Consider the following 132,092-nt stretch of genomic DNA (forward strand, 5'->3'; position numbering starts at 1 on the left):
TACAAACAAGAGCAGGCACCAGCAACAACGAGAACATATCTAATGCTTTCTTTAGTGATATATGTATAGGCATGGTATTTTAGCTTTTATAATATTCCTACCCATCATGCTGCTGAAACACACATGACACATTAATCCCTTATCCTTGTCACAGATGTTGTTTTTGACAATGTTTAATGATTCTAAACATTGTTGAAGATAATTGGGGATCCCATTTATTTTTAAATATTATTTTGACAGTCCAATATATCAATTAACCGGACGTCGTTTTACAAAAATTAATATGAATTATAAAAGAATTTACAAGGTATAGATACAATGTGCCATACCGTTATAAAGGACCGATATCCGGACTTTTGTTATATTTTTAATTTGTGCACACACCAGCACCTGTGCGGAAGTGGGATGATCAAGGATCGTTCAGAAAAAAAAATTGTATAAAACTAGAATAAAACGCAATTCATCAAACAACAAAGACAATGCAGTTATTCTTTAGGCAATGATAAGGTGTTCCACAGCTGAAATATGTATGGAAAACGGGATTGTTTAAATTAATAAATTTTCTATGACCGGGTTAATTTTTTTTATCTTTATCACATGAATGACATTGACATCCAACACGATTTATAATGCATTTTTGAAACGTTATACGAACTTACTAGATTTTTTAATCAAATAACGAACGTTTCCTAACATTGCAAGTGATGCAATATAATCGTATCATTGCCTGTGATAAATAACATTCAGTTATAAATATTTTTATAAAATAATCTTTGATATGGTATACATGAGTTTTTGTTGAGGCTATAAATAAGTATTTCATTTATCTACGATAAAGCATAAACAACTTGCCTACTCTTCAATATAAGAACATCTTCACTAATCAAGAGCAAAAATTTATATAGATTGGGGGTATATCCATGAATTTCCTAAGCAGGCATATCCACAACTCTTGTAGTAGTTGTTGTTAGTTGTTGGGAGGTGGAGTTTATCTACGATAAAGCATAAACAACTTGCCTACTCTTCAATATAAGAACATCTTCACTAATCAAGAGCAAAAATTTATATAGATTGGGGGTATATCCATGAATTTCCTAAGCAGGCATATCCACAACTCTTGTAGTAGTTGTTGTTAGTTGTTGGGAGGTGGAGTTTATCTACGATAAAGCATAAACAACTTGCCTACTCTTCAATATAAGAACATCTTCACTAATCAAGAGTTGTTGGGAGGTGGAGTTAGGAAAGACACTTCCGCCGCTCATGAATTAAAGAGAGAGAGAGAGAGAGAGAGAGAGAGAGAGAGAGAGAGAAAGAGAGAGAGATATTCCGCAGGCAGTGCCTCAAAAACTGTCTGCCGTTGGTCGTTCATTAAAATGTGACTAGGGTTTGACGGTGAACCCTAAAAAAAGTGCGATTTCGAGACTCGTAGGTTCATAACGAAGAATTGTGGCAGTGACTATGGTTTTAAGATCGAAAAAAAAAATTTATCTAGCATAAATTATATTTAAAATCTAACTTTAAGTGTACAAGTAGCGTAGTGGACAATGCATCTTGGTTTAATTTCATATCTTTGATAATTTTGAAAGTGCGACAACTTTAAACTAGAGGGATGAATTTTTGTCATTAATTTAAAAGTAGGGACTTTATTTTAATCATCAGCTAAAGCAAATTGGCATTCATAAGAAATAATACTTTATCATTTTTTCTTTATTACAAATGAGATATCGGCAAACGACAACAATGGGTAGCTCATTCAAAACAAAATCTAAATTGATCTTATATCTACAGCATTTATTAGATAGAGAGTTGATATTTTTGTATATATACAGTTTATATTGATAAGTTCAGAAGCCATGGCTTAAAGTATGAAACAAAAATTGATATACATTTGCAACACAATGTGTTCAATATTTATTCGAAACGGTATGCGGAGAGCGTCGTATAGTCGCCAAATATCCCCTGCTAACTTTTTATCCGGAACAACGGAGTTGTTCCTCGCGTAAAATGTCTTTGTACATTTTGTAGGTTAGGTTATCCATATGACTTACGTTTTTAAAAGTGTATCATATTTGAAAAATGTGCAAAATGAGGACGTGTGAAGTGTCAATTTTTTACATGATAATTTCAAACAGTCAAACGCCAAGGACGTGCATGATGGTATGTGTATATAACACCTGCTTTAATCCATTGTTTAATTACTGACACCAATCAGTTTCATTTCCTATTATGTAAGATCGACCGGCTAAATTAAAGTTGAAATAAAAAAAAACAGTTTTAAACTGTAATAATTTGTGTAATTTATTTGTGTTAATCAAGCTACATGTATATGCATTTTCATTTGTACTCTGTGCTGGATATTTACGATCTCACTTCGGGTATGTACTTCTTTTTCTGACAATTTTACGGGACTGATATTATAAGACACCAGTCAGCAGAGAATGCTCACTCCTCCATCGTATCTGAGATCTTACCTCTCATTTTTGTTGAGGCCCGTGTTTGCTCTGTTCCTTTTTGTATTTTTTCTTTTGACTTGTGATTTTGTACACCGTTCGTTATCACCACATTTCATTAACTTATCCTAACGTCATACGTTAAAAATGATGTACAAAAATATTTGAATCGTGAAATGTTTCATATTTACTTATGAATTTATCTGCGAGTCATTTTTTAACAAATAATTTTGGATATAATATACTTGATTATGCATGTTGCATTAAAGAATTCAAACAATCGAAATTTGCATTTTTTTTTTATCAATTGTATGATTATTGTGAAATTAGTAGCGTTTTCTAATTAACATAATATAAATGGTGTGATAAAGCGTCTAAAGGTTAATGCAATTGTCATCCCACGGCTAACACAACGTCCTCGCAATCCTAACAAATTGTCCTCTCAGGTTAATACAATGCAACGTCCTTTAATGGCTAACACACCGTCCTCTATAGGCTAACAAGACATCCTATTAAGAATACCACACCGTCCTTTTAAGGATAACACACCGTCCTCTCAAGGATTACACACCGTCCTCTCAAGTTAACACAACGTCCTCTGAAGTATAGCGAAAGTACTTATAATATAATATCGCAAAAATAGAGCCCCATTCGTGTTACTGGGGGTAAATCTTATTATTGTTTAAAACGTTGCATAAAAATCTCTACTAAAAAATATGGTCCTCGGAGGAAAGTGGGGTGTCATACTAGTAATCCTAGAATGGTGTGTGTGTGTGTGCGTGCGCCCATCGGACGGAAAAGTAAGCTATATCTGTACGTGCCAGAAGTGTTTGCAAGAAAAACTGAAGGCAAATTTTCTGCATGCCAAATAACTGGGTTTTTAATGCATTTCTTGACAAAACTTTTTCTGGCCATTTTTACACATATATAGAAGCCCAAAAATCAATAAGGTGTAAACAGTGAGAGTAAGAGAATGGCATATTGTGTCATATTGTTAATTTTGAAAGCACTAGATGTATATATGCATTTTTCGATTGAAAATTAACAATATTACTGCTGGCTGTCATATATCTAATAACATAGGGAAGTCGAATAGTTATACATTTCCAGTGAAATTAGCATGTACATGTAAACTGTATAAATATAAACTTAAGATATATTATTAGCTAACACCACTTCGAACATATATTAGTGTGTGGAAAGTCTATGTAATGCAGTAATCTCCAATTATGCATTCTTAATTCATCTTTTGATTAGAAAAAAGGTTTGCTGTCGGTCTTTTGAAGCTTGCGTTATTCTGTTTCTTGTACAAAAATGATTCCGTTTAAAAACAAAATTGCATCATATATGTAACACTTTGACCTGATCTCTGAGCACCATTTGATATAAATCATGTCATTATTGCTATTTAAAGCATACATTCGTACCTATCTTTTAGGTTATCACATAAATGATCTCGACATTAAAGTCGGAGAAAACACTAACAATATGATTCTATGTGGTCATTTTACTTGACCTTCTTCAACCGGCCAAAGAAATAAAACCACTTGATAATGATCCTGAATATACGTTTCGAAAGATGTAATGAAAGAAATAGGAAATTCAATGAAGTTTTGTGTGAAAAAAATATGATGTCCATATATATTTCAGTGCTTATGAGTCTCAAACTACTTGGTATCTGATATTTATTCTCATACAGAAATGTACGGTATTTAAAAGGGATGTAAATTTTACTCGGTTGGATTAGTCAATTAATCGGAATCTTTAGTCGAGCGATAGTCATGTACTCGTTCACTCAGTTAAAGCTGTGTGTTTTTTTCAAATCCAATAATGTTACTGTCGCATACATCTTATCTTAAACTGAAATACATTTAAAAAAAAGAAACAAAAACTTAAGATAATTTGTACTAAGTGGCGGTTCATATTTCACAGTTCGGTTCTCTATGTTTGCCAAAAGGTATATCTACAGCTGTGGCAATGACAAATGACAAGACAGATTTTACATCATTTACAAATAATGGTATATATGTATTATTCCTTTCTATAAAACTGACTAAACGTACTTAACAGTAATGACAGTAATGCTGGTCTTTAAAATTAATGCTTCCGTTAGTGCAAGTGTTTGCACTTGTTTGTGAATTTCATGCGATTGTTAATATCACAACACATGTTGTTTTCACAAATGTGGAATATTCATTACCAGTAACTGTAAGTTCAAAAAATCCTCAAAGCGAATACCCAGGATCGAACGCTGTCAACGGTCTCCTATCCGACTTCTTTCATACTTAATCTGAGAAAAAACCCTGACTGAGGATATAAAAGTCTTGAATGCGATTTACTTCTTGAACGCCACGTACTACTTGGTTGCAATGAACTACTTGAGTGCGATGTACTACTTGAGTGCGATGTACTACTTGAGTGCGATGTACTACTTGAGTGCGATGTACTACTTGAGTGCGATGAACTACTTGAGTGCGATGTACTACTTGAGTGCGATGTACTACTTGAGTGCGATGTACTACTTGAGTGCGATGTACTTTGTCCATGAAATAGAAGTGTTCGCAAGATCTGATTGTTGTGTTAAGCTATACATGTATACTCTAATCTAAATAAAATGCTAATCAAGCTTAAGAAAGATGTGAGTCAAGCATGCAGCCAGTTATATCTTTAAAAACTTGCACAATTCGATGTTTCCGATGCTACTGTATACATACAAATATGTAATGGATATATGCCGAAAACAGTTCTATGTGAAAAAATATTAGCAGTTTCGAGGCACGTTAGGACCGAGAACTGACTGATATTTTTAGGTCACCTGAGTGGCTCAGGTGACCTATTGCAATTGTTTTCCTCCGTCGTCGTGCAGTGTGCGTTTTTTTTAAACTTCTTGAAAACTATAAGGCCAATTGCTACAATTTTTGGTTTGAAGCATATCCATCGTATGGAATTGTAAAATGTTTGGCTCTACAACCCCGGGGGAGAGACAGGCAGAGTCAAATATGACAAAATAGCCACATTTTCAAAAATATTATTCTCTACTCACACTCATGTGAGGGAAAAACTGAATGCATGTTTATGATGTCTATGAAGCTCCTTACCAATTTTGTGAAATTCATAGCCCCTTGGTCAGGGGTTCAGATTCTGGGGTAGAGACACTTTGGCCATATAGTGAAAATGTATTACTTCTTGGGTAATCTTCTTCTTTACTCCCAGACATGTCTAAAAACTGAATGCATGGTTATGATGTCCAGAAACTCCTCTACCTATATATAGTTTAGTGTTAATGTATATAATGTTTAAAACGTTTCTTCTGATAGCATATAAAAAAGGAAAATAAAGTCACCTGTCAAAATGTCAAATTTCATATCCCCCATTTTAGGGATTTGAATTTAGGGAGAAGCCAAAACACTCAGTTAGTGTATAGAGAAGGGGTTCTTAATGCTTGGTGTAGTCAAAGTTGCATTCCTTTTTACATAGCCTGAAACAGCCCGTGACTACAATATCAGCCCAAGGGTCGAAGTCCTGTTTGATGATATTGTTCGGCGGCTGATACAGGCTGTGATATGAAAAAAAGTTATCTATTTTTATATTTATTACATACTAAGTAATAAAATTTGAAAAAGAAACATCAACTTAAACAAATTGATTTTAAATAATATGTGAAATTAGTCTGTATATATATGAAATAAAAAATTGAGATTTAATTGTTTTAATTGTTTTGACTAACTTTTGTGTAAGTTTTACTAGTGTATGAGTTTAAATACGAGGAAAGTACTTAAATATTTACCAAGCAATTGAAATCTCACTGAGACAATTAATTAAACGTTGACGTCAAGACGGCGCAGCGAATATACATAAAATTCGTGTGATACTCGGAAAGAGACATTTTTGGGCCACGAAATTGCCTAAATAAAATACGTTGGAAAAGGGTCAAAAGCTTCAGGTAGTCAGTTTTTTAACTCATGGTTTTACTAGAATTAACACAAAGGGACAAAATATCAAGTACATGTACATGTACTTTTTCACACAAACTGATTTTAACAGTTCTAATAATATATATACTGAATGAATGTAAGAGAAGTTTCACAGTAAGTTGACTTTTCCACAAAAAAATCAAGATAGAAAGGAAAACATATTTATCTGTTGCGATTTAAAAAAAAAAGAAAAGATGAAAAATGAAGAAAAGCTTATGTTTTCCTTTCGTTTCTAAGGTGTTTATTACATAGGACCAAGGAAAAACGTGAAAGTGGCGTTGCGATGAGTTTGTGTTTGCGCCGGGTCATTGAATGCAAACTTATCTTGTTAGTTTACCCAGGATAAACAATGATGTCAACAACTTCAAACTTTTTACGATATTAAAAGAGATCCTGGTTTATTTCCTGGTGAAATTTCAATAATTTATCTTTTTACACAATAAACTAAAGTTACAGTAAATGTCTCAATGATTTCCAAACAACCCTCGTGTATTGTCCTAAAAACACTACCATTGAAGTTCAATCTTGATTTACCCGAGAGAGACCGATATTAGACGATATCAGTACTGCAATCACTGGCAACGGTCGGATATTAAAAAGCTCACTAATATTGGACTGTCACAGTTAAAATTGTAGACTGCTTGAACTAAGGAATTACATCACAGCAGTTTTTAAATTCAACAAAACTTTTATACTAGTAGCTTATTTGAATTATACAAAAAGATATTTATAAGAAACTAAATTGAAATAAAAGATTTTATTTGAATATAATGTGCCGTCTTTTCACAGTGTAGAATTTGAGTTTAATTTGTTCTTAGTTCATTTTCCAAATATTTTCCTGATCAGACAGTTTCTGTTTATATGCATATACCCTGCTGTTCGTGATGTTTTATAGCTGTTTTTTTTTTAATTGTAGCTAAAAGTCCTCAATCGTACATGTGTATCAGTTCCCTCAACATCGCATACACCGTTACTTGATATTCAGCACTGACAGACCATTACGATGACGATTTGCTTGGAGTTACAAGACATGTTTTTACGTCACCGTATACATTTATAAACTAGACTTATTTTGTATGTACTTTCAACATGTATTAAGTCGATAGAGTTTGTTTCCATTTTGATAGAAAACTTCAGTTTAACAACATTCACTCAAAGTTAATATGTTCTAAATTTAATTTCCATTCTATTCAAAATGATAAAAGGTAAAACCCATGAACATTTGTTCGATAGGCTTCATAACCAGACAATATTTATGTGATGTACTTTGCACATTTAGTCGAGGAAAACTGTCTCCATTTCGATTAAACTGCAATTTAATAGTTAACACTAAAAGTTCACGTATCTCGGCATTTTTTTTATATACGTAGTAAGTGATAAATTTCCAAAATATCAACAACAGAAAGCACATTCGAGTGATTAATGCTCAATAAACCATCTATCAAATCAGTTTAAATGTACATTGCAGCAAAACAATAATAAAAACACTTGTTTACAACATTAACCTAGGCAATACGATCAAATACCTACATCAAAACAAATGTTATAAAAGACTAGCAAAACTCTTGTTCATTTCATTCAAACAAATAATCGCCATGCATCCCTTGGTGTTAGTATCTGTATTCATTTGTTGTTTTCACGTGAATGTTATTTCAAGCCAGGCTGTGTTAACAAATGTGGCATACTCAAAACCAGTCACCTTAAGTACTGAATATAGAGATGGTATTTACCCAGAATCAAATGCTGTCAACGGTCTTTTATCAGACTATACCCACACTTCGCAAGAGAAATTTCCTTGGCTTAGGATAGATCTGGAAGGAATGTTTCAAATACATTTGATAGAAGTGTTTGCAAGGGCTGACGATTTTGGTAGGTATTAACATTTAAACTTTATTCTACTTTTAATGATAAAAAGGTAAGGCATATGGGCCAAACTTCTTACCAAAACAAAATTTCTTATCTGTAGTTCAATTGCCGAATTTGTAATTTAATTCTTAATGTGTTTCTCTCAGGTTATCTGTTACACGATGTTGATATAACAGTTGGAAAGAACATTTATTATATGAAGTTCTGTGGACATTTTACTGGGAATGCATTCAAAGGTCAGCGAATTGCAATGTTTTGTCCTCATGAAACCGTGGGACGTTATGTACAATTACAGATCGTCAACGGAGATTCCAACTACTTGACTCCTGCAGAAGTTCTTGTCTGGGGTGTTCGTGAAATACTTTAGAGTTACTTTGTGAAGTGACATTTGCTTTTAATCGCAATAAAAACAACATTTAATGCTTTTCGTTTTTTTTTTTTCATGAAAATTGCCTGATATTGAACCCGAATGTCCGCTTCGGAAAAAAATATCTAAGTCAATACAGTTCTCTGTGGAAAAAATGACGTATATTTCGGTGCTTACGGGTCTAAAGGTACTCGGTATCTGATATTTATTCTCATACAGAAAGGTACGGTATTTATCCCATCCAATGATAAAAAAAATTAATCTCTCCATCGAGTTTTTCGGTATATACTGTGTTAAATGCAAGCAAGCGTACTTGCTATTCTGTTCATTTTAACTACAGGTTACTCTCGATATCTCGAAGTCCATGGGACCGGGGAAGACCTTCGAGGAATCAAGAGTTCGAGTTTTCAAAGGTACGGAATTTTCCGTGCTGATCGACGGGTTTTAAAATTAGTCTTACCGGATGTTATGGTTAAGCCATTTACTTAGTGCGAACCTGACATACATGCCTAAACAATGTTTTCTTTTCAGTTGAATATACAGACATGGATGTTTTAAAAATTTAACAGAACAAACATTGAATAAATTCATAATATACTGTAATTATTTATTTATGCATCATATTATGATCAGATTGCTAAGTACTACTGGACTGCGAGACGACATGTCGTAAATTATATAACTGAGTATCACCCATTGTTCCTACATTACGTGTCCCTTACTAGCTGTAAGAACGTGTTCAGCTCTAATCATTATAATGACACTGATGCTCAATTAATTTCTCCCCAAATTATCATAAAACGGGTGGTTATAATTATAGATTCGGTATCGGTTTGTCAACAATCACACTAGTGTTACCTTGCATGACAAGTTTTGCCTGAATTAACAACTCGTGACACGGGTCCCGCGATCGCCTGGAGCCAATAAATGCGAAAGTAGGTGTTAATTAGGTAACGATTGGATATACACAGCCACTTCGAGTCATCGATAGTAAAAAAAACAATAGATTATGAATAACGGGACTGCAGTATGACTTCGAGGGATCAAGTGTTTCTAGAGATTAAAAGTACGAGAAATCAAGAGTAAATTTGCTTTGTTATTTATAAAGAGGGAAAATTGGGACTCTAGTCTCACTTTGAGCGATCAAAAACTTCGAGGGGTCGTTTGAGTTATCGAGAGTTACCTGCATTTCTAAAGCCATATTTAATAAATTTCTTTATGTGTAGCACATTTTTATTGGTTTAATGTACAACAATTTTTTTTATCTTAAAAAGAAAACTTCTTCACCTCTACTAAATCTAAATCCAAAAAATATCAAGTTGTTGACTTTCACTTTGTTTTCTCAAACGTGAAGCTGATCAGTACATGTAGTTATTGTTCATTCATTCATAAAATTTCTTTTTACATCTGTGTTATTTTAACGATATATTAAAAAGTACTCAACTAATTGACTTGAAAATTTCCAGAGTTTGTCCTTATACTATGCCAAGTAAGTGTATGAAGTTTCCTAAATATCTGTGCAAGGTTTTTTGCTTCAAAGCTGAACACACACACGCACACACACAAACACACACACACACACACACACACACACACACACACACACACACACACACACACACACACACACACACACACACACACACACACACACACACACATGCACAGCAGCGATGCTATATCCCCTTCGCAACAAGTTGCACGAGGGGATTATAACAAACATTCAAACACACATTAAGCTATTAACTCTATTAACTCACCGTAACGTTGTTCTGTCACGCTACTTTTGCTCTGGGAGATTGATACTCAGAAATATCGATTGATAACTGATATACAAAGTTGATTATGACATTGATTTAATGAAATAATGTTTTGTAATAGTATTAATGGTTTGGAAAGGCACATGCATTTTTTATTTGTTATTTAAAGAAGTGTGCAATCTATGATAAATATTTTTAGTTTTAAACGAATTTTGTCATAATGTATGCCCCCCTCCTTTACAATGGTGTAATTTTATCTAAGTTTTTGCATAAAAATTTGACCAATTAATATTACATTGCATTTGTTTTAATCTTTTACAATGAGGCATATTTGTGCAAAGGTTGAGAAAATTCTATTGGAAGGTTTTTTTTAAAATTTACTAGAAAATTGAAAAGGAGTGCACACACACACACATATACATACATACACACATACGAACACACACACACACACACACACACACACACACGATAGCGATGCTATATCCCCTTCGCAACAAGTTGCGCAACGGGATAAACAAATTATACGACAAATAATGCACTGGTTAGGAATATTCAATGGACGACGAAACAAGGCAAACTGAAATCCTGGCACACATATTTCGAAATCCTTGATAATTGTAGAACGCTTTCAAGTTCAAGTTTCAACATCGCACTTGCGCAAACCAAACACCGTGGCCGATCCAGCAATGTCATTTAAGAAACGGAGTTTTTTCTGAAAAATCGAAGGATACAGTGTTTTGGTGTTACTTTCTTGGATTTATCATCATATATCTACTGTGTTGGATGTAGTTTTTTGTTTTGAAATTGTTGACATGGTTGAAAGTTTGTAATTATCACTTTTTTTCATGTAGTAAGGTCTTCAAAAACAAGCAGACCTTGTGCGCTCTGTATGAACGACACATGTGTTCGATGTGCATGCGAAATAAGGCAGCACTGTATGTGCAAAAAAAATCGGATAACTTAAAAATTCTTTCAAAGAACAAATATATTTTGTGTTTTATTGATTTTAGTTTCTTTTATTCTTTTTTTTTACAAACACAAATGTATTACCATGTGTTGTTCATGCATTTTAAAGTTCGTGCAACCCGCGCAACCTCTCTCGATCGGAAAAACAACCGACTGTAACTTTCTCGATCGGTATTTATACCCCAATGGTAGTAGAAGAGCGATTAAAACTAATATGGCGACCAAATGCTTTATTAATTTATGTCAGCTTAATTAATACATGTAGAATACTAGACACGTTATTCTTCTGCGTTTGCCTTGAGAGTAGGACATTTATACAGTTAAATAAATATTTACCGTCTTCCTTGGAAGACGGTTTAAAGAGTTGAAATAATTTACAGTGTCCGGGTTGTGCACTTCCTCTCCTTTGTGATTGGTCGAATATACATGATGTGAAAATTTACATTTATTTCATTGGTTGAAATACTGTTCAACACAAGGGAAACAATTTTCTGTTGATCTGTTTCACGAACGACTTAATAAATTTCATAGATTTCAAATCTTAAAAAGTGAGAAAACGAAAAATCAATACAAATTTGCTATGAATGAAATTCAGCCAACTAGTTGAAAGCAATATTCTTTAATTTATTATTGTTTATTCAAATAAAAAAATGAAGAAAAAAATGATGCAGTGTGGCTAATATCGATAAAGTTGTTTGCACCTTTGATAGGTAAAAACAATATTAGTTAAACAAGATGCTGAATGCATCGGTATAACTTTGATTTTATTAAAATACGAGTCTACGACCCTTCCTAAGATCTCTTTTACCCTACTATAAGCGCTCTCAACTTACAAGCACGGGTACACATTTCTCTTAAAAAGCTAAACTTGTGATTCAAATCATGTTTTCTTAATGCGTAAGTATTTTAATCGGAAGTACCATTCGTTCACTAAAAGTAAAGTTTATTCATGCGCATGCCTTGCTATTTTGGAAATTAACTTAAAGGTGCGATATATCTTATTTAACATGATTATTGTACGTACCGTAGTGCTTTTGCATTACATCAACAGAGTTGACCAATGATATTGCATGCCGATCATTCCTGCAATATAAATACCTGTTTTCTTTTAATTTAGGACGGAGATTATGATGCGTTACAAACAGTTACAGAAATTATACATAATAAACTATAAACATAAAGGTAATGCTTACGAGAATTTTATTGATAGGTTTCATAATAGGACAACATTTTTCGGATGTACTTTGCAAATTAAGTCGAGGAAGACTGTCTCCATTTCGATTATAATTGCAAATAAATAGCAACTAAACACTAAAAGTTCACATATCTCAACAATTTATTTCATATACATAATAAGTGTTCACTTTCCAAAACTCAATAGCAATAAACACATTCGAATGATTAATGCCCAATAAACCATCTAGCACATTAGTTTAAATATACATTGCAGCAATATTTATATAAAACGCATGTTAACAACTGCGATCAAGATAAAGTAATACTATAAGAACCAAAGTTGATAAAACACTGGCTAAACTCCTGTTAACTTCATTCAAACGAGTAATGGCCATGCACTCCTTGTTGGTATTTGCATTTATTTGTGTTTTTTATGTGAATATTATCTCAAGCCACGATGTCTTTACAAATGTGGCATACTCAAAACCAGTCACCTTAAAGCTGACATGAATTCATAAAAGCATTTGGTCGCCATATTAGTTTCGATCGCTCCTCTACTGCCACTGGGGTATATATATCTGTTGAGAAAGTTACGGTCGGTTGCTTTCCGATCGAGGCATTCAGGTTGCACGGACTTCTAAATGCATGAACTACACATTGTATTAAAATGTTTGTAGTAAAGAATAAAGAAAACAACAATCAATGAAATACACAATATGTTTATTCTGTGAAAGGATTTTCCAGATATCTTTAATATTTTGCACATACAGTGCTGCCTCACTACGCATTCACATCGAACACGTGTGTCGTTCATACAGAGAGGGTGGGGCCAGGATGGCGGGTTGAATTTTTACATAAGAATATATAGAAAACATCTTTAAAAATATTCTGGGAAAGTTTTCAGTCCAAAACCCAGTACTTTGTGTGAAAGCTCACGTTATACAGATTTAAGTTTGATGAAACAATGATTCTCTAGAGAAAAGTGAGGCCACAAAATGGGGGGGGGGGGGGGGGTATATCGGATCAGAGAAATATCTTCTTAGAGGTATAACAACAAAAGGGGCTTTGTATTTACTAAAAACAGATGTGGATAAAAACTGGCAGATTTCATTTTTTTAGCAAAATCTACTGTACTTGGTTGTAAAGATATTTTGATTTTGATACTGTAATGCTAATTTGATCAGAGTTAAGGCAATTGTTGCTCAGGTGAGCGATGTAGCCCCTGGGCCTCTTGTTGTAAGTAGCTTGCCTCGTTTTAGAAATTTATAGTGGCACATTTCTGCCATTCACATACCTTTTTGTCTATATATTTCACTCGTCAAGTCACGATAGCTATCTCAAACAAGAGGCCCATGGGACACATATCGCTCACCTGAACAATAGTTCCTTTATCATTTTATTTTATGATGAAGTGAAAAAAATATTGTAAAAGTCTCATATATTTCAAGATTTTGCCATATATTAAACAATGCATAAAAAGGAGAAAAAACATCTTTGGTATGCTTGTATTCATAATTGTTTTACACATCAAATGAGACTTTATTTTAAGCTCTAAAATACCATATTTACGCCCCAAGGGGCCTCAGCCCTTGACCCAGGGACCATGAATTACACAATTTAAATAGAATCGTGTTTGAGTAAAGAAGAAAATTTTCTAAGATTTAATACGTTTCACTACATGACTATATTAGCCCTGCCCTAGGTCCTAAACCCAGGGTGTTGAATTTCACAAGTTATGTAGATGACTTCATGGACATTATAACCTTGCATTTAGTTTTTACAAATATATATAGGAGAAGAGAAAAAGATTTCCGAAGATTAAATACATTTTTACTTTATTGCTTAATAGCCCCACCTTAAAGCATGAACCCCCGACCAAGGTACATGAATTTCACAATTTTGGTGAAGGGCTATGTTGGCATTATAACTATGCATTTAGTTTGTTCCTGACATGTGTACGGGTAAAGAAGATTTCTGTTTTTTGAAGTTTTCAAGAAGTTGAAAATGTAAAATTGTTAACGCACGACACACGGCGATCGACAAAAAGAACTCAGGTGACCTAATAAAAGAATTAAAAAAAGAAATCATGTTTACGTAAAAGAAGTCATTATAATATTTAACAGTTTCGCTCATTTGAACAATAGACAAATGAAAGTTTTTTTTCTATATTAAAATGAGGATCTATGAAACATCAATTTCTAGAGAGTTAGCTCTCCTATCTGTTTGATGTCATTATGGATATCTTCATCTTCTACGACGGTCCTTGGTTCAGTCTTGAAAACAAAGTCTTTAATTTTCTAGAAGAAAGAAAAAGATTACTAAAAAAACGCAGAAAGACAAATGTCTTTGAGTTTTAATTGTAGTTTAGAAATGTTATTCAAAATGAACACATATACAAAAATACACAAGGAAAACTTCTACTCTACTCGTACAAAAGTTTCAAATCTGCAACATTGTAGCTCTAACTTATAAATAGACTTTTGGTGTTGAAATGAAAAGTAAACACACTTACATTGATTATTTGATGACTCTTTGCAACAGAGCCTGATTTCAACCTAAAAAAAATAACACATAAATAAAAAATTATGATAATACAGCTAGATAACTTTTCTCCTCACAATAACCTTTTTATCCAGAAAAAGTGGAATAAATGCCAAGCTAATTTCAACTTACATGATATTTTGGGGAAAAAACATCAGCTAAGATTTTAACATTTATACTCAGTGAAAATGTTTCGGTTATCAATATTATGCTGAAAATACGAAATTATAAATGCAAAGGGGAAAGGGGGAAGAAAATAAGTGTTTGGTTCATTCGAAAATAAGAACACCAAAAACTTCCATATCTCGAACACTGATATCTCGAATACAATGTATATGTTGAATTAAATTGTAAGTCCACACCACTAATTTTTTAAGCCATTTTACCCTTGATATCTCGAATACTCTGATATTACAAAGTTTTAAAACAGTCCCATCTAATTTGAGAGAACGTATATATATATATATATATATATATATATATATATATATATATATATATATATATATATATATATATATACACACACTCGCGCAAGCAAGAACCATATTTTACTCTCACATCGATCAAATTTAAAGCTATTAAGTTTGCGTACACGTAAAGTAAATATAAGAAGGGAGGAAATAAAAAAGATCATTTTAGCGTAATAAAATAGAATTAAGAGAAAATATAAACAGTTCAAAAGCATATGGAAATATTGCATAATGTGAAACCATTAAAACAAATAAAGTGAAAATGTACACCTACAAACAGGACTCGGGGACACGGATACATCGTATGTAGTAAGAATGCGCAAATAAACAAATATTCTATGTTATTTGTAAGATTTTTTTTTTAACTTAAAAATATTATGTTATTCTCTATATCTCTCTTTCAAAAAATATTCGATGTTAGTTGATAACTGTCAAAATATCACTACGTTGACAATGATACACGGTATATGTTATTCTTGCTGTGCTCGCATCCACGGTAGCTACTGGCGTAAACATATTAATAAAAGAAATGAAAATATTTAAAGATCAACATTTCGAATTGAACTCACCTTCTTCCTTACATTAGCAAATGTATATAGAAAGGGGTTTAGAGCTGAGTTTATCGGAAGAATGAATACAGCAACCCATGCATACACTTCTCCCGATATGACTTGGCCACTCAGAGCAAGCAGTCCTGTGCAGAGAAACAAAACAAAAACAGGAATATGCACCTGATACAGCAACAGTGCTTCTACTACATGTAACAGAAAGTTGGTTTTGAATCAAAAAGTGTCCTACTATTACCCATTATTCCAATAGGAAACCAACATAGGAAGTCTGACAGGACCACAAGGAATAGGCCTCGTGCAATGACCATGTCCCGATTTCTTCTGGTGGATTTGACCCTTGATGACGATTGTGATATTTCCCTGTATATCAAACACTGACCCAAAGCGATAATCATAAACAGCAAAAAATTCAGAATAATGAATACCGACGTAGAATATTCCCATCCAGCGGGCCGATCTCTTGTGAGGGGCAAGGCAAGACACACCACGGAGCGGGAGTAGAATTCTCCTTGAAAATAATTTCCTGGGATGAAAGGAATGACAGCTAACCAAATGGTGATACTCCAAACCATTGCGACACATATCAGAGCCTTGCGTCTTGTGAACTTAAATTGGCCGAGAGGGAACTTGACTGCAATCAGGCGATCTAGTGTTATAAGACACAGCAAGAAGACGGAAGTCTCACTGGAAGCCGTTGCTAGCACCCCAGCTATTCGACAAGTAGTACTGCGCCTCCAGAAAAGATCGTTCCAAACATAGCGCCCTCGATAGGACATATCAGCTGAAGCTATGATAATCATATAAACGCCCATCAGAAAATCAGATATACTCAGGTTGGTGATAAAGATGCCGTGTCCCTTCTTCAGAGTCTCTGTGTCGAAAAATATCTTAAAGACAAAGACGCCAAGATTTCCCAACAAGGAGCTTATTCCAATGATCCACAGGAACGCTGACAACACGTAGTTTTTCATCAAGTCGTCACATGAAGAAAATTCGTTGGGATGCGGCAAACATTCTTTGACTGACGGAGGCTTTAAACAACAAAATGCATACGAGTCCGTATAAAGTTTTGTGAGCTTTGATAGCCCGAAAAATATTTTGGATGAAAATTGTTCAATTTTGTTTTTTCGCAAATCCAGAACAGTTAACTTGGTCAGATTTTGAAATGCAAAATCCGAAACGAAACGAATATCATTTTTGGAAAGATTTAAATGACTGACCCTAACGAGTCCTTTCAATGTATCTTTGTTTATATTTTGTAAACGGGAATTCGTGACGACAATACTTGGTATCTTGTGTAATCCTAGAAAAGCCAGGTCTGATATTTTTGTTAGAAAATTATTTCCTTCCAGGTTCAAAGTTTTTAAAGAATCTAATCCGATAAAAGCATATGGATTTATATTTGTTATTCTGTTATTCCTTAGATCCAGTTCTAGGAGATTCTTTTGATTGACAAAGGAATAGGATTTTAATGATTTCATCATGCAGTTAGAAAGATTCAATATAACTAAATTGATCAAATGTTCGAAACTTGGTAAATAATGACTAAAGTCATTTTCACTCAAAGTTAGAGTCCGTAGTTCTTTTGGAAGCTTGACAAGACTTGTGCTATTAATGTTTCTGCAAACGCCAGAAAGACCGTGACTCTGACATTCTTTTGGGTACTCAATGTCACACAACAGTTCGTCGTCGTGGTACGGACAGTGGGGAATGTAGTCGCACAATTTATTTGGATCAAGGCAAATGCTGCTGTTCCTGCATCTATACAGACCTGGACAGGATTCTGTAAGAAGATACACAATTGGCAAAAGTGCAATAGAAGGAATTCAGTGTTGTTATAATGTTGTATTAAACCATGTTTAAATCAGAAATTTGTATCTCCTACTTCTTTAGCCAAGTTGGAATATTTCAAGAGAAAAAAAAAGATGACAAGAACACAGATAAATTTTTACGTTTAATAAAAATAATAAATACTTAAAGCGCACGAAATTTTGAGATTAGATTTCGAAATTAGTATGAGGGATTACACGAAATACTTTTAATTATAAGTTTAATTCTCGAAAAACTTCATTACCACACAGTAATTCATCTACACCATGTTCGCATTGCTCATGGCCATCACATACTAATCTTGGAGGTATACAAAAGCTATTGGGACATTTCAAGAATCCCATCGGACATTGGCTGAATTCTGGAAAAAAGTAAAGACAGTAAATTTAAAATCTAAATCATAGTATATCAAGCTGAATTTGAAAAGAATGCACCATTTATACCGCAATCTTCCAAGTGGGACAGGTCTCTACATCCGGTGACATCACCATACACGTCATAATCCAGGATACACCGCTGTGACATTGGTACAATCTTTCCAGATCGGCAAATAAAGTCATCGCTAACAGCGTACGTTTCTACAAAAGTGTTCCGTTTACATATTTACTTTTAAATTTTAGAACATACACAACATTTTTAACTGAATAAATTAAAACAAATTCCTCGTAGCATTCTTAGCTGAATAAATGTCTACCGTCAGAACAGATCAATGGCCCAGCATCTAATTTGACGAACTCTTCAACGCCAGGAGGGTCGATATAAATGCTTCTGATTGGCAGAACGGAGTGATCAGTTATGACACCGAAATCTTCTCGCACCTCTGTGAACTCTGCGCGGTACCATCCATCATATGTTGAATTACAGTTACACCTAGAATATAACTTCTGATTGGGTAACCGATCAATCAAAATTATCTTAATAAACTGATTTAATTTATAGGTGCCACAGCAGTGGTGTTTCTATTGAAATGAGCATTATGTACATGTTGTAGACAATTAAATTTTCACATTTTATGTATAACTTGATGCTAATTCTTGTATTAAATAATTGTTTTGTTACCTGTATAGTGTAACGGTTTAATATGTTATTTCTATTAATATGATTCTTTATTAATTAATTGTTCACACATTATCTACACTTAGGCTATAAATCTTATCTGTGTCTTAATCGTCCATCTTATCTCACCCCTGCTGACTTCACATTGATGACCATTAATTGTATTCAATGTATTGACTCCTGATTGTAAGGATCTTTAAATGAGAAATGACAATAACAACCATCTCAAAAATCCATAAAACAAAATACAAATTCAAAGCAGAGCAAAACGGACCTCTAAAGAGATAGAGGTAGGATCAGGTGCCTAGGAGGAGTGTGCATCCTCTGTTGAACGGTCACACCCGCCGTGTGTTCTTTGTTGTAATCGAAAAAAAATCCGGGAAAGTCCGTATTCAATTAAGTGATTACTGTGGTGTCATCAATATTCGTTGAATACCAATTTTCATGGATTTCGTTAAGTTGATCCACGAAATTAAGTGTTCATTGAAGTGCAATTTCTATTGACATCTTGTATTCATAGGGTAATAAGCTACGAAATTACGTATCCTTGAAACTGTGATTTTCACTTTATCCACGAAAATTGATAACCCTTGAATATTAATGAAATCACAGTATTTGTGGTCAGACTCTAACAATTAGTATAAAAGACGTCAGTCAGCATGCAACCCAGTGTAAGATTGTATTTGCTAAGAAAGTCGTTGTATCGACCATAATACTTACGAAGAGATGACTTCAAACAAAATTTTTTTTGACAGTCCAGTTTTTCCCGAAAACGACAAAAATCACATGGCGGGTGTAACCGCTCTGCATAGATGCTCACTCCTTCATGGTACCTGATTCTATCTCAATTTTTTTTAGGTCCGTGTATGCTTTGCTCCTGTTTTTAAGGTCTTCCGTTTTCCAACGGAAGACCTTATTGTTTTCGTTCGGTTTCTTTTTCCCTATTATTATTATTTTTTTTTTCTTACAAAATTTGTGCAGGCGATTTCTCGGAAATGGCTCAACCGATTCTCGTGAAACTTTCAGATCTAATAGATATTAATCCGAACTTAATATACATTTTTTTATTTTAATGACGTCATTTCCGTTCTTGAGAAAATGACGTTTTAGCGATTTTCAGAGGGTCGGCTTGTCCAGGGATCTTCTCCTAAACGGTAAAAGATATTGAGTTCAAACTTTCAGGGATTGTAGACAAGAGATTGTAGATGTGCAATTTGGCATTCATATTTGTCATGCTCAAAAGGCGTTAAAGCTCGCCTGGTCCCGAAAATTGAGACCAAAAAAAGTCGTAATTTTTCATGGTTTTCTTCGTTTATCTCTTTTCTGAAAAATATTTTGTCAACACATGTAATGCATAAAAGGTTTATATTTACAAGACCTTGCATTTGATATCAAGAAAAAGGGGCTGGCCCCTAAAATTAGGGAACCAAAGGGCTCTAAAGTCTTTCATCTGTAGCCCTTTACTGAAAGATATTTTGTGAAATATTATAGAAGCAAATATGTTTATCTCACAGTTATGTATCCAAGCAATGTAATGATTTTGTCATGTATTACGTAATTAAGGGTTTTTAGGGGCCAAAAGTCCAAAATTTCGATCACCCATATCTCAAAAAGGAAAAATATTTTGTTATGCAACACAGAAGAAAAGTTGTTCAAATTAATGTTATTAACCATATACAATCTTCAAAATTTTGTTAAACGGCCCCTATAAGGAGATAAGGGATCGGCCCCTAAAACCTTCTTTCTCATATATCTCCTAAATGGTAACAAATTTCTAAACACTTGTTGAACAAAATTTGTTTATAATTAAATGATCTTTCATTTGATATCAAGAAAAAGGGGCTGGCCCCTAAAATTAGGGAACCAAAGGGCTCTAAAATCTTTCATCTGTAGCCCTTTACTGAAAGATATTTTGTGAAAGGTTATTAATGCTAGATTAGGTATAATACGTTTCTATATCCTAACAATATAATGCTTTTCTCTTGCGTTACCAAATTAGGGTTTTTGGGACAAGATGTAAACAAAATTAATCTTTTTAATCTTAATTTGAGGAAATGCAAGCATTTAAAAAAAGCGATGCAATGAAGTATTAGTACTTCACTCCTTTTTCCCATATCATGTTTTGTTGTCGAAAATCAAAGTCGATCATGTCATATTTTCTTCTAAAAATCGGACGGAAGACCTCCTCGTTGCTCGCAACGAGATCGTGTCTAGTTTATTTTTATTTTGGTCTTTGGATATCGAAAACTGATCGTTATCAACACATGTCATAGCTGAGAACTAAATTGTGGTAATGTAAATTTGGGGAAATATAGACCAACGAGGTCAAGTATCCCCCCTCCTATGGAACACATTTTTGATGCAATAGTTTGCCTCAAAATGCCAAAAGTGATTTTGTATAGTTTCTGGAGCTATCGACGTCTATGAAAGTTCTCTCTGTGACTGTAATACCAAAGGATTTAACCGATTGCCATCTATCATGGTTGGTACATAAAATATAAAACGTATACATCTGAAAGAGTAATCTTACTTGGCCTTGCCTTCTTCGCATTTGTTGACAAAGGGACAAGAACAGCCTTCCGTTGATTCACCTAAAGTCGAATGAAACTCTTTTCCATTATCTCCTATCCAGATATCATCATGCGAATAGTTCGTGTAATGACAACGTATTCTGATTGATTGACTACACGTGCTCTCATTTTTGAGGTACGAGATTTGTTTCTCGGTAGCCGCGTATTTTAGAGTTGTGTTGATAGTTTCCATGATAGCTACAATGGTTTCTTCCAGGTTGTGATGGATAAGTGTTTGTACAGTCACGACCTGCTCAGATCTGTTAAACCTACACTCCACCTTTGTTTTTTCTTTTCCTAATGTAAAACAAAATTTCAATTGAGAGCTGAAAAAACTAAAGGCACTGTGAGCAAGCTCACAAATGATACCCCGCTAAGTAATCAAAACTCTATTCCTCTATTTGAAAATAACGGATGCTTCTTTTTCTTATGAGGACACTGAATGTGCACTGATGATTAAAGCTCATGTCAGGACACATTTAGAGCGGTGCGTCTTTTTACCCCAATGAACCCCAATGATACCCCAATGAACCCCAATGATACCCCAATGAACCCCAATAATACCCCAATGAACCCCAATGTTACCCCAATGATACCCTAATACACCTATTGATACCCCTATGATACCAAATGATATCCCAATGATATCCTAATGAACTTTGAAATATTAATACCCCAATGAAACTAAATGTGTGCATAGTTAAAAGATCTTCCGCGCAAGCGTGTGAATAAACACCGTACATGTATATAATTAATATCAAGTGTTTTTTTCCTTATTGTTTTTGTTCATTTTTGACCGAAAGTTTTCTTAATTCTTTTTTTAAAAACTATTCTTTAAAATTAAAATAAAAAATTCAAACCATGGCTGAATATTTAGAGGAACTGGCAGGGTTTTAAGAAATCCACACTGAAATGGATGATATATTCAATTTGTTCCAATGTCAAATTTCTCTATAATTTTTATTACTGTCCCAAATAAGAATTTAAAGCAATTGGGGAGCAAAATTAAAAAGCAATTGGGGAGAGAGGGGGTTATCTCATTCAACCTTCATTTTTCTGCATTCATCATTTATTTGTAAAGACGTGGCAGTAAAAACTGAAGTCTTTCTCCACAGGAGCCAAGCCCGTTTTAACATTAATTTCAATGTAACCATAAATAAAGAAAGGGGTCGAACTCTGACCAAAATAAAAAACTACCAGTTCGCTTCAAAAGCCTAATAAATCAATAAATTTTTAAAACACTCGCAATATGCATGTATTTTTCGGAAAAGTAATGTCTGAGATACACTCATGCCGAATTTCAAGTTGATGGGTCTTAAAATAGCGGAGATAAACGTCATTATTTTCTCGAAGTCGTCAGTTTATTTTTACTCGGACATTTACCGGTCCAGGGCTCACGATGGGATTTTGTCTCTGACAACAGCAGTATTGCAACAAGTCAAGAAACCCTTGCACTAATCTTTAAAAATATCACATCAAGCGCATGCTACTTACATCCTTAAATTCCAATAGAATTCCTTAAATACCCTCCAAACTGAACTTTTATTCTGCAGCCACATCAACTTCTGACCAGACCGGCTATTGTGATAGCTAATGTTTAACTCAATTTCATTGGTTAATATTCCTGATGGTCCAATCAGAATCAGTCTTTCTCGAAGACGTCAAAATGGCTGGCCCTATCAGAAGTCAATGTGATTGCAGAATAAAAGTTCAATATTGAGAGTATTTAAGGAATTTTATCGGAGTTTTTGTATGTAAGTAGCGTGCATTTGATGTAAGATTTTCAAAGATTAGTGCAAGGGTTTCTTGACTTGTTGCAATACTGCTGTTGTCAGAGGCAAAATCCCATCGTGAGCCCTGGACCGGTAAATGTCCGAGTAAAAATAAACTGACGACTTCGAGAAAATAATGACGTATAACTCCGCTATTTTAAGACCCATCAACTTGAAATTCGGCATGAGTGTATCTCAGACATTACTTTTCCGAAAAATACATGCATATTGCGAGTGTTTTAAAAATTAACTGATTTATTAGGCTTTTGAAGCGAGCTGGTGGTTTTTTATTTGGGTCAGAGTTCGACCCCTTTCTTTATTTATGGATACATTGAAACTAATGATTAAAACGGGCTTGGCCCCTGTGTCTTTCTCTAATGGAAAAGAATCGATATGTCTCTTTTTCTTAAAGTTATGTTGAACTAGCACAAATGAGTAAAGCTTCCATCAGGACATAATTACAGGTCACAGACAATCTTTGAGTCAAATTATAGCTTAAAAAATTCTAATAATTTCCCATCACAAGATATGGCCCAATCGGTGAAAAAACGGCACGTAGTTGAAATTTCATTTGTGTAACATGTTGTTACATAAAATTCATTAAGTGTATCAATTATGAACATACTTAGTATCATTTGGGTATTTCAAAGTTCATTGGGGTATCAATGGGGTTCATTGGGGTAAAAAGACGCACCCTATTTAGAGGTCAGGCCACATTAAATAAATATTTCAATTCTCATCCTGATTTGAAAACAATACAGGGCGGGTGGTTGGGTTTTATTTTAAAAATATTCATTTCACCGTCCATGTTCTATAACTAATACTTGCGCTTTATTTTTTTTATAGTTGTAAATGCTTATATGTTTTACATTAGTCAATTTGTATTCTATAGATTCAAATTTATTCAAACTTACATTTATTCATGCTATCTGTTAATGCATGAAGACATTTGTATCCTTATGATAAAAAAAACATGACTGGGATCAAACGATAAGGCATTTGAACACAGTATCGTAAAATTCTAACATCTGGCGATATTAATACATGCGAGGTGTTTTTCCCAGCTCTGCCGGAAAGGCCCGAGATGTTGAAATTGCCGAATCAACGTTAACATGTCAAGAGGCCATTAAATGTTTTGCATTTTTTGTACACCTAGTCCGATTAAAAAAAATCAACACAATTTTTTATTCGAAATAAAAATAATTAATCGAGGAGGGCCATTTTCCTAGAAGCGGTCGATGATAAGAATTTAAAGATTTTCTTTATGTGTTTTGAAACAAGCAAGCTCTGTGTCAAATTTTAGCTACTACATGTAATCAAGTTATGAAATAGACAAAAATCAAGATTTTATTTCTTAACATTGACCTTTAACTTGTTTACCTTGCCCAAATGACATTCGGTCAAGGTCAAGACACACCCTAAGGTCAATCTTTGTGTGAAGTAAATACTTTTAATGTCAATCTATAAGAAATATATTGACTGGACACGAATTTTTCACTGATTGACAGACAAACGGGCATGGTGAGTCTATATATCCGTCCTAAACCTCGTCTTGCGAGGAAGGGGATAAAATGTTTATTCCTTATATAGGAATACTTCATTTTCAGTAGCAAGACTTGTTCCTTGTATAAAAGAATTCAATTTCAAGTCATTATATTCAGTATTGGAAAAAATAATAAATGGACAGACTCATACCCAAATAAGACCAATAATCTATTTGCCCGGTGCTAAACAATAACACTTGGGATGTAAATGTTAAAGATAATATGTTAATAATGGTGAATAAAGTTTGAAAAATTCATCAATTTTTGTCAGAAGGAAGATTTCTCTTATAAGGAATATATAGCAAATCAATTTTTGTACAGGACGACAATAACTCAATTTTGCTTCAATTAAGGCTTCATATCAGCTTTTCCCACAAAATACAGCTTACAGAATTTTAAAACCATGATTTTTTGTCATTTTAGAAGAAAAACAGCTTTTCGTAAAAAGAAATTTCAACATGAAAACTGCAGCTCATATTGCTTTAAGAAATTATGAGTTACATGAATGTAGAATATTTGATAACATAATGTCATCTCTTATTCCAAAATAGGTCCCTATATCATTATTTAATAAAAAGAATTCTGTTTGCATGCCATCTTTTCTTTAAAAACGATTAATTGACAAATTATACATATAAAATCTTATCAATCTTTGAAGGCAGGCATTATATCATAATTGAAGTGATTTTTACTCGACAAATTAATTACAAGTCTGTTTGGGTATGTGTTAGTTTGGTTACGAGTTGGTTGTAATTCGAAAAACCGACTAGAACAAGCCTTCATTATTAATTGTAAAATCAATAAATTTATATGAAATAATTCTTTTCAGATTTAAAAATCAAAACGACCATTCTTTCAAGTAAAGGATTTTTAAATATGTAGCCAATTATAGTTACCATTCAGACCGAGGCTGACAAGATATTCTCCACTTTCCCGCCTTCCCAAACTCCACCAGTCTTTACATGACTTCTGAACGTTGTTTTCACAGCTTTCAGATTCATCTTCCGCATAGAATCCATTGCAGTCAATGAAGCCATCACAAGTTTTTGAAGGATGAAGGCAGGTTTGATCGTAGCATTCGAAGCCATGTTTGCAACCCTCTATAATACAAGCCTAGTTTGACAAATTGATAGGCAAACTACATAACAAAATTAAGAGGTTTTCACAAAATAATCATTAGATGAATTCGAAATAGATCTAGTAACACTTCTTTCAAACTTATATATTGACCCATTTGGACAGTTGTCTCGACCCAAGCCCGATGAAAATTACAAAACTTCTGTATTGAAAACGTATGCCGATTGTATAGTGCAACACGAGAAAAGATCGAGCAACAGCAACTCGCATTTAGTCTAGTCCTAATTTCTAAAAAGAGCTCTAGAAAAACGTTTTAACGGCAAATAATTATTATTTGGTCCAGCATGGTTTTTTATCATCATTAAAGTATGCTGAGTCTGAAAAAGTATGCTGGTCTTCATGAAAATGACGTTAAGTAGGTCAAAATGGCGATTCAAAATGGCGGACAGCCAATCTTCAAATTTTTCTCTTAAAGTCTCTTCAATGGGAAAAAATAATTACAAACACTAATGAATTGATCCACAATAGTATTTCATCATATCCAATGTGTGCTGATTCTTAAAAATTATGCTGGCTTTCCACAAATGTGGTTTATTAGGTCAAAGTGGCGATCTAAAATGGCGGATAACAAAATTTTTATAATTCGTCTTATATTTCTGAAATGGACATAAAGCGTGAGACAAACAATGGATATTCAATCCAGCTAAGTTTTTAATCACAACTTAGGTGTGGATAGTTAGGAATAATATGCCATTTTCAAGAAAATGGATTTTATATTTTTTCCCTTTAGTTTCTTAAATGGTGAAAAAGCGAGAAACAAACAATTATAAATTTTTAAATAAATTTTCAAATCATAAATAAGACCTGCTAAGTCTGAGGAATCATGCTGGTTTCCACTAAAGCGATGCTTTTTATGTCAAAATGGCGGAAAGCCAGATTTCATATTTTTTTCTTTTAAGTTTCTAATAACGGAAAAAAGGCACAAGACCAACAAGTTTAATTTGGTCCAGCAAAGTTAATCAGTATAACTTAGGTATGCTGAGTCTTAAGAAATATTTAGCTATGACGGAAATTCCGTTAATTAGGTCAAAATGGCGATTTAAAATGGCCTACAGCCGTATTTCATCACTTTCTATTTAGTTTTTTAACAAGAAACAAAGCATTAAAACAATTATAGTCCGGTCCAACAAAAAGTTTTTATTCATAATTAGGGTATACTGAGTTTGACGATATATGCTTACTATTACAAATTGCCGTTATTTGGGTCAAAATGGCATTTCAATGGCCGACAGCCAGAATTCATAATTCTCTTTTAAGCCGTTTACAGGGAAGAAACGTGTAAGTATTACAGTTTACAAATATACACATGAAAAATTAGATTGGAACACTTTTACGAAGAAAAAGAACAGTTCTTTATTTTACTAAAAATTGTGGATTTTTCCGTTTTGTCTTATTTAGGCGTATAACGGCATCTTATTTAAACATTTTGTATTCATGCTTTTCAATATCCGACCTGTTACTAAATCTTTCTGGGTTTTTTTTTAAATTATACTTTATGTACCGATTTCTTCGACCTGCAAGTTCGTGCAATACAACAAATACTTAAAAAGCAAAGTTTGAGAGAGGAGAAATATTTCTGTACTATAAAACTGGTGTTTTTAGGCTTTAATGACATCGATGTCATAAGCTTATGATGCCAAAAATACAGTCAGGTACTTAATTAGGAACAGTGAACGACATAACGAACTATTCTAGTATATGTCTGTCTCTTCCTTTAATACCTTTCCATCAAACAATCTAACTAATATATCATCATATACACTGGAAAAGCCCGTGATTCAAAATGAGCCGAGATCAACATATCGTCAAGTTTTATATATAGTAATAATAATGCCCAATATGTTTTGGGAATCCAAAGAATTTTACTCTTTTTAATATTACTAGGGACAATTGATATAGTGTATGAGGAATCAAGCTGTCTATGTCTTCGTTAAAGATAAAAGAACCTCTTGCAAAATTGTTAACATGTCTTTGGCCAAATGTGCTGAGGAAAGTATAGAAGTACGTGTCCATATTCAGAGGAAAATTTGAGTCTTTTTATGCTAGACCATGCCAGTGTTAATTTGCAACATATCCTCACAACGAAGTTTGCTGATGGATGTATGAACCTCTTTAAAGCCGATAAACATCCCTGTCAATGTTGTTGAGGAGAGAATGTTCCCCTTTTTTTATTAGCTCTTGGTTCATCTCATTCACTGATATGGTGCGACAAAACTTCTTATTTCTACAGCATATCGAGAAAATCTACATAATAAGGGAACAGAAACAAGTATGAAAAGGGGAATTAACTGACCATAAAATCAAAAAGTTCGAGAAGTTCTTTAGTTATATGGATAACCAAGACACATTGCCCACTGACACGAAATAATTTGCTTTCCTCCTAAAATCAAAGCCCGGGAATGTGTCCCAACTTAGGAATTACCTTACGTTGCTTATAAAACAAACACTCACCAAGGTAATGATAGGGAGACAGGCATATATAAGCATGCCCATATTACATTGCCCAGCCGAGATTGGATAAAAAAATTAAGTGATGGTTTGTTGCTGGAACTAATTACCTTAAGATCTTATACATAAAGCTTTCTTAGATATGATAGATTGCAACCTACAGGTTGCAGAACCTTTATGTGTGAATGTAAACGTGCCTACTTCCGGGGTTAAGACATTTGCAAATATTAAATCACAATTTTATCATTCCAAAAAAAAAGATTGTATATATACTGTAACTTAATAATGGAAAACAGAATTGATTTTCCAAATGAAAAGCTGGTGGAGTTTTTCTATAAATACAAGTGTTCAAATTTGATTGTCAGTTACATCATTAGTATTGAAATTATGATATTCAAACATTTAAGTAGTCTATATAGAGATTAATGAACTTTGGCTACTAGTTTACACCATTTTGAATTGTCATTTTGACAAAATTTTAACAAAATTAACGTCATCTTCACGAAGACCAGCACATTTCATCAAACTTGGCGCAACCTAATTATGACAAATATGTTTGCTAGACCAATTTGTGATTTTGTATTGTTATTTTTTTCCTATTAAAGAGACTGTGAGACGAAAATAAATGAAATCTAACTGTCCACCATTTTTAACTATTTATCGTAATCAACATATTTTGTTGGAATCAGCACACCTTAGTTAAGGTGATAAAATGCTATGCTGAACCAATTTATAATCGTTTATTACCTCAATTTTTAAGACATATATGTAAGAGAATTATAGAATTTGTCTGGCGACTCTTTAGACCGCCATTTTGACCTAATTAGCGCCATTTTGTCAAGCATATTTTTCAGACTAAGCACGCCTTAATTAATATGCAAAAATAACTTTACTGGACTGAATTATTATTGTTTTTTAGGCGTTTTCCCTAGTTTAAATTTTTTTGGAAAAAATTATTAAATCTGGGTATCTGCCATTTTGAATCGCCATGTTGACCTAATTAACGCTTTTTTGGGAAGGCCAGAAAATTTTGTCAAACTTTAGATATGATAACATACTAAGCTAGATCAGTTAATAATGAAAAGACTTTAAGAAAAAAATATAAAATTTGGTTGTCCGCCATTTTGAATCGCCATTTTGAGCTACTTAACGCCATTTTCATGATGGCCAGCATATTTTTTTGAAATCAGTACACTTTAATTATGCTTAAAAACTATGCTGGACCAAATAATAACTATTTGCCGTTAGAAGGTTTTTTTCCGACCAAATCGGACTAGACTAATTCTAGTATAATTAATACTATACCACAAAATTGTTCATCGCTTTCATCCACGCAATCTGGCTTCATGTCACAGTGGTATAAAACGGGAATACACTGACCGCTAGAACATTCCCACTGACTCCCATTACAGGGCTGCCTGACTGCAATGCAGAATAATCTGCTAAAGGCACTCTCTTAATATTACATCGATTAGAATTTATCAGATCGATATCAATCGTATTTATTTAAATGATCTAACACTGAGCTACAATTGCAATCTTACAACAACTGGATTCATCTGAACCATCCACACAGTGAGCAACAAAGTCACAGAGTAGACTGAATGAGATACAGCCGCCATCACCACACCGGAACTGTGTCTCTGAACAACAGACACCTGTTGAAAACATCAAAGTACTTACATGTACCTACTTCAGCAAAAGATTAAGATTAAATTGTTAAAAAAATGTATTTTTTAAAGAAAAAGGTACAGTTTCTTTCAATATTTAACACTGTTCCGGATAATTATGCCAGTGCCAATTGCAAGGTGGCATTTTTGTACCCGCTTAAGCTGCATATATCGAAAAATTCAAATATGCCATATGATAGACCATTGCTTAAAGAGTTAATAACCACCTTTGTTATCATTGTATCTCACCTGTCAGGTGAGATATTTACCTTTCAAAAATAAATTCCTATAGGAAAATAATTATTCCCATAGGTAATTTGAAATTTCCTTTCGGAATACAGGAACTTCCTATAGGAATTTCAATTCCGATAGGATTTGATAAAATCCGATAGGAACACTTAATATCCTACAGTAAAACTACATGTCTGAATCAAATTCCTACAGGAATTACAATTCTCCTATAGGAAATATAATTCCTGTAGGACTTTTAAAAAATCCTATAGGATTGTCAACATTTCCTGTAGGAGAATCAATTCTCCTATGGGAATTATCATTTTCCGATGGGATATTAAGTTTTAAAGGTAAATATCTCACCTGTCAGGTGAAACACACTAAAAACAAAAGTGGTTATATACTCTCTAGACAATGGTCTATCATTTGGTATACATGGATTATTCCGAAACTGCATCTTAAGCGGGTGCAAAAATGCCACCTTGGCACTGGCATAATTATCCGACACAGTGTTATTTGCTTTAAAACTTTAAAAATTGTTTGAATCTCAAGAAAAAATATACATGTATAGTATGTATATACCACCCAGAACACAAGTGTGTATAAAGTACCAATTTATGCACTTTAATTCTGTATTTGAAACAGAATATTGGCGCCAAACCACAGCCGTCGCCAACAAAGAAATAAATATATTTCAATCGACATCACACGCTAAAGTTTGATAAGAACTTCCATTCGTTGTGGGCGACGGCTGCGGACATACTTTTTTTTAAACTTACTACTTAAAAAATTGTTAGTTTTATGAAAAATACGGGAAAATGAACTTTTTATGACGTCACAAAAACATGAACATGTACATTTGTAACAGTTAAATCTGGTAAATATGTACCTTTGTAACAGACATATCAGGTAAATATTTATAGATTTTTTTTTTATTTTAGATATTCTTTTTTTAATATATGTTAACGTTATATTTTGATTTTCTTTTGTAATATTTTTAAAAATCATTTTAAAACAGGGCAAAACTTGACTGGAACTATATCTTTTACTCAAGAATTGATTAACGGACATTGTATACAACATATTCATCAATAAATATGCATATATTTTTGTATGATTTGCAAAAAAAAAAAAATAACCATTTGATTTAATGGTATGTTTTTCTCATCACACTTACTGCAATTAGATTCGTCCGATCCGTCACTACAATCCTTTATTCCGTCACAAACAAACAACGTATTGATGTGCTCGAGATTATCACAAGTGAATATGACGTCACCAAACGACTGGGTAATGGTCGACCCATTGTTCCACCAGTTGAATCGACTTATGCTCTCTTATTAAACGAACACAAAAATTAATATTCAATATCATGCCAAATTATTCAAGTTCTTTTTTTTCTGACCAGGTTATTCTAATTGTTAAACGGTCTTTTGTTAAGAATCACGGTATTTAAAGAAAATGATAACGGATAATTTTTCTTTGCATCAAGCTGAAAAGATTCTGCGGTTAGGCATCGGTATTTGTTTATGTGGATTATTTTTGACGGATGTTGCGCCATTGTATTTATTCCAGAATTATATTAAATATAATTTTGAAAAAAAATGCAAAACTTTTGTCTTCATGCTGATTTTAATTTCTTTTCTGTACCTCCAGGGTATTCAGCACGACTTTCGGACACAACGTCCCATCAACAATTTTCTTCTTGAGTTATTCTTATAGGCAACCATGTAAACTTAATAAGTCACAGTATTCTATGCTATGCTAATGTTGATTGTCATAATGTGTCAGTAATAAAACAGAATTTTGGTTTATATCTGTAATTTTAAGTAAATGTTAGAGTTTCATGCTATTTTAGAGCATATTTTTCAAGGCTTTTTTATGTAGATTTACAAACATTCAGAGATTGATTCCTTTATGTATAACATTAATATGTGAACAGTTTATTTACTGTTGGTATGACATTTCCAGCTTTCAGAGAATGTCCCACAAAAGAACCAATGTCTGTCTCCAGACGTTTTTGATAAATAAATTGATAAAGATACAGACTTTTTGGGATATTTTGTATTACTGACTAAACAATGCATCTTGTAAAAACTTCAAAAAAAAACTTTATGACCCTTTTGTTTGGTTTTTTTTTTGTTGTTCAAATCATCACAATCAACTAAGAATTTTATGAAAATAAAAGTTAATGGTTTCACCTTTTGTATAGCTGATGTCGATTTCACACATGTAGCTTCTTATTTTATTATAGGCGCATGCTGTGTCATGCCAGTCATTCATGGAATAAATACTGAAGATGTTGATGCACGAACACTTCTCATTGTAAAATCCGTTAGGTTGTCGATCAATGAAGACGTCATCACGATACCTTAGCAATAATAGAAGCATCAGATACTTTAAAAGTGGTTATTAACGCTGGTTGTTTAGTATGCGATTTCTATTGTCAAACAATACGCGATGAAGTTTAGTAGGCGAATGCGTGATTTACCAAGTTTTGATTTTTTTACTATACGCATGGAGGTATTTTACGCGGTGTAAAGCCTATCGCGTAATAATGTAAATTCCCCCAACGCCTAAATAACCACTAGCCCTGGAAGTCCTCCACATCCTGTGACATATACAATGCAATTTTTATCACAGTGCGTCACATGACAATCTAATTGCTTCGGAAACGGATTATATATTCAACTCACACAACTTGTAGTTAGACAATGTGTCCGCTATGTCCTAATATTTTCGTTTTTTATATCATATATCTTATTGTATCCTCATTTTGTATGTAGTGCAGATCAGATGTCTGCAACATCTACTACCTTATCTTATGAAAAAAAAGTTTTGACGGTTGAAAAAAGATAGTTTGAGGGTGTATTGCAGTGTGTTTAATGTTGCTGGACACCTGGCAAATCAGTTCATTATATATATATATATATATATATATATATATATATATATTTGCTGTACCAAGGTTTTTTTATCTATATATATATATATATATATATATATATATATATATATATATATATATATATATATAAATATATATATATATATATATATATATATATATATATATATATATATATATATATATATTCAGTCACAACAATCTTACTTATATTATGTTACATGTGATAATGACATAATATGTGAAGAGTCATTTCCAAATTTTACTTAATAAATATGTTAGACTCATATGTTATCTTATGAAAAAAAAAAGTTTTGACGGTTGAAAAAAGATAGTTTGAGGGTGTATTGCAGTGTGTTTAATGTTGCTGGACACCTAACAAATCAGTTCATTATATATATATATATATATATATATATATATATATATATATATATATATATATATATATATATATATATTTGCTGTACCAAGGCTTTATATATATGTACATGTACATAACTTGTGTACATTCACCTGAAGAAGGATGTAAATCCAGAAAGCGCTAGTGAATAGAAACTTTGGAACTGTTCATTTTCTTTTTCTTTTTTGATTATATATATATATATATATATATATATATATATATATATATATATATATATATATTCAGTCACAAAAATCTTACTTATATTATGTTACATGTGATAATGACATAATATGTGAAGAGTCATTTCCAAATTTTACTTAATAAATATGTTAGACTCAGTTATTTATTTCCGTTCCAGTTCCATCTCTCTTCTTTTGGTGCCGGGAATTTATTAGGCAGAAAATTTATGACAGAACTTTGTTTATGCCACCTTAATTTTTACCTGTTTATATTAAGGGAGATCACCCTGCCATTTTTGTTTCCTGTTTTTTATCAAATATTGCCTTGATATTTCCAAATTTGTTCCTGTGTTTTAACCTAATTAGGGAATCCCCGAAGTACCTGTTCAAACATCTTTTTAATAAGTGAAAGTATTGTCTTTGTCCGAAATCTCCCTGTTTGTGATGTAATTTATATTATTTGTAGTAAGGTTTGATTTGTTACATTTGTATTAATAAACTAGAGTTTGACCGGTGCGTGCACGGGTTTTATCGGACATTTACGAAATAGATACATCGACACCCCGTATCATTGACATTTACATAACAAAGCTATAAGCCTACAATAATATTATTAATTTCACTGTACACTTTCCTTAGATTGAATAAACTCTCGTGAAACAGAAAGGTCCTCACCACGGTTAGAATGCCTTCCATATACCCGTAATGTTGCAGAAAATTGCAGAATCGCTCTGGAACGATTTTGGAAAAAATTAATGAAGTTGCCCTGAAAACAGTCTAACTCATCATAATAAACCTTTTTGAGACTTAAAATACCTCTCATTAAAAATTTTATTCCATAAAATGGAAGAATTTAACTCTTTTTCACCAACATACACATATTATGTTCCTACAGAGACAATACAAGGAACGCATTCTATCGTAAAAACTGAGTCTGTAGGACATTTTTCATTTTTACGATAAAACATATTCTATCTCCACTCTCCTAAGAAAAATAATGTAATGTTTTTTGGGCATGTAGTCAAATATTTTTGGTCATCGCGAAGACTAAAGGAAGTACACGTATATTTGTTATTTTATACTATCATTAATAAATATGAACAGAATAAAAAGCAAATTTCCAATGAAAATTTACCCGTATTAGTATTATCTTTTCTGAATTATTCATGCAAATACGATATTGTGGAAACATAAACTAAATTTTTTTGAGAAAATTTCGTTGATTATTAATTAGCGAAGCTTAACTGAGAAAAAATAAAAATAGATTTTAGTAATCTTCAAGTACCAATGACGTTTAGAATATATAAAACAAAAGACAGTATTCTTCCGATTTATCGGTATGAAAGACCAAAAATTCGAGTCTATTATTTTAAAATAATTATAGTATAAATTGTATAGATTACTACTGAGTTGCTATTAAGAAGAAAAAATAACAAGCTTCAGTTCATAAATGGATCTAAAAATGAAAAATATTGATTAGACAATCTGACTTGAATAAAAAAAATATTTTACGAACTTTTCATACTAGAATAATTTTCGCATATTTTTTTTAATAGCTCAGATACAGAGTTCAAATTTGCCTTTAAGACATTAAGAAATTCTTTACATTTAAAAAAACCCATCAGGTTTAGCTGGTTTGAGAAACCTTTTAGTAAAATGCGAATGACCCTTGATCACAGAAAGCTTGCAACTATGGATATTCAGAACTGTTAAGCAGGGTTGGCAAAAAAGCGGGAAATACTCATATTTCCCAGGACGGTGGGTATTACCGGTAATTCCCGAGAAATACTTGGATTTATTAAAACAACATGTGTGATTATTTACTTGTAACACCTACAGTAATTATAATAGTTTATTTTGAGCTTTGGGTTATAAATCTGTAAAACACTAAACCTGGGGTTCAAAAAGCTAGACTAAAATTTGTACTCTAGCAGCTTTAGAGGTCTTGGGGAATAGGTGATTTAAGGTTCATAAACCGACAGTGAAATGTCAAAGTATGCTTAATTGTGTTGTGTTTCATGCTTAATGTTAATATATTTTATATCCTATACAGATGTTTTACATTGGGCAAATTAAAGAAATAAAGATTATAAATTTGTATTTCCCAGTATTTTCCACTTCAGTGAAAATCAGTAGTATTTACCAGGGCGGGAAATACCTGTATTTACCACCTGTAATTCCCAGCACTGGTTTTTCCCAGCCAACCCTGCTGTTAAGGTCTACCTTGTGTCGCGCCGATCAGAAAGAATGGGAAATGTTAATCATTACATCTCGAAAAACAGGTAATCAAAATAACATTATCAAAAACAAAGTAATTCCCAATCGATATGGCTAAGAACATATTAAACTACATTAAAAATCACCTCTACGTGCATTTTTCTTTTTAGAAAAATATGTCTAACAACGTTAAATAAAGACAATTGACTATTGTCCATGTGATGGCATACTGTAATTTTGACGCATTTTATGTAACTGCTTATTCAGGGGACCACACAAAGTGTCATACAAAGTAGCATTTACTATGCTGTTTTATTTAATATCAACTTTATATTACGAAAAAATAATTTGTAATATAACTGCATCGGTTAAGGAACGTTTCAATCCGTTGATATTTTCATAATCAGCGCTCCTTAAAGGGGCATGGTCACGATTTTGGTCAAAAAATTATTTTTTCGATTTTAATATTTACAATGGTTCAGAAATGTATTTTTAATAGGCAACCAAAATTTGAGTCTCATTTGTTGAGTTATAAGCGAGTTACAGAGCTTGAAATTCATCGCTATGTAAACAAACCGTTTGTTTACATTTTGAACGTTGAAGTAAAAATATCAGTTTTAAACCTAAACCGAATGTGTTTAACGTTAGGAATTGTATATCTATGGTTAAAATAAATAAAAAGATAGACAAATAAGCTGTAAGAAGATTTTTTACTAGTATATGGAACCTATGTAAACAAAAACAGGGCACGAGCCTTGTTTACATGACAAGAATTGTGTGCCCTGTATCTTGCTTATAACTCTACGAATGACTCTCAAATTTAATTTGATCATTAGAAATGCATTTCTAAAGCATTGTAAATAATAAAAACATAAAAATAAAATTTCACCAAAATCGTGACCATGCCCTTTAACAGTGCTGCGTATTCAAATTTTGGTTTAAACTTACCAGGCCGTGAATGTGAGTGGGTTTCCATCAGACCATACAAACTGTAATTCATTTTTATCTTCTGAATATACCTTACGAAGACCTGCAGAAAAGAGTGAAGTCGTATTTCTCTTACCCCAACTTTTTCTGTCCATTTTTTACAATCAAATCTAAAACCTAAAGAATAACCAATTTTCGAACAAACCTATGAACATTTTGTTGTCCATTATGTTGTTTATATTTTTTATCACAAGTAAGTGAACGAACTCTAGTTCCTGTTTTGAGGTTATGCTGACGAGGCTGCCATTTTGTTCGGTACATTTCAGATTCGCTTCCGGCCAAGTGATTCCGACGTCATAAGAATAAATGTTATAACAGCTATTGCTATACCAGCTGTATTGCCAACCAACAGGACAATCTAAAAATGATTGTGAATTAATAAACAAATTTACAACTTAATTTCTTATCTAAAATCAAAAGCATAGAAAACTTATAATTGTTTATTCTTAAAACTTTTTATAGTTTAATAAAGTGAGCATAAAAGTTAAACCTTCGTGAGTCAATGAAGACAATGTTTGGGTGACGAATGAATACTCCGCTAGAAACCCCCGGCCCTGCTTCTGGTCAGTGGCTGCTCGGAACTCCACCTTCATATGATGCCAGTTGGACGAGATGACACTGTAAGGTCTATTTTCCTTGCAGTACCTCCCAAGGAGTTTTTCCTTGTCGTTCAAATCTATGTCGTAGACAGCAATATATGAACTTGCGCACGACGGTCCACCATTGATGACGTCAATGCTCAGTATGTTTAATTGCACGTATTGTCCCAACTTGCCGTCAATTTGCCAATTACAACTTTCTCCCGGCTGATACAGTGAGGGATAACGATCCGTCGCAATGAATGCTGAGGGTACTTGACATCTCAATGTACACCCGTCTTTTGAATTTGACATCCCACATCCTGGTTTATCTTAAACACAATTTGAAAATGGATCATCAGCTCTTGTCGTGAGATACTTTAGAGTTGAGCATAGTTTTTAGCTCTATGATATTCACCAACAATGTGCCTTTTTATATGTTACAAATGCAAATAAAATCTAAAAGATGCAATTTTTAACCTAAACACGGACGTCTTCATGTTTAATGTTTAAAAGGGTATATCCCTCTTACTATTTTTAGAATCGGTAGGACAGCAAGTAGTTCCTTTAAGCAAATAGTTCTTATACTTGCAGAGTGTATATACCATCATTGGGACATTTTAAATCAAAATGCTTGACACATATCAGGAAAGAGGATTAGAAATTTTAAAAGCAAGTGTCAAAATTAAATTATCATTTAAAAAAAAGAATTGAAATTGTTTGATATACACCCTTTCCAAAACTGTGAAATTACCTTCTTTTACTTTCATTTTCAGAGTTTTTTCAATACAGACGCATTTTGCCGGAAAACGAATCTGATTTCACCCCACGAAATTTTAGCAGGAAAGAGACAATTTGATGAGCTTTCATTCACGCAGCAATGTTAAGGCGTCCCGATGCTAAAATACGGCTGGAAAACGATATTATTTGAATCATCGCAAAAATACTTTGACCTGGAGTATTTTTTATATACAATCCATGTTATATTTATTGACACCGATGTTAAACATTATATGTGATGCATTTTTGTGACGTCATATGTTCTTTGTAATCACGTGACGGGCGAATCCTAATATTGCAAATGATCTATTTAAATCGCATCGGCGCAGGTGATTAATGACATTAAATCATACATATTTTTAAGAAAAATCATTTGTTAAGTCATATACTTTAAAGTTCTTGCTTGGGAAAGAAAGAAATATTTCGTTTATGGAAGATATTGTCAAAACATTCCACAAAATCATCAAAATAATGCACATTTTTTACTAATCAAAAGGGATTTACAAAAACATTGGGGTAAATCTGTAGGTTTCCCAAGCACGATTCACATTGGTACTTTAATTCTCTACCAATTATACGTAAAATATTCTAAAATTGTGTTGATCTGACATGATGAATGACAATCTTTAAGTTCTCCTTAAAGATAGCTTAAAGGTGTTTAAAGGTACCTTAAATACGATCTTTAAGCCACCTTTAAGCTATATGTGTTGGTTAAAGGTGGCTTAAAGAAAGCGTAAAGATGGCTTAAAGGCAGCTTAAAGACTATCTTTAAGCCACCTTTAAGGACAACTTATAGGTCCTTAATGTTCAAACTTCTTGAAGCCACCTTTAAGCTACCTTAAAGCTACCTTTAAACCACCTTTAAGCCATTAAAAAAAATTAATTCAATATTGTGCTTAATTTACCAACAAAATGTATTAACTTTATGAAAGAAAAGGTATTTAAAACGGCTTTTGTTCTAAAAATAAAATGAAAAAAAAACAAAAACAAAAGACAAAAAAAAATAGCGAGAATTGAACCCGGGACCCTTTGTTTACTAGCATCATCACACTTCCTCTGCGTCACGGTAACCTACATATTTACGTTGTTTTTATATCCTATATATCAGTGGATATTGAATCAATGTATTGAACGTGTTTACTTGAAAAGATTTTGACAAACCATTGATAAACTATTCAGTTTGTAACAAACAATTATATCTAATTTATAAATTACATGCATGCATGTATTTAGAATGAAATACGGAACTTGGTCTTCAGTGAAAAAAAAAAATATCATACCTTCATAGCAACCGTTAGGCTCACTGGTAGGCCTTCTTAGTTAATAAATATAAATCGAGTAGATATACGTTCATCTAATTTATAGCTATAAAAATGTAAGAAAGAAAATGAAATCATTTCTTTTATCAAATGCATTGAAACTATTAGGGCATTTGTTCAATTTCCCGCAGTTTCCCGGTTTTCATGATCGCGGCGCCGTTCCAGTATGTTTAAATATACATGATTTTTAAACTATCAATTCTATAACAAACAATATTACCAATTACCGGTGACGTATGTATTGCATGTGGGAATTGCAAATGATGTATACATATACTTGTACACACAATTGTATGATGTACCAGGCCGGGTTTGTGACATATTTATACCCCAGCTCCGAAGGAGAGGGGGTATACTGTTTTACCCTTGTGTGTCTGTCTGTCTGTCTGTCTGTCCTTCTGTCTGTCTGTCTGTCCGTCCGTAACAAAAATTTCTGTCGCATTTATCTCAGCAACTATTTATTGCAGATGCTTGAAATTTTTACACAGTGTTTGTTAAGGCATGCCATATCGTGGGATATATTTTTGTACCAATCGGGCGTCAAATTCTTGTTAAATGACGACTTTGCTTATTTTTTAACCAAAATTTTCAAACAAATTTTTGTCAAAGAATTCTCAGCAACTATTTATCGCAGATGCTTGAAATTTTTACACAATATTTGTATAGGCATGCCATATCGGGGAATATATTTTGTACCAATCAGACGTCAACTTCCTGTTAAATGACGACTTTGTTTATTTTTAGCAAAAATTTTCAAACAAATTTTTGTCAAAGAATCCTCAGCAACTATTTATCGCAGATGCTGGAAATTTTAACACAGTATTTTTATAGGCATGCCATATTGTGGGATATATTTTTGTACCAATCAGACGTCAACTTCCTGTTAAATAACGACTTTGTTTATTTTTAGCAAAAATTTCAGACAAATTTTGTCAAAGAATTCTCAGCAACTGTTTATCGCAGATGCCTGAAATTTTTACACAGTATTTGTATAGGCATGCTTTATCGTGGGATATATTTTTGTACCAATCAAACGTCAACTTCCTGTTTAATGAGTACTTTGTTTATTTTTAGCCAAAATTTTCAAACAAATTTCCTTCAAAGATTTCTCATCAACTATTTATTGCAGATGCTTGAAATTTTAACACACTATTTGTTTTGGCATGCCATATTGTGGGATATATTTTTGTATCAATCGGACGTCAACTTCCTGATAAATAATGAATTTGTTTATTTTTAGCCAAAATTTTTGAACAAATTTTCGTCAAAAATTTCTCAGCAGTAGTCATCGCAGATGCATGAAATTTTAACACACTATTTGTATAGGCATGCCATATCCTGGGATATATTTCTGTACCAATCGGATGCCAGCTTTCTGTTAAATGACGACTTTGCTTTTTTTGCATATTCACATCAGAGCGGGGGTATCACTAGTGAGCATTGACTCACAGTTATCTTGTTACCCTTATACATATACATTGTATTTAAATAATTAACCCCTATTTATGATCACCGGTACATTAATTAATTTGCCTCAAGATTTTACTCTTGCATACATGTATCGTTAATTTGTAGACGTAACATTTTTGAAACCCAGAGCTAGGAAATAATACTTCGAAAATGAATTACAAATGTAAATAAACTTTTCTTCTCTAGACTTATCGTATACTCGTACATTCTAAGATTTCAACGCCTTTAGAAAACCTGACGTGCACCTGGGCACACGACACACCTGTTGTGTATATATTGTATTTTCTGTGTTAGTTCCAGGGGTTTTCTTAAGTTGAACAAACAATAGACTTTAATTAGATATACACAAACGTGCACCTGGGCACACGACACAACTGTTGTGTATATCTTAAATATTCTGTGTTAGTCCTAGGGGTTTTCGTAAGTTGGACAACAATAGACTCTCAGATATACACAAACGAACAAAACTATGTCTAGACAAACAAAGCAGTAATATCCTGCCAGATATAACAAAGGCAGTTGAGAGTCTTTTATATTTAACATGTATGTAGCAGATGTAGAATTAGACCTAGAAATATTGAAAATTGAAAAAAAAAATACAAACCTTAAATCTATTATCAAATTTAACCATGCATTTTTGGTTCATTATCTTTATTTTGTTTAATAACCGGATGAACTGAGAGAGAGAGAGAGAGAGAGAGAGAGAGAGAGAGAGAGAGAGAGAGAGAGAGATTTCACCGATTAATTTATAATAGGAAACAAACATACTTTAATTAGTTTCATGCACAGATTAAGATACAAAGACTGCGCTCACCCCTACAATAATTTTGAAACCCCCCAAAAATTATAAAGTATTTTATAACAGCAAGCTGTGTCCATCGGAGCGGTGTTCAGGGTTGTCTCTAAGACCCGGGAGGCGGGGAATACCCCCGCCTATAATGCCTTAATTACCCGGCTATTATTGCATTTCAAACACAATGTAGCTATAAGCAAGACCCCCAGACCCCCTACTACTTTTAGTAGTATTAGTAAATTTTAGAGACAACCCTGGGTGTTGATGATAGCGATCTGTGTTTAATGGAGCGACAATTAATAAAACCGCCTGGAACACCCCCCCCTTCTTTGGAAATTATATTATCACTCGGATGACCCCCTCCCATTCCTGTAAAAAGGCTCTTGCATTTAATATATGTTTTTATTGTTCAGCTTGATTAAACTTGACTTAAAGGGAACTTAAAGATGGTTTAAAGACAACTTAAAGGGAGCGTAAATGCCACTTAAAGATGCTTAAAGGTGGCTTAAAGATGACTTAAAGAAGTTTGGACATTAAGGACCTATAAGCTCAGCTTAAACGTGACTTAAAGGTGGCTTAAAGATTGTATATACTTTGAGCCACCTTTACGCCACCTTTAAGCCACCTTTAAGGACTTGCTTAAAGATTGTTTTTCGCCCTGTGTCTTTCACCTGCGCCAGGCTGGTTTTACATGCATTAAAATTTCTTCATTCAGTTGTTTACACGTAGCAGGGAGAGTCTCCAAACCACTAGTTTATGAATAGTCTTTTACTTAAAACGAAGCTTTAAAACTGCCGATTATTTGATATTTGTTTTTAATATGAATGAATTCTGTACGTCTAGCATTAACGGCAGCATCTACGTAAAGGAAACATGCGGTATTATACTGGTTTGATATAATTCACTTTTAACGTTAAGATACATTCCCTGAGAACTATCGACAGGAATGCAGATCGTGACGTCAAAGTCAATTATGACGTCATATCGTATGAAGTACAGACAAGTGACTTTCTACATATCGCTGTAAAATCCATCGAGAAGCCTTAACATGCCCGCGCAAGAGATCCCTCGTTGCTGAACAAAAATTAGGGCCGGAGCTATGCACCCTTATGTTAACATTACCGCCTATGAAAAACCCAAATGTAAGGCATACGGTTTAGAATTCCTAGAAAATTTAATGAACGATATCACGTGAGACGATTTACCCGTTCTAGAAGCTTTTACTTCAAATAAGTTTTCTCCATCCCATTTTTCATATTGAAAGCAAGTTTCCAGTGTAATTGACAGGGTTGGTCCTGTTGAGATGATGATGGAATCCCTGAAATCACTCTGTGTCTCTGCTGTTATGCCGATGGCGTTAGAATTGTCTTTAAAGGTAATGCTGTCTTTACATTTCCCGGAAAACTAAAATACGAAATATTCATGATATTGGATAAATAAATACAGCCATTTATCTCATATGTGTGGTGTATATTACCCGTGTGATAAACCTTTGCTATATCAAACGGGTGATGCTTTATCAAATACTTCCGGTCCGAACTATTTTTGACACAACCCCTCGCTTCAACGCTTCAGTGACCTATTTTCGAAGATTTGCTAGTACTTTCAACATAACTATATCTACTACAAAAATTAATATAAAATTGACTTTTTGATTTTGTCAAAGATTTAAATTACAACCGTAACCACAAGACCCTTTTTTCTTGTTTGTCAAGATTTTTGATAAGTTTAGCCCACTTCCAACTTGCAATTTGCTTTGTAAAGTTTAGAAAACTGCAAATTACGTTAACTATCAAGGAGTTCTTCCTGACGACATGATGAAAACAGCGCTCTGGTTGTGTTTATATACAAGACCTTACCGAAATAATGTTTCATAAGACTTTTATTCCACCACCAGTAAGCATCCTTATTCACTATTTTCAATTTCGAATCATAAGGCTTGCTTAGTGTTTGTTTTATTAAACATCAACAACTGGTCCTCGTTCGAGTCAGTTCAAACTAACGAGCATTCGCAACTTTGTGTATGTCAACAAACTTGATTATTCAAGTCTTAATCGGAATTTCCATTTAATCAAGTGAATACGCTCTAAGATATTTAGAGCTAAAAAATTATTTTAAGGTTTATTTCAGTGAAACTTTACATTAAAACAGTTAGATTTATCTCCGGAATGACGTACTAAATTGTATTGCGCAAGGTCACAATAGCCGCATAACACAACGTTGCGTTAAATCTGTGAAAAAAAAAACAATTCGGGTCACACAAGGGACTGTCTCAAAAGCTTCATAATATAAATCAAATTGTATGAGATAAATAGAACATCTATAATTGTGTGATTTTATATTTTCTTTATCCAACTCGTTGAAATGGTTATATTCGCTCGGCAAGCCTCGCGAATATATACACCATTTCAACTCGTTGGATAAAGCAAATAAAAAATCACACAATATAGATATCCTCTATTTATCAAACGTCAGTTACTAAACTATACCTTTTCAGTCTCAACATCTAATTGTAATTTCTTCTTTCGCGAAGATAAAATATTAAATTATGTTTGAAAATTATTCATCGAGCATTTATCTCAATTCGTTCATTTAATTCAGTCACTGTCATTTTTAAATGAGAGAATTTTGAAGTTTAAATGAAAAAATTTTGAAGAAAAAAATACTATTCAATCAAACAATATTTTACTCATCATTATTTATGTTTTTTAACATAGAAAATATTTAATTTAATCTTGTCAACGTAAAATCTTTCAGATTCGCGTGTTTGTTTTTTGGTCAATTCTTTGCCAGAGTACAGTTTGATATACGATCGAGTAAAAACAGTTGTCTCATTTAAGAAGTTAATTTCTCAAGACTGAGGAATTTTACTGCAAACTGAAATTTATTCATTTATCTGGCTCTGTGATAGTTTTCGTGTACCTCAGATGTTTTCTATATTTTACATCAAAAGACTACATTGCAAACCATTGGCATCTAAGGAATTGTCTTTTGATTTCGCGATAGAAGTTAAAACACGTATGTCGCAATAATAAAAAAAAAACTAAACCCGGCCCCAGGATCATGAAGCAATCTTCATCTTAAGTCAAAAATTGTGTACTGCTTTAATGTCTCTTCATTGAAAACAGTGACAAAATTGAAATGCTATTTAAAGTGTCTTCGTGATCTTGAGGCCTTTTGTTCAACGAAAAATGAAGGTTTTTAACAGCCCTTTAAACCCTTATTAATTTTTTTAATTTTCCCCCAAAAGATTGTGTAATACCCAATGCTCCATTATAAAAATTTTGACAGAACACAATCTATCCTTATTGGAAAACTTAAAGATAAACGTTCTTATTTTACAAAATTAATTTCACAAACTGTAAGATGCTGTAATATGTCTAATTTTTTTTTAATCGGACATGACAAAGATATATGTTTTGATTTGAGTTGTAAAAAAATTACGATGAAGTAGACAAACTTTTTGATTCCTGAAAAAAAAGGAGCGCCTACTATTTTGTAAAAAACATGAATAGTAAATTCTCTAGCTGTACTAAAATTAATTTATGTAGGGTCATTTTACATATTTCTTATTAAGATAATTGAATAAGATCAAAAGCAGCATTCATGATTTTTTTGGGGATAAAAGAGACAGAATTAAAAAAAAAAGAAATATTATAAATGGAAAAATTGATGACAAGGATACTGGTCAGATTGATATGGAACTGAAACTTTAGCCTGTAAGAGCATCATGGGTTAAAAAAATTGTAGATGAATCTTGTATGCTTTATAATGTATTCAATGAGTATATTAAATACACGGAAGTAGATATCAATTATTATTCATTATCAATGTCTGAATGAAAATTGATAATTTTTGATGTGTTTTGAATCTACTTACTGTGTATAAAGATATGCTGTGTTGTTTTAATGAATGTTAAAAGTTAATTAATATATCTGAAATTTCAAACGTAACATTTATACAACAACCATTGTGGAATAATACTCTGTTCAAACATACGGAGTTATCAATTTTTTACTGAATAATGAGTTAAATTCAGTATGACAATGATTTATTTTACAAAAAGGGTGAATTCTGTATGTCAAAGATTTATTTTACAAAAATGGTAAATATAAAACACTTTATGGACTTTCAAATGATCTACAGAAGAAGAAAAATTGGTTGTGTGAATACAATTTTTGTATATCATGAAAAAGGTGGGCGTTTTGATATGAAATGTTGTCTTTATACAAAAAATACAGCCAAAAAAAAGTTTATAACCTTTATCAAGGAACATTTGTTATGTTCGTTAAGAGATATAAATTTTACTATGTAAAGGACTATGTGTGGTATTATGCATTTTTTGCCCCCAAAATTAAAGTTTTATTACAAGCTTTAAAAATAAGATGGAAGATAGTTAAAATCGTAATGAAAATAAGGTGTTAAAGTTTATCACCAAAGTGACGCCATAATGTAGAATTGACGTCATGAAGATTACCTTATTTGATAAATTAATGTTTTGTAGCAAAATGTGGGTGTTTTCCGATGGTTTTTCCACTGGAAAATATCGAGCGCATGCCTCCTCAAGTACCATTTTTTAGTATAACGTGTATAATTATCTGAAGAAAAACATATGTCAAAATTGTACTTGAGCAGACCTGCGCTCTTTATTTCCGAATGCAAAATATAAAGCAAAAATGAGTATATTTTTGTTTGTTTGCACATCTGCGAGAATTAGGTTATTTGGATGACATCATAGATAAACAGCGAATAAGCAATGACAACTAAAATGAAGATTAAAGTGATAGGCGTCCACTGTACAATGATTTTTGAAGTTTTGGTTTTTATACGATACTATTTAAAAAGTGGTTAAAATTGGGGGAAGATCTTCGACCAAACCGCACATAGTCCTTTGCTTCATCAAAAATTCAACCCACCTTAAGCTTGCTACCAATCTGCTTTTAAACAAAATATTTAATAATGGTAAAGAAAAAAAGTTTCGATGAATTTAATTATAAGCTGTTAAATAATAATTTTAATTGTATTCCCTTCAACACAAATGTGAATCAAGGTCTGATGCAAAATGTGAACTCTGTTTGTGTAAAAGGGAAGACAGTAAGCACCTCATATTTGATTGCTTCTCTGTACATGTACAGAGATTGTGGCAAACATTCAATAGTATTTTTGAATATCGAATTATGTTGAAAACACATCATTATGGGCTTCTCTTTAGAAAAAAAATTAAAACTGTATTTCAAAATAATTGATATTATGTATTATTGGTGATTGAAATAATAAATCAAAGTACTGAAGAACTGTTGGGATTTGATTTTGTCGATGTTTATTTAATTTTAAATCAATCATATGTTATTTTGCATGATAAGTACATGTAGTTTCTAATTTGAATTATGCACATTTTTATGATATGAATTTTTGAATTTTGGATTTCAACCAATTTTTAAATAGTATCGTATAAAAATAAATTTTCACAAATCATTGTATAGAGGATGCCGATCCCTTTAATCTTGATTTTAGTCATCTTTGCTCATTCGTTGGTTATCTATGACGTCACCTAAATGACCTAATTCCTGCAAATTTGCTAACAAATGAAAATATTCTCATTTTTGCTCTATATTTTGCATTCGGAAGTATAGAGCGCAGGTCTGCTCAAGTGCGATTTTAACATATGGTTTTCTTCAGATAGTTATACACATTATACTAAAAAATGGTACTTGAGCAAACCTGCGCTCGATGTTTCCCAGTGGAAAAACCATCGGAAAACATCCATATTTTGCTACAAAACATCAATCTATCAAAATAATGCAATCTTAACGACATCATTTCTACATTATGACGTCACTGTGGTGATAACCTTTAACACCTTTATTTCCAATATGATTTTAAATATCTTTCACCTTATTTTTAAAGCTCTTTCAAAAACTTTGATTTTGGGGGCAAAAAGTGCATAAAACCGCACATAGTCCTTTCAATCCAGAAATGTGCCAGTCCTACATTGAAAAGTCTGAGAAAGCGTCATTGTAAGCGTAGCATCAAAACGAAATCTACGCATTCGTTTTGACAACATTCTTACCATTAAAAAGCAAGTTTCATACAATATTAAAATTTGTAACTATCATTTCAGAAGCTTCAACTTCTATTAAATCTGAAATTATATTTCAAAAACGAAATCCTGTATGAGAAAATCAAACACCCAGTCACAAAAAGAATGAAGAGTGTCTTGGATGCCAACCGCTTTGTTAACATAGCGACCCTTCTTTCAGGGAAATCTCTCGCTACAGTACATTACTGCGCAGGGCTAGGGTGCCTCATGTATTGCTATAGGCAGCCAAAACACGAAACAACATTTTTGTGCATCAACTGCTGGGACACTGATGACATTAGGAACTGTAAAAACAACCCTCAATGTAAGGTGTTTTTGGAGCAAGTTCATTCTCCTGGCGAACCAAAGTGCAGATTTTATAAACCCTAACAATGTGTAATTGCGTTCATAGGAGACAATAATGTGCTGTTCAATTTCTTCCCGTGCGAGATCAATCTCTTTGAGGTTTGTCACAAATCAGCAGAGCATACCTTCTAATTTGCTATGGTCATGCGACTTGGCGACCTCAAAGCACCCAAAACCATCCAAACAGCTGATGATGCTATTTTTGCCAAACGAAGTGTTTTACTATCTATGAATTGGCCGTCATGACCAAAATGGTTGAAAAAAATGAGTCAAAGTTCAGCAGTTCCGTGAAACTTGCTACATGTGTAAAACTACTGCTATTGCATTATTGTTTTAATATTCATTTTTGTTCTCAAAAATTCGCGGACGAAAAGCTGCTGGGAAAAAAAGATGAAATCTATAGGTCTTTTTTAATCAATAGTCAAAAAGCCCTAATAATAAAACAGAACAAAAACGATAGGTCTACTTGACTAAGAGTCGAAAACCCCTTATAATGGTCCACTCGAATTTTTACTGGTTTTAATCAAATAATCGATGCCAAGATATTGTCACTTGCCTTTACAAATCTTTAAAACATTCTCATCAGTACAGTTCAGCGAAACAACGTTGAGGGGTTTTTTTTGTGAGCGCAAAGATTTTAATTGGCATCAGTTTTGTTTAAAAACAGAATTTCTATTTTTTTTAAAAATTAAGACTCACAGTTCCTTTTTTAAAATACTATTCAGAAATTAAAAACAATACGTTCTATTCTTAATAAAATAAATATAACCTTTGTCTAAACTGTTATTACCTCTTTCAATTCTGATTTCGTTGTTGATTTCGCCAGTTTTAGGTACACTATTTCTAGTTTAATAAACTTAGAGGTTCCGGTGTCAATTGTCCATGTACAGTTTAGGCCCTGTCCGTAACTGAATGGAAATCCGGGGGACCTAATGACCGCCTCGCCCTCCTTTGTAAGGTTTAAAAAGAAGTTACAGTGGTTAAGTTCCATCGCATCTAAAAAAGAGCAAAGTGTATTTTGTTAAACAAAACCTAAATTACGGACAAGTATAAGTGATATATATCAACATCACATTTTTTATACAGATTTATCTGCAAAATTTGCACTTTAATGTCTTAATTTTAATCTTCAATCTGTAAATTTATATCTAATATGTAAATTAACACTGTAAAGTGTAAATGCCACACTTTAATCTGTAAAATTTTCAATTTCATCTGTAAAATCACACTTCAAACTGTAAATTTTACACTGTAAAGTGTAATATTTACACGTTATTCAGTTAAATTTATATATATATATATATATATATATATATATATATATATATATATATATAAATATATATATATAAAAGACGATTTGTCGATTGATGTCATGTGTGATCATATAATGGATTCTGTAAAAGACTTTAAATTCATATTTTAATTTGCAAATGGAGTTGGGTTTACCAAACAGGCATTGAACACAATAGCAACATAAACATGCATATTTCTTTTTCATGATCAACAATTTTGATCTAAACATAATGCTGAATTATAATTTTAGCACTTTGAAACAATTGTAGCATTATAACGCATGTATTTATTATAAAATAATTAGTTTATATTTATCATTTTTATGACGTCCTTATCAATATACTTTCATCGTCTCTATAAAAACATGATTTCCTGGAAAGCTAATGATATATCCCAGATTATAATTTTTTCTAACCTTAAAATTAAATCGAACAATAAGCAGAAACTATTTTTACTTCATTAGATAAAAATTTTCAATACAAAAATTGCATTATTTTTATTTTATTTTTATATGAATTTATGATTGGAAACTATAAGATAATTTATGTAATTAAAAAAGATTGCTGGTTGGTGCATTAGCTTTGGCTACATGATAATGAAAAAAATAGCCAATTGCGCATGCCCTTTGTCCGTCTTACACCAGATTTGAACAACGTGCAAAATTAACAATCTAAGTCTGAAGTTAACAGATTTAAGCGATAATTTTACTCTTTAAAGTGTACAAATTATAGATTAAAGTGTATTTTTGGATGATTGAAGTGTAAATTTTACAGACCTAAGTGTAAATTTTACACTTTAAAGGGTGAATTAAAGTGTGTATTTTACAGAATAAAAGTGTGGATTTTTTACTCTAAAGTGTCAATTTTACAGATTAAAATGCAAAGTTTGCAGATTAAATTGTAGAAAAAAAATGTAAAGTGCATATTTGGCACAAATTCATGTACAATTTAGATACATATATGATAAAAAAATAGTTACATTTATAAAGGGTAATATAAAAACATGGTTCGATAAAGAAGCAAAGCATAGAGTTTAAGCAAGAAAAATAAAAGTTTGTAGATTAATATATGACTAGCGCAAAAGTTCATGTATCATACCACTAAAACACAAACGATGGGAGGCGAACATATTCATGAGCCCGGATATTTTCCACGCTGCCTGCCTCGTAGGGTGGTACCGGTCACCCTTATACAGCGAACAGATATGATTATGATAGTCGAAGTACTCGTTATTAGTGAAGAAGAAGGACGTGTAACCGGTCAGGCATAACCGTCTACAGTCTTGGATCGTCGTGATGTTTGATGTAGCAAAAGTTATACCATTCAGCAGAAAGACAAACAAATTCATCTCCTCGAATCCAAAATCCACGCTTGTATTTTTACATAGTAAGTCTCTGTCTACTACATAAAATAATGTTAATTAAGATGAGAAGAGTTTTTGTCTCATGTTGAAACAGTTGTCAAAGTTTACGAATTAGTTTACTACATTTTTTCTCTTTTTAAATACTCTTCATTGCTAGCATTTACAAAATTTTATTTTCGTTCAGTCTTTGTGATAATTTTTCTATCAAATAATAACATTCTTTGAACTATCTACAGAGCATAGCGAAAAATGCAATGAGTAATCCAGATAAGTAAAACGATTGGTTCACAATTGCAAGAAAGTTGGATAACAATTTTGAAAAAAAACTGTTTACGATATTATATTTTGTTTTTAAACCTATTACTAATTGGTACATACGTTGTTTTTGGCAGCCAATGATTTCCGCCTTAAGGCAGGTTTGTTGCCCGCTCGTTGTACCAGGAATTATTGTGATGTAACGGGCCAGGATTTCCCGATAAAATAGAAACGTTTGTGGTGTAACAACTGCAACTCTGGCATCGATGAAAAATGTCTAAAATTAGAAAAATGTATACATTTTCCAATGACAACTATTCATTCTTTTTTTTTAAATGTCGATTGCTTCTTTTTTATTTTTTACCTCCTTTCATTTGGTTCTTCAAAGAACAACCGTTAAACAATGCTTATTTTAAACTGTTACCATCCATCACAAAATGAAGGATAAACTTCCATTATTCATTTTTGGAATTTACAGATCCTTCCGTTGGAAATTTTATAATTTTAGGAATTTGAGAGAAAAGTAAGCAACAGGAATTTAATTATTTAATATGATTGGAATATATTTAAAAGAAAAAGAACGAGAACATGTCATGCAACCAAAATGCTTATTCAATATAATTGATCTCTCGAAATTAAGAGAGCAGATAAAAGTTTTAGCATTGTTTAAGCATGATCTTTGATAAGGTAGGAAAGTAATTTCTATTTTGACATTTCGTAATAAAATTTTTCGTTCGATTGAACACCTTCTTGGTCAATATTTTGATTAAACGTGTTTCACTATATAATAAGTTTTATTTCTCTCTTAAAAAAAGAAGATCGGTAGATAAGGCTTTAAAATACCTATACAGGACGAATAAGATACTGCACAATTAAAAAATCAACAAATCTGATAATTATTCAAAAAGTCATTCAAAACAATATAATATATTTTACATGTCATCAATTTGTAACCCTTAAATATGTTCAATATTTTGAATGTGGTAATTTAAACTGATGCGTACGAATTAAAACCTCTTAATAATGTCATTTCAATTTTTTATAGAGTGGGTCTGTGCTCTATATTTTTCTCATAGTTAAAATTAGTTCGAATGAAAAACAAACTGATTTCAATCAAAAGTTAGAGAAATGTCCCACTTTGCATTAAAAATATCCCATCAATTGAACGATTTGGAAATATAATACGAGTTTCTAAATTCGTAGGCAAAGTTACACACTTCAACTAAATAACTCACTTTGTTGTGACTGAAATAGCTCTGTGGTTAGAGCACCAGATATAAAGTAACCTTACACATCTAGGTTTTTATGCTGTGTGTGCAATACCATTCAAACTTAAGACCATATTTTCTTACCATTGTTCAAATATTAAATGTATATGTGGCGTATTTTTTCATGCTAAGAAATATTTGATTGATTGATTTATTTAAATGTGTTATATAAATATATATCTTCACAGTAAATTACGCAGTTTATATCAGTCATGTTAAAAAGATCTAGAAAATAATAAATAATTTTTGTAATTATTTTCGAGTCCACGATTTATAGAGCATTTGGATAAACCCCGCCTTAAATCGGCCACGTGATACCACGCTCAGTCTATCACAACAACAATGGCGACGACAAGAATTAAGAAAGGTAGGTATACCCGTAATACCGTTAAGTTTGTCAGATTTAGCCAAGGGAGAAAAAAAGAGACAGACTGACAAGGATAGGAACAAAGGGAAGATTGTCTTTGGAGACCAAGTCGATTGATGGAATAGGAATTAAAGCCGAATCAAACTTATGTTTTTATCATGAATTTGTAGGGGTTTTGTTAGTCGGGTTCGTACGTGCTCTCTGTCTTTACTTTATAAGTTATGAACCACAAGTGGATTTTCGTTTAGAGAAATTTTTGAATAAAGAATAATAAAATACTCTTTCAGTACATGCATCCCTCAGGGACAGGGGGTGTTCACTTATTTTACCGTGTCGTTGATGTTAAAATCGTGTTTCATATTTATTACACATGATTAGCAATTCATATTGTTATACATTAATGAATAACGGAATAATAGTACTTCGGTTATCATCTGATATAAGAATTATCTAATTTAAGACATGAAAAACTTGATTCTAATTTGTAAACAAACCGTTCTTCCATTATGTTTTCAATACTAGGTTTTCCTGCACTCACGCGCAGTGGCGTAATAATTAGGCGATCACATTAATATTGATCAGATGTGTACCAAAGTTTAGGCACAAATAACTAAAGAAAGAACATGTTTTACGGACCTACAGTTTGTGAAACTTCTAATTATAAGAAGCATGGTGTATATTTTTACTAAAACTCATGTCAAAAATTTTTTACTCCAAATACGCCACATTTACCTTTAACAAGAGGCCCATGGGGCCACATCGCTAACCTGAGCAACAATGGGCGTTCAAAAGATATTGTGCCATATGGCCCTCGGTAGAATAAAAAAAAAATAAATATTGTTAAATATTCGAATTTTTCACTTTTTTTTGCATACACGAAATCTTTGACATTGTACCTTCACGAAATACTGTTTTTACACAGAATAAAAAACTCCTACAAGCAAGATATAGCATTAAATATTTGTTAGGGGTACACTGTTATATAGCTTCTAATTCCCTGTATTTTCGTTCTGCCCCCCTCCCCCCCCCCCCTTAATTAAGCGATCAAAATATATGAGAGCATATAGGTACATTTTCTTCCTCAACTACTTACTGGTTATTGTATTTTTTTTAATATAATAATTATTGTATTTTATCAAAAAAAAAACATGTACATGTATATATGTGAAGAAGAAAATTGCACCTCAATATTATTGCGCCCAATCTCTCAAATTAAAAATTTTCAATAATTTAATTTGTCTTGTCCATTATAATTGAATGACTGTTGTTTACCTCGCGTAAACTCGTGACTTTTATAACTTTACTTACACTTGATTGATGAATACACTGGAATGAAAAATGTTGTTACGTGACATGTTAAAGAGCTTTAAAAATCAATGTTACCGTATTGACATGCACATCATTCTAATTTACTATGATTTACTATTATTTTCATTTTTATTCAAAAATAACAAATGGCTACAAACCAGGATAATTTTCCGCTGTAATATTTTCTTAGGAATAGCGATAATTCTTTTATCCCCGCAACAGAAATGTGTCAGAACTATGGAAACTGTTTTAACAATGTCGTTTTTATTTACTCAAATTTCATATTATTCATTGTATAAATAGGGGGCCTCGTAGAGTACTTATATACAGCATATCATTCTTTAATTTTTTTGTGTACAAGTATTTAACATACTCTAATTCATATAGAATTTCAGCGTCAATCGTGGAATTATAAGCAAGATGAGCTCAAAATGTTGCTAGGTGTGAGTCATATTTTGTTCACATGAGTTTTTTACATTCAGCTTAAGATCTTTAACTTGGTATTTCCTATTCGGCATTTAAAATGGAAAAAAAATGAATGGCCTCAGATCTGTGTACAAACATAGAATTGTGAGCAAATCTCTGTATCTTGCAATTATAATTCGAAGCTTAACACTCAAATATGGTAAGTAAATAGAAATTGTAAACAATTAAACACAAGAAACATGCACTATAACAAATAAAGAACACAATTTATTTTTTCAAAATGAATCATATACATGTATATACCTACATATTTCCGTCAGCGATATTAAACTCAATTTAAACTGAATAATCTCGAGAAAATGCCGAGCATCTCAACAAAACATATTGCATTATTCTACCATTACGCAAAAGATGATACCGAATTACCGATAGCCTGATTGAATTGCATTTTAGTTCATTCTTAATACATCAGATGTTGCTTAATTTGCGCAGGTAAACAGTAAACTATTTGATTTACCTAAGTATCTGTTTGAATCAAAAAATACAAGCGACAGTTCCCAGGTTAACGCAAAGCATAAATGAAAACGAAACGAAAATCACAACAAGCTAACACCACCGTCATATGTGAAAACTGTCAACGCATTTAAATATTTAGCCTCAATTTACTTCACAAAATTGGCACCAATTTATTTTGCATGTTTCAAAGATTCCCTTCGTACACAAACTGTTGCAAAACAAACAAATTCATCATGTTTATCATATAGTGTCATGGCTGCTTTAAACAAAGAACCTCGTTTTAGAATTATGGAATACGAGTCTTGGTAAAATGGGTAAGCAAACCCGGGCCGGGGCAAAATAAAAGCCGGGGCAGATCGGCAATCGTCAATTCTAATTACGCATTATTTTGCAGCAATATTTACAGCGAATACAAATATACTGGTCAGTAAATATCTTGAAATTTTAATGAGATTGGCAGATTATTAACTGTCAATCTTTTGTTTTGCCCTGGCCCGGTCATGCCTACCCATTTTACCAAGACTCATGGATGCTATAAATTGCATAAAACACGCTTTCCCATCCTTATTATTTTCGTAATAACTCAGATTTGAAACAGAATTAGCCCATAATTTTGAAATTTATATTTTCCTTTCCATAATGATTACTTACGCCAAATTACATTGAATTTGACTCAGTAAGTCTTGAGAAAAAGATTTTTTTTAAAATGCACCCCCTTTTTCTACAGTTTCGATGTTTTTACCGCTTTAAAATGAAGATATGTCTTTCATTTTTGCAATTTATATTTGCCTTCCCATATGAATGCTTTGAGCCATTTTTGGTTGAACTTGATTAAGTGGTTTAAGAGAAGAAGTTCAAAAATGTGAAAAGTTTACAGACGGACAGAGAGACTGACAGACGGACGGACAGACGGACGACGGACAAAATGTGACCAGAATATCTCACTTGCGCTTTCAGCTCAGGTGAGCTAAAAACTGAACAAAATTAGAAATTGTGCTTTTGTACACTTATACTATAATATTATCAAAGAGATTTATTTGAAAAAAAAAATTTTTGGAAATTTAACTATCAATTTAACAATGGAAAATAAGAAAATTAACTCAAATTGTTGCATAAAAACTTAAATTTTACTCAAAATGAATTATTTGATTTTAAGTTTACCATACCCTGACCATAATTTTTTTCAAAAGTTTAATAACGCATTACTCAATTACCTATTTGGGTTAGAAATACACAAAATGAGGAAAAATACAATAGTTCAAGACTACACTCAGGATGACTAAAGTTGACAGATTACAAGGAATTAATGTTAGTACTAAAATCAACCTGGATAAGAAGACTTCTTTATTCCTCGCCTAAATAGATACATATTTTAACAGCTGAAAAGCACGACCCAGTGTAAAAATTGTCCAAACTTTGTAATTAATGTATAGGATATGAATATTTAGTTTTTATACAACATTTCAAAACTTCTTAATGTTCTATTGTGATGTAGTCTGTATGGTGTACGTCATTGAAAATACTTTCAAACCAGCAGAGGACTTTTAAAAGATATTACGGCAAGAACATATTTTTAAAAACGCCTGAAAAAGCAACGCCATCTGAATGCACGGAATAGCGCGCCATTATAAAATTGTGTCAACTAAGTTAAAATACCGATAGAAACAAAACAAACGATGGAAGAAACAGGAAAAACATCAAAATAGTTCGAGTTTACTTATCCACAAGTGATAATTTGTCTGAATATGCGATTGCACCCTCTGACCAAACGGTGACTGTGGCATATTACTCTCAGGTAGACCCAGGACTAAGACGTTATAGAAATGTCGTTATAACTCAACGTCAGACTGGGCCGTGCGGCCTGTATAGGAAATATGCATTGATAACTCTATTACAAAATCAAAGTACAGAAGAACTGACGGGAGTTGATTTTGTCGATGTTTATTTTTTTTAAAAATCAATTATAAGTTATTTTGCATGATAAGAACATGTAGTTTCTAATTTGTATTTGAATTACGCCCATTTTTATAATAAGAATTTTGGGACTTTTCCTACAAGAATGTCGAGAAACCCCCATATAATTCATGTTAAATAATATTTAAAGATAAAATAAATTAAATCAAACTATGTATCAGTAATAGAAATATTTCTCGAAAATTGTATGGATCCAAGCAATATTAAACTCTCATCTCGTTCAACCAAACGCTCGGCTGACATCGTAAACCTACGACAAGCATTTACGGAGACAGCCGAGCATCGAGTTGAACAAGACTAAATTGAACTCTGGCGTAGGAATACATACGACTACAAAAAATATCGAAATTGTTCGTACCATTTAAAATCTGGCTATTCTCAAGGTATTTATAAATAAGTTTCCTTGAAAAACAATGCTTTAAGAGCATGTCTACGAAAAACCATGCAAAAGGTGGTGGGAGCAAGGTTCTCTGATCAACTTCATATTTTGTGTGTAACAGTGTGCATCTATATGAAATAATATGCCACAAAATTTTTTTATGATGTGGTCAGTCTAAACTTGGTTCTGCAGCACTGTTACTAAAAATAGCATTTTGACCCTCTTAAGAATAAAATTTTGCATAATTCACCAAATTATTGTTAAGAATTCTGAGTTTAGTTTAAATATAAATTCAAAAAGTCATTTAGAGTTAACACTAACAAGATACACTTGTGTAAATCATTTTATGAGAATTCCAAAATATTCTTTCTGTTAAGTGCAGATAGGTCACGAATTTGGCATGTTTCCAACTTTTTGTAAAATTATAAAAATATACATTTTTTAAATGCTTAAAAGTCAGAAAATGACACTTTAAATTCACTAAATCTGTTTCTAGTTATAAAAGGACATTTATCTTTACAATATATCAAAAATCTGTCTTTGGACTCAATAATGTTGCAAATATATTGTCTTAAAGTTGGACATTTTTCTACTTTTAAAACTCTCCGGAATCTGTAGTTTAGGGTTAGTTTTACATTGTCACAAGTATATTATGGGAAAAAACCCGATATACTCGCGAGCCAAACAATATTTTATTGAACTGAAGGGTTGCTTTAACACATTTCAGGGTTTTTTTTTAAAATCAATGCCATTAATTAAAACACGAGAAATCATGGGAAAATGGGAATTTGAATATACATGTAAGCTGACGTGAACTTAACTATTTTTTAAAAATCTTATATATCTCACTATTACTGAAAGAAAAAGTAAGCAAGCTTACATACTCCCCACACCCCATTATTTACCAGTGCTACACATTAAGACAGACAGAGTACCCATTAGATACACGAATGAATAATTACAGGGGCAAAATACAAAACTCAAAGTACTGAAGTACTTAAAGCCGGGCTCTTTTGGTGTGTAATTTTACATATTGTTTACTACAGATTGGCAATCTTTCTCTCTCTCTCTCTCTCTCTCTCATTCGATAAACATAGTGATACATGTATTGATCTTTTCATTTCTTTATACTTGAACTAGTGATCTTTTAATTCAGGAAGTAGGACCAAATTTCAAAGTTCCCCCCCCCCCAAAAAAAAAAAAATCAAAAAACAAATCCCAAAACAAGCAAACAAACAAAAACAAAACCAAAAAGATCACCTCAATGGAAAGAAAATGATTAAACATATATTTGTTGAAATTAACAGACGATTTTTTAAAATGTGGAAGTGGTGTGGAACCCATTACCAATGAATGTCTATCATATTAAATAATTATAGAATAAGGTAGATTTGGTAACAAGATTATCTTTTAAAAAGATTGGTGAGCTAGCGCTGTACTCATCATAAAAAACAGAAGCAGATTTATAAAACATTGGTTTAACTTTCTGAATAGATTAATTAACAATAAGAAGGCACAGTGGTGTACTGGAATTGTGCTGGAGTGGGGTCTCAATTTAGAATTGTGAATCTAGAGTGGGCTTCACATCGGCAATGGCATAGCTCATTGACTGCGCCTTAATCATTATGTATCTACTGTAATTTCAATTTCGAAGAACCATTGGTACTGTCATGCAGCAATCCAATCGCAACTTCTCGGGCTTTTCCGGCAAGCTCGGAAAAACACCCTCTCTGCAGGCCTTTCCGGCAAGCTCGGAAAAACACCTCGAATGTATTAATAGGCGTCCATTGACAACCCCTCTTTTTGTAAAACTTGAAATAAATAGAACACATTTTACAATCTGTTGAAATGTGATCTATACTTCATTAAGGTAAACGATATACACTAAAATATAACACAGAAGCGACATGCAAGACTGTCTAGCTGATGCTTATTTTAATGGGAAGCGACTCCATTTTGTATAAAATTCTAACATCCGGTGATGTTAATACATTTGATGTGTTTTTCCGAGCTTGCCGGAAAGGCCCGAGAAGTTGCGATTGGCAGCAATCGTATCTTCTCGGGCCTTTCCGACAAGCTCGGAAAACATATCCGAGGTTGTTTTCCGAACTTGAAGGAATTTTAAGATAAAGTTAGCTTTTTATTATAATACAGTGTATTTAAAATAACTTTGCATTACAAGACCTAAGTTACTGTTTACATTTACAATAAACACACAAAACTTCAAGTGAAGGTTATAAAACGAAATTCAAATGGTACAGTATTCCCAGAATCCCCTACAATGGAGTCGAGCATGCGTATTCTAGGGAAAAGGACTAACGTAGTTGCTAGCGCTCGAGAGCGCTAGCAATTATTTTGGTCCGACAGTATAAAGGATTGAACTTTTATTGTTTGAGGGGTGGAGGGACCCAATATCAAACCTGAAAAATCATTAATAAAAATATAATACATCATAAATTACGCTTAAAATTTGTAAATATCAGCATAATATAATATAGAGACACATTTTATTAGCATTTCATTTTTTCAATTTTTTAATCACAAGACAATAAGAGAGTGTAAAAATTTTGACTTTTTTTTAAGACTGCTTCATAATTTTGGGACCAGGTCTTCTTCTCATGGGTTATGATTAAATAACATCCCAAATAACAATTCCACAAAAACAAGTTATGATGTCTTTATTAATATTTGGGATAACGTTTTTATAGTTTATGTTAATATTTATTGGGTTTTCGCAGGTTGAGATCCCCGGGGGAAAGAGTAACCTAACACCTCTTTTTTTCCTTTACAACTTTATTTCAATTTTAAGAAAAGGTACACACTTTAATTTTTCCAAGAGGAGATAAACTGCTAATAGAGAGGTAGGTCTAAGGGAGTAGAGCTTTTTATTTATTTCAGATGTACTTACAGTGATACATTCTCTGATTTCTCAAGAACTAAAAAAAACCTGGCCCCCTCCCCGTCATTTCTAAATTCCATGAATATTATAACTTAGAAAAAAGTCTGATTCATAAAAAATATGTAAAATGAAGGATCGAAGAAATGAACTATAGCTTACATTATAAATTCTTCAATCAGGCGGATCAAAACTTGCAATGATACTGCGTACAGGTATAGTTATATTTGATAAAAGTAATTTTATTAGGATTTTAAAATTTAAATGCGAATCACATTGAAAAGGGGTGCAATTACTCACTTTAATTCAAACAGTCAAAATCAATACGTATAAGAGTGTAACCTTAACATCTACAGGGTGGTTTATAGATGGCCAATGAAATATACACGTACAGAAATGTGATGTCTATTGCAACAGACTCCGATGATAACGATGAAAAATTGCACGAGGCATTCCTAGTGAATTCCAAATGATTTCAACATAGAAAGAATAATCTTACCGTGACCAGGCTACGCTCAGGTCAAACCAGGTCCGTAGGACATCTGTCATTTTAACGATATATCTTTCTATCTACTTTCAACATATACCATTATAAATTGAATCTTTGTAAGGCCTAAAAAAAAGGTTGTCTGTTTAGGGTAGCCCGACCTCACCTACAATAATGCCCCGATCCTACCATTTTTAGATGTCTGTTTTTATCCGATTGTGAATTTTTATTTTTTTTATTAAAAAATCTGTTTTTAAATGTGACACAAACAAACATTCTTAGGATTCATGCAGAAAAAATATGATAAAAAAAAATCCCTACCTACCTAAAGTCTGTCCCATGATATTTATGCAGCACATTTGGACGATTTTAAATAAAAATACACATACCTGTCAAAGAAGTGCAATTGAAATACTTGAAAGGGATATTTTCAAGATAATTTCATTGACACATTATCATCTTTCATTCGGAAAAATTCACAGGAACGAAAACAGATTCCTTACGGAGATTTATAATAGGGAATGTTTACATCTTTTCTCCATTCGGAATACACTCGGAATACATCGCGCAATTTTTCAACGTTATCATCCGGGCTTGCTGCAATGCAAAATCTCCGTAGACATCACATTTTTTAGCATTGTATTGAAACCTGATAAGCTAACAGGGGCGTTTCGACTGAGAAATCTTGGAAATTTTTCATACTTTTGAATGAACATCGTTTGAACCCTGAGGTATTTATAAATATCAAGCAATTAAGCCAAATGTGAATCCAGGATATCTTGGGACAGAGTCTAACCTAACTTTTTCATCAGTGTTACTCTAAACACAGATTTTTTTTATAGGAAATCCGTTCTCGTTTTTGTGGATTTTTTCGAGTAAAATATGATAATCTGTGAATGATATTATCTTAGAAAATTTCCCTTTCATCTATTTTAATTGCACTTCTATCACAGGTTTGTATAATTTGATTAAAAATCGAAATTGTCCAAATGTGCTGCTTAAATATATAGGGACAGAAAATAGCAGTTTAGACTAGATACAGGTTTCCATCAAACTTCAATATGTGATATAGTGAATAACACTAATAAGATGGGGCAATTTTTGTGCAATTAAAATCGTTCAATATCATAATATATATTAACAACAGTTACACTCACAGCATTTCTCAATACTTTGCCTGAACTTGAACTTGTATAGTTTTGTCAACATTCTAAATAGTTTACCTTCTCTACGGAAGAGCGCAACAGGGGAGACAATTCTAACAGTAGTAATGAAATGCACATGTAATGAATAAGAATTCTATTAGAAACAATGATAACAACTATTTTTTTTTAATTAAAAGCAAAATAAGGTGTTTGTTTCATGTTTAATTACAAATTTTGACTTCAGTGGATTAAAATCGCTTGTAAAATAAAATTTTAAAAACCAACAAATTTTTATTTTATTTGAAAATGGGATGTTTTTGTTAATTTATTACTTTTTAGTCCTTGAGAGTCCAAAGATGGATTTTATATATCTGTAACAATACATCAGACAGTTTCTTATTAACTCAAAATTTGTAAAAATAATGCGCCATTTTCTGAGAAATTCTTTCTGAAAAATTGACAAAATTGTATTATTATCATTTCTTGGCATCCTGCCAACATTTACACGCTTGGGACTTCATGGTGTAAATAGATATATGAAAATAAATATGCAACGATTAAAGGTTTGAACTTCCTCTTTAAGAATATAGTCTTATTTTTTTCAAACATTTTGTAATTAATTACTGAATTTGACAATTTTTCTCTTAACTTTTCTGGATTTTAGAGTCAAATTAACCAGAATGCAATACTGGCCGTTACTATAAATAGAAACATCCAGTGCAAAAACAAACATCATATATCTGACTCTAGATGGGTATCCTTTATATCTATGATAAAATTCTGTTCATTCTTGAGACTTGCTGCCACAGCTTTTTTCCATATTTGCATGGTTCTCTCGTAGACATGCTCTTAACATACATAACATCGAATTTATCAATTATTTTCAAGAACACAATCTTGTCAACAGCGATGAGTTGTGATGAGGTCCAAACATTGTTTCACTTTCGGTTTGTCTGAGTAACTGCATAGGAGAGTTGATTAAAATCAACTCCCAGAAATACATTGCTCTGATTTTTATACATATACATTATTATACTTTATATTGCAATATATATAATACTTTCCTGATAATGGTGCTGTTATTTTTAATAAAATTACATATTTTTCCACATCTTTATACAAAGATCTGTTTTACAGGAGATTAATATTGTATTAATTTGACTTCGACCATCAGGTCCTCTTTGTGATAGTAAAATATGACAATTTATTTGGAATAGCACATGGAGAAATAAATAAAATGTAAAGAATTCAAATTATGTTTGCAAAATTTGTTTTTAACTTTTAGATGAGTTTAAGTACTTTTAAACCTAGACAATGGAATGAACTACTTATTCATATTGAGCAGTTAAAATCAATTGACGATTTCAAAAGCAGATTTGGAAATACTTTTAAAGATACTTCTACGCTTTGTTTGAATTCTTAATCTTCATGTACTTTCGTTTACGCTTCCGTATTTATCTGGAAATAGTATTTCTTTCTAGTTCCTTGTTGTACCGTTCCATTGATACACTTGTAAAAAAGGTGCTTATAATTAAATCAATCAGTTTCAGTTTTGTATGTCAATGCATTTATCCATATGCAAAAGATTTTATTGAGAGGTTTTTTTCTTTAACTATAAACCGTGTTCACAACTAATGTTAAAATATTTCTGAATGAAACGGAATCAATTTTAATTAAAAATGACATACCTGTTATAATAATGCAAATGAATTCAAAATCAGGGGAAAATACGAAAATTTTGTCATAGACATATCATTATTCTTTATTCAAAACAAATTACTGAAAACGAAAATAGATAATTGTATTTTTTGACAAAGAGATATGCTATCACTTTTCCAAGTTTTTATGGACTCTTTGCAAACACTTTCAACGTTTTTTCCGTGGACATTCATGTCGTTTGCAATGCAAAATTTCCGTTCACTATTAAATTTTAGCCGCTTTGTTTACAAGAAGATAAATGGCGAGCTTAAAGAAGAGCTCTAAGGCTTTTAATTTTTTAGTCGATTGATATTGTTTATATTATAAGGTATTCATAAATATCAAATAATTCAAATCTGCTGCAAAGACATATTGAAACAAAGTATATAGAATTTTTGACTGTCAAAGAAAATGCCCCCTTAGTTCGCTCCTTAACCAATAACCTTGATGGTCCCCGGGGAGTCTTCATACAGCCTCTGTGTGTCTTTTCCGGTTCCAAAAGACACCTGAAAGGACCGGATGTACCTTGACTCCTTCCCGGAAGTCCAGCCTTGCACCATCACTCCCTGGACAATTGTTGGGGTGATCAGATCAATCTACGTGTACAACCGTAATTAACATTTAGAGCTACTCTTCTAAACGTGCCAGTGTTTTAACACAATGATTTTTGTTTCTTATCATTTAGTAATTTATTCAGAAGAAAAGTAAACACAATTTTAAAAACATTTTAACAATTAATTAAAAATCCAGCCATTTATTTGTTTGCTTAAAAGATTATCATTTTGACTGAGGTATTTTTGAACACGAATACCATGTCAATCACATCTCAATAACTGTTATACACAGGATAAATTTCTGCCATTCAGTCAACTAAAATATGACTGAATGGCATAACTATTCCGTTCAGTCACCTTTCCAGACTATTCAGAGATTCACCATGTGATAATTATTGATCATGCGATACTAAGAGGTTAAAGTATTAATGATCCTTAGAGAGAAATTTGAAGAAAATCTAAATCGAAATACATCTGGTTTTACTTAGTTGATGATTTATAAGTCAGTTCTAGAGTTTATATCAAAATAACACCCACTGAAAACCATGGCGACTGGTCTTTCAGAGAGGAGCACCAGCCGGGATTTGGATAATACAATCGTCCCCGATGTGGCAGCGTCATTGATTCTACGATAGGTTTATATTCGACTCCTTCAGAAGCGCTTAGCTGGTAGTCGTAGATATTCCCCGAGGCCAGACCAAGAGGTCTCCCACAGCTTTTAGCTTTTCCAAGAAACAACAGATAGATTGACAGCGTCATTTAAGTTGTACATTTAATAAAACTAAGATTTAATTACTATATTTAAAAAAAATCTACTGCTTTTCAGGACGCGTCTAAGCATAGTTCAAACGTATAAACACATAACTGCAGTTGTACTCGACATGCATTTAGCAAAGGTTGGGATAAGGTTGTAGATGTTAGTATTGGGAAATCTTAATGACAAGGATGTCGTGGACACGGATAGAACATTTTGGTAATTCAGGAATGGGTTTCAAAAAGAAGACTAGTAGACTAATTGTTCTCAAACAATTAGAGGTCTTTCCACCTCATTGTTTTATGTTTAAAATAAGATTTTTTCAATACAATGAAGAATTTTTTCTGCGTTACTTCATATAAAAGTGTCAAACGATTAAGTTTGCAAATTTGTATTGCTTGACCTTGACCTTTGATTTTTATGTCATTTTGATTTGACAAGGTAGACGCTTCAATACCAAGTGATCCGATGTATCTATGATTATTGATTCAAAAGTTATTTGTGTTTTTAATGAATGTTCGAAACTTTCAGGGGCAATAACTGCTAGAAAGGGACTTTGGACCCTTTCGGTATGAATAGATTGAAGGAGCGTCTAAGTGTACTGAATACATTAGTAAAAGTTTCAAGTCTCTATCTTTAACGGTTAATGAGGAGTAGCGATAACAAGCATTTTGTGCAATAGGGGCAATAACTCTATAATTGTAATATGGAAAGGGTCAAAGGGTTATATTTTAAAATGTCTTATGATGTACTACTACATCCATGAAAAAAGTTTTTCTCTACCACCCTAAACAAAAGAGATCTAAAAACTCATTAATTAAGAGATTTTCAGATGACCTTGACCTTTGACCTTTATGTCATTTTGTTCGGCCAAGGTAGACGCTTTCATCCCATGTGGTCCGAAATCTCTATGACAAATAATAAAAAAGTTGGAAGTGATTTTATAGAAATTTAAATACTTTCAAGGGCAATAACTGCTAGAAGGGGGCCTCAAATCCTTTCGGTATGAATAAATAGAAGAACCCTCTAAGTTTACTGAAGACATTGGTAAAAGTTCCAAGTTTCTATCTCTTATGGTTTCAGAGATGTAGCGATAACAAGCTTTTCGTAAACAAGGGCAGTAACTTTGTAAGTTCTTGAAGTTTTCAAGAAAAGGGTCATTTGGTACCATAACTTTTCATGACCAATAACATAAAGAATAAATTGTTTCAATATCTCTTGAAATAAAAAAGTTGTCCCAAGGAAAATAGGAAAATAAATTATAAGAATAATAAAAAACATAAGAAATACAAAAGGTCTTTCACCTGAAAGGTGGAAAGACCTAAAAATACCCCTAAAACCCTTACCAGTACCAAACCGAGCCACAAAAACAAAAATAAAAACAAAACATCGTGGGATACTTAACAGCAGATAAGATAAAATTTCATTCAGAAAATAAGTGCATTTGTGCATTAATTTAACATAAAGATTTTTTAAAAATCTCACAACATACTTAAAAAATTGCATTATCATTACTCTGTTATATAAATATGTACTCACATTTTCCTAGAATCACTATTTCGTTGATTTCCATTCGATAATAGTTCCCCGGATTTCTATTTGGGTGAGTAAAGTCATAGTTCCGGACCGTGACATACTGACCAATCACAGGACGTTTACATTGGTACCGGAACACAAAGAAGAATTCCGGATTTCTTAGGTCGTCGCATCGGACGGCGCCATAATTCATAAAGTCCCATTGATTCTTGCTGACGTATGTTCCAAAATATTCAAAGTAGTTTCGGTAGTTTACTGTTTTTAGAAATATAAAAGTTGAGACAACTGTTTTGTTGTAAATTTTAAAATCTATTGGTGGGTGTAAATACATTATTTACAATTTGACCACTTATAAATTTTCTATTTACACCTACCCAGTAAATTCAAAATCCACAACATGACTTAGAGTTGAAAAATAGTCCCGGGGTTTTTATTATGTGATGGGTTTTCCTTATTTTTATTTTAGAGTTATATCCCTTTAACCCGACCGGGCGGGCGTTTTTAGTCAGTCTTTATCATATCAGATACAGACGCACTTTCGGGGATTGGGGCTAAATTCTATATTCATCTCATAATAACGGTTTATATCCCACTACCTTGGATTTTTATATGATACTGTTTCATACCTGTTACGTTTATATTTGTTTATGACTGTTATTTAATACAGAGTATAATTTCTAAACACTGAATATATAAGTCGTTATTCTTTTCAATTCGGATCACATACCATTGTACGGGACTTAACCCCTAGACGGTCGTGTTACAATTAGAAAGAATCCCATTTCATGTTAAAATACCTTTTATGTTTCATACTGTGGAATCATTTAATTTAATGGGGGCCAATTTTCGTGGATTGTGGATTTTTTGCTTATTTGTGGGGATGTAATTTCGTGGATGTGTCAGTTTTCAGTTTGAGTAGGTAAACTAAATCTTTAATAATTAGTTTTCGTTGAGGATGTAAATTCGTGGGCAAGGGGTACCCACGAATACCACGAAAATTGAGCCACCACGAATTCTAATGATTCCACAGTATTGGTTTCTTTATACAAGGTTCAGTCCAATTTAAGATTCGATGACCTAATTGTAGGTAACTTTTGCTGTTGTTGATGCTTGACAATTTATCAGTGACTTCATAATTCACTTTGAGTGAATCATAAAATTGCGACTTTAACAATTATTTGTTGGCTTCATCCAAACCTAATTCTTCCAATATGTTGATAATTCAGACGCATTCTATAAGCTCTGTCGACTTACTGTCGAGGCGGTAGATGAGGATAGCATGAACCTCTACAAACTCTTCCAGATTAACTTGAAACCAGGGCTTCGTTAGGGGGGCATCTGTGATTAGGGACGTCAACTTGTCTGCAAAACACAGAATTGAACGTATAGGAAAAAATGTTGATTAGTTTTACATGAAATGTGTTAATGTTAATAAACAAAATTTAGAAACTGACAGGATAAAACGAGTTAATTTAAATTATTTTATTTCGATTTCTTTTCTTGAATGGCATAGTAGCGAGAGAATCTAACACATAATATATATATATATATATATATATATATATATATATATATATATATATATATATATATATATATATATATATATATTTTCAATTTTAAGGTAAGACGACACGTTCCTCAATTTTATATAACTTCTTCCAGGAATTTGTTGGTGGTTTACTGCTATTTTGACAAGCTTTTTTTGCCAAAAATAAGGGTACCTTACCAGGCATTTCTGCAAAATACTAGAGTATGCAGTTTCCTACATAATCTTCTTGAAAATACATTTGAATTGCTGATATAAAAATAAATACATATTCAGCACAGCAAAATTCACTATATTAGAACTCTATCTCGGCCGGGGCTGGGCTTTGAACTCACGACCTAGAGAACCTATACGTTTCTGGCATTGAGCGGCCACGGTTCTAAACACTCGGCCATCTAGACACTTAATCACATCCAATTAAATTTTAATCATTTTTAAAATAATTATAAAATTTATATTTTTTATTGGAACTCTTTATTACGAGCTGGAGATACAAAAAAGATTCTCGAGGAACGTGTTGTCTGACCTTGATTAATAAACTCTTCTTCTTTATGAGGTAATTTGCTGGCTTTCTCAATAGTTATGTGCACGATTTAAATCAGCAGTCAAAGCTGTTATGAAAACGTTTCCACGGGTTAAAACCCTTATAGATGAGCCACAGTCATATTTTTTTCTGTATTTGCTTGTTTCTTTTGCTTAAAAAAGTTTTTTTTTTATAATTCTCACCTATCGAACCGTCGACAGCATATTCAGGCAGATGGTTTTTGTATGACCGAACGCTTCGACAAGGTTTAAATTTGCCGAATTCTCTCAGCTCCTTATCTTCAGCTAAAATACATGTATAAGCATTGCAACATGTCTCACACCAACAAAAAATCTATTAAAGAAAACCATGTTCATATTTACGTGCATCTTTTTATACAAAACTTTTTCAATACATATTATAGCGAGCGCAGGCGCGAAGCAAGCTCTACCGGCAAGGCGTGTGTGAATAGAAATTTCGGACAAGTTGCACATTCATTCCACGGATTTTTTTGGCGTCAGTAAATCCGACCAGTAATGCATTGTTTTAATCGTCCCATTAGTTCCCTGTAGTCATGGCAATTTTTATCACTTCACACTCTCACGAGAATCAGCAAGGCAATAACGATGTTTATTATACTTTCATGTTAAATACTAAAATCTGATTGGTTTAGACCCAGTTGATAATCCGCTCTATTACCCTCATCGATAGCAACGGGTAACACAACGAAATGTTACATGTGCGTAAATTATTCGCGTACGGTTCGCCGTGAAATTCACGTCATTTTTAAACAAAACCATTTAATAATAAAGTAAATAGTGCCTGCTTGGGAGGATAACAGTTATAATTGACTTCCCTCGAAAACCATTGTCAACCTCCGCTTCGCGTCGGTTGACAATGGTTTCCTCGGGGTGTCAATTTCAACTGTTACCCTCCCAAACAGGCACTATTTATATAATACGACATACAATGATGCAGTTAATGTTACCTCTATAGTTCACCTCAGTACACTCAATCAAAAATAATCGAGTGACGTCACAAAGGTTTACACATTGATCCGATAGATTTTTCGGCGTCAGTAAAGAACAAGATACGCTTAGGGTCATATTTGGCCTATGAAAATAATAAAAAATGAAGCAGCAGCTAATTTGCCATCACCCCTCGAAGTTAAATCTGGACAACCCCCGTGCTTGAAACATGCATGGGAAAAGGCGCCAAAACGTCACATATCAGAATTATAAATTCCAAACTTAACCCGGATTTCACTTTTTGGCAAAAAAACTACGAATTTGTACACACGTATGTAAATATTTTGATATGTGCACAGGCAGCGCGATAGATAATACTTGCATATGTCAAAGTTATTGCAATGACTAGTCGAAAAAAAAAAATTCGTATATCGCGTTTGCAGTGCTGATAGCGAAATTTAAACATTTGTCATTTCCGGAACAAGTCCCGTAGCTTACATTTTTAATGAAAAATCGCCAAATTATGTACCAGGGGATCTACAATCGCTGCATTTCAAGTACATATGTAGCATTAATCCAAATTTTAAAAATAATTTGATTAAATAAATGAAAAATCGTAATCATTATCATTCGAAATTTTTAATTTCGTTCGGCGGTTTCTGTCGAAGCGTACCAGACGACAAGTTCGACAATCGCAATGAATAGATTGAATGAATGACGGTGCAGTGATTGACGAAATTATGTTCATTATCGATACGTAGACATATTCAACACAACTGATGTACCACTATGAGATTGTTTTAGGTAAGGATTGATTGGCGATCTTATGAAAACAAGGAAAGCAACAAAATGCATGTTAATCCGAGATTCCTCTGACTTGCAACCCTGACCCGAATTTTTTTGGCGTGTGTTGTACAGATAGGGATAAAAATCAAACAAACTAGTTGTCACTGTATGAAAATATGTCAATTGCATGTCCCTTTCACAAGAGACATAAATAACGTCTCTGCTTTCACGTAACAGGCCTATCTGCTTTTGGAAATAAGATAAAAAAAAAATATTCTTTAGGCCCAGTGATGCTATTTTTGATGTGTATATATGAATATATTCATGCAAAACTATCAGGTGTGAAAGCACGTATTAAGGCATATGTGGCATGTTTCTTTATTTCTTTATAATTTTACCATTTATTTTATAATATTTAAATACCGGTATTAAGGTTTCTCCATGCAGCTTGATAAATGTTATTAAAGCAACATAAACTTATGTATAATCATAATGCAAAGATAAAGTCTATTCTAATATAATGGAAGAAAAAATCATTTTTGGGGGGAAAATATGAAATTTAAAAACTGCGCAAGTCAATGAAAATATTAGTTCCTGTTGGACTAGAACCCAATATCTTGGGGTCCAAAGGATCGGCAGTCGAATGACTAACCTTTAGAACTGTCAAGTAATACACTAGAAGTGGTCGATATTTTAGCTAGAACAATATGTTGAATTTGCATGTTGTAATGTCCTTCTAAAAAGTACAGGTCACTGGGTGTGGAGGAACCTTAAAGATATTAAATTGAATTTCTTTAAAAAAAATTCTACAGAAATTTCTTTAATCATTGCAGATATTAAATGTAAATCTGTTATATGTAGCATTATTATACTTGTACAGTAATGTAACTGTGTGTGATTAATGACTTTTTAATATATTCTTAGAAAGTTCTACCCCTGCTTGCTGTGCTCCAAAAGAACATCACAACAGGACAGATACAGGATAAAGACGGAGCATGCATACTTCATCAAGAGAAGATTCCGTATGGATGTTCCTGATGACAGCATGCTGTGTAGAAAATGTCGTCACATGTGTGAAACAAAATTGATAAGAGATTCTATTTGCAACACCCCTGAGCCAAACAAAAAACAGAAAACATTATCAAAGCAGAGTATGAAGAGGCCTCTTTCAGTAACACTGTCTATTCAAAGTACTTCTACAAGTCATGCCAACTGTGTAATATGTAAAAAGCCAGGGCCAAAGCTTGTTGTTGTTCCTGAAAACACTCGTGTAAATGTATTCATCCATTCATCCTGGTTCTAGATGCTGTCCTAAACATATATCTGATGGAGATCTCAACACTGAGGAATTGCATCTGTTGAAACAAACAATTCAAGTTCTGTCTCCAATGTCAACAGGACCACCATTGGTTGAGTTTTAAAACAAACCAGAGAGGTAGCAATCCAAAATCAGAACAAGAGACTGAATTTTGATGATCCACATGGAATGGAAAATGAAGATTACTACAATCTAACAGGTGTTACAAAGGATCAGTTTGATGAATTGATGACGTATTTGGTGGAGACCAACTTAAGATCATCCCATAACAGAAGAACTAGAACATATGTAGCATTATTGTTGACGAAACTTAGATGTGGTTTAAGTAATCAACTACTTGGAACCTTATTTGGCATGAAAAAATGGCAGGTATGGACATGTTAAGGAGACAATACATTTAAGATTTCTTATTATTTTATTATACATAATAAATAAAACTCGTACGTGATTGAATGTACGTTAATTGAAACTGGGTTTTCTATTTCCAGGTTCGACGGGCTGTTATATCTGCGAAAAATGCTTTGATGGAAGATGTTGTGCCAAAGTATTTGGGGTTCTCTCACATATCAAGGGAGGATGTCATTAAACACCATACTCGTCCCCTTGCCAAGGAACTTCTATGCAGCATGTCAGATAATCCAGTCATTCTTGTACTCGATTGGACTTAAGTATATCTCCAAAAAAGCGGAAACTTTTCTTTCTCACGTCGTTCCTACAGCACCCACAAACACCGGCCATTAGTCAAACTTATGATGATTGTATCAACTTCTGGATATATAATTTCTGTATTAGGTCCCTATCTGGCAGATTCCAAAAATTCTGATGCGTTTGATGAATTGATGACGTATTTGGTGGAGACCAACTTAAGATCATCCCAGAACAAAAGTACTAGAACATGTGTAGCATTATTGTTGACGAAATTTAGATGTGGTTTAAGTAATCAACTACTTGGTACCTTATTTGGCATGAAAAAATGGCAGGTATGGACATGTTAAGGAGACAATACATTTAAGATTTCTTATTATTTTATTATACATAATAAATAAAACTCGTACGTGATTGAATGTACGTTAATTGAAACTGGGTTTTCTATTTCCAGGTTCGACGGGCTGTTATATCTGCGAAAAATGCTTTGATGGAAGATGTTGTGCCAAAGCATTTGGGGTTCTCTCACATATCAAGGGAGGATGTCATTGATCACCATACTCGTCCCCTTGCCAAGGAACTTCTATGCAGCATGTCAGATAATCCAGTCATTCTTGTACTCGATTGGACTTATGTATATCTCCAAAAAAGCGGAAACTTTTCTTTCTCGCGTCGTTCCTACAGCACCCTCAAACACCGGCCATTAGTCAAACTTATGATGATTGTATCAACTTCTGGATATATAATTTCTTTATTAGGTCCCTATCTGGCAGATTCCAAAAATTCCGATGCAAAGATCTTAAGTCACATGATCCAGACAAATGTAGATGACATTAGGAAATGAGTAGAAGAAGAGGATATTTTTATTGTCGACAGAGGTTTCAGAGACGCAGAAGCTTTCCTAGATGACTTGGGGATACATGTTGAAATGCCATCCTTTCTGACTCGTCATTCAAAGCAACACTCAACAGAAGAAGCCAATTCAACCAGATTTGTGACCAAGGTACTTGTATAATATAACATGCCACAATATAATACTGATTTAATTTGTTTATGTTGTTGCATAGTAAGTGCAATCTGCAACAAGTTTAGACCAGACTTGAGCACTGGAATTGAGGAGGAAGATGTTGCCATGGCTGCAAAAATGCGATTTCTTGCAAACGGAGTGAATGAGTTAAAGGATTATGTTGAGACATGTGGTGAGTATCATCTTGCATTTTGATTATGTTTTCTCACAAGGTTTTGGCAGGATTTTCAAATATAAAAATTGGTTGAGAATAAATTGAACTTCTATTTGAAAATAATATTTTTAAGGTTTAGAGAAGCGGAGCATAAGATGGAAGAAGATAGACTCCCATGATGTAGTTTTCCCTCATTTGACAGAGGAGGAAATACGCCAGTTAACCTTAGGTGTGTACCAAATAAGATTGGCAAAGTCATATGCATATGAACATTTCATGGAAGGAAGATATGAAATTTCCATCAGTGATGACTTTGATGGAATCCTCTGTGCCAAGATTCAAAGTAGAAACATTTCCGCAAAGAATTACTCTCTTTGGATAAGACATGGTGATATCAGTATCAAATCTTGGTTTTGCAAATGTAAAGTTGGTACAAGAGTTGTGGGCATGTGTGCTCATATTACCAGTGTGATTTGGTTCTTGGGTCTCGTTCGTCATGAGAAAAGTGGTGTCTGTGGTGTAGTTCTGTTGAGGATGCTGCTGCACTCCCAATTGATTAATCAGAAAGTGAGGAAGAAAATGATGGAAAGATGTTCCATAACAGAGGAGGTGTGAATTTCAAAGTGACTCATCAGTCAATAAATGCATACTAATTTAAACCTTTTCAGAACTATTGTCTAACATTACATATAATCTCTCTATAGGCTATTTCTAGTACAGGCATTGTGAATTGAAATGATCAGCCTTTCTGTTCTTTTTTGATCGATTTACAATGTATTGTTCTGTTAATTAAAGTTTATTTTCAAAATTTTTAAAACTAGTTTTTAAGTTTGAATTATGTACAGTAAAAAGGCAACTCCAGATGATAATGTACAAAACATGTTTCATAGGAGAATTTTTCTGAAATTTAGTGTATAATATTAAATCTGTAAAAATTAGTGATGATTACAAAGTACCTGAATGTGTAGATTGCTGTTCCGAGTTCATACCTAAATGCAAGTATATTGTTGATTGATTTATTTCTACAATTATTTTGATTGTAATTTAAGATTATAAGCAAATCAATTCATGACAGAGTTGCAATATCAAATGATTTATTGTATGAATATTGACAACAATTATATGAAACCATATATGTGTAAAATAAGAATGTCAGAATCGCATTGTCTAGAGTCTTTTTTAGTAATGACATCTCTTTGATTTCTAGCTGTATAAAGTATAATGGATGTGCTTCTCAATAATTGATACTGTATGTATACAACAAAGATTGTTCAAACGCTGTATACATTTTGTTCATAATTTTGTCTCGTTGTCTGGTATTGAAGAAATGAAATACATGTATAGGGATAACCTCATTTTCTCTTACCCCACTATTTATATGCTTGTCTATCTTTTAACTTGTAATATATACTACTCTCATAAATACATAGCATATCTTTACTATAAAATAAAAAATATTTTAAAGTTAAATATTTTCAAAGCAATTCATATCAATATTACCTATTTTTGGGCATTGTACCACTGTATTTGAGATCAAACTGTAAAAACGAACAATGTGTTATACTTTGAAAAAATTATTTTAATTAAACCTCCATGGAGTCCAGACCACTATCAATTTATTTTAGTTTTGTTTTATTGTGGTTAAAATCATTGCATGTAATAATTTAAACCAATACTTCACACCAACTTTCATTGAATATTATTGACAAATGTTAAGTAATAGGAAATTTTGTATTTAAGTGCATAAAGGTCAAATATGATGTGTTATACATATAAGTGTTTCTCTTTTTAATTTAACAATAAATATATATAAGGTCTTTGATACAAATACAGTACTGTTCATGGGATACTATTATCAATGCAAATATAAGCCAACTCATCATATAAAGTACATTGATCTGTCCTAAGTTACATGTATCTTGTAAAATGCGCCATGGATTTAATGAGGACTTCAGCAGACATTAACAACCAAGGAAATTGCAATATTTGCAAGCAAATGTTATGTTATCATTGAATCATATAAATATTAAAAAACAACATTTATTTCAAGTTTTTAAAAGTCAAAGGAATCATTCGACAACCCTTGATTATGGTCCTTTTTACCCCCCCCCCCACTTTGGACTGGGAATAGTTAACTCCTTGGGTAGTCAAATAAAAACATGTACAGTTTTATATTGTAGTAAAAACTCCACAATTGTGTAATCTGCACCCAGGTATCAATTTATTAAAAAGTTTTTAATTTTAATTTATTTCGTTGAATATTTGAGAAGAAAGCGAATTTTATTGCCACTAAGGGCATTAATGTTAAAATACGTCATAATTTTGCATGTCATCTTCTTTCCGGGTATCTCAAAAACTATTAGTGATACAAAGATAATATAACGATATATAGAAAACCCATGTCCTAGAGCGTATTTGGACCAAAATTTGTTAACCTCTGAAAATAGGCCTAATATGACCCTCAGCGTACCTTGTTCTTTTGACCCACAAATCATAGTACCAATGGTTTCCAACCTCACGTTCTCACGAGAATCGAAGTTTTGAGAAGCATATAAGACGTGTAATTTTAAGAACATCGTTAAGTAAATAAAACAGTATACTTCGCGTACATGTACTTTTATTTCTCAGGGGAGTTTTAAAGAGTTAGACGACACTTAGCCGTGAACTTTGACGTCACAATGAGGGGAAAGTACTCTAACTGAAGTAATTGTAAATCTGCTGAAAATCCTCTCAAAATCTCGCAACGCTAAGAATAGGGACATTTCTTGAGATATGGGAAACAGTTGTAACTTGCAATTATTTTGATGAATGCTAACATTTATTTTATTCACTACATGTATAATTACTGTAACGTTAATTTCAAGGATCGTACACGTAGGATCGTTTTTAGCTCGCCCGAGCTGAAAGTGAGCTTTTCTGATCACCTTTTGTCCGTCGTCCGTCTGTCTGTCTGTCCGTCCGTCCGTCTGTAAACTTTTCACATTTTAAACTTCTTCTCTACAACACTTCGCCAATTTCAACCAAATTTGGCACAAAGCATCCCTAAAGAAAGGTGATTATAAATTGCAGAAATGAAAGACTGATCTTTATTTAAAACGGAGAAAACCTCGAAACTGTAGAAAAAGGGGGGTGCATTTTAAAAAATCTTCTTCTCAAGAACTATTGAGTCAAATTCAACGTATTTTTGCAAAAATAATCCTTATGAAAAGGAAAACATAAATTGCAAAAATCTTTGGCGAACTCTGTTTCAATTTTGAGTAATTAACGAAAATAAAAATACAGCAATAATCGCTGTCAATCAGTTTATAACTTCGAGTTGGGTATTACATATCGAAAACGAAAGTTCATTGTGTAAGGCAGCCATTTTGAATGTTGATGCATGGCAAACGGATCAAACTGACAAAGATGTATTTGCTTGTTGTGCAACAGTTTACATGCAAGGGATACTTGAAACGTGCTAAATATATTTGTGCCAATTTCGTGAAGTCAGTTGAGATTCAATCCTTCGATGCGTAGACTTTTTCACTTGCTTTGAATTTCGTTTATGCTTTTTAACTTTAGAGGAAATATTGCCTGTAATTTGGGATTTTTATGTATCGAATCAAATATAGACTTCGGTAAACCAGAGAGTTAATATTTTACCTGCGCAAAATTAGCATAATCTGATGCACTAACAGCATATCATATTATAAATACTAAACATTTTATTGGTAATTCGGTACAATTTCTACGTTATGGTTGATTATAATGCAACGTGTTTTGTTAAGATGCTCTGCATTTTCAGTCTAAACGGAGATTTTTTTTTGCTGCTAAAAATATATATGTATATTATGAAAAATAAATTGTGCTCTTTTTTTGTTTTAGTGCATGTTTCTTCTGTTTTAATTGTTTATGTACAATTTCTCTTTACTAATCATTTACAGCTGAGTCAAGTTTTGAATTATAAGCAAGATACAGAGCTTTGCTCCCAGAACCGAGGCCATGCTTTTGTTCATTCTGAATAGGAAATACCAAGTTTAGAATCTTAAGTTGAATGTAATTAACTCTCGTGAACAAAAATGTGACTCAAACTAAGCAGAATTGTGAGTTCTGTATCTTGCTTATAATTCTACGATTGACACTGAAATTTTGATTTATCACTAGAAATGTCGCACTAAACGTTAAATACTTGTACCGAAAATTTTAAAAGGATGATATGCATTAACAACTTTTTGGGGCCCCCTTCTTAAACGATGAATTTACTCTACACCAACTCTGATGGTTTTTCAGACACAATTGAATTAAAACAACGACCTCTTTAAAACAGTTTAAAACATTACTGTTACGGGTATAGATCTATTATCGCTATTCTTAAGAAAAAATTACAGCGGAAAATCATCTTGATTTGTAGCCATTTTTTAACGTTGATCTTGAATAAAGATGAAAATAAAGTGTGGGCCTTAGTAAAATAGAGCGATAAGCCTGTCAATACACTGCAGTCTGAGGCTCATTGAGGGGGGGGGGGGGGGGGGCAGACCCTATTAGATATCTTGACAAGCAAAAAAAAAAGATTTTGAGTATGGCTATGTCTAACTTTGCAAAACAAAAGTGTGGGGGGGGGGGGGGTGGGGGGGTGGAGGAGAACCCCCTACCCCTCCACCAAGTTCCGACGTCTATGCATAGATTATACATGTAATAGCTCTTTAACATATTCATTCAACATTTGAATTCGACAACAATTGACAACATTTCATTCGGGTGTATTCATCGATCAAGTGAGTAAGGTTATAAAACGTAGCACGAGTTCACACTTGGTAAACAACAATCGTTTATAATGTGGAACACCAATTAAATATTTGAATATTTTTAATTTGAGCACATTGACGTACAATTTTCCTCTTTCAAATATAGGAATCTTTTTAAAATACAATAACTAGCTAGTACAATGTAGTTGAAGATGAATATGTGCCTATGTGCATATTCTCATATATAATTTGATCGTTTTATAAAGTGAGGGGGCAGAACTAAAATAAAGAGAACTGGAAGTTAAGAGTGTACCCCTACCAAAATTTTGTTTTCTATCTTGCATAGGATCTTATTTTTGGTAAAAATGGTATTTCATTAGGGTATAATGTTATAGATTAAGTGTAGGAAAATAAGTGTAAAATTTGGATACAGTTTATTTTAATATATTCTTTTTTGGTTTTTCTACCGAGGGGCCATATGGCACAATATCCTTTGAACACCCATATAAGGCCATTGTTGCTAAGGTGAGCGATGTGGCCCCATGGGCCTCTTGTTTAAAGGGGTTGGTTGGGTGGATGGCAACCTCATCCAAAAAATCTTTAAATCAAAAAGAAAAAATGGTAATTCTCAAAATCATAAAAATTCATAAAAATTCTAATCCTTCAGCTCTTTAGCAGTTCAATGGTTTCTTTATTTTCACTTCCCTTTATTACATGCTCCCAATCCCAAAGTGTGGGGGGGGGGGGCTTTGTTGTTTAATATGATGAGCAAATATTTTTTTATGAGCGTGAATTTAAAAAAAATTATTTTTTTTAAAGTAGAGGGGACTTTTTCACGATAAGTCGATTTTCTATGTGTAAAGAGAGAAAAACATATTTTTTTAACATGGGGGAGGGGGGGGGCTCTATGATAAATCAATTATGTATGTAGGTTTAAGAAAAAATGTCTACTGCAAAAAAAAGGAATGAACTGACGTACGTTAGTATCACTTTTAAAAGAGGTGATGGGGTGCAATGAATATTTATATTAAGGTCTTCATTATTCAAAAACATTGTATCTGAGATTGAACTATTGTTCTACTTATGAAAAAAATAAATATCAGATCTCATAAACGATGAATAATGTTAAAATTACTGAAAAAAATAGGTATGTTTTATTTTATTTTGCAATCAAATTTATTTACGTTGTTAATTAATTTTAATGATTTATCATAATTCATTGTTTGATCACACGCTGCGCTCGCCCCAGCGGTCGCACCTTAAAACATATTCTTTAAAACTTTGCAAATAATGGTGCTCAAAATGAAAATTTAAAGACCAAATCATCAGTGACTCGGCCAACTACTGCAAATAACGGGCGTCAATTATTATGGTGATGCTACTATCATTCCTTGTATAATTATAGTACTGAATGTACTGGAAAACGCTAAGCAAGCGTGTTGTCAAGTTATTAGGGGGTACATGCATTAGTGTTTAAGCATATCTTGCTTCCATCTCACTTTAATGCGAAGTAATAATGTTACATCACGATATGACAAGGGATACGATTACCCCAAGGTTCGTCAAAGATTCGTGACAACTACACAAGGTATCTATCACTATCCTAATTCTTTACAATGGTTGCTCCGGCCTGTCGAGGGATCTCATATCTCATATATACATTTAATTAAAGCTGACATGAATTCATAAAAGCATTTGGTCGCCATATTAGTTTCGATCGCTCCTTTACTGCGACTGGGATATATATATATACCGGTTGAGAAAGTTACGGTCGGATGCTTTACGATCGTGGCATTCAGGTTGCACGGACTTCTAAATGCATGAACTACACATTGTAGTAAATGTTTTTAAAAAAGAATAAAGGAAACAACAATCAATGAAATACAAAATAGATTTATTTGTTGAAAGAATTTCCTAGGTATCCGTATTATTTTGCACAGACAGTGCTGTCTTCCTTCGCATGCACATCGAACACGTGTGTCGTTCATATAGAGTGCATAACGTCTGCATCTTTTTGAAAACCCCGGCAGCGCTACATCCAACACAAAGGCTAAATGATAGTAAATCTAAGAAAGTAACAATATAACGTCGTTTTCATCCGTTCCTACAAAAACGCTCCGTTTCTAAAATCCATGGGATCATTGACATTGCTCGATCTGCCACAATGTGTGGTTTGCGCCTGTGCGATGTTATACACAGCAAAACAGTCTAAAAATATCGAGGAATTTTTGAGGTATCAGTGCATGGATTTCTATTGGATATTCCTTGCCAGTGCAGTGGTTGTCATATTATTTTTGTTCAAAACGCGTTTCTACACGTCTTTTTGTCCGAGGTAACGATGAGCAGATCAATAAAGATCGACAACTAATATGGCGGTAGTCGGAGATAAAAGGGAAATAATGCATATCTATAAATTCATGTCAGCTTTAAGTTTCATTCCGGAGTAAAAAAAAATTGAAATATTGTAATGACGATCACCTCTCTACCTGATATCTTTCAGAAAGTTCATGACCTGATATTGAAAAGGTGCAAGTCCCTGATAAGAAATATTTTTTTTGCCATATTTGTTAACTCTCAATATAGGTAATATGAATGTTTATATAGATAAACTAAAACGAGATTGCTAGTGTTCAAGTTTAAAAAAAAAAGGGGAGGGGGCTCCGCTAAGCGGATGCTCCGCTACGCTTAGAATCAATAAAGAGCAGATCAATAAAGATCGACAACTAATATGGCGGTAGTCGGAGATAAAAGGGAAATAATACATATCTATAAATTCATGTCAGCTTTAAGTTTCATTCCGGAGTAAAAAAAAATTGAAATATTGTAATGATGATCACCTCTCTGCCTGATATCTTTCAATATAGGTGAAGGCAATATAGATTAGAAATATGTCATAAAAGGATAATTTAATAATAAAAAAAAATAATAAAGTCCCGGGGTCTATAATCTTTGAGGGGGGGGGGGGGGGGGGGGGGGGTCGATCCTGTCCTCAAGCACCTGTGGCTAAATGACGACTTCGGTTACTTTAAGCCTAAATTTTCTAATCAATTTTCGCCAAAGATTTCTCAGCAACTATTTATTGCAGATGCTTTACAGTTTTACACACTATTGTTTACACCCCTGCGAATGTTATTGTCATTCAAATTTTAGACCACGTGGTTTTATTTGACCCTTTTAGTTTAGCATGTCATTTTTTTATGCATTAACACTACATGGCCCGCACTAGAGTCAAAACCCATACCCCTAGGGACTTACAATTCATCAATTTGGTAAAGGGCTTTCAAATCTACATAATTGTGAATTCAGATTTTCTTACAAATGTTTGAGAGTACAAAATATTTTTAAACATCATATAGATTAACACTATATGGCCATCTTTGCCCACCCTAGGGCCTGATCCCCTGACTCATATCAGGGGCCATGAATATCACATTATCGGTAGAGGAGTTCGTCGACATCATAACCATGCATTCAGTTGTTTTTTTTTTCAGTCATGAAATTCGCAATATCCGTAGAAGACTTCATGGACATTCTAACCATGTATTTAGCTTTTAACTAATATATATGGGAATAGGGAAGATTTTCTGAGATTTCATACATTTTACTACATGGCCATACTGTCCCCCACTCTAGGGGCCGGGTACATAAATTTCACAATTTTATTATAATTATATCTTGATAGACGACGCACGATGGACGAAGACCAATGTCAAAAAGTCACCTGAGTGACTCAGGTGATCAAAAAATTAAAAACGTGAAGGCGACCAGGCGTCAGTTTGGTTGTAAAATTTAAAGGCATTTTATTTAGTCCCAAAACAATGTTTTGTTCTAAGAGAATAATGGAAAAGTGGCAAACGTTCTTGACAAAATACTTAGGTTTAACAAATGTTCATAAAAAAAAAACTCACCACATTTTGGAACTCCACATCTTTTTTGGACGGATGGATATTTCACCAGGCACAGGGGTTCCCCCGATTTGTGTGAATAATTCTCATACGCACGGCAGTAATTACTTTCAAACTTTTTCTCCTCGTAGAGAAAATCTCTTGGTTTTGCCCAGGGTAGACAAGGTGTTCCGGAAGCCGTGACGTTGGCGCGGCCTTCGTAAGAATTCCCAATGTCAGACTTATAGTAACACTCCCGACGCTCTGTGTATTGAAGAAAAAAGAGCTTCGAATACGGGAAAGATTTTTAAAATGAACAATCAGATACCATACTATAGTTCGGTCCAACTAAATAGAAGTTCTGAACAAAGGGTTGCCCCTTCACGTCACATCGGTCACCCAAACAATAATGTCTTACACTTACCCAGTTTCGCGCCTCTTAGTCTTGACTATAACACCTTATTATATGCAATACGTATGGCCCACCAACCTCCAATAGTATCGTGCCGCTTATCCAAATTGTTTACTTTATATTTATTGCATAATGGTGAGAGGAAAATATTGAAATTTAATCCCCGAAGAAAAATCATATTTCCCGATGGCTTTGCCAGAAGGAATTTTTTTCTGGGAAAATAAATCTTTATATTTCCCTCACCGTTCTGCAATAACCCTTTTATTTTACCGACCAACGTAACGTTGGCTTGTTTCTCAATCTTCTATGCACTGTTGCTGCAATACGTAGGATGCTTATTACTAAATAAATATTGTTTCAATTAAGTAACTGTTAAGTTTCCCTTGTGGCGCGACATTCTTGATCAATCAGTTGACGTTTTATATAGAATAACCATTAAAAAGGTGGGGGGATAAGACAGCGTAAATGCCTATTTGGTTAAGTCATAGAATACAATTTTAAATTTATTTTTTCCAACTGAATATACTTGATACAGTACCGATCAGGCGCAACCTAACAAAAAGTAAACCCCAACTAAAAAGTGGGTTTACTTTCTGGGTTTACTAGAGTGGACCCAGGGTAAACCCAAAGTGAACACAGAGAGTAAACCCGGTAAGAGGTATACCCCTGAAAGCAGACGCTGTGTATTCGGAATAAACAAGTAACAGGAATTACAGGCAGTAGGATGGTAAGATAAAATACAGGTCTGCTTCACACTTCAGTACGTACAGTTGACCTTAATAGCCATTTCCAAGCAGACCTAAAGTAAACCCCGAGTGGACCCAAATTTTCAAAATGTAAACCCCGAGTAAATCCAAAAAGTAAACACGGGGTTTAGTTGGGGTGTACTTTGGTGTTAGGTTGGGTCTGATCGGTACTGTAACGTTATAATACACAAGTTTATAAAAGGACAATTTCTAACTATATTTAGTTATAAATGTTTTAACAAACGATTAAAAAAACCCAGATTCAAACGTTTTGGTGTTATCGAACCCATAACCTTAAAGCCCGAGTTCTATAATGTAATCTTATGTCTGGTGCTCCAACCACTAAGTCATTTCAGTCACAACAAACTCCATTGTTTAAATGCTATATGCGACTTCGACCACGATTTTTCGGACTTGTATTATTTTTCCAAAACGTTCAATTGTTAGGATACATATACAAAATGACATTTTTAAAGAATAGTGGTTCATCTCTCCTATTTTTTGTTGATTGAAATATGTTTGATTTTCTTTAAACCTTTTATAGACTTTTACAAAATATGGTGCTCAGACCCACTCTATAAATGATAAGGCATTGAAGTTTTAAGAGTGACACTATATGGAGATTTGACACGCATAAGCAAGCATTAGCAAATTCCGAATATTTAACATATTTTAGGGTTATAAATCGATGTAATGACAAATATACATAGTTTTCAATACTTCGAAAAAAAATATCAGATTTGTTGATACTTTAATATTTTAGTATCTCATCTATTCTCACATAGGCAATATTTACACGCCTTATTCACCCATCTTCTTATTATATATTTTGTGTAACGGTATACATATAATGTAAACACTCTCAATGTCACTCATAGCACTCATGGAGAAACCATAACAATATAGTTTTTATTACACCAATTACAAGTATTTTACATAAATTGTCTATACTCTTTTCAAACTAATTACCTCTTCACCTTTCCGTATTCCTGGCTGTTTCTCTGAGGCCAAGAATTGCACTATAGTATAAGGTTTTAACTCGTAAATTATCCAAAATTCATTTAAGGAATAAAGAGTCATTCTTTGAGTTAATTAAGTGATCATATACGGTTAGCGCGTTATTTAACCAAAAAAGCCCAAAGAATGGTTACTTATAACTAAAGTGTAAATGCATTAATTGTAGCGTACATTTTATTTGTTTTTGAGAATTAAAGACTTTCCAAAACTCTGTAGAATTGTTAGGTTTCATTGGAAACCTATCACTTCCTCTCTTTTCACTTATTCTATAATTTCAAAAAATTACGGTAAAAAAGTTTTCAAAATTATTTTTCACAATTTTTTAGACATGTTCTCCATAATTCTTAAACGTGATATACTCCCATTCCTTAACAGAGTGGTTTTGAGATGTAGCTGCAGCTCTGTAGGTGTCAGTCTGAAAAATAATTCGGATGCAAAACTTCCGAATTTTTTTCAGACCGGTAGCTACAGACCTACAACTACTTGAGATGTGAAACAGACGGATAGACGGTGAATAGCTACACTAAAAAATTTTGAGCATTTCAGTCAACGTAAATGTATAAATAATTTCAAAATACGTTTCTGTCAGTGCTTAATGATAACGGTATCGAAATACTTCAGTTGTTCAATGTTTTTAATTTAGGCTTACATACAGTTATATGACAGGTTTTAGCGGATTACGTTTATCATTAAAGGGCTATGTGCGGTATGGTCAAATATCTGCCCCCGATTTCAACCAATTTTTTAATAGTATCGTATAAAAATAAAATCTTCAAAAATCATTGTATAGAGAATGCCTACAACTTAAATCTTGATTTTTGTCATCATTGTTCATTCACTGTTTATCTATGACGTCACTTAAATAAGCTAATTCCCGCAAATTTCCCTAAAAATGAAAATATTCTCATTTTTGCTCCATATTTTGCATTCGGAAGTATAGAGCGCAGGTCTGCTCAAGTGCGATTAAATTATGTTTTTTGTCAGATAGTTATACACAATTTATCACAAAATGGCACTCGCTCGAAACCCTCAAACCTGCGCTCGATGTTTCTCAGTCGAAAAACCATCGGAAAACACCCATATTTTGCTACAAAACATCAATTTATCAAAATATAATGCAATCTTCATGACGTCAATTCTACATTATGACGTCACTGTGGTGATTACCTTTTACACCTTTATTTCCAATATTATTTGAACTATATTTCACCTTTGTTTTAAAGCTTTTTCTAAAACTTTGATTTTGGGGGCAAAAAAAATGCATAAAACCGCACATACATGTAGTCCTTTGCAAACAAATAAAAATATTCTCATTTTGCACTATATCTTGCATTCGGAAGTATAGAGCGCAGGTCTGCTCAAGTGCGATTTTAACGTATGTTTTTCTTCAGATAGTTATACACGTTATACTAAAAAATGGTACTTGAGCAAGCCTGCGCTCGATGTTTCCCAGTCGAAAAACCATCGGAAAACACCTATATTTTGCTACAAAACACCAATTTATCATAATAATGCAATCTCCATGACGCCATTCCTACATTATGACGTCACTGTGGTGATAAACTTTTATACCTTTACTTCCAATATGATTTTAACTATCTTTCACTTAATTTTAAAGCTCTTTCTAAAACTTTGATTTTGGGGGCAAAAAATCCATAAAACCGCACATAATCCTTTTGGGGGCAAAACATGCATAAAACCGCACATAGTCCTTTTTAACAAAAACACAAGTTTAATGCTGTTTATCTATTAAGAGATTCCGTTATTGGAGACAATTAAGTCGCGAAACCAACGCTTTGATATCGAAATCCTAAAGATGTTGTCCTCGTCATATCAGTAGTGGCACGATTAAGAACCCTTACTATTCAGTATCACAGGTAGAAATACATACTTCTACTTCTACAATACATAAATACAACACATAAATTCATCCCGTGATTGTCGCGTGGGAATTTTATAATGCGTGTACATATCGATGTCAAGAATCAACAAAGTGAAAGTTTGACTGGCATCACTCAGATCCAAGATCGAAGGTACGCGATCTTTTCATGCTACGTGTATTTTTTCTGTCTTTCTACCTTTATAAAAACAATTCAACCCATATAATACCTCTTAAACTACACAATTTACCCTTATTGTAAGTACTCTAAGATTATTCAAAGTTCTAGGTCTTCAACAAAATCATTGCCGGTTAGAATATAAAATGCATGGAAAAGGGACATTTTGTGTACGTTGTTCAAAACATTGAACGTTAAACCACCAAAATTTGAATTACACATTGATACGAAACATTTAATATTTTGGAATAATTCTAAATTAAGATATATATCTATCAAAAATCAATAATTGCAATTCACCTGCACCACACATTCTATTTTTCTATAAAATTTACCATAAGGTACATAGTAGCAATATGGCACGCCCACGGAGTTAGTTAGTGTTGTTGTGTCAAACATCGGCAACGCCCCTTCATACTCCCAGTCCTCGTTTTCATTGGTCATATAGAAGAAATCTCTTTGTGAGGTCATTGACTCAATCTCCTGACAACTGTTAGCAGATTGGCTCTACAAAAAAAAGTACTAGTCGACTTCTTGTTAAATGGCAATAGTCAAAATTCTGGGACCCTTTTCACAAAGCTGTCATACGATTTATCACAAGACATAAGATTGTCATAAGATTTGTCTTAAGATTATCATAAGATATGACAAAGCTGTTTCACAAAGCTGATTATAATCTTAAGATAATTATTATAGGAGCGCTTGCATTAAATTCAATCAGTAAATTGTAAAGTATTAATTTACGAAATCCGAAGTATAAATATATATTTAATAACATTACTGGATACTTTATAATGTACCGTATGTTTTTGTAATTTTGTTTGATAAGAACAATAAAAACTAGATGCTGTCATTAGACAGTAATACCCGCACCAAGTGTTTGCCCCTAAATAACACTGTTATACCGGTATATTTACATTTTCCAGTGTCTTTGCCTGTGATAACACTACGTATCGATTTTGTACTATATAACCCATAATACAAATGACGCCAAATTGAGGCGCCAGCGGGGTTTGCTTATTTATATCTAAATATTTAGTCGTACGATGGTTTAAAGTTATATAAATATAAGTAATAAGGAATCATTCTTATAGAAGAAATCTCTTTGTGAGGTCATTGACTCAATCTCCTGACAACTGTTGGGGCGTGATCAAATCTATCATAAAGCCCTTCGGGCTTTATTGGATTTGATCACGCCCCGACCAAAATTATCACCTCATAATACTCAAAGAATGATTCCTTGTATAATTCAAAATGAAGGTCACATGCACGTTCCGGTAATGCGTTTAAAAATTATAATTTTCATAACTGAATGACGAGATCCCTTCCCATAATGATAATACACATGAGCAGCACTTCATGTGCAATTTGGGGTTGAACTGTTTGCATGTGAATGTTAGGTTAATCAATAATCTTAACATTTCATGTCATAGAAAGTATATGGTATACATTGTATATAATTATAATTACAAACAAAATTAAATTATGCCCACTCTCCGCGGGGAGTTGCCGGCTTTAAGAGTTGTTTCTGTGGGCCTATATGTACAAAATCGCTTGCATGGATTTAGAGAAGGGGTGGGAGTGAGGGGTTCAGACCCCCCCTCCCATGACAATTCATTTATATCAATAGTAAAAATACAAAAAAATACACCTCGGACTCCAGTGCCCTTGCAGACATGTACATGTAATTGCTCTAACCCATTGCGCTTCAATGTTAGGTAACATTATTTTGGGGAAAAATAGTATATTTATACTTTATTGTTTATTTCAATAGGAAGTATACATCACAATATGCAGGTGTCCTGCACCACCTTAAAGCTGTTATTTACCTAATAAAATAGTGCAAGGTTTTGAAGAATACGACATAAAAATACATGCATGATACAAATAACTGATCTTTGTCTGAAGTTACGTACACAACACAGGTCTACAGGTCTAGATAGCGGGTACTAGTTTTACCCAGCTCGTCGATTAGATGGGTTTCACGTAGTGTATGTGTTTTCCATACGCAGAAAAGGATTGGTTAACATGCATGAACATTTCTTCTGTGATGATTACAGGGATTCATATTTTGCTCTAATTGGATTATCATTATGATGTTGACCAATATATAAGCATAATTAATGTTCTATAGTGAGTATTATAGCAGCACAATATTATGAGACACTGGTATGTACATAAGCATTACTTTCACTTTCTAAATAAGTGATCTCCCTTTGCTAGCATACTATCATCTTTTAATATTTTTAAAGAAGCTTATCATCTTTACCTATAATGCATCAAATACAATGTAGGCCATGACCCTATGGGATTGTTCTGACCCCATAAAACAGGAAAATACAGAATATCTTCTTATGTCATTATGATGCATCAAATGATGTAAAGTACATGCCCCCAGGTGTTGTCTTGAACCCCCCTTCCCTCGCCCTCTTATGAAATGGGAAATGATGATACACTGTATATTTTGAAAACTTTAAAGATCCTCATCCCTAAACCATATAATATACTCTTGCTCTATGTGTCATTGCACACATAAATTGTAGATAGGAAACAGGAAAATACAAAATATCTTCCTATGTCATTATGATGCATCAAATGATGTAAAGTACCTGCCTCCAGGTGTTGTCTTTAACCCCCCTCCCCCTCCCTTTTATGAAATGGGAAATCATGATACACTGTATATTTTGAAAACTTTGGAGATCCTCATCCCTAAACCATATAATATACTCTTGCTCTATGTGTCATTGCACATATCAAATTGTAGATAGGTTAGGCCCCCTTGGAGACACCCTGACATTCTATAACTAGAAATAACAATGGATTTTATCTTATTCATGTGAAGTGTTTGATCCATGTGGATAATTCCTAGCCTAATGCTGACACTGCTTTATTTAGGAGACTTTACAATTGGGTTAAAATAACTCATTTCATAATAAAAAAGAATTTTCGAAAAATAATTAACAGATATGAATCAAAATGAAATTTTACTTTTATATCTAACGTAAACATGTGATAATTAATTTTTTATGCACATATCGGCTACTAAATTATATTTTCTTCGGCCGCTAAAAAAAATGTTTTCCTCACTCATAGAGGCCGATTTCGATGAAATTTTTAGAACCCCCCCCCCCCCCTCCCCGTAAGCAAAAGTTTTGTTTAGAAATTATAAATTTGACTACAAATTTTATTTCGATATGAATCAACTAGAAATGATCACACTTTTTAGTAGATACATTTGTTTTTGAATATCTGACAGAAATTCCGAAATATTTGGATGCAAAATGTAGGCGGGAAACGGGCGTTAGTGTTCACAGTTCTTACATATATGAGCGGAGTCCAGTATAGTATTGTTTATATCTCAGTCAGTTAAAGGAAATTTAATGTAGACATGACTTAAGGCAACTAGAGCAGATGTAACAGCGTAAACAATTTTGGACACACTTGCTTACTTATACTAGAATATCTGCACATACAGCTTCAAAACGTCCACTTGCATAGACCATGACTTGCAATAATGTTGGAAGGGCACATGATCTTTTGGTTGGGTGCTCTAAACGATCATGTTACATAAGTTAAAGATAACATTTCATGGCAAACGGAACTTCTCTAAGATTTCACAATCGTCCATATAATCTAATGGGTTGACTCTGTCCCTGAATACACACTCACGCCTTATAAGTTGCCTATTTCTTATCAAAACATAGACCGTAGCCATGTTTAAAAATTGACTTAAGAGGGGTATCTGGGTGTCTTAAGATTTGAACAATTTTAAGATAATCAAAAGTTAAGACACTTTTGTGAAACAGCTATGATAAAAATGTATGACAAAGTTTTGTCTTAAGAGAGATATTTGTCATAAGATAGCTTTGTGAAACGGGCCCCTGGTTTAACGGTTTTAAAATTTAAGGATCATAAAACAATTGCATATGTCAGTTGTCGAGTTACGAGAAGAAATCACACGATCATTAAAAAACAATTGTTGTTTTTTTTGCCGGGGGGGGGGGGCTGTTTTGGAATACACGCAATTATTCTCATCGTTGTAAAAACAAGAAACAACAGTGTAACAATTTCAAGAGACTTGGACACGATTGATTTGAGCTCAAAATTTGAATTTTATATTTCCATTTAAAATATCTTGAATGAGTCATATGGGTCTTCCAATGGTTTTCGAAAACTTTAAAGCCAAATATTGAGTTATAAGCAGAATACAGAGTTTGACATTCTTTATTTTTGAAACCCAAACTCGAGTGTTGCTTTAAAGGTATGAGTTTCGCATTAATGTTATTTTCTTATCTTGATAATATTGTCAATGAAGACATTGAATCACTCTACCTTGTCATTTTGTCATAGAAATGATGGTCTTGCTTACATGACAGTGAATTTCTCACCTCTGTATCTCTGTTGTAACTTTACTTCTTGCATTCAAATATTGATTAATCATTTACAATGCGCGTTTACTATATACATAAAATTTGGAATGAATAGTAGTTCTAAACTTAGTCGTGTCTAAGACCCTTGAACATTCATGTATAACCTTAAACAATGATAATATTGAGATTTTAATACAATAATGATATCTTATGTTAAATATGTTGCTGCATATATGTACTTATTAAGACAAGACGACAATATATACCTGAAATATGATAAAAGGAAATTCTTTGGGAAGCTGAATTGGTGACGAATAATTCCCATCTTCTCTACAGCAGAACTGGAGTAAAAGTGTCTGGTTTTGTCTCATTTCCCCCGGAATTTGACCCCCTATGTCCTGCTCAGTAAACTGGTATCCCTTAATTGTCAAGGTACCGTTGATGAAGTCTATAAATATTTGAAAAATTTAACGACCATTATTTAAGAAATGAACTCAATGTCTACCCAAGTCATACGAGTATAATCTGAGTTATAGCAGTTTACGCTTAATAATCCGCGAAGCGAATTATAAAAAAAAGCGTCTATTTCTCCAACCCAGATTATACGAGTATAATTTGGGTAGATATTGAGTTCATCCCTTTTAATTTAATTTTCTGTAATTTGCCGTCTAAATTGAGTGCGTTTTACTTTACAAATATTATTTATATGTTCAAAATTCAAACGTAACGTCAAGCGGGTCGATACGTTTTTGCCGTTGGTGCATTGTGAACTGCAAACTAAGGTATACAAACTTAACTCAATTTTTTTCATCCAATCATATGCCGCGTTACAACCAGATTAAATTATTGAATAGTATTTTTGTTTTGTTTTTCCCAATTGAATGTTCGTCTTTGAAAGATCCATTTGAAATTTAAAGTCATGTCCAAAGAAACGAAGATGCTAGGTCAGCGTCAATAATAAGACATAATGATAAGAATACCTACTGGAAAGGATATAATATTGTAATATCACACTCATGGTCATAAAATTTAAGACTGTTGTTAATTTTTGAATTCCTGTTTTCTTTTATCTGCAATTTTCATTCGCTTGAAATTCAATACTGAGACATATGGTCTTTTAATTCACAGTTAAGAAAGGCAATGTTTAGAAAACCAACATAGCAGAAGAATTCACATTATGTATCTAATAATTAAGCCTTGTTCAATATGGTATTCTCGTATAGAGAATTACAAAATATATTCAGAAAATTTGCTTTTTTAGTATACAACAGAGCTTTAAGCAAAATATGAACATTATCAAACTATAAAATTGCATAAAACTTGGCTATACACGTACACAAAATAAAGTTTCTTTAAAAAAACTTTTATGTGTGGCTTTAGCTCTTTGTATACGATATTAAGACCCAACGTGACATTATACCCTATAACTTCAAAATAGAAAACTATGAAGATTGATTAACAGTTGAACAATTTTCTGATTTAATTGATAAATTATGTTTCTACGTTTTAATTATACATCCACCTAATGACATTTATCATTTTTCAACTGGAATATGTTTAAAATATTCTATTAATTTTTTTCGTTCATACAAAAGTATATCAAAAGTTTTCGGCTATTAATAAACATTGTTTAACCGAGGCAGTTTTGATTGTTTTAGTTCAATTTTTTTAAAATAGAAAGGTTCTCTGCAAAAGATATAGAAGACGATATATAATTTTTCACAACCAAAAGTCGTCTGCCAAAAGTCAAGATCACAGTAAACTTAAACATCTGAATTGTACATTAGAAAAAAATACACGTTTTAAGAAAAAGCAAGTACAGTTGCAAAACAAAATTTCCGAAACGGATTTTGGTATCTTTAATTTAGCTTTATTGCGTTTTAACAACGTTAAACAAAAGGAGTGATAAAAAAAAGTTTTGAAAGTGGTCATTAAGTGAAAAAAGTATGCTTATAATGATTTTTATTTAAATTCAAATGGAGTTTAATCTTAGAAAAAAGATGAGATTGTTTAGCCTTTTACAAGGGTCAACGTCATATTCATGTAAGACTAAGCAAAATTTCTCTTTTCAGAGCATATATATGCTGTTAATTTAGCTCTATTTGCTTTATTTTTCACATAATCAAAGCATTTTTGTTCATGATGTGCAGTGATTTTAAACCAAGTCAAAGTGAATGTCATAACAGACCTCTTTATAATCAATGTTAGACCAAAGATTATTTCCGATTTGTTTGATTTTGCTCAGGTTGAACAAAAATGTCTGTAGGTAAGAAATAATAAGATAGAATCAGTTTTATGTCAGCTGGAATACTGTATGAGTCATGGGTCAAGGTCATAGCAAAATTTTTTAAAATGCTTTTCATCCTGTTGTCCATTATTTAAGCAGGGCCCTATGAGATGGTCACCATCTCAATCGCAGCAATGTTTAGGCGTCACGATGCTTAACTACGGCTAGAAAAAGATATTATTTGAATCATCGCAAAAATACTTTGACCTGGAGTATTTCTTAAAATCTATATTCATTTACATTAAATTGACACCGATGTTAAACATTATTTGATGCATTTTGTGATGTTCTTTGTAATCACGTGACGGGGAATCCTAATATTGCAAATGATCTGTATAAATCGCATCGGCGCAAGTGATTAATGACATTAAATCATACATATTTTTAAGAAAAATCCTTTGTTAAGTCATATACTTTGAAGTTCTTGCTTGAGAAAAAATAGATATTTCGTTTGTGGAAGATATTGTTGAAACATTCCACAAAATCATCAAAATAATGCACATTTTTACTAATCAAAAGCGATTTACAAAACATTGGGGTAAATCCGTAGGTTTCCCAAGCACGATTCACATTGGTACTTATATTCTCTACCAAATTTACGTAAAATATTCTAAAATTGTGTTGATCTTTCACCTGCGCCAAGCTGGTTTTACATTCATTATTTCTTCATTCAGATGTTTACACGTAGCAGGGAGAGTCTCCAAACCACTAGTTTATAAAAAGTCCTTTACTTAAAACTAAGCTTTAACTCTGCCGATTATTTGATACTGGTTTTTAATATGAATGAATAATGTACGTCTAGTATTAACGGAAGCATCTATGTAAAGGAAACATGTGGTTTTATAGTGGTATATATAATTCACTTTTAACGTTAAAATACATTCTCTGAGAACTATCGACAGGAATGCAGATCGTGACGTCAAAGTTAATCATGACGTCTTATCGTATGAAGTACAGACAAGTGAATTTCTACACATCGCTGTAAAATCCAGCCTTAACATGCCCGCGTTGCTGTTAAGTTGATAATAGATGCAATGTATTAATGTATCTATTCATCGTTCATCGCAATTGAATTATTAAAGACTTTTAACCTATTGGGAAATCTCAAATCGGTCACTCGGTTTATTCTAATTGACCAGTTATAGTTAAATGTTGGGGAATATCATGTATGATTGCTTTAGATCTACATACAGTCGTTTTACTGGTAACGAACCAGTATGCGGTTTCGTCGTGCATGCTACTATTAATATCGAAATTCTAAATGTTTTTATTTTTTGTTTAAATCACGTTTCTTTGTCCTTCTAAACTGTACTACATGTATCAAACTTCCGAAAATATAAAGGATGAATTACGGAGATAGTAATTTAAACACCGCATCCATTTTCCGAGTTTCGAATACGTTTTCCAGTATCGAATCATGCGCCCTCTATCACTTCTGACCGAATATTTTGGGACGGATTAATTTCAAAAATGCACTAGTGGTACATGTCAATAGACTTATTACTGAAGAAGGAAAAATAATTGTGGAAATATGTTATTTAAACAAATAATATGATCGTTATTTTTATCGTACCGTTTTCCCGTAAAATTGAAACTGGACTTGAACAGTTTTCATTTTGCGTTACTTTATGAAATTAAATTTTCATGAAAACACTTTATAATAATAATTAATGATAAGTAGTTGCCATTTGCCTTTGTTTTGTCCGTATATCTATCAATATATATAGCCAAAGAATACTTCTGTCGCAATGAACCGATACTAGGAAAACTACACGTGGTTCTATCTGAAGCCGTAATTTCATTTAGAGCTCAATTATTATTTGATATGATGCATAATCTCATTAAATGGATTACAATTACTAATATTTACATTCTACTGTGTTTTTCCATTAAATTCTGTGATCTTCAAATGCCTCTAAATGCAACAAGTAGTCAAAGGTCAAATTGACGAGTTTTATTATGACGTCACAAACGTTGAACGCTGCAAACTGCAACGTCACAAGCGAAAATCAAAGTTCACGCTTGTGGCTGTTACTGTGGCTCTTCCATTAATATTAACTTACCCTTAGAATAAGATAGGAATTTTAAGGTATGAATCACATTTGCAGACAAGGCAAGAAGTTAAAAAAATGTAAATATAAGCATTAAATCATGATTTTTTGAAGTATACACTCTCATAACTGCCGCGGTGTGTGCATACAAATTTTCATAACGCGCTAACGCGCGTTACTCAATTTGTATGCACACACCGCGGCAGTTATGAGAGTGTATACTTCAAAAAATCATGATTCAATGCTATAATAATCCACTAAAAATGGTTCAATAACAAACTTATTTTCATAGTAAGGTTTAATTGTTTTCACACATTCGTTTTTTTTCTGGCTTGCACTTCCGGCAGCTCATATCTTGGTCACCTTTTTAATTTGTAAATAATACGGTAAATAATCGTGCAAATGTCAAACAACTGAACTCCACACACCGAAAGAATATTTATTTCTGTATTATAATTAACTAGCTTGGAATTTTTAAAACCTTAACTTCGTTTTTCACCAATTATTGCTAGCGCTCTCGAGCGCTAGCAACTACGTTAGTCCTTTTCACTGGAATACGCATGCTCGACTCCATAGTAGGGGATTCTGGGAATACTGTACTACTGTAGATAAACTGTACCATTTGAATTTCGTTTTATCATCTTCACGTGAAGTTTTGTGTTTTATCGTTAATGTCAAAAAGTAACAGTAGCTTCCGTCTTATATAATGAAAAGTTATTTTCAATATTATAATAAATAACATGTAGCTAGCTTTATCTTAAATTCCTTCAAGCTCTGAAAACAACTTCGGATATGTTTTCCGAGCCTGTCGGAAAGGCCAGAGAAGATACGATTGCTACAGTACCGATGGTTTCTGAAAAATTTCACCTCAATTTTAAAAATTACAGTAGATACTTAATGATTAGGGCACAGCCAATGAGCTATGCCATTGCCGATGTGAAGCCCACTCTAGATTCACAATTTTAGATTGAGACCCCACTTCAGCACAATTCCAGTACACCACTGTGCCTTCCTATTGTTAATTAATCGATTCAGAAATTTAAACCAATGTTCTAGAAATCTGCTTCTGTGTTTTATGATTGCTAACAGCGCTAGCTCACCAATCTTTTTAAAAGATAAGCTTGTTTTTCTAAACATTATTCGATCCTGGCAAATATCCGTTACCGGTAAAATAACTGTATATGAAATGGGCTGTAAGATACCACTCGTTGTGATTAATTCAGATAGATAGAAAAGTACTCTGTACGTAATGGACTACAAAACTAATAAAACCATGTTGTTCAATGGCATCTTATTCACATCATAGTCCAAGACAGACACACAATATACATTTGCTTAGGAAAGTCTTTGTAACATTCTAAATGCTTTTGAATTGACAGATCTTATAAAATAGGAAACAAGTATATGCACTCTTTCTAAAAGAAATAAAGATGCGTATTTTTACCTAGAGGACAGGTGTTATTAAAACTGTATATGCAATATTGCCCTCTCGGCCATTCAGCTGATGTCCTATTGCTTTCTCTATTTTCAAAGTAGGTTGGCGTTTTCACACAGAAATTCATCTGCAGGGCGCGGTAATAGTAGGGCCCTAAAATGTTCGGCTCGATGACGTCGGTCTTTAGTTCTGGGTTCTTCATATTCCACTCCTGCTGTTTTGAGGACTCGGGGAGGGTTAGGTTGACGTAGGATGTTGACCAACCTTTAGCCTCGGTCTCAGGACAGCCGAACATTGACGTGGGTAGAGCATAGGTCCCATCGGGCCACAGACTTTTCTCGTAATCTGGGAAGACAAATCATACAAGGTTAGTTGTTATTGTTAATGATAAATTTGTAATTTCAAAACCCGAAAGTGATGGCCACATTTACCTTTCAAATTGACAGAAAACCATTGCTATGCTTACGATGTCGCCTTATTAAAACCTTAAAAACACTACGCAGCACTGTTAAGGCTTGCTATGAAAATATCAGCGGATTTAAACTTTCATAATCCATTATAACAAAATATTTATAAGTAATGCTACTTTGTATGACACTTAGTGTTGTCCCCTGAATTGATGGTCACGCGATATGTGTTGATAAATCTCCCGATTGAATGTCATAAACAAATTTCAATATTACATGAACCAGGGCATATCTTTATTTGAATTAAAATTTTAAATGATAATCAAATTCTACTATTCTGGTAAATTCTGAAAAGTGCTGCTGCTTTGTATAGAGTTCTTCTTTTATTAGAATAAATATCAGAGAAATGAGCTCCGGTTGGAATTTCAATGACCATCGCTTTATATTTTACGTATTTAATAATTTATTCTGTTGATTTCATTGAATCAGCAGCTTTTTTAAATGAATTTAATATTTCCTTAATTTATATCCAAAGGATCAAAATGATCTGTTAAGTGTATGCCCTTGTAAAAAGTGGATTTAGATAGGCTTCCCGATGTCAAACACATGGAACTTGTACATTTAACATTCTAAAAAAGAAATAATACACGCTTTAAAAAATAATTACATGCCGAATAAAAACAAGCATAATAGATAGTATTTAATGGTATAATAATTGATTTATGATTATGATCCGTTCATTTATAAACTGCATTTTCTCGTGCCTCTCTCTACACATAATATGCGTCAAAATTTACAATATGACGTCACATCGACAAGTGCACCGCGATCAGTCTGTTGTTTATATTTATCGTTGTTGGACTTATTTGACTACAAAGTTGCACGCATGAGTAATTTTTAATGTAGTTTAATGTTTTCGTACCCATAACAATTGGAAATTACTTTATTTATTAGCATTTTTGACGACTTGTTTTTTTGTGTGATGTCATAGTTAATTTTTCCCGTACTTTCTGGTCGGCGCGACCATAAAGTAAACCTTAACAATGCTGCGTAAAACTTAAAGTATTTTAAGTCCGAAATTTACAAATTCAGTATAATAATATGGAACTTTACCTTTGTAATAGACAGTTTTGTAAAATAAACTTTGTAATACTTCCATAAGTTTCAAGCGGTTTTCCTAACAGGTAATAGCGAGCGTAGCTCGCCGGCGCGCAGCGCCGGCGCGAAGCGAGCTCTACCGGCAAGGCGTGTGTGAATAGAAAATTCGGACTTGTTGCACATTCATTCAACGGATTTTTTTGGCGTCAGTAAATCGGACCAGTAATGCCTTGTTTTAATCGTCCCAGTAATTCCCTGTAAATATGGTTTCCCATTTCACACTCTCACGAGAACAAGATAAAAGACTATGTACATCATGCATTGAAAATAAAATAATTCCATTACATAAGACTAACAGAGTTGTCGTTCCTTCGAGTGCCGTCACAATGGATTTCTTGCACATTGATCCCACAGAATTTTTCGGAGTCAGTAAATTTCGACCCACAATGCAATTTATCAATGTCGGACGATCTCACTAGACTTGATTCCTTCTCGCGAGAATCAAAGTAAAACTTTTGAGAAACAGATAAATTGTGTAATTTCATGAATATCATGCTTTTTAAGTAAACAAAACAGTATATTTCACTTAGTTTTTTTTCCCGGGTTTTTCAAAGAGACAGATGACACTTGACCGACGTCAACTTTGACGTCACAATAAGGGGAAATTACTCTAAGTAGTTATTGTAAATCTGCTGGAATATAAATACCAAAATCTTCTCAAAATCTTGCAAAGCTAAAGAATGGAGACATCTTTTTTTTTTTAAATAGGAAACAGTTGTAACTTGCTCTCATTTGGATGAATGCTCACATTTATTTTATTCACTATATATTTACAGTAATTAATTTCCAGGAACGTTTTTTAAAAGGGGGCGCGGCAGCATCATTCAAAAAATATTTACAAGTAAAATGAAATTCTAATCCGGGTGAGGAATGGTGAGTGCGTAGTATGCATTTAGCTCTTTAGCTGCTCAATGGTATCTTTATTTTCACATTAATTACATCCTCCCGGGGGGGGGGGGGGGGTCCAAAACCGATTTTCTTATATGATCAGCAATTATTTTTTTTAATACGTAAATTATATATTTTTTTTAAACGGGGGGGGGGGGGCTCTATATGATAAGTCAATTTTTAATATGTAAGTTTAAGAAAAATGTCTGCTGCAAGAAAAGAGGAAATAAAATGCTATAAACATTGTGTTAAAATCGTTATTATTCAACAACATTGTAAAAACTGAGATAAATTCTATTTAAATAACTAAACAATCTTATAAATTATGAAAATTTACAAGAAAAAATAGGCATGTTTATATTTTATTTTGCATTCAAATTCATTTACGTTACGTTGATACTTTTATTTTTATTGATTTATCATAATTCATTATTTGATCAAATGCTGCGCTCGCCCCAACGGTCGCACCGTAAAACATATTATATACACAATAGCATTTCTTGTATTCAATCCGCAAAAATCAGATTTTCATTAAAAATCACTCATTCTTGCACGGGGAAACCGCCGAATATAGGAATATAGGCAGTATTTACCAAGAAAAACAGTGCTTATTAAAACTTGTTGTAGTTTTGATTAAACCGTGATAGAACTTCAATGTACTTTTTGCAAAAAAGCAACAAATGTTGCGTTCGATTTCTGTATGGTTTAAAATTACAACCTTACTAAAGAATGTACATGTTTCTAAGATTTGTACAGTTTTGGTAACATTCATTTTAAAAGTTCCCTAAATTGCACCGTATTTTTTTAAAGATCACCTTGATATCAAATGATTTTGGGTTTATTTATCCTTAACAAAATTTGAAAGGTAACATCTATTTTGTTTGTTATACTACGAATCTATAATTGTCAATGCTATGATTGTGCAACTATACCAGATATCTGCTACATGTAATTTCCGACGTGCCTCTATTTGACTAACTTGTTAATCAGTTTGATAACCTTGACTAATGAGATGAGCTATTAAGACCCTGTATAGTTGGTTCAGACAATCAATGTATAATAATGTGCACATTAATCTCTTCTCATAATTATAGAACTCGTGATTAGTTCTGATGATATTTGCACGTTCAAAAAGATTAATTTTCCCTAATAGTGTAGCAAATTCGTTTTCGCAATTCTTCATTTAAGAAATGTATTTACACATAAATATCCATTAATAAAAACAAATAAGGAAAAGTTAAGTAATTGAAAATACATCTCATGCCATAATACTATAGTCGGCTCCAAGTAATTGCATCCAAAAACAAACAAACGTCGTAAGGATATTTAAAATTGGAAATTTTTACCTCTTTTTCCCATTTAAATTACTTGGGACACCCCGCAAACGTAAATGTAATGTAATGAAAAATTTGCAATGTAAAATCCCCGTCAACTTCCCTAGCCAAGAGTATCTAATCCGCAATGCTTCTCTCGAACCCTTGGCATATCGTAGTATCAAAAGTTGGGATTTATTTTCGTCACGTGATTTCCTTGCCTATTTATAAATCACCCAAACGATGAAAGATGCCGAACTTAAGGTAATGGTCCATACCCCACTAGATAAATAAAATGCGTACAGAATTTTTTCATATTTTTCAAACGTGTATCTGAGGATATGTTCTTATCAAATTTTACCCTGTTGGCTGGTCCATCGGTCTTATAAAAGCTAGGGCCGTTGCTAAAAATAGAACCGATTGCGGAAATGGCGCTTTTCTCATACACAAAGAATAAAAGCCTAAGCCTGAAATTTGACTTTTACAAAATCTTTTTTTGACTTATATCCTATGTAAAATAAAGGAATTATTATTTCAAAACAAAAAATTTTATGTTACACTTGCTTATTTATCAAAAAATAGATAAATCTGCATACAAATTAGATAAAATGAATAAATTTTCAAAGAGAATATAAGCTCTTATGATTTTATTTACGTACAGAATTCTCTAAAATTTTGATATTATTTACATCTTAACGCCATTAATCAATTGGAAATAAAATTACCCAAGGGACCGGCCTTTGCAGGATCACAATTGGCATATTTTTGGTAAAATCATTAAAATATATATTTTGAAAAAAGATTCGTAAAAATAAAACTGTGCATAGGTTAATTATTTCATAACTCTAAACAAATATGTTTTCATTATTGTTAAATAGAAAATATGATTTAAACAAACTGTAGATTAAACTGTATCATTTAAATCGCAAAAGATGGTTTCTTTGGATATCGGTTAGTATTATGGATCGAGATCGGTATTTAGAAAATGCGGATACATGCGTGGATAATGCTAACTACCTGATATATACCTTCAAGACAAAACCTCTATTCAAACTTTTTTTTACTGGTTTTAAAGACTGTTCTTATAATGAAATAACTTCTCTTCAGGGCATGGTTTTTAATTCTAAAAACATTTTTATTTTATAGGATAAAGATGATATAGGTCAAATTATTTCCCCTTGTGTTTTTATCTCCCTTATGCACTGAAATATAGATCTCGGTCAGGATTTCATTTTGGATGTTTATGGACTTTCAGGGATTAATGTTAAAAGAATTTGATTAAATTCAATCTTATAATGGATTGATGTTTATGCAGGACAAGAGTAAGCGGTCTATATTTTCAAAACGAGTACGCAATCGACACAACCCAGTCATGTTATTTCGCTGATTAATACCCCGGTGGGCCTAATTGATTGCAGTTGCCAGGATTTTATATATATTTGTTTTGAATCAATTTCTATGTCAGCTTGATTTCTTTGTTTTGAAATACGCCTTTTAACGTTAGGTCTCAATTAGATCGGGCACGGATAAGACGTAATAACGCGTGAATTACTTCAGACGTTGTTTTGTGACGTATGGATAATTACCTTAAAACGTCACGACTGGTGCTGTAACGACAGACTATTGACAAGTTGAAAGAACGTTTTAATACCAAGTGTATTATATATATATATATATATATATATATATATATATATATATATATATATACACACACACACACACACGTGCGTTCCTCTGTTGATACACAGTCAGGTGTGTCTATTTTTGCACCATTGCATGGTACATTATCATGAAGGCTGAAATAGAAAGACTAAAAAAATAAGTGTCTTGAGATGTGCGTAAATAAACAGTACCGAAATATTGTTGAAAAAAATCAGATATGTTTTGTATTTCTTATTTTGATTGGTCGAATGATTTGAGTAAACCCCAATCAAAATCAAGGGGAAAATTCCCGACTTTTGATAGCACGATATGCCAAGGATTCGTTAGGAGCGGTGCAGATCAGAAACCCTTAAAGCTGCTTGGTCCGATTTAATATCAAATTTTATGCACGCTTTTAAACGATGGTTATGCTAAGTATATGTATAATAATAGACATTGCAGTAGTTTTCCCACTAAATTAAGCAAAATTTCAATGAAGAAAAATACGTACAAAATTTGCTAACAAACAAACGACATAAAAGGGTACCGCGTTATTTCGCCTCATGTTAAATGTCACCCCTGACGAGACGGGTATGGTTGTGTTACGACTTAAACATCGCATTAAGTAATAAAGGTCGAAATGATCAGACAAACTACAAATAAACATGTGTACGTTTTGTTTGCTAATATTTCTGAAGTTTGCTTTCTTTACAATCGAATCATAGCATGCGGGTGAATAACCCCAATCATTCGGGGGACGAAACCAAACGGTTTCCTTTTCCAAACATTCCCGTGATGCACTTTGGTTTGTTTTTTGTCGTTTGCCCAAAAAGAAATTATTATCCCCTCGCGCAACTTGTTGCGAAGGGGATATAGCATCGCTACCGTGCGTGCGTGCGTGCGTGCGTGCGTGTGCGTGTGCGTGTGTGTGTGTGTGTGCACTCCATTTCAATATTCTAGTAAATTAATAAAAAAAAACCTTCCAATAGAATTTCCTCAACCTTTGCACAAATATGCCTCATTGTAAAAGATTAAAACAAATGCAATGTCATCTTAATTGGTCAAATTTTTATGCAAAATCTTAGATAAAATTACACCATTGTAAAGAGGGGGGGGGGGGGCATACATTATGACAAAATTTGTTCAAAACTAAAAATATTTATCATAGATTGCACACTTCTGTAAAATAACAAATAAAAAATGCATGTGCCTTTCCAAACCATTAATACTATTACAAATTATTATTTCATTAAATCAATGTCATAATCAATTTTGTATACGAGTTATCAATCGAAATTTCTGAGTAAGAGTTATCAATCTTCCGCTTCACTTCTTTGAAACCAAAGTGAAAGTAAGCAGTTCAAATCAACAATTTGATATTTTATGGATTTAGATCTAGTACAGGTAGTTTTTGCAGTAATGGAGGGTTAGTAGAATGTGGTCTTCTCATGAACATAACTATATATTGCTAAATAATGCATCCCTACACACCATAACTCATGTCGCGAGGGGATGCTCCGCTTAGCGATGCCCTTGTTTTTATTTACTTTGAATATTTCTAACTTTGAAACGAGACTGATTCTGCTCGTGTAAATAGAAAGTCCATAACTTTCTAAGATAAATGGTTTGTATGGAAAAAAAATTGATACCGTAATAACAAAAAAATCGGAACAAGCAGCTTTAACAAGCGAAGATGAATCCTTGTAGACTTTCTATTCTTGGTTTTGAATTGAAACCTACAGCTGTAGAGGGGGCGTTTGAAAACAGGTAATCTGGACGTTTTTCATTCTAGTTGACAAATATATATAGTTTGGACGCAAGGTACTTAAGATTACTGTATAAAGATATTACGAAACAAAAAGTAGTGGAAGCATAACTTGGGAAACAGTATAATATTTACATCAATCGAGTATGATTCCCTCTTGCTTACGGAAAGCAGCTCTATAGAAACAGCCAGACTGAAATCTACTTCCACCCGTTTATCAAATGGTCGAAACATACAAAGACTTAATTAAGAATAACCATGGATTGCACGAAATAATCATGATGATGTCAGACGCTAATTTCCATAGGAGACGATTTGGCTATATCTTTTAGCTAACGTTTTGATGTACATTAACAGTAAGTTTTTTTTCATTTTACTTACTTTTACAGTAAGATTAACAATTTGTTAAAAGACAGGTGCAAATATGAGCAATAAAATGATTTCTTTGATGATTCATGCGGGTTAAAAAAGTAGCGATCATTCCAAAAAAAGGGTAGCGATCATTCAAAAAAAAAAACAAACTTAAGACAATTACATAACCCGCTATTATGTATTTTTTCTGCAATGTCGCAACATCCCGTGTACAGGGTTATTTTTGCCCGATGTAATTTTCGCCTTTCTACAGCAATTAGTTTCGCCCAATCTTGAATTCGCCCAGACTCAGATGTGTTTAAGAGATATTATGACGCAATTCAGTTCGCTTGATCCTAAATTCGCCCGCTGACAACGATGGCGAAAGGGGGAACATTAAACGGGGCAATTATTTTCCTGTATGGTTCAATTTCGAGAAAAAATAATGATCATTAGCAAACAAAGTCAAAATAAAACCAATTTAATTATTTGCCAAATAAGACAACATTTTTAATGCATACGATCAACCTAAATGTGAGGGTCAGTCAAGGAGTTAAAAGGGAGATACACGGCTAACTTTTCTTTGCTCTGTAAACAATGCTCGTGCCATGTTTTTAATTCGTTTACATTGGTTCAAAATACCAGTTTTTGTATAGTTCAGCATATGTTAACCTTTAATATTTATTGTGGATTTAAATAAAGCACAGAATGATTCTTGCTAGAGTAATCCAATATCATTTGTTAAACATTTCATTAATAGTTTACACGGTACATTAATTCCAGTGGTGGTCATTTCTATTGCAAAGGTCATGGTTAGTAAATTGAATTATACAATCTGATATATTTACATTTGCAAATATTCTTCCTTACATGAACCAAGAGAATAACAAGAACGTTAAATTCTATGGGAACTTTTTTTATGACGTCAAAATGATCATAGCACGCGCTCATCGCTTGTCGATTGAATTATTGTAAACATAAAAACTCGACAATATCAACATTTCTGAACAGTTTACCTTTTTGAAATGTCCATATAAGTAATAAAAAGCAATGTGAAAAAGTTCACCGGGATATGAACTTGATTGTACATTAAAGTCATTAATGATTGCAGAAGCATCACTGAGGACATATGCATGTGTAAGCTATCGAGCCTAAGTTACTTATGTCAATCAAAAATTTATCATTCAAAGTTTCAAAAGCAACTTGTAATACAAACAAACAAACCTATCTTGTCCTTTGCGTCATTACAATTGGCGACACATATTATTTACTACAAACTGAAGATACGTTGATGAACCAAAATTTTTTCAAAAGAAATTTTGGAAATATCCAGTATGAACGTGAATGCACCAAATGAGAAGTCCAAAGTCTACTGATCACGAGCTCCTTCAATACGCTCTTAGAACCATTTTAACAATAGCTTAGACTTTGGGTAGTTGTGTCAAACAGCAATGTGACGTAGGCTTGTCTATTTCATTGCTAGCCACCCAGCCACGGCTCTTTGAAATCAACAGTTTGTTTGGCTTTTGAGCCAAGACTGCGCAATCGCAATCGGTGTATATTTTGCACCGCGTCATTTGAAACTCTTTTGACACAAGGAATAGATAGGTACGCTTTCCTGAAAATCAAAGGTCTTGTTGAAATGTTTCTTTCTTTAATTTTACAAAGCATAGCTTCCATTCTTACAGAGCTTTGGGACTGGTTAGACTTCTACTCCCCTCCCCCATTGTTACCTTTTCCTGACCCATGTCGTATTGAATGACAATTTTCTTTTTCATGCAATTACTTTTACCAGCAAATCGATTAATATTCCAACATGTTTGTACTGATATTATTGTCTTGTGGTCAACCTCTATACATCAGTTTAGACAAATCGATTTCAATGCCTGTTGATGGTGATTTCAGACAGTTGTCTACTTAAGGTAATGACTATCCCTAATTCTAAATTCTAATTTCCGCGCAGCCATAATCCCACCTGAGATCGATCAGAGATGCCCAGCTAACTTTAAATTGATTTCTGTTTATCTTTATTGACACATTATCTTTCATTTTATTAAATTTTTATATACATGCTACTGAAATGTCATAATTATAAGTTATAAGTATTATAGACTACTCAAAGGTCGTTTGATAATTGAGTTCCATACATCTGCAAATATCATGTCAATCCTACAATTTTACCTTCCGTTCTTCCTTAGTCTAACTGATATGACTATTAAGTGCTTGATTTCATGAACAGATGTTATATTTACAACATAGACATTAGACAAGGGAAAGTGTTGAGCATATCCTCAAGACCTTTTCAAGGAAATCAAGAAAAATGGGCTATCCCCTTTAGTTAGGGGCCAAGACACTCGTGAACTCTCTTACACGCACATAACTTAAAACCGATATAAACATTGTACTGTAACAAAATATATGGTGTTTTAATATTTCTTATTTTTTAAAATTAAACATGAAATAAGGTTATCATGCATATTTTTGTTTCAATGTCGTTTTTCATTAAACGTATTTTCAAGTTTTTGTGTGTTGCTAGAAATGTTAAAATTAATTTAAATCTCCTTTTAATATTGAAAATATGCTTTGATTTAATCTTTTTTTTATTATATTATTAAAAGTAAATTCATTAATCATAGATGATATTGCACCATAAATGAATAAGTTGCCAGGTACAATACGAAGTTTTAAGATAAACATCGAAAAGAATAACTAATGTGGTTTTTTAAATAATCAGAAGAACTCCTTTATATATGATGAATAAATTCTAGTTTTGAATTTTGTCTTTTTATTGTAAACAACTATCTGTCATTAATGAGAAGGAACTCGATCTTGTGGCTTGGTACCTGCAAGTACGACCAGCTAATGACCACGCTTGGCTCTTGAGTGGTGTCCGCATCCCTTTATCTAATCTTTATATATTTGCTCAATAATAAGATCTGAATATTTTTCATTCTGGAAGATGTTATTGCAATATGTTTTAGAAATTGAAACAACTCTTAGGTCAAGTCTAATTTACCTTTTAATGAAGTTATGAAGTAGTTTGTATTGTTTGTTAAATTTTGTCCAAAAATCAAAAGCACGGAATGGCAAAAAAAGTATTCTTAGTTATCAATTACATAGTGCAACAATGTACTCAACATTTAAATTTACATCGTAAATACATGTATTTAAGTGTGGTGCATTATCTTAATATCTGTGATCGAATCTGTAGGAACCGTACCCCGCGTGCAGTTTGCTCTAATTGCTTTGTCGCATTACTTATTCAAAACAACACCCCCTTGTATACACGCTAACACATGTTTAAGAACTAAATATACTTGCATAATATATAACTTAAACCACAGTACTATAACGGTTAATACTATATTTAAGTGATAAGACAGGCGAGTGTCACGAGGTACTTACTGTTCTGACAGAAGAACCCATAGTACTTTGGTTGACAATCACACTGACAGGTTGTCTGGTCAAGTCGTCCCCCGTTCTGGCATTCCACAAACGGACACACTGAAATGAATTTGTAATAATGAAATAAAATTATTTCATACACATGTTAAGACATAATTTCGAAAGGTTTAAAAGTTCATGTTACAAAGGATGAATAGTCATTGACAGAAATCGTAACATAATTAGTTTGTTTTTTCCTGCAAGATTGTGTTATCACTTTGTGTTTTTTGAGTTTTTAAAATTTCATTTTAATACATTTCAGAATGAAATGTTACTTCCATTCAAAGTTAAGACGTGCATTTTTTTGTTATTAAAAAAAGATAAAAGAAAAAAGTTTACCAGGTTGCTCCTTTTCTGATACGATGTAACTATCTCCGATATGAAAGAGTTCCAAAATGAAAAGGACTGGTAACCACATACTCCCGGTGAGTCTGGCGGTAAAGTCTAAACTTGCGAGCGAGCGGTATATAAACGGCTCGTCCCGCACAGTCTATAGATTTTTCAAGTTACTGGTTACTGTTCCATTACATATTAAAATTGATTAGAGGAGTTATATAGTGCCTTTTCCCCTAGCCATTTTTGCCTTGGGGAAATGGTAATATAGCAGCACCCCCCCCCCCCCCCCCCCCGAAATGGCCTTATAGCATACAGTGCTGCTATCGTGAAAGTTGACAAAACTATCCTATCCTATCCTATATCCTGTATCCTGCATCCTATCCTGCAAATAAATCCTATCCTATCCTATCCCATACCTTCAAAATATAGGAATGCTAGTTAAATGAACGAAATTTAAGAGTTAAATGATTTTATCAATTAAATCAGTACTCAAAATTAATAATCAAATCTTAAAACCGAATATTCTTCGAGCGGGATAACTTACTTACCTGTGCTGCGGTAAAATTAAATGGGAACGGGACGTTTCGCCCCTATTGACGTTTCGCCCTGAGACGTTTCGCTCCTAAAGACCTTTCGCGCTGAGACGTTTCGCACCTATATTATTTATTATATATATTGCGATGTTTTCAGGCAAATATTATATATATATATATATATATATATATATATATATATATATATATATATATATATATATATATATATATATATATATATATATATATATACTTGACTTTATTGAAAACATATCTACAAATGATCATGTTTAATGTGGTACATTCACTGATAAGTTTAATAATGTAAAAAGCGATTATCCTATCCACGTTCAAATATAATTATGTTTGTTTAGCAATCATTATTAAGTGTCTGAATCGGTTTTCTAATTAAGATATTATAACTAATTTGGAGGCTCTCCATGTCAAGCTAAAGAGGAGAAATTAATTATGAGACGGGTGTTAATTATGAGAACTAGCGGCTACATATGCGAAGATCCCTTCTCCATTTTCATCATCATCAATTCAGTGTTGAAGTTAAAAGATTCATCTGAGAATGTCTGGTAAGTAATATAAATTTGTTATAAGTTATTGTTAAAGCAATATGAGCTGTATTTTTTTTATAATTTAATTTTGCTGCAAAAACCTGCTAGTTTGATAAGTCTGTGTTTATTCATTATTTATTTTTCAGGTTGGCATCGCAGGATGAACGTGAAGGCCCATGGACTCTCTCTTCCTTTATATCACCTGATCCCCCTGCTGCTGAGGGAAGCAGAGTTGGTGAAGACAAGGATCGCCGCATGTGACCTGGAGAGGAACGTGAGGCAGATAGTGACCACCACCCAGAAGAAGATTGAAGATGCGGCAGCCAGGTACATGGAGGACATCATCACCGCGTCCCATTTCGTGAAGGTCTGCGGATCTATCTACGCTGGTGTGTTCGACGTTTGAGGTGTGATGTGATGTACTGTGATGTACTGTGATTCTGTGAAACATTGTGTTTGTGTTGAGATAACTTACTTATTCATGTTTGTATACGATATTGATTATGTATGTGTTATGTATTCATGTTTGCAGTTTGCAGTTGAAAACAATGAAAATAAAAAGGAATATTTATTTTGCCTAGTTTTGTTGTTTTATCAAGGTGTTATCTCTAAATCATTGTGAAGGAAATATTATTTCATTTATACAAAATATTATAATTTGAGTAAATATAATGAGAAATATTAATATGAAATATATCGTAATTCATCATATAAAAATTTATAACTATTTATATAATCCGATGTTAATATATATACATGTATATATATATATATATATATATATATATATATATATATATATATATATATATATATATATATATATATATATATATATATATATATATATATATATAGAATAATTTGATTAGCCAAAGGTGTTAAGGTCAAGATCTAGTAAATGATTCCAGACAGTCTTTTTGGTGCTAGAACTATTATGACGTCATAATTGATTTGATGAATTTTTTTCCCGTATTTTACGGCTTTTAAAGAATTGTGTGTAAAATAAAACAATATTTTGACATTCTATATTTAATAACGGGATTAGTCATTCCGGTACCTATATTCTATATGACATCATTTTAAAGAGGAGGTCAAGAGCTTGTATTGTATAATGCCGTTTTTGGAGAGACGGTAGGCATTCTAGATATATTTCATTGGTCAAAAATGGACAAAACTCCGAGATTTGTTACTTTTATCCTTCATATTGCATAGAAAAAGAATGTTTAAAACATGATTTTTCATTGTTTTTTCCAAACATTTAAGCCCCGGTACACCCTATCAAATAAAGAAATAAATATGAAGCATCATTAAAAGAATTTATATCCTGAATTTCATAAACCTGTAGGTACCTTACATTTACTAGATCTTGACCTTAACTTATTTGGAGGCTCTCAATGGTAGGTTAATATCAATTTACTGTTACCACATAATTAAAAGCCGCAAAACATCTAAATCAAGCAATCATAATTATGTGTCTCATCAAATTTCTAATTACCCTAAGGTGTTATAACTCATTATTTGGAGGCTCTCCATGCTGATATCAATTTACTGTTACCACATAATTAATAGGCGCGAACTATCTCGGGGCGAAACGTCTCAGCGCGAAAGGTCTTTAGGGGCGAACCGTCCCGCACTCAAATTAAATCGTACGCGGGATGGAAACAATAACGTAAACAAACAGGTAAGCGATTCGATTTTTGATTTTATTATATTTATGCATAAAAAAAGATAAATAACTTCGATGCACTAATTGTGGAACTGTTTAGTTACATATTTTTATCAAATTATTTTCTTATCACATATAACTGAGCGTAATTATCATTATTCGAGCGATTCGTTCGGCGATAAATGTAAACACGATCTGGAAATAAATAATTCCTTTAGGAAGTTTATATCGTTTATAGTTAAACCACTCGGAGTTATTTGTAAAGTATAAATTCTTAAGTCTTTATAGCTAGCTAACATTTATAATTAATTCGATATGTTCAGGTTAATATCGGACAGAAATATGCGTCCCTGTTATTGGGCATCGAAGAAATTATGTGAAACGTGAAGCAATGTCTGTTTCTTGTATATATGTTTATCTTTTAAAATGCCGAATTGGCCGTTTATAAATTCAAGCTTTTATTACTTTGCAGACTTTAAATAAAGTAAATACAGAAATCTATTTCTGACGTTGTCATATGTTGCATCGAATTCTCGCAGTAACTCCGTACTTGCGTACAAACTGACAAAGATGTAGCGGCGACATTTTAGCGCGCATCAATGTTATGCACCGCGTTCTTGATATAATAATTATTCTTAAATGGTTTAACTTGTAAAACGTATTAAATTGACATTGAAAATACATTGTTAAGCCAATTTTCGTTTCGCAAAATAACTCTGAAATTTATACTCGAATCTGATTGGCTACAGGATGCAGGATAGGATAGGATAGGATAGGATAGAACTTTACTTTTATATTTCTATCATGTATCCTGCATCCTATCCTATCCTATCCTTGTCAACTTTCAGGATAGCAGCACTGTAGCAGCCCCCCCCCCCCCCGAATACTGCCTACATAGTGGTATTTATCCCTTTTTAAAGCGAGATTACCATCACGAAAAACCTACTATTTACTTGATTTTCCCCATTCTACATTCCAGTCATGTTTATGGCAGACTATTCCCGGCGCTTTTTTGTAATTTTTGAGATGCTATTGGTTACTCATTGTAAGGGGTAATGCAGGTAAATGCATTTTTTCATGCATAATATAATTATGGTTGTTTACTCCTGATATGAACAAAGGCACTGGCATTCATCACATTTCTCTATTATCACCTTTTATTTAACCTTTTAATTCACCTTTTTAGGAACACCTTTGCTCCTTTTATTTGGATTTTGGAATACCTTGTATTTTTTTCAATTGATCGATGCATATTTGCAGTTCAGACTACGACGTTATAGCATGAACATTTATATATACGAAGGTTTTGAATTGGGAAACCTAGGATAAAGTTAGATAAATGTTTGTTTTTTCACATAAAAATATAAACGAGTTATCTATAAAAAGAAAATGATAAAACGACAATACATGGTAATATATGCATCAAATTCAATCCAACACTCGAACAATATTAGCCCTCTGGTCTTCGGGAAAATATTGGAGTTTGGGGTTGATATGGGATGTGACACAGATTTTGTATTATTCTCTGCATTACGCTCCTCAAAGGAAAATATCTGACCAATTTTGGTTTTTTAAGAGGAAGTAAGCTTAAGTGGATATTTATTATCCCCTTCGTCCTAAAAGGCTATATATTTTAAGTTAATACCATTAGAATCGACGATATTAATAACGCTCATGAATCATCAAAGAAAGCATCTTAATGTTTTAAGATCGTCGGTTCTAACGGTATTAGCTTAAAATTTATAGCCTTTCTTAGGTCGCTGTAGGTTTCGAACAATCGATAAACGGGGCGTGTAGATTTTTGTTCTGTCAGTTACAATCGCTAAAGGTTTTGACCAATCGAAACACACTGAAAGTTATAATCTGGGATATTAATGGTGGCTTTTAAAGAAATTTTTGGAAAGAAATATAAAGTATATGAGACTTTAACTACTTAAAGCTGACATGAATTCATAAATACGCATTATTTCCCTTTTTGTTTCCCTTATATCTCCGACTACCGCCATATTAGTTGTCGATTTCTATTGTTCTGCTCATCGCTACACACCCCCTATATAAGCTGAGAGCACTATTCATGCTTCACCGCATTCAGGTATTTCATGCACCCGAACACGTTGCCTTGGACGAAAAGACGTGTAGAAACGCGTTTTGAAGAAAAAATAAATTGACAACCACTGCACTGGCAAGATATATCCAATACACGATGAAACAAGACATACTGAAATCCAGGCGCAGATACTTTTAAAATTCTTCGATAATTGTGGACCGTTTTCCTGTGTATGTTATAACATCGCACATGCGCAAACATCACACTGTGGCAGATCGAGCAATGTAGTAGTAAATTGCATGAAGAATTTAATGGTACTAATTGTTTTCACAAAATTTGCGAATAAATAAGGTAAATTAGTCGAAAACTAGCGCACGTTTTTCTGCGCAATAGATATACAATTTTTTTCAATGGGTGGCCCTGTAGCTCTCCGGTCTGTCAATATTTTTTTTCCCGGAGAGCTACAGTTCTGCAGCTAACTCAAACCTATACCTCAGAAATTTAGAAGATGCACTACAAAGTATAGATTAGAATCTCATTAATTAGCAATTGAGTGTGGTAGATAAAAAAAAACATTTCCAGAAATGAAAGAAAATGTACTTTTTGTATTCACAACGACATTGAATATGTTTCACTTTGTCTTAATATGCCCACTTAACATTTCATTTAGATTAAGATACATTAAGAATTATTATTTTAAAAAACCATCTGTGTTCAAAATTGTCCAGTTATTTAGTTCAAACAATACCAAAGTGTTGTGTAACGTTGAGAAATATCTTTAATATGCAACTGTGTTCAGAAATTCATTTCTCTAGCTAAAGTTTTACACCTTTTTTTCCTCTTCCAACCGTTAAATCATATTGTTGGTATCAGATGTATTTATTGAGTCTCACAATATTTTGATGTAATTTTATATAAAAGTATGTTGTTCTTCATAGCGGGAATGCAAACTCTGCAGACACCCTGAAGCCTACTGGCTTTGCATTTTGCGTGCCCCGCAAATGTTTATACTTCGTATTTGTGTAAAATACTAATGAGCTTGTGTACAATACTAATGAAGTATTGGATCAATGTTGAAATAAATAAATTAGTAAAAAATAGAATAATAATACAAAAAATAAATTAATTTTATTGTTGACAATATCTGCGGACACATTTTTCTCTTCAAAAAAACTGTGACAAAATGTGCCATTTTTCATCATTTTTGACTATATCTAACAAATATGGCAAAAAATGTTAAAATCATTATTCTTTTTAGAAAACAGGATAAAGGGGTAAAACTTGGTACTTTATGTAATTAAGTGTTCAAGATGGTGTATGTGCATTTTCAAGAAATTCAAACTTTTGAAATTAGGGCAAATATTAAAAAACACAGTACTTTCATCTTTATGATAATGCTTTTCAATTCATCTGTGCATATTGCTAGTATACCATATTCTGAAGGAGTGTGTGGCGTCTAAAATTTTAATTTGAATAGTTCTTAAATTTCTTTAATATCAAATTATGCATATATGAATAAATGATTTTTAATCTAATGAGTTTATGACAATTTATTGTAAAATATGATTATATAAAATTATTGTGTGAAGGAATTTCGCTTGGTTTTTGTTGTTGTTTTTTTGGTTTTTTTTTTTTTTGATATTAAAAATCTATAATGTTCAAAATGAGACGACGCAATTTGCTCTTCTATCAAATTTACGAGAGAAAAAAATCCACACATAAAACTACTTATACCAATCCGATAAAAAACTTTCTGAATAAATACAATCTTTGTCCTCTATGAGTGTGCAAATTTTAAGGTAAATTTTTTAAAATATCATATACTGTGAATATATATTGAGTTACACCAGAAGACGAAAGGAATGATACATGACGTGGTAAACATTGCATACAGGTTTTTTTTAACCCCATGTAATGTTTGCTACTCTACACACGATGCTGAACATTTTTAAGCAACAAAGAGTTCACATTACCAAACAATAAAATATGTTCAAACCAATCCAACAAAAGACTCAATATAACTATAGAAAGAAGTTTTATTTCCCGTTCACAGATTGGTCAAAGGTTGCAATTCCTCGGTGGTAGAACGCCTTAAAGCGTTTATTACGCAAACTTCCTAGGGCAAATGTTGCACGTTGTTCAGGGATGTAAGTATTCTCTTTTGAAAAGTGGGCAGACAATAGCTTACATCCACCTCTCTTCGCAAGCCCTCATGTTTTGATTCTGGAAAAGGTTTAAATGTCGAAACCGAAGACGGTCCACGGTCAACCCATGTTTCGACTATAGAGACCTATTATTTTTACATTTTAAAAACATTAATGCATATATCACAAAAATCAACACTAACCAGCTGTCAAATTATTTTCCCAACTTCTACATCCCGGCTTTGAATTATGAGATCGCTCGCTACAGGTGGTTTAAAGAGTAAAAAATTTATAGTCGAAAAAATGGAAAATATTGTTTTGATTGTAAACTTCAGATTCAAGGTATTTTTCTTAAATTTTGAACATGTATAAAGAATGGTTTTACAATATAAGAAATTTTTTAAAAACACATACGATTAAATAAGTGATGGTGTCACATAAAACAAACAAAACACTTTATTTTAACTTTTCCTGTATGCTTTATTAATCAATGTTCGTTTAAATGTTTAAAAACAGATGTAAAGCAAAATTTGTCACCAAAAAAGATGGTTTAAAGGGGAAGAAACACCATTTTGTAATTTTACGACTCACATTTTGTGTACATTGTAAGATTAAGTTGATTCCATAACGTTTTCGGCATTATTGTCCTTAAGACGTTTCCAATTTTATCCGAAACACAAACATCTAGTTTGCGCTGACCTTGATAAACAATTTGATACACAAAATTTAAACCCGAGATGTAGAAAGTGCGAAAATAATTTGACAGCGGGATAGTGTTGATTTTTTTGGTGATATATGTATGCATTTATGTTTCAAGAGACAGTACAGCTGAAAACACATGCTAATAATCTCAGATTAACCCAGTGTATCGTTAGGAAATAAGAAATAAATAATGTTGATTGTGACAGTTGAAACTAATATATCTTTTCACATACCTAATTAATGTAATTAATTAATTGAGATCCCGGATATTTTAGGGTCGCAAAAACCGGTAAACTTATATCTTTATTTGTACCACGTGAATTTTGATTGACAGTAATTTACACGACGTCGTGTTGAAAACTACAAGATCTTCGCCCGACTACGGTCATCATGGTAAACGATGTAAAAGGGACTCTCTAAACGGAACATGTCATCACTTTCTCGATAATGTTTTAATGGTTTACCACTTTCGGTTCATTTTAAAATGAACAAACATATAAAAGATTAGATAAAGTTAGCTACTAGTAACTGGCTACATAGTAACTGGGTACGAGAAGTAAAACGCTAGCTACTAGTAACTGGCTAAGAGATGAAATAAAAGTTGGTTACTAGTTACTGTCCAAGTTACAAAACATACCTTGGAATTCTACCCTCAAGGAACCTCACTTTCAAAAAATGAATTTAGGTTGTAGCAACTCCTATGATAAAACCGCAATATACATACAATGTATTTACAAAATAATATTGTGGTTATTTTAAAAACGTTGAACAATTATTACCTGGAGGAGGTAGAAAAGAGCGAGCCCTGCGGGTGTTTTGTTTAAAGTAAATACGCAAGCGTAATAGTATAGAAGGCTGAACCAAGTAACACATTGCGATGTAAATAAGTTCACTTTGTAATTTAGTGCGTTTCAGTAATTGCAAATATGTTAAAGTCTGATAATTCAGTTGACACAATATCAAGTTTTGAAAATAGACTACATACATTATTATGCGCTATACGTAAGTTTTGCGTTTACAATTGTGGAGGTCCAGGGTATGTTTCAATACCAGACCAGTTAAGTAAGAGTTGTATGACAGACAGCAAAAAATGAATATTTTTTAAAACATAAATTTATCTTCATAAAGAAATACATACCTATCTAGGGTGAATGTCATTGGCCTTATATGTAATCAAAAGTTAGTCACAAGTGTCAAAGATGACATACATTTGTTGACAAATATATAGGCAGCGGACACAATGTGGTAGTGTTTATATCGGAAGATTGTAAGAGCAACGTATTTAACAAACCGGTACATGTATATGTCATGGAACCAGGATTTTATGTTAAGGGTAGAAAAGAAACCAAACAAATAATACAAGAAACGTATATACAAACAAGAAGGGGAAACCTCTTCATGATGGAAAAATGGTAATAATAAGGAATTAGTAATAATTATCTAGTAGCTAGTAAACACATGGTAAATATCTACTAACATTACAGTATGAAAAAGCATACCAATCATCAAACGTCTGTATGACTGAGAGTACCAGCTGACAATCAGCTGTTAAAAACCTGATGACTTTAGTTGCAAGCACTTACACCACAACAGTGGTTGATGTGTCAAATTTCTCATTAGCACTTGTGTCAAAATGTATAGACTCATGAGGGGGAAATCTGTTAGTGGTTTCTGTTATGTCACTTTCACTTTGAATTCGGATCTAGGGACTTTTGTTCAGTCTTTTTAAGGGGGATGGGTCGCCATTTTGTACATTTGAGGATACGAATGTAACTTTTTCTTCAAGTTTTTCTTAACAAATGGTTGTAGAGAGGACACAAATGAACCCCCTTCATATTTTTTCAGAGTCTGTAAGTTCGAAACAAAACAAGTTCGACAGCTGTTCTGAGTAATTAAAAACTTTAAGGCTTTGTCCTGTTCTTGTATGCATACTTTTCAAACAAAATGACACGCATGACTTCATATCTATTGCTTTAATATCTTTTGGCAACAGTTTTAGCCAGTTTTGGGCAAACCAAGCAAGTTAAAAAAATGTTTACATTCTTATCCTCAAATGTAGAAGATGGCCGCACATTTTCCTTAACAAAAAGATTGCCTTCATAGGTCCAGCACGATTGAATTAATTTATTCCGACGACACCTTCGGAGTTTGGGGTACAGCTTGGCTCGTTTGGTTTTAAGCGCTTCGTTTACGAATATTTTGTAGGAGTTGGATGGGTTTTGGTTGTAGACTTCATATTCTTTTTCTGTTAAACGAGTGCTCGGTCTCTATACCTAACAAACTTAACGATGATATCCCTTGGGAGTTCTCGGGTTCCCAGTCTAGGTCGAGGACCCAAGCGGTGGGAGTTGCTGAAAGCGATCGTCTGTATGTTTTGTTGACCAGTAGCTACCAGTATGTATTTATTGATCACATTGAGGTCAATCTGATCTATGTCTCTTTTTTCCTAAGTGGGTTCAGGTACCCCTGAAAACTTGAGACAATTTTTTCGAGAATATTGTTCAAGATCATCAATTCTTTGATGGAGTTCCGATATATCTGTTTTCATAAGATCAAATTCTGGGATCAGCGACTTTGTGATTAATTTTTGTTTATTTTTATTGGTGTGTTGCTGAGTATAAGTAAGAGTGGTTATTTTTTTGAGTGAGTCAGGATTTGAACTGGCAGTCTTCAATATTGCGCTCAGATCTGAAATATTGGGATCAGAATCCCCATCATCCGTAGAATTGGGTCTGTAACGTTTATAAGGATTCTGCTCACTACTGGTATGTGATTCGTGTGTATTAGAACGCTGGTTGTCGTTCTGTCCATACTTGAACCTGTTCTGATTCTTATTGTTAGGTTTGATGCAGAATTTATAACAAGACAGCAATAAAATGTGAACACATAATGTTTTTCAAGTGTGTCACGAAGACTATGGTCCCATAAATTCTACTCAGGGGTATCCCAAAAGAAAAGAAAAAAAATTATATCAAAGTTCATTGAAAACACTCCCAGTTTTGGTTGTTCTGGTAGCACCATTAAATGACTTATCGCTTATATCATTTTTACAAAATATTATGACATCCTACATGCTGTAGATACAAATCAAAGTACTGAAGAACTGACGGGAGTTGATTTTGTTGATGTTTATATATTTTAAAATCAATGATATGTTATTTTGCATGACAAGTACATGTATTTTCTAATTTAAATTACGCACATTTTTATAATATGAAATGTTGGACATTTTCGACAAGAAAGTCGAGAAACCCCCATATGAATAATGTTAAATAATATTTAAAGATAAAATTAATTCAATCAAACTATGTATCAGTGATAGAAATATTTCTCGAAAATTGTATGGATCCAAGCAATATTTAGTCTCGTTCAACCAGACGCTCGGCTGTCTCCGTATATCTCCGACGAGCAGAGAGTCTGGTAAAGCGTCACGTACGAGACTAAGCAATATTGAACTCTAGTCTCGTTCAACCAAACGCACAGCTGACACCGTAAATCTCCGACAAGGATTTACGGAGACAGCCGAGCGTCGAGTTGAATGAGACTATATTGAACTCTGGCGTAGGAATACATAAGACTACAAAAATATTTAAATTGTTTGTACCATTTAAAATCTGACTATTTTCAAGGTATTTATAAATAAGTTTCCTTGAAAATCAATGCTTTAGCGTACATTACAACGAATTCATCAATTATTTTCAAGAACTAAGTCTTGTCAGCATCAATGATTTGTGCTGAGGTCCAAACACTGTTCCACTTTCGGTTTGTCTGAGTAACTGCATAGGAGTTTTAATTAAAATCAACTCCCAAAAATCAGTGGTCAGTTTTGTGTCACTTCTTTTTCGGTTGAATCTCGACTCGGCGAAAGAAGAAAGTCCAGGTATGAGGGTTCAGTTAGAACTTCTTACCCATTTCAACAAAGGCTTGTTTGTACATCAGGTTATATATACAGATTGGCCCAGAATTCGATTCAAATGTAAAAATCAATTCGTTATAATAGAGAATACTTTATGTGAAAAATGAATTTCTCATTTCATGAAAATATTAAAACCTTCACTATATAATTTATTCTAAAAGTGCTCTTTCATATATACTAGACTTTGACCCATGCGTGCACGGGTTCACATTGCACATGATATCGGACGTTTACGAAATAGATGCATCGACACACTGTATTGTTGACATTTACATAACCAAGCTTTAAGCCCACAATAATGCTATTAATTTCACTACACTCTTCTTAGTTAAAATAATCAGACATACCTTCACAACAGTTAAAATGCCTCCCATATACCTGTAATGTAGCAAAAAATGGCTCCAAATTGATTTTGGAAAAACTTATTGAAGTTGCATTGAAAATAACAGTCAAAATTTTCATAACAAACCATTTTGAGGTTGTGAATACTTTTCAGCTAAATATTTAAATCATATTATTTAAGAATTCTACACTTTTCACTCGCTTCAAATTTATACATCATGTCGACCTTCGAAACTCTTGGGATTTTTCATAGTAAATGCATTGTATTAGAGTTATCTCCCGTTCTATTTTTTTCTATTCCGTTATTCTACATGTACAGAATATATACATGTAGCAAATTTCCAATTTACGCGTTTTTGTATTATCATATCTGAGTTTATCCATGCAAATGTGATATTGTGGAAACATAAACTAAAGAGTCTCCCGTGACTTAACGTGAATGTAATGCGCATGCGCAAGATTGTAAAATCCAAAATATCCAGGTGATTTACAAACTTGATTGAGAAAAACTAAAAACAATTTGATAATCTTCAAGTACCAGTGATGTTTAAAATATATATAAAAAAAGACAGTACTCTTCCGATTTATCGGTATTAGAGACCAAAAATTCGAGTCTTTTATTTTAATATAGTAGTATAGATTTTGAGCAACATAATACAATAATGTAACGTTTTGAATGAATTATTTTTACCCGACGGCGGTTTATTTCGCCCGAGGGTTATGCCACTAGTGAAAACTGTCAATTTGTTATTTTTCACTATAATGCAGTAAATAGCATTTAATTGAATACATCATCTCGGAAAATTAAAAGCGATTACGTTGTCATTGTTTTCTATTGAAATAAAAAAAACATGTGTCTATCTTGAAATATTGAACATACAAGTAAATGTTCATTATTTCAATGCAGTGTTTGCATTGCTATCTTACAAAATTACTGAAATTAGATTGTCATTTCATACTCTTGCTGTTGAGACCAGAAATCTGAAAAAAATGTCTTCATTAAAATAGGAATTGTTTGGATTATGATTAGATGTAAATTTCTTTATATATTATTTGTATTATGATTTTTTTTTGGTAGAAAAACAATTGCAAACGTTAGTTTTGCAAAGAAAAAAATTCAATATCGAAAGAGTTGCAATTCTTAAGCTCAGAAAGTGTCCAAGAAGTATATACATATCCTAATAGGTTAAAATTACGAAATGAATGTTTACATTAACTTACATAATTCCTCGATTCGATTCTGCTGGCCAATTTGTTTACTTTATATAAAATTTAATATATTTTATTTGTGTGAATACTGATGGGCTGTAAAGCATAAAATGAATAAAGAATAAATGAATGTATTGAAACATAGTAGATATATCAACAAGAAAACAGAACTTTCAGTATCATCTCAGGGGAAATTTTATTGAACGATACTCAATAAGGTTACAAATGTTATTTTGCCATTTATTGTATATAAGACAAATATCATTAAATCAATGTAATTTAAGGATTGAAATTGAACTTGGACATAGGCGTCCTTCATAAATTAAGAGACAACTGATAATTGTCAATGCTAACTACTTTATACAATGGTGTCTAATGTGCCATAATTCACCTAATGCTACAAATTACGCAATTTTATCAAAAAAAATTTAAAAAGGGGAAATGTCACAGTTGTTTAACATCAGCAATATGTTCAATTTAATATTACACAGCTTGTACCGTTAGCACGTTTTATTTACACAAGAAACCACACCTGTGAGATCATACACCCAGCAAGTCATTACAGAAATGTGATGAATAGAAAATAAAAAGCAACATCGATAGTATTATGACTCATTGTTGATATTTTTAGTGAACATTTTTTAATCAGTGACATTGCTAGGTTTTAATGAATGGTTCTCTAACAAGAGTGTTCATAAAACATGACACTTTTCAGAAACCTGTTGTTCCTTATTTGGCATGCAAATATTTCCGCTGCTGTTGCTATTTATATCTTTTTATATATACATTTTTAAATCGCAAACTTATCAATTCCTTTCGAATTTCCTCTAATCCTCATGTTCAACATTTGAAATTGAATAAGGGTAAAACTTATTTTCTATTTACCATACGTGATTTCAAGATTAGATGATTTTTTTTTTTAAAAACCGTCACCAAACTTTCCTCTCCCTCAACCTCAGTACTCAACTCAAGTCCTTAAGGTTTCCTTAACTGAGGTTTTCCTCAAATCACAGTCACCAATTGCGCTGAGGATCACCTCAGTTAAGGTGTATTTTTTTTCCCTTAACTCAGTTGAGTTGTTACATTAATAATATCGCGCATTTTCGCGGAATTTTTACGTAATGCTTGTACGCAATAAAATATCTGTCGTCTGTTTGTTATTTCTTTGTAAAATGGCTGAAAAAGATATACTTGGGTTAATAACAGCGGGGAAAAGGAAACGGGGGGCTAATTGGACAAGTGAAGAGGATATAATTCTAATAGAAGAGGTCATGAAATTTGAAGATCGGTTGTTTGGGAAAATGAAAGGGACGGGGATAAAGGGAAAGCACGGGAAAATAAAAGAAGAGACCTGGAAGTCTATAGCAGACACTTTGAACTTGTAAGTATTATGATATCTATCTGTATTTCACTTACTTGTCGGTTGTTTTGACCAGACGATTTCCTTTGTGCACATATTGTAACCTCCCTTAGTAGGTGTATACACAAATTTTACCCCAGTATATTCCAGTCCGATATTATAACTGGCCGTGTGCTCTACTTTTATTTTGGAAAAAGCGAAGAGTTTATAAAAACGCATTCCTTATACTTCATTAAATTGTTATAAATCATAAACACACTCTGATATTATTGCATTGACATACTATGTATATAACATGTACGCACCGCACGCATCGTATATGCATGCATATTATCGTAACGCGATTCCAGACAGCAAAAATATACATCATAATGTAAAAATTTTGTTTAGATCCATATATTATCAATTTAAAAAAACGAATAGAATAGAAAAATGCGATATTCCAAATGTTTGCATTGCACAAAATGTATTGTTTATTTTCTTCTTCTTTTTTTTAAATTTTATTTAAACAATTTAAAAATGACAGAACGTCTGATTCCATCTACAAAAAGTATGACAACGTCAAACAAAGAGGTATATACATGTATTGACATTTAAAGTTTAAAACTTTGTAAATTGTTAAGCAAAACTGTGTTGATAATTTACATAAATTTTAGCGAAAGAGAATATTGATGGCATACGCCGATGAAAGACAGGGGGAGGTCCACCAACGGCGCCCCTTACGCAAGCGGAGGAAGCCCTGTACCAAGCAATGGACACACGACCCAATATTGTTGGATTGGTCGGGGGCATTGATTCCGATGGTAATGAAATATATCATATTTATTATAGGTAAAACATTGTCAAAGTAAAATTCATATTAACGTTCTTGCATTGTCATTCTGAAAAAACCCAAAGAATATATAATTTTATAGAACCAACGTCATCTGTCCAATCGCTGGCTGGTAATGAGACCACGTGCACCGGTGATGCTTCAGCTTCTTCTGAATCTTCAGCTAGCATGACATTTGGGTTATCTTTAAACAGGAAAATGGGTGAGATACCTATATATTTTTGTTACAAGTAAACGGGTAAATACCGAAGTGGAAAACTGCAATACAGCTTTAATAATTCTTATTTTATAAGTATATGTGTATTTGCAAATGTGTCCATATTTCAATAATTAGATGAACGGCCTAAAGAAAAGAAGAGGAAGATGGCAACACGTGAAGTCATAGAAGAATTGGAAATAAAAAACCTAAAACTTGAAAACGAAAAGCTCAGCCAAGAAATAAGTAATCTTCAACAAGAGCAGAAAAAATTAGAAAGGGAGGAAAAGAAATTTCAAATTGAGGCCGAATTATTAGAAATTAAGAAGTCTTGTCTGTTGTGTAAATTAAGTTCTGAATTTCCGGAATTCATTTTAGACCCTTTATGTAAATGACCAACTACCTTTGAAAATTGAAGTGATATGGTCACTATTTTGTCAAATTTTATTTTATATAAATTGTTTACGTATAATTATTGGTGATGCTTTCCAGTAAATAAATGCAACTTACCCATATTTGATTGTCAGTCGTAGAGGTATAAGCGAGAAACAGAGCTTGTAAACAAAGCTTAGATCATGTTTTTGCTTACAATTTGAATGCTAATTTAAGATGTTTTAAATGTTGAATTATAAAAAAAGAAATAGATATAAAGAGGAAAAATACATTTTGACCATAATCGTGACCATGTCCTTTTAAATAGATCACAAACTCGAGATTGGGGGAATATTAAATATAACACATCTATTTATTTCTTCAAATAACCACTTTTCCACTTGTATCTCCAAATTTTCAAAATGAACTGAAATAGAAGAAAAAATATATAAATTCAATACAAGAATTGTTGTTTTAATCATTTAGTGGAAAATGTACACATTTACTTTTGGATAAAACCACACTCGAGTGATTTCCGGTGTGTTATGAATTTTAAAATATATACGCAGGTGCATATTCCAATGTACGAACCTCTAACCGAAATACGTCTGTGCGATATAATCTCGCAAGTGACTTCCCTCTGGAGAATTGCACTCAACTTAGTGGGCGGTTTCGTCAAATGCGTCCATTGGCTGGTCTACTCTATCCATCACATCACCAGTTTGAATGCCAAGGTTATGCAGGATGACACAGGCGACGACGTATCCCACTGCTTGTTCAGGAGTCGTTCTAAAATATTTTAATTTACATGTAATTATACAGATATTGACTTGAATTAAGGACAAAAGTGATTATGTTACTCCCCAAAATGAACGGCCGTCAATATGTTTTGGAGGAACAAATGTCAATTATATGGTTTCAACAAACAATGTAGGACTATTCTTTTGAGGCAACAATCGTGGTTATTTAATTAGAAGTTAATGTATTTTATGTTAATTTAATAAACTTTTTGGCCTCAGAATTCCTTGAAGACAGGAAAACCTCCGTTTCAGAATGCCGAAACTTTGCTCAATGAGCACCCTCGTTCTGCAAAGGGAAGCATTGAATCTTTGATGAGCGTTTGTTTGTGGATTAAGATAAGGCGTCATTAAAAATCGCTTGCAGGGGTATCCTGAATCGCCCAACAAAATTCCATTGTGTTCACCTAAACGTACAAGTTTATAAAATACAAACTCATCACCATTGTTTTTAATGCTTTCAATATATATTTTATTTCCTCTATCAAATGACAACTGGATCTAATTTTTTAAAAATATATTTTTTACCTCTTTGAAACTGTCGACAAAGGGAGAACTCTCGCCAGATCCTACTATCATGGACACTCCCGGGCCAGCTGGCACAGACGCTTGTGAATTTAAATCTGGCATCACAAACCATCTATTCAAAAATAAAATTCAACCCCAATTATTTAAGGGGACCGACAAGTTGCTGATTTATTGCATATTTATTTATCACACTACAAAATTAATTAAGTGCAGAGATGTTGGTATGGATGTTGAATATATTTTTCAGTTCTTTTCTTCAAAATTTCTTCAAGCATTTAATGTGATTTGAAATACCGAAAAAGAAAATTAATAAAAAAAACCGGACCTGTACATTTAAAGAATGAAACCCCTTTCTATTTACAAAATCCGGTTCATTTTCAGTTGGAGCCAGGATTCTAATAAATGTGCCATCAATACAGCCCAGTGTGTTCGGGAATCCTGTGTAAAAATATTAGAATGTTAAAGAATATGACACCCTTAAAGCACAAAGTTCATGGGATGCATGTGGGTGGGGTGGGGGGGGGGGGGAGATGGTAGGTTATTGTTTATATCGTGGTTGTCGACAAATGAAAGTGTACCCAATTCTGTCAATCAGTGGAATACACCAAATTTAGAAGCCAGAACATGCAGCCACCTCAATCAATTTGTTTTGCAAACACATGCCTAAAAGTTACGAAACTTTCAAAGGGAAAAATTTGTGGGACGACGCAAGAACCTCATCCATAAAATATAATTTAAAATGACAAAATCTCACGTAACTACTTTTAATTTCATTTTCTTAAATATGAAATTTGATGAACTTTCTTTACAAAAATCGAAGCACGAGTTATCCTTTTTTAAAAGAGAAAGTAGAAAACAAAACAATACGACTGATAACATACCGGTAATTTTGATAAATTCTTGCTTTGTTTTCCGGGCTTCATCATCTCTCGGAAAAACAATAAATTGATTTCAAACATGGAGGATGGCCTCAGTTATCGATCTGCAACATCTGCCGACGGTGGACTCTGATACATTCAAACTATCACCTATGAGTTTGTGATAGGCGTCTGTCGCAAAGAAGCGAAGACAAACAAACAGCTGCAACATCGGGGGTAAGGCATTGTTTCTAGTGCTTTCTAATAAGGTACCACCTATTAAATTTAGAAAATACACTACCGACACCTGTCTAAATCGATAACGCTCAAAAAGCTCGTCGTCAGTATACGCCTCTACGGGGTTCAGACGGTCCCGAATCACCCTTTTGGACGGTCTATTCCAATACCGCTGGAGTCTACGTCGTCTGCGACGTCTGTCTGCCATGTTGGATTTGCTTGAGGAAGAACTTAAGGTTGCTATGAATCTATACTTAAATATTTGAGGATTTCCTCAAGATTATCCCTCAATTTTGTGTGGTGACGGCGACTTGAGGGGTGAGGGAATGAATTTGAGGGAAAACCTCAGAGTTGAGGCTGAGTATTGAGTTGAGGGATGTTGGTGACGGCGGGGCCTGGGAGCAACCTACCTTATCCATGAAATAGATGTGTTTGCTAGATCCGACTGTTGTGGTAAGTGATGGCAATTTTTTCCAATGATTTAGGCATTTTGATGTTAGTTGGAGATGTTAATTATGTATTTATATAAATCATAGAGATTAATCAACACATATTTATTGCTCTTTTAAATACATGTAATGAATAATATTCAATTATACGAGTATTTTTATGAAATTATTGAGACAACACAATTTTTTTCCTTTCTAAGTTAGGAATTTTTTGTGAAAATCTGCATAAAGATTAAAGACACCTAACAAATGATTTAAAAATGAAATATCCGACCGTATTTTATTGCCTTATAATTCTAAGAATACATTATTTATTCTTCATTTAAGTTCTTTATCTAAGATAAATCTAAACATATTTTGAATGGAATTTAGTACGTATGGAATATACGTTTCTTGACATCTTGTACCCATACTATATCGATATTTTATGATTTAAAGGATCTCAATACTTATCAAATTATTCGTAAAATCCACAAAAATAGATTATTCAAAACATCATGAGTGCCTTTTTGGTTGAAAATTTAGTATCTTTTCCACGCTGTATATTGGTTTTTTGTTCCAAAACAAATTTAAGAGGAAAGTATGGCATAACAAAACATATTTTATTGTTTTTACTTACAGAGGATCAGCTTCATGACCTTGACGTCAAAGTTGGACACTATCAACGACATGCATCTGTGTGGTCACTTCACAGGGCACACTAACATAGGTGGGCGGGTCGCTGTGTGGTGTCCTCATAACACCAGAGGGCGATATGTACAGATTCATATTTTAGAGGTTCTTATTTGGGATGTACACGTAAATGAACACGGAGAGTTTTATATTAATTTACCTTCTTTGCAATTGAGATATGTTCTCCATTATGATAAAGCAATCATCTATTGATCTGAGTTTGGTTATTTTACTCGTGTAAGTGTTTAAGTATAACTATTTACAGTGTATATATATTACAATGTATATTCTGCTAGTGAAAATATGGGGAATAATACTAGTATTGGTCTGGTACAAAATCAGATATTTCCTAATAATTTATTGCGTTAATAATTTCAGACGCTTGTTATTGCCTGTGTAATGAGTTGTTATGTACTAATAGGCAAAATATGCATGTATTAATCATGATTTTATTTATGTAATGCATAGTACACGCAAAGCATTTCACTTCACTACTTCTCTTAAATCGTATCAAGGTATCCAATCCATATTAGGACCTTATTCTAACCTTGAATATCCATAAGGTATTTTATATTCTGATATTGATTTAAAGCATTTCAGAGTTACTGTAGAAAAAGATTTACCGAGAGAAATTTCTAAAAAAAAATATAAGTAACTATTAAAGCAGTAATTAATTAAGAAGATTGCATTTTGGTCAATGGGGGAGAGTACATTTTTCAAAATAAATAAGTAAATACTAGGAATATCGATAAATGATCCGGTGGAAAGATGCATTTTATCAAAAGGAATATAAAAAGTATTGAAAAGAAATTTTATACCATATCAATTTTGTTAAAATTAGAATTTCTATATATTAAAAGCAAGGGGGCTACTCTTCAAGAAAAGGAAAAAGTCATTTATAAGGATGCATTCTGCCTCTACATATTGATACTTAAACATTAATAATTTAGCCTATACATATATGTTATGCATCCAGATTCATTGAAACTGGGGCTATTATGGATCGGATACCTTAGATATCGGACAACAGCTTATTCGTCAATTTTCTGAATAAATGAACTCATATTGATAATTTTTTTGATAATTTTTTAAATAAATTAAAAAATTACACAAAGTACATCATTTTTAAAATAGAGACGCATCTATCAAGTACATTACATTACGTATACAAAAGATTTGCCCTTTTCCGTTCTGTTCCGATACTTTCCGTTCCGTTTTCCGTTCGGCATTTCAGAGACACCCAATTGCGAACAGGCCTCAGAATACCTGTATCTGTTATATTGGATCAGAGACATAAATAACAGAGATTGGCAACTGATCGAAATCTCGCGAAATCCCGCAGTCCCTATTGTAAAGTGTTCCAAGTTTAAATCAGTATATTTTTCCAATAAACAATTATATCGAAAGATAAGCAGCTAGAACCTATTACCAAAACATTCATAATATTATATTTTCATGAGTTTATGTCATATAAACAATATTAAAAGAGGATTATTAGGAGGCAGTTGGCTACCCGTCGTCCGAGATTTCGCCGATGTTTTATAGCTGGCCAATATATTTTCTATATATCAATCTTATTTCTCAATTTTTTTTTGCTTCAAAAATGTCTAAAACCTATGCACACTTTTCATTAAAACAAAATACTTTTGGTTTAAAATCATTATCTTGCTCATGGTGGAGTTGCCAATCTCTGTTATTTATGTCTCTGATTGAATATTCCATTCACATCTCTGTATCTGTACTTATAGATTAAGACTTTTTGCAAATAAACTCCAAAATGTCTGCACCAGAGTAACTACTTACACCCTGGTATTTCAACCCGTTTGAGATGATGTCCGTAAGCTATAATTGAATTTTAACTGATAAGTATTAATTGTGAAATTAATCAAAAACCTACTTTCATTTTTTATAAACAAGCCCGAAATGGCAAAAATGAGAGTAAAGTGGTGGACACGCGTTGGCGGATCCAAGTCAGGGGTAGTTTGCATCAAAATTTATGCTTGCAATGAAATAATATTGAATAATTACGTTATGAACGAATATATTTACTGGAAACTTATTTATAGAGTATACACAGAAGTTCAGATTTGACAAATGTGGAATAAATAAAATGAGCTAATTCGTTTCTTAAACGCACGATTTTGGTTTTGATGAATAAAACGACCTCTGGGATTACCAAAAAATGTAGGACAAGTTCATCATGCATTGTTGGCAGATATCTTTGGTCGGACATCTCTGGTTAATAAAAAAAAAGTTAATAAATAAATGGAATAATTTAAAAAGATTGTAGTGCTGATGGAAAAAAAACTTTTCAGAACGGGGTAACCAAGAACGCGGGTAGACTAATTAACGGAACGGCGGAAAGTGTAGGACGAGTTCACCATCGGGTAGATACTTTGGATCTGACACCTTTGGTTTAAAATATGCAAATAAATACATACATTAGCGTTTTTTGTTTTTGCTTTTTTTTTTTTTTTAAATTTCATGTATTTTTAAACCACGACAGACAGGAACATGTAGTAAACTCTAGAAACTAGTTTGTAGACAATAAACAAATTTTGTTATGCATAAAACGGGGAAGTTTAATAAGGCAGTGATCCCCTCTACATTTTTTTTTTTTAAAATCTCTTATCTGAAATTCTTATTTGGGACAGTAATTAAAACTATAATGTAATTTGACTTAAGGATGACATTTACTCAGAATGAAAAACAATTCCACTGATGATAATGAAAAACCAACTATTTTGGGTTATAGACCTTACATGGTAGTGTTATTCTTCACTTTCAAAAAAGTGAATAATATTGACATTACATTTAGCATTACCCCAAGCCTGGTTTTACCTTTCTATAATTGTTGTTATTGAGGAGGACAATTTGTGTTTATTTTTGTTCTTGAGGATAAAAAAATGAATTATAATGAGTTTCTTTATTAAATTTGTAGCTACAGAACTTAACTTACTTAAACTCGTATAATTTGGTCGGAAGAACAGTTGATGTTTTGGCAGTTTATATAAAGCGTTTACTGTTCATTCAGTTTACTCTTGTGAACTCAAGGCTATTGAATTTATTTCGATAATATTCATTTTGAATATCAAACTATAAAACTTAAATTTAAATTCGATTGAATTACAATGTTCAGTCACAAAAATAAACAATAAGACTTACCACATCAATCTGTTTTTGCAAATACTTCAATTTCATTTATTTCAAACCTGGCTACAAGATCAATTCTCAACCATGGAGATCTCTCTGCTGCGGTAGCAGTAAGATCAGAAAATAGGCCATTGACGACTTTGGAACCTACATAACGCGAATGAATCGTGGCCGTAAAGGGAACTCAGGGTGACTGGTTTCGAGTATGCCACGTTTGTGAGCTCGTAATGGCATGTAATAATATCAACATGACAAATATAAACAAGAGCAGGCACCAGCAACAACGAGAACATATCTAATGCTTTCTTTAGTGATATATGTATAGGCATGGTATTTTAGCTTTTATAATGTTCCTACCCATCATGCTGCTGAAACACACATGACACATTGATCCCTTATCCTTGTCACAGATGTTGTTTTTGACAATGTTTAATGATTCTAAACATTGTTGAAGATAATTGGGGATCCCATTTTTTTAAAAATATTATTTTGACAGTCCAATATATCAATGAACCGGACGTCGTTTTACAAAAATTTATACGAATTATAAAAGAATTTACAAGGTATAGATACAATGTGCCATACCGTTATAAAGGACCGATATCCGGACTTTTGTTATATTTTTAATGTGTACACACATCAGCACCTGTGCGGAAGTGGGATGATCAAGGATCGTTCAGGGGAAAAAAATTGTACAAAACTAGAATAAAACGCAATTCATCAATCAACAAAGACAATGCACTTATTCTTAAGGCAATGGTAAGGTGTTCCACAGCTGAAATATGTATGGAAAACGGGATTGTTTAAATTAATAAATTTTCTATGACCGGGTTAATTTTTTAATCTTTATCACATGAATGACATTAACATCCAACACCATTTTTCATGCATTTTTGAAACGTTATATGAACTTAAATTTTTAAATCAAATTACGAACGTTTCCTAACATTGCAAGTGATGTAATATAATCGTATCATTGCCTGTGATAAATAACATTCAGTTATAAATATTTTTGTAAAATAATCTTTGATATGGTATACATGAGTTTTTGTTGAGGCTATAAATAAGTATTTCATTTATCTACGATAAAGCATACACAATTTGCCTACTCTTTAATAAAAGAACATCTTCACTAATAATATAGATTGGGGATATATCCATAAGTTTCCCAAGCATGCATATCCATAACTCTTGTAGTAGTTGTTGTTAGTTGTTGGGAGATACACTTCCGCCGCTAATAAATTTAGAGAGAGAGAGAGAGAGGGAGGGAGAGAGATCTATTCCTAAAGCAGTGCCTCAAAAACTGTCTGTCGTTGGTCGTTCATTTAAATGTGACTAGGGTTTGACGGTGAACCCCAAATAAGTGCGATTTCGAGACTCGTAGGTTCATAACTCAAAATTGTGGCAGTGACGATGGTTTTAAGATAGAAAAAAAAATTCATCTAGCATAAATTATATTTAAAATCTAACTTTAAGTGTACAAGTATCGTAGTGGACAATGCATCTTGGTTTAATTTCATATCTTTGATAGTTTGGAAAGTGC

General features: G+C 32.9%; 3 protein-coding genes across 4 annotated transcripts; all 3 read right to left on the minus strand.

Annotated features, from left to right (window-relative positions):
* Positions 1-13,565: 13,565 nt before the first annotated feature.
* LOC117686416 (G-protein coupled receptor GRL101) lies at positions 13,566-51,174 on the minus strand. Of its 2 annotated transcripts, none has more exons than XM_066081275.1 (19): positions 50,882-51,174; positions 49,279-49,484; positions 43,249-43,447; positions 37,594-38,013; positions 37,249-37,461; positions 37,065-37,146; positions 32,605-32,774; positions 31,581-31,739; positions 30,047-30,160; positions 29,808-29,924; positions 25,814-26,017; positions 21,562-21,622; positions 18,670-18,845; positions 18,419-18,553; positions 18,220-18,336; positions 16,381-17,928; positions 16,146-16,270; positions 15,075-15,117; positions 13,566-14,859 (listed from the first exon to the last, which is right to left on the minus strand). In XM_066081275.1, coding segments are annotated over exons 1-19 (4,341 nt in total). In that variant the 5' UTR covers positions 51,132-51,174; the 3' UTR covers positions 13,566-14,857. The 2 variants fall into 2 exon arrangements, with proteins under 2 accessions (XP_065937347.1, XP_065937346.1); XM_066081274.1 differs by having other exon boundaries at positions 21,562-21,898; positions 50,882-51,173.
* Positions 51,175-51,350: 176 nt separating this feature from the next.
* Positions 51,351-108,131, minus strand: LOC117686417 (uncharacterized). The gene is made up of 13 exons (XM_066082352.1): positions 107,972-108,131; positions 107,594-107,692; positions 96,672-97,007; positions 91,156-91,337; positions 86,855-87,026; positions 82,312-82,551; positions 68,985-69,086; positions 67,964-68,071; positions 66,713-66,964; positions 64,957-65,141; positions 64,309-64,461; positions 51,525-51,678; positions 51,351-51,376 (listed from the first exon to the last, which is right to left on the minus strand). The coding sequence occupies exons 1-13, from the start codon at positions 108,048-108,050 to the stop codon at positions 51,351-51,353; spliced, it is 2,088 nt and encodes a 695-aa protein (XP_065938424.1). The 5' UTR covers positions 108,051-108,131.
* Positions 108,132-122,028: 13,897 nt separating this feature from the next.
* LOC117682500 (putative nuclease HARBI1) lies at positions 122,029-126,483 on the minus strand. Its single transcript, XM_066082353.1, has 7 exons — positions 126,335-126,483; positions 126,063-126,109; positions 125,507-125,619; positions 125,182-125,293; positions 124,871-125,060; positions 124,448-124,645; positions 122,029-124,283 (listed from the first exon to the last, which is right to left on the minus strand). The coding sequence occupies exons 1-6, from the start codon at positions 126,481-126,483 to the stop codon at positions 124,516-124,518; spliced, it is 741 nt and encodes a 246-aa protein (XP_065938425.1). The 3' UTR covers positions 122,029-124,283; positions 124,448-124,515.
* Positions 126,484-132,092: the final 5,609 nt, after the last annotated feature.

Source organism: Magallana gigas, chromosome 4 (assembly GCF_963853765.1).
Source record: "Magallana gigas chromosome 4, xbMagGiga1.1, whole genome shotgun sequence".
Taxonomy (NCBI): Eukaryota; Metazoa; Mollusca; class Bivalvia; order Ostreida; family Ostreidae; genus Magallana; species Magallana gigas.

Coding starts and splice junctions, on each gene's coding strand:
- LOC117686416 (XM_066081274.1), bottom strand. CDS start 51,131: ATGAATTTGTTTGTCTTTCTGCTGAATGGTATAACTTTTGCTACATCA. Junction 32,775..37,064: donor CCACTCACATTCACGGCCTG/GTAAGTTTAAAC, acceptor ATTATTGCTAAG/GTATCGTGATGACGTCTTCA. Junction 18,554..18,669: donor GCCATTGATCTGTTCTGACG/GTAGACATTTAT, acceptor ACACTTTTGTAG/AAACGTACGCTGTTAGCGAT.
- LOC117686417 (XM_066082352.1), bottom strand. CDS start 108,050: ATGTGGTTACCAGTCCTTTTCATTTTGGAACTCTTTCATATCGGAGAT. Junction 65,142..66,712: donor AATAGTGATTCTAGGAAAAT/GTGAGTACATAT, acceptor TTCTTGGAAAAG/CTAAAAGCTGTGGGAGACCT. Junction 64,462..64,956: donor ACCAGTCGCCATGGTTTTCA/GTGGGTGTTATT, acceptor TTGTACACGTAG/ATTGATCTGATCACCCCAAC.
- LOC117682500 (XM_066082353.1), bottom strand. CDS start 126,483: ATGGCAGACAGACGTCGCAGACGACGTAGACTCCAGCGGTATTGGAAT. Junction 126,110..126,334: donor TTTAGACAGGTGTCGGTAGT/GTATTTTCTAAA, acceptor TGTTTTTCCGAG/AGATGATGAAGCCCGGAAAA. Junction 125,620..126,062: donor AGAATTTATCAAAATTACCG/GTATGTTATCAG, acceptor ATTTTTACACAG/GATTCCCGAACACACTGGGC.